The following is a 136,041-nucleotide window of genomic DNA, read 5'->3' on the forward strand; positions in this document are numbered from 1 at the left end:
GACTACAGGCGCGAGTCATCATATGCAGCTAGTTTTTTTTTTTTTTTTTTTTTTGTAGATATGGGGGTCTCACCATATTGTCCAGGCTGGTCTCAAACTTCTGGGCTCAAGCGATCTACCTGTCTTGGCCTCCCAAAGTGATGGGATTACAGGTATAAAGTGTTGTTTGTTTGTTTGTTTGTTTGTTTGTTTTTGAGACAGAGTTTCACTCTGTTGCCCAGGCTGGAGTGCAGTGGTGTCATCTCGGCTCACTGCAACCTCTGCCTCCCAGGTTCAAGCTATTCTCCTGCCTCAGCCTCCCAAGTAGCTGAGATTACAGGCACCCACCACCACACCTGGCTAATTTTTGTATTTTTAATAGAGACGGGGTTTCACCATGTTGGCCAGGCTGGTCTCTAACTCCTGACCTCAGGTAATCTGCCTGCCTCAGCCTCCCAAAGTGCTGGGATTACAGGTGTGAGCCACCACACCCGGCCTAAAGTTTTTTATTAACTTTTTTTTTTTTTTTAGAGACAGGATCTCACTCTGTTGCCTAGGCTGGAGTGCAGTAGTGAAGTCATAGCTCACTGCAGCTTCAACCTCCCAGGCTCAAGTGATGATCCCACCTCAGCCTGCCAAGTAGCTGGGACTACAGGCAAGCACCAGCACACCTGGCTAATTTTTTTTAAAAAATTTTGGTAGAGACAAGGGTCTTGCTAGGTTGTCCAGGCTGTTCTCAAATTCCAGGGTTCAATTGACCCTTCTGCCTTGGCCACCCAAAGTGCTGGGATTACAGGCACGAGCCATCACATCAGGCCTCACTTGCTTACTTGTTTCTCATCTGTCTCTGCAAGACACACTTAAATATAAGTTCCATCACTGGAAGAAACTTGCATAGAACAGCACCTGGCTCATGGTAGGTGCTCAGTAAATGTTGAATGACATCAAGCTCCAAAGACGAAGCAAAGATCCCTGAGATAACTCCCACTCTCTCTCTTTCTCTCTCATTTTGTTTTGTTTTGTTTTGTTTTGAGATAGGGTCTAGCTCTGTTGCCCACCCTGGAGTGCAGTGGCACCATCTCAGCTCACTGCAACCACTCCCAGGCTTAAACCATCCTCCCACCTCAGCCTCCCCGGTAGCTGGGACCACAGGCACATGCCACCACACCTGGCTTAATTTTTGTATTTTTGATAGAGACAAGGTTTTGCCATATTGCCCAGGCTGGTCTTGAACTCTTGGGCTCAAGCAATCCAACTGCCTCAGCCTCCCAAAGTGCTGGGATTACAGGCGTGAGCCACCTCACCCAGCCGACAATACATTTTTGTTGCTGAAGTCACCCCATCTGTGGAACTTTGTGACAGTGAATCCTAGCAAATTAACATAGAAGCCCTTGGCTAGACTCAGCTGCCATGATGTGGATGGTGTAATGGATCAGTCAGGACAAGTCAGGTTATGCCGCTGTAACAAATAACACCAAAGTCTTGGGGGGCAAAAACAATACAAAAGTAATTTCTGAGCTGGGTGCAGTGGCTCATGCCTATAGTCCCAGCTACTTGGGAGGCTGAGGCAGGAGGATTTCTTGAGCCCAGGAGTTTGAGACCAGCCTGGGAAACATAGCAAGACCTCATCTCTAAAAAACTTTTTAAAATCAGCTGAGCATAGTGGCATGCACCTGTAGTCTCGGCTATTTGCGAGGTCGAAGCAGGAGAATCGCTTGAGCCCAAGAATTCGAGGCTGCAGTGAGCTATGATTTCACCACTGCACTCCAGCCTGGGCGACAGAGTGAGACTGTCTCTAAAACAAAAGTAGTCACTATCTGGAATGTTTTGGGTCACTGTGACTGAGGAAAGACATCTCTGGAAGGCCTCATACCCATCATTAAATACTCTGGTCCAGAAATGATGCAATACTTTTATCTCACTGCTCATTGGCCAGAAAAAGTCACATGGTCCTACCCAACTGTAAGTGGCCAGGAAAAAACAGCCCTACCATGTGCCCAGAAGAGAGAGCATTGGAAATATTTGGTGATCATCACTAATGATCAACAGGCTGGGCTGCAGTAGCTCACGCCTGTAATCCAAGCACTTTGAGAGGCCGAGGCGGGCGGATTGCTTGAGCTCAGTAGTTCGACATCAGCCTGGGCAACATGGCAAAACCCCATCTCTATCAGAAATACAAAAAATTAGCCAGGCATGGTGGTGTGAGCCTGAAATCCCAGATCCTAGGGAGGCTGAGGTAGGAGGATCACTTGAGCCAAGGGAGGTCTAGGCTGCAGTGAGCCATGATCATGCCACTGCACTCCAGCCTGGGCAATAGGGCGAGACCCTGTCTCAAAAAATTAAAATAAAAACAAACAAAAAACAAACTATTGACTAATAGAGTTGGAACTGAGCCTCAACTGGACCTTCCTGGACTCTCTAGGCTACCCCTCTCTGGTTCCAGAGCTTGAGACTCAGCTAGTGCCAAGAAATTTTGAGGTTACAGTGAGGACCTGGGTTCAGGGTCAGGGGCCCTGTCCTGCAATCCACAGGAGCTGGCCACGAGGTGTGGACCCAAGAGACTGATAAAGTCAAATTCACAAGAGTGTTTTCTTGATCTCTCTCTCTCTCTCTGTCTCTCTCTGTCTCTGTCTCTCTCTCTCTCTCTCCCCCTCTCCCTCTCCCTCTCCCTCTCCTCTTTTTCTTTCTTTCTTTGACAGAGTCTCTGTCTGTTACCCAGGCTGGAGTGCAGTGGTGTGATCTCGCCTTACTGCAACCTCCACCTCCTGGGCTCAAGTGATTCTCCCACCTCAGCCTCCTGAATAGCTGAGATTATAGGTGCATGCCACCATGCCCAGCTAATTTTCTTTTTAATTCTTAGTAGAGATGGGGTTTTGCCATGTTGGCCAAGCTGATCTTGAACTCCTGACCTCAAGAAATCTGCCTGCCTTGGCCTCCCAAAATGCTGGGATTACAGGCATGAGCCACCGCACCCAGCCTCTTGGTGTGTTTGTTGCCCAGTGTCTGGAAATGGCCATGTAGAGGTTGGACAGGGAAGAACCAACCTGGTCAGGCTGTAGGACATCTTTTGGCCACCCAGGCCCAGTGCAGTGGCTCATACTTGTAATCCCAACACTTTGGGAGGCCAAAGCAGGAGGATCGCTTGAGGCCAGGGGTTCAAGACCAGCCTGGGTGACATAGCGAGACTCTGACTCTATGAAAAATATTAAAAGTAGCTGAGTGTGAGGGGGGGTTCTGTAGTCCCAGCTACTTGGGAAGCTGAAGTTAGAAGATCGCTTGAGCCCAGGAGTTAGAGGCTGCAGTGAGCTATAATTGCACCACTGCACTCCAGCCTGGGCAACAGAGTAAAACCTTTTATAAAAATAATATTAATAATAAGTTTAGGCCAGGCACAGTGGCTCATGCCTGTAATCTCAGTACTTTGGGAGGCCAAGGCAGGTAGGTCACTTGATGCCAGGAGTTGGAGACCAGCCTGGCCAAACCAGCCTGGTGAAACCCCTTCTCTACTAAAAATACAAAAAATAGCTGGGTGTGGTGGTGCGTGCCTGTAATCCCAGCTTCTTGCGAGGCTGAGGCACGAGAATTGCTTGAACCTGGGAGGCAGAGATTACAATGAGCCGAGATCATGCCACTACGCTCCAGCCTGGGCGACAGAATAAGCCTCTATCTCAAAAAATAAATAAACAAATTAAAAAAAATAAGAGGCTGGGCATGGCGGCTCACACCTGTAATCCCAGCACTTTGGGAGGCTAAGGCAGGAGGATCGCTTGAGCCCAGGAGTTTGAGGCTGCAGTGATCTGTTATCACACCACTACACTCCAGCCTGGGTGACAGAGCAAGACCCTATCTCTGAAACAAAAATAAAAACAAAAAAAGCAAAAAACAGGGAATTTTCCTTTCCTTCTTTATTGCCAGAAAGGAAAAAAAAAAAAATCAGGGTCCTACATTTGCACAGATTGGCAGGTTCTGCCCATTGCTAGCCAGCTGACCTTGGGCTTCCCTTCCCCCATTCTCAAATTTGTCACCTGTGTATTCTACTTAATTTTAGTCCCAATGGGTTGCTTTGTAATTTATTTTTATTTTTATTTTTTTGAGATGGAGTTTAGTTCTTGTTGCCCAGGCTTGAGTGCAATGGCATGATCTCGGCTCACCGCAACCTCCGTCTCAGCTCACCACAACCTCTGCCTCCGGAGTTAAAGCAATTCTCCTGCCTCAGCCTCCCGAGTAGCGGGGATTGCAGGCATGTGCCACCACACTTGGCTAATTTTGTATTTTTAGTAGAGACAGGGTTTCTACATGTTGGTGAGGCTGGTCTTGAACTCCCGACCTCAGACGATCCTCCCACTTTGGCCTCCCAAACTGCTGGGATTACAGGCGTGAGCCACCATGCCCGACCTGTGATCTAAATAAAAGGAAACAGGCTGGGCGCGGTGGCTCACACCTGTAATCCCAGCACTTTGGGAGGCCAAAGTGGGAGGATCACTTGACGTCAGGAGTTCGAAACCAGCCTGGGTAACATAGTGAGACCCCCCCCCCCGTCTCTAATAAAGAATAATACATTAATAATAAAATAAAATAGGCCGGGCACGGTGGCTCGCGCCTGTAATCCCAGCACTTTGAGAGGCCAAGGCTGGTGGGATCACCTGAGGTCAGGAGTTCGAGACCAGCCTGGCCAACATGGTGAAACCCCATCTCTACTAAAAATACAAAAATTAGCCAGGCGTGGAGACGCACGCCTGTAATCCCAGCTACTCGGGAGGCTGAGGCAGGAGAATCGCTCGAACCCAGGAGGCAGAGGTTGCAGTGAGCTAAGATCGTGCCACTGCGCTCCAGCCTGGGCGACAGAGCAGGACACCGTCTCAAAAAAATTAATAATAAAATAAAACTAAGATAAAACAAAACAGAGCTCCTTGCAGGAGGAAACTGACGCACACACCTACCTGGACCAGATTCTTACTTTTCTGCCACCAGGGGGCGGTCCTGCTATGGCGTTCAGGCGTCTGGCTCCGGGGTGGAGCTTTGCTGACTAGGGGAGGGTTAAGCACCGAGTAGCTGTGGGCTGACTCACTGCTTTTTTTTTTTTTTTTTTTTTTTTGTCCTTTAGAATTAACATTTATTGGAAAGGAGGGGAGGGGAAGGGGTACTGTTCTCATTATAAAATCATTACCTGTGTGCTTCAGCCAGGTGCAGTGGCTCATGCCTGTAATCCCAGCACTTTGGGAGGCTGAGGCAGGTGGATCACTTGAGGTCAGGAGTTCGAGACCAGCCTGGACAAGAAGATGAAACCCCGTATCTACTAAAAATACAAAAAATTTAGCCGGGCGTGGTGGTGGGCGCCTGTAATCCCAGCTACTCGGGAGGCTGAGGCAGGAGAATCGCTTGAACCCAGGAGGTGGAGGTTGCAGTGATCTGAGATCACACCACTGCACTCCAGCCTGGGCAACAGAGCGAGACTCCATCTCAAACAAACAAACCCACAAACAAATTATTACTTGTGTGCTTAGAACAAATTTATAAAACAAATGCAACATAAACATAAAGATAATATGTGTTCATTTGGAAATATATGTTCGTGGAAAGCAGAGTGTAAAAAAAGAAAAGGTCACAGGAATTCCACCGCCTGGATGTGAACACTGCTAATACTCTCTTTTTTTTTCCCAATTTCCTTCCTTTTGTTTTGTTTTGTTCTGTTTTGTTTTTTGAGACGAAGTCTCACTCTGTCGCCCAGGCTGGTGTGCAGTGGTTTGATCTCGGCTCACTGCAACCTCCACCTCCCGGGTTCAAGCGATTCTCCTGTCTCAGTCTCCTGAGTAGCTGGGATTACAGGCGTAAGCCACCATGCCCAGCTAATTTTTGTATTTTTAGTAGAGATGGGGTTTCACCATGTTGGCCAGCTGGTCTTGAACTCCTGACCTCAGGTGATCTGCCCACCTTGGCCTCCCAAAGCAATGGGATTACAGGCGTGAGCCCCAGTGCCCGGCCCAGAGTCAGTTTTTTATTCTGCAATCAATTTAAATGTCCTAGATTTGCTTTTATTGCAAGTCAGTTCCTTGAAAGAAAAGATGAGCGTGTTTGATGACATGAAAACATGCTTAACAAAGACAGAAGACAAACAAAGCCAATAGCCTGGAAGGAAATATTTGTCACATAAATTAGGCAGATGATCGAGCTTTGTTCGTGTTTATTGAACACTTACTATTATATATACCAGCCAGTGTTTGGGGGGGGGTTGTATTTATCAATAACTTAATTTTTAGCCCTTTGATATAGGTAGTATTATTATTTCCTTTTTTATCTTTTTGGTGTTTTTGTTGGTGTTGTTGCTGTTTTTGAGAATGGGTACCGCTCTGTCGCCCAGGCTGGAGTGCTATTGGGCAATCATATCTCACAGCAGCCTCGACCTCCTGGGCTCAAGCAATCCTCCCACCTCAGCCTCCCCAGTAGCTGAGACTACAGGCCCGTCACCACACCTGACTAATTTGTTTTATTTTTTCAAAGTGAGATGGCGGAGGCGGGGGGGGTCTCACTTTGTTGCCCAGGCTGGCCTCGAACTCCTGGGCTCCAGCGATCCTCCTGCCTCAGCTTCCCAAAGTGCTGGGATTACAGGTGTGAGCCACCACGCCCGGCCAGTTTTCACTTCTTAATGTGGCAAATGCTAAAAATATTAACACATCCAGTCACACTGAAAGTTGGGTGAATAAGAAACATCTTCACAGTGTTAGGCTGGGAAACTGTCAATTATGGAGATTTTAGGGGGAAGGGAATTTGACTATCATCATGCAACAAAAAAAATTTTTTTTTTTTGAGACGGAGTCTCGCTCTGTCACCCAGGCTGGAGTGCAGTGGCGTGATCTCGGCTCGCTGCAAGCTCCGCCTCCTGGGTTCATGCCCTTCTTCTGCCTCAGCCTCCCAAGTAGATGGGACTACAGGCGCCCGCTGCCACGCCCAGCTAATTTTTTGTATTTTGAGTAGAGACGGGGTTTCACCATGTTAACCAGGATGGTCTCGATCTCCTGACCTTGTGATCCGCCCGCCTTGGCCTCCCAATAAACAACAAATATAAAGCGCATAACTTTTGACCTAGCCGGGTTTCATCCAACAATCAATTCTCTATAAATGTATGTGTCTAAAGATGTGTGTTCATCACAGCGTTTTTCTGCAATGATGCCATTGCTTATAAAAGTGAAAATTGGAAAACAGTCTCAGTGACTGACAATAGAGGCATAGTTTAATAAATTAGGGCACAGTACCTTATGGGAATGCTCTGAAGCCATTAACAAGAATGAAACAGACTTATAGCTATTGACATAAAAAAAATTCCTAGGTACTCTGCTCCATGGATAAAAAGAGTCATAGAACATTGTGTACAGTATGATCACATTTATGTCCAAGACTGTCAATGACACACAGGTTTGTACATGCACGGGATGCCCTGGGAGTATAGTTCCTTGGGAAGAAATATCAGGGTGGGAATTTAAGGGGGAGAATTTCAATATTTTTACTTTTCTACTGTTTGACACTTTAACAATGAGATTGCATTATTGTGATAATTTTTAAATTTATTTTGATAATTTTTAAAGCCCCCAGAAATGATCCTGTTTTGAAATTGTTAAATATTTCTTTTTGTTTTATTTATTTTTTATTTATTTATTTATTTTCGAGACAGGGTCTCATCCCATCACCCAGGCTGTAGTGCAGTGGCACTGTCTCAGCTCACTGCAGCCTCTGCCTCCTGGGCTCAAGTGATCCTCCCACCTCAGCCTCCCAAGTAGCTGGGACTACAGGGCATGTACCACCATGCCTAGCTAATTTTTTTATTTTTAGTAGAGGTGAGGTCTCCCTATGTTGCCCAGGCTGGTCTCAAACTCCTTGGCTCAAGCAATCTGCCTGCCTTGGCCTTTCGAAGTGCTAGGATTATGGGCATGAGCCACCTTGCTTGGCTCTTTTTAAATTTTATTATTTTTTATTTTACAAAAGTAGAGACAGGGTCTCAATATTCTGCCCAGGCTGGTGTTGAACTCCTGGGCTCAAGTGGCTGGCCCACCTCCACCTCCCAGAGTGTTGGGATCACGGGCTTGAGCCATCGCACCTGGCCTAAATATTTCTTTAAAATGACAGAAAGCCGGGCATGGTGGCTCACTCCTGTAATCCCAGCACTCTGGGAGGCCGAGGCAGGCGGATTACCTGAGGTCAGGAGTTCGAGACCAACCTGGTCAACATGGCAAAACCCTGTCTCTACTAAAAATACAAAAATTAGTCCCAGCTACTTGGGAGGCTGAGGCAGGAGAATCGCTTGAACCCGGGAGGTGGAGGTTGCAGTGAGTCGAGATCGCACTACTGCACTCCAGCCTGGGCGACAGAGCAAGACTCTGTCTCAAAAAACAATAACAAAAACAAAACAGAAAATAAAACACAACAGAAGACAGGCAGAGCAACAGTCTGGGAGGAAATATTTGTCACATCAATTAGGCAGAATATCAAGAATTGTTCATGTTTATTGAACACTTATTGTATACCAGCCACTGTTTTGAGGCGGGGGGGTTATTGTTATATTTATCAAGTAACTTAATCCTGTGATGATGGTTGTTTCTGACATTTCAGTGTTATGAATGAAACCGGGATGAGTATCTTTTTTTTTTTTTTTTTTGAGATGGAGTTTCACTCTTATTGCTGGAGTGTAATGGCACGATCTCAGCTCACTGCAACCTCCATCTCCCGGGTTCAAGCAATTCTCCTGCCTCAGCCTCCTGAGTAGCCGGGATTACAGGCATGCGCCACCACGCCTGGTAAATTTTGTATTTTTAGTAGAGATAGGGTTTCTCCATGTTGGCCAGGCTGGCTCGAACTCCCAACCTCAGGTGATTCACCCGCCTCGGCCTCCCAAAGTGCTGGGATTACAGGCATGAGCCACTGCGCCCGGCCAGGGGATGAATATCTTTATGTACGAATCTTCACGTGCATCTGTGAGGATATCTTTATGTTATCTCTAATTTGTGTGTTTGGTTTATTTCAGGGTTGGGATCTCACTATGTTGCCCAGGCTGGTCTTAAACTGGATGATTCTCCGGCCTCAGTCTCTCAAAGCGCTGGGATTACTGACAAGCCACTGCCCCAGTCCTGCTTAGTTTTCTTTACATTACAAAGCAACCTTTTGTGTCAGGGACTAAAATCAGGTAGAATACAAAGATGGTAAAACAGTCTGGGAGAGCTTAAACCCGAGGCCATCTAGCTGGCAAGTGGCAGAACTTGCCACTCTGTGCACATTCAAGTCCCTGTTCTTTTGTTTGTTTCTTGTTTTTTTTTAGAGACAGGGTCTCTCTCTGTCGCCCAGCTGGGAGGGAGTGCACAGACATGATCATAGCTCAGTGCAGTCTCCACCTCCTAGGCTCAATCGACCCTCCCACCTCTGCCTCCCAAGTAGGTGGGACTAGAGGCATGCGACACCATGCCTAGCTCATTTTTAATTTTTTTTTTTTTATAAAGACGGAGTCACGGCTGGGCACAGCAGCTCATGTCTCTAATCCCAGCACTTTGGGAGGCTGAAACCAGCAGATCACGAGGTCAGGGGTTCGAGACCAGCCTGGCCAACATAGTGAAACCCCGTCTCTACTAAAAATTCAAAAATTAGCCAGGAGTGGTGGCAGGTGCCTGTAATTCCAGCTACTCAGGAATGCTGAGGCAGGAGAATCACTTGAACTCGGGAGGCAGCGGTTGCAGTGAGCTGAGATCATGCCACTGCACTCCAGCCTGGGGCAACAGAGTGAGACTTAGTCCTAAAAAAAAAAAAAAAAAAAAAAGGCCAGGTGTGGTGACTCACGCCTATAATCCTAGCCCTTTGGGAGGCCGAGGTGGGTGGATCACCTGAGGTTGGGAGTTCGGGACCAGCCTGGCCAACATGGAGAAACCCTGTCTGTACTAAAAATACAAAAATTAGACGGGTGTGGTGGCGCATGCCTGTAATCCCATTTACTCAGGAGGCTGAGGCAGGAGAATCGCTTGAACCCAGGAGGTGGAGGTTGTGATAAGCTGAGATGGCGCCACCGAACTCCAGCCTGGTCAACAAGAGCCAAACTCCATCTCAAAAAAAAAAAAAAGATATTGATTTTTAAATTTTTCAATTTCCAATTATTCATTGTTATCGTGTAGAAATACAGTTTAGTTTTATATATAGACCTTGTATTCTACAACTTTGCTAAATCACTTACTGGATCTAGTAGGTTTTTTGTACATTCATTCTGATTTTTTGTGTAGATGATGTTTTATTTTTCTTTCTTTTCATATATGTTCACTATCATCTTTATCTTCTTTCCAAGTCTGTGTGCTTTTTATTTCATTTCCTACCTTATTGCATTGTCTGGGACTTCCAATACAATACTGAATAGAGGTAGTAAGAACAGACATCCTTGGCCAGGCATGGTGGCTCACGCCTGTAATCTCAGCACTTTGGGAGGCCAAGGTGGGCGGATCACCTGAGGTCAGGAGTTCCAGACCAGCCTGGCCAACAATGCGGAACCCCGTCTCTACTAAAAATACAAAAATTAGCTGGGTGTGGTGGCATGCGCCTGTAATCCCAGCTACTTGGCAGGCTGAGTTGGGAGAATCGTTTGAACCTGGAAGGCAGAGGTTGCAGTGAGATGAGATCGTGCCACTGCACTCCAGCCTGAGGGACAAAGCAACAACACCCTGTCTCAAAAAACAAAACAAAACAAAAACCAGGCTGGGCGCGTTGGCTCTCGCCTGTAATCCCAGCACTTTGGGAGGCCGAGGTGGGCAGATCACGAGGTCAGGAGATCGAGATCATCCTGGCCAACATGGTGAAACCCCGTCTCAACTAAAATACAAAAAAAAAAAAAAAAAGCCAGGCAAGGTGGCACGTGCCTGTAATCCCAGCTACGCAGGAGGCTGAGGCAGGGGAATTGCTTGAACTTGGGAGGCGGAGGTTGCAGTGAGCTGAGATTGCGCCACTGCACTCCAGCATGGCGACAGAGTGAGACTCCGTCTCAAAAAAAAAAAAACAAAAAAACTGGACATCCTTACCTTGTTTCCAATCTTAGGATAAAACATTGAGTCTTACTATTAAGTATGATATTAGCCATGTTTCATGTATTTCTTTGTTTAATCTCCTAATTTGGCAATTCCATTGATTGATTTTATTTTATTTTATTTACTTTTTTGAGACAAAGTCTCCCTCTTATCCCCCAGGCTGGAGTGCAGTGGCGCGATCTCAGCTCACTCCAACCTCCGCCTCCCGGGTTCAAGCGATTCTCCTGCCTTGGTCCCCCGAGTAGCTGGGATTACAGGTGCCTGCCACCACACGCAGCTAATTTTTTTATTTTTAGTTGAGACGGGGTTTCACCATGTTGGCCAGGCTGGTCTCGAACTCCTGACCTCAGGTGATCCACCTGCCTCAGCCTCCTAAAGTGCTGGGATTACAGGCATGAGCCATCACACCCGGCCACCTTTTTTTTTTTTTTTAAACAGAGTCTCTCTCTGAGCCACCTTGCCCAGTCCCATTGATTGATTTTCAAATGCCGAACCCACCTTGTATCCCTCGGACAAATTCCACTTGATCAGGACATGTTTTCCTTTTTATATACTCCTGGACTCAATTTGCTAATATTTTGTGATGGATTGTTTGTATCGATGTTCCTGAAGAATATTGGTCTGTACTTTTCTTTCCGGGCATGGTGGTAGGTGCCTGCAATCCCAGCTACTCAGGAGGCTGAGGCAGGAGAATCGCTTGAACCAGGGAGGTGGAGGTTTGCAGTGATCCAAGGTTGTGCCATTGCACTCCAGCCTGGGTGACAAGAGCAAGACTCCATCTCAAAATAAAATAAAGGCGTAGTGGTTTTGCATTTTGAGGAACTTGTCTATGTCAGGTAAATTGTCAAATTTATTGCCACAGAGTTGTTCATAAAATTTCCTCATTATCCTTTTAATGTCCATAGGGACTGTAGTGATAGCCCCTCTTTTACCTCAGTGTGCAAATGCTTTTCAAGCCTCTGCTTCTCTCACATTTTCTATTGTCCCATTGGCCAAAATAAGTCATATGGCCAAACCCTGAGTCAGCGTGGGAGGGGACTCCCCAAGGGCGTGGATACGAGCAGATGTGAACAAACCGGGAATTATTACTTCTACAATCCACCACACAAAGTCCCTCCCTGTGGTAAGTTTCTGCCCCTAAGGGACAGATTTGTTCACATTAGTTGCTTGGTGATTTATTAATATATATTTATTTATATATTTATTAATATATATTTAACAAATACATTAATAAATATATGTTAATATATTTATTATAACTAAGTTTATAGAAATATATATATATGGCCAGGCCAGGCGCAGTAACTCACACTTGTAATCCCAGCACGTTGGGAGGCCGAGGTGGGTAGATCAGTTGAGGTTAGGAGTTCGAGACCAGCCTGACCAACATGGAGAAAGCCCGTCCCTACTAAAAATACAAAAGTAGTCAGGCGTGGTGTTGCATGCCTGTAATCTCAGGTACTTGGGAGGCTGAGGCACGAGAATAGCCTGAACCCGGGAGGCGGAGGTTGCAGTGAGCCAAGATTGCACCATTGCACTCCAGCCTGGGCAACAAGAGCGAAATTCCGTCTCAAAAAAAAAAAAAAATTAGCTGGGCATGGCAGTGGGCACCTGTAATCCCAGCTACTTGGGAGGCTCAGCCAGGAGAATTGCTTGAACCTGGGAAGCAGAGGTTGCGGTGAGCCAAGATCGCACCACTGCACTCCAGCCTGGGTGACACAGCGAGACTCTGTCTCAAAATGAAATAAAATAAGTAATAAAATAATAAACTCTATGATGACTGCAAGTCACTTCACACCTTGAAAATGATGTTTACATCTAGGATATATATATAGACAAGGTCTCCCTCTGTTTTCCAGGCTGGCGTGCAGTGGCGTGATCACGGCTCACTGGAGCCTCAAACTCTTGGGCTCAAAACATCCTCCTGCCTCAGCCTCCTAAGTAGCTACAGAGGTGCTCCACCACACCCTGCTAATTTTTTAAATCTTTTGTAGAGATGTGGGTCTCCCTTTGTTGCCCAGGTTGGTCTCCAATTCCTGGGCTCAAGTGATCCTCCCGCTTTGGCCTCCCAAAGTGCTGGGATTACAGGCATAAGCCACTGCACCCAGCTTTAGGATACATAACTTAGTAGAGAAGTTGAGAAGTGAGGAGAGCATACTGAAAGGTAAGTCAGGGTGATGGGGGCTCAGAAAGTACCAGAAGGGCCAGGAAACGGATTCCACAAACATCAATTGAGTACTTACTGTATGCATGATTCTGCTAAAGGAATAGCTGTGTGGTCAACAGAGCTGGAAAATATGGCTTTTCTCAATAATGAGCTCCCTGTTCACGGAAAGAATCAAGGATAGGCTGAATTTTGTGAGCTCCGGGGAAAGGTTTGGACTAGCAGATGTTTAAGGCTCTGTTCTTCTGGAATAGTCTATAATTCCACAACAGGGATAGTGTTTGGGGAAAAGATAGGAGGTGGACAAGAAACAGAAAATGAGGACACTGGCTGGGCGCGGTGGCTCACGCCTGTAATCCCAGCACTTTGGGAGGCCAAGGCGGGTGGATCACCTGAAGTCAGGAGTTTCATACCAGCCTGGCCAACATGGTGAAACCCTATTTTTACTAAAAAAATAAAAAAAATTAAGTTACCCGGGCATGGTGGTGGCTAACACTTGTAGTCCCAGCTACTTGGGAGGCAGAGGCAGGAGAATGGCTTGAACCTGGGAGGCAGAGGTTGCAGTGAGCCGAGATCGTGCCACTGTACTCCAGCCTGGGTGACTGAGGAAAACTCTGACTCAACAAAACAAGACAAAAAACCAACAAAAAAGAGGACACCGAAGGAGGAAGGATGGGAGTGCAGGAGAGAACCGCTTGGGAGAGGAGAGAGGAAAGGGATGCTGGATAGGCAGGCCCCAAAGTTTGCGCTTAGCCCGGGAGGGTTCTTGGCTTCACCAAGGAAATAATTCAAGGGTGAGCTGGTGGTGTAAGTTTTACTGAAGTGACAGCAGCAGCAGAGGTTCTGCTCCTGGCAGAGCAGGGCTGCCCCATAGGCAGGGAGCCCAGAATAGCAGCTGAGAGGCAGTGCTACAGTGAGACTTATACCTACTTTTAATTGCACGCAAATGAAGGGGCAGATTATGCAGAAATTTCTAGAAAAGGGTGGTAACTTCTGGGTGACTGCCATGGAAACGGGTGGTAAGTTCTGCGTGTTGCTATGGCAATGGTAAACTGACATGGCACACTGGAGGGCATGTCTTAGGGAGAGGTGCTTTCACCTGTTCCCCGTTTCAGCTAGTGTTTTTTGTTTGTTTGCTTTTGGGGGACGGAGGCTCACTCTGCTGCCCAGGCTGGAGTGCAGTGGTGTGATCTTGGCTCACTGCAACCTCTGCCTCCCAGGTTCAATATTCTCCTGCCTCAGCCTCCCAAGTAGTTGGGATTACAGGTGCCCACCACCACGCCCATATTTTCAGTAGAGATGGGGTTACCTCATCTTGGCCAGGCTGGTTTTGAACTCCTGACCTCAGGGGATCCACCAGCCTCAGCCTCCCAAAGTGCAGGGATTACAGGCATGAGCCACCGTGCCCGGGCTGTTTCAGCTAGCCTTCAGTCTGGTCCAGGCTCTTAGCCCCATCTCGGGAGTCCAGTCCTGCCTCCTACCTCAAAAGGAGTGATGTGGCCACCAGGTGCGGTGGCTCACACCTGTAATCTCAGCACTTTGGGAGGCTGAGGCAAGTGGATCACCAGAGGTCAGGAGTTTGAGACCAGCCTGGCCAACATGGTGAAACCCTATCGCTACTAAAAATACAAAAATTAGCTGGGCGTGGTGGCGGGTGTCTGTAATCGCAGCTACTTTGGAGACTGAGGCACGAGAATCACTTGAATCCAGGAGGCAGAGGTTGTAGTGAGCCGAGATTGCACCACTGCACTCCAGCCTAGATGACAGAGCAAGATTCTGTCTCAAAAAATAAAACAATTTTAAAAAAAGAGTGGATGGTGGGTGATGATGCAGAGAGGTTTAGGAGGGGAGGTTTTAGGTGAAACCTCCCTCACTGACTCCTCTCACTGACTTCTTCATCGGACACCCTCTTTCCTGCCTTCCCACACACATACCACTAAGACCATCTTCCCCGAGGTCACTATAGGACGCCGTGTCCCGAGATCCAATGCAACCACCCACTTCTTATCTCACACAGCCTCCAGGCCAGCCCAGGACACTGGAGACTACTCCCACCTTCCCAAAGCCTTTGTTCCCTTGTTAGTTTGATTTCCTCCCTCCCTGGAAGCTCAGAGCCCCCTCTTTCTCCTCCATCCCCTCCCAGGGCCACATCCTCAACCCATGTCTCACATTCCATGGAGCTTCATTTATATCACTGGCACACCTGTATTCCCAATCTATGTTTGTTGGTTTGTTTTGAGTCAGAGTCTTGCTCTGTCCCCCAGGCTGGAGTGCAGTGGCACAATCTCGGCTCACTGCAACCTCTGCCTCCTGGGTTCAAGCAAGTCTCCTGCCTCAGCCTCCTGAGTAGCTGGAATTATAGGTGTGTACCACTTTTTTGTATTTTATTTTATTTTATTTTTTCGAGACAGGGTCTCACTCTGTCTCCCAGGCTCGGGTGCAATGGCATGATCTCGCCTCACTGCAACCTCCACCTCCCAGGTTCAAGTGATTCTCCTGTCTCAGCCTCCTGAGTACCTGGGATTACAGGCATGCACCACTATGCCCAGCTAATGTTTGTATTTTAGTAGAGACGGGATCTCACCATGTTGGCCAGGCCAGTCTTGAACTCCTGGCCTCAAGTGATCCACCCACCTTGGCCTCCCAAAGTGCTGGGATTACATGTGTGAGCCACCACACCCAGCCTTGTATTCCTAGTCTTGACCATGACTTGGAGGGTCCGGATCTGCAGAGCCCAGAAACTCCTGCGCTGTGTAGTCTTGCTACATGGAGGTATCGTGAAACCCCAAAGTTTGTATGTGATTTGCTTTTTCCTGTGTATCTGCATGGTTGATAAGGACAAGAAGATACCACAGTTTCAGAGGATGATGCAGACATTCATTTGTGTTGGGCTCCTGTTGGCTTCACCAATATCAAAAAAGCTTCCAGCTGGGCGTGGTGGCTCATGCCTGTAATGCCAGCATTTTGGGAGGCCATGGCAGACTGTTAGCTTGAGCCCAGGAGTTTGAGACCAGCCTGGACAACATAATGAGACCCCATCTTTTTTTTTTTTTTTTTTTTTTTGATACAGAGTCTCGCTCTGTCAGCCAGGCTGGAGTGCAGTGGCGCAATCTCAGCTCACTGCAAACTCTGCCTCCCAGATTCAAGCGATTTTCCTGCCTCAGCCTCCTGAGTAGCTGGGACTACAGGTGCCTGCCACCACGCCGGGCTAATTTTTTGTACTTTTAGTAGAGACGGGGTTTCACCATGTTAGCCTGGATGGTCTTGATCTCCTGACCTCGTGATCTGCCTGCCCCGGCCTCCCAAAGTGCTGGGATTACGGGCTTGAGCCACCGCGCCCGGCCGAGATCCTATCTTTAAAAAACAACTTAGCTGGGCATGGTGGCACCCACCTGTGGTCTCAGCAACTTGGGAGGCTGAGGTGGGAGGATCGCTTGAGCTTGTAAGGTCGAGGCTGCAGTGAGCTATGATCGTGCCACTGCACTCCAGCCTGGGAAACAGAAACCCTGTCTCAAAAAGAAAAGAAAAGAGCAGCTGGAGCCCCCTTATCTCTGCACGTCTCCCCCACTCTCAATCACCTTAGTCTTTTTTTTTTTTTTTTACTCTACCAAAGTCACTTTCTTGCTTCTGTCTGCCCTCCTCCTACCAGAGGGAGGGAAGGGAAGTTTCTTCCTATCAAGGACATATAAATGACGGAGAGCACACTTGAAATAATGTCTCTCCCTTGACCTACATCAGTAGTGAGCATCTGCATGAATGTATTGATGTGTGTGTGCATGTGCGCAGATGTTCGTGTGAATGCATGCAATTCCATGGGTATTACTGGGTACCTTTGTAAATATTTGAGTATGTATTTGTGGAGATTATCTATATTTTATTTTATTTTATTTATTTTGACACAGAGTCTCGCTCTGTCACCCTGGCTGGAGTGCAATGGCGAAATCTCAGCTCACTGCAACCTCCGCCTCCTGGGTTCAAGCGATTCTCCTGCCTCAGCCTTCCAAGTAGCTGGGATTACTGGCGCGCGCCACCATGCTGGGCTAATTTTTTGTGTTTTTAGTAGAGACGGGATTTCACCGTGTTGGGCAGGCTGGTCTCAAGCTCCTGACCTCAGGTGATCCGCCCACCTCGGCCTCCCAAAGTGCTGGGATTACAGGCATGAGCCACTGCGCCCGGCCCACCATTATAGTGTCATACAGAGTAGTTTCATTGCCCTAAACATCCTCTGCGTTCCACCTACTCATCTGTCCTCCCTCTTAACCCTTAGTAACCACTGAGGTTTTACTATCTTCATAGTTTTGCCTTTTCCAGAATGTCGTGGAGTTGGAGAAGTACACAATAAGTGGCCCTTTCAGACTGTGTTTTTCACTTAGCCATATGCACCTAAGTTTCTTTGATGTCGTTTCACAGCTTCAGAGCTTTTTTTTTTTTTCGAGAAGGAGTCTTGCTCTGTCACCCAGGCTGGAGTGCAGTGACATGATCTTGGCTCACTGCAACTTCCACCTCCCAGGTTCAAGTGATTCTCGTGCCTCAGCCTCCTGAGTAGCTGAGATTACAGGCAAGCGCCACCACGCCCAGCTAATTTTTGTTTGTTTTTGTTTTTGAGGCGGAGTCTCGCTCTGTCGCCCAGGCTGGAGTGCAGTGGCGCGATCTCTGCTCACTGCAAGCTCCACCTCCCCGATTCACGCCATTCTCCTGCCTCGGCCTCCCGAGTAGCTGGGACTACAGGCGCCCGCCACCACGCCCGGCTAATTTTTTTTTTTTTTGTATTTTTAATAGAGATGGGGTTTTACCATGTTGGCCAGGGTGGTCTTGAACTCCAGGCCTCAAGTGATCCACCCACCTTGGCCTCCCAAAGTCCTGGGATTACACACATGAGCCACTGCGCCGGCCTTTTTTGCTTTTTGTTTCAAAGAGCGATAGGGTCTTGCTGTGTCACCCAGGCTGGAATGCGGTGGTGTGATCATAGCTCACTCCTCTCACTCCTTTGGGGATCTTGTGTATTGGTGGAGGCGCCTGGGCCCGCTCTCATCATCATGTGGTAAAGATGACAAATTTCTGGCCTCCTTGGTGGCCCTCCGGGATGTGAAACTCAACCTGTCCAAGACGAAACTCATCCTCCCCACCCAGCCTGGCCCCTCATCTCCTGTCTCCATCTCAGCATGCAGCACCACCATCTACCTGCTTGCGAAAGGCAGAGATCTGGGCATCTTCCAAGACTCCGCCCTTCCTCTCCTGGCCGCCTGTTCCCATCCACCAGCAAGCCCTGCCAATTCCATCTCCCAACACATTCTGCACCCGTGCGTGCTCCCCGGCCCCAAAGCCACACCCTGGGGCTGACCTCGTTACTGAAGCCTCTGTGGTCTACCTGAAATCGTCTTGGCAACACCGGGTCCCCTAAGGGCAACCTGAAGCTCACAGATATGCATGGGTTTTTCTGGACCAAGCTTTCAGGTTTGATTTTGTCATCCGTATGTACGCAGTTTTCTTTCTTTCTTTTTTTTGAGACAGAGTCTTGCTCTGTCACCCTGGCTGCAATGTAGTGGCACGATCACGGCTCACTGCAGCCTCCGCCTCCCGGGTTCAAGCGATTCTCCTGCCTCAGCCTCCTGAGTAACTGGGATTACAGGTGTGCACCACCATGCCCGGCTTACTTTTTTCTATATTCTTGGTAGAGATGGGGTTTCACCATGTTGGCCAGGCTGGTCTCGAACTCTTGACCTCAAGTGATCCGCCTGCCTCGGCCCCCCAAGGGGCTGGGATTACAGGAGTAAGCCACTGCGCCCAGCCTGTTCATGGTTTTTAAGGGGACAATGATTCCTCCTGCTGGGGGACATTTGGCAATGTCTGGAGACATTTTGGGTTGTCACAACTGGAGGGGGCTGCTACTGGCATCTGGTAGGTAGAGACCAAGGGTGCTGCTAAACTTCATGCAATGCACAGGATGGCCCCCACAGCAAAGAGTTATCCAAATATTCTACATCTCAGTAGTGCCGTAATCAAGAAACCCTGTACTTGTACTACCCGAAGTGTGAGCTGCAGCCTGCAGCTGGTCCCCAAGCTGTTGATTTCCCATTTAGATGAGAGAGTCCAGAAAAAAAAAGCTTTCAGAATCTTTATTTTTATTTATGTTTTTTGAGACGGAGTCTCACTCTGCTGCCCAGGCTGGAGTGCTGTGGCATAATCTTGGCTCACTGCAACCTCCGCCTCCCAGGTTCAAGTGATTCTCCTGCCTCAATCTCTGGAATAGCTTGCACCACCATGCCTGGCTAATTGTTGTATTTTTAGTAGAGACAGGGTTTTACCATGTTGCCCAGGCTGGTTTCAAACTCCTGACCTCAGGTGATCTCCCTGCCTCGGCCTCCCAAAGTGCTGGGGTTACAGGCATGAGCCAACGCGCCCTGGCCAGCTTTTAGAACCTTTAAAGGCTGGGTACAGTGGCTCACGCATGTGATCCCAGGACTTTGGGAGGCCGAGGCAGGAGGATCGTTGGAGCCCAGGAGTTCTAGTGCAGCCTGGCAACATAGCGAGACCCCATCTCTGCAAAATAAAAAATAAATTAGCCAGATGTGGTGGCACATGCTTGTGGTCCCAGCTGCTTGGAAGGCTGAGGTGGGAGGATTGCTTGAGCCTGGGAGGTCCAGGCTGCAGCAAACCATGATCACACCACTGCACTCCAGCCTGGGTGACAGAGTGAAGCACTCCAGCCTGGGTGACAGAGTGAAACCCTCTCTCAATAAATAAATAAATAGAATCATTATAGTAATTTCACACAGTAATTTTATGACAGCTGGGCTCATGTTCTGCATGCCTTTTAAATTCCTTCCTGTATTAATAGAATTTTTTATTTTTTTTTATTTTCATTTTCATTTTCTTTTTTTTTGAGATGGAGTTTCGCTCTCGTTGCCCAGGCTGGAGTGCAATGGCACTATCTCGGCTCACCACAACCTCCGCCTCCCAGGTTCAAGAAATTATCCTGCCTCAGCCTCCAGAGTAGCTGGGATTACAGGCATGCGCCACCACGCCCGGCTAACTTTGTATTTTTATTAGAGACGGGGGTTTCTCCACGTTGGTCAGGCTGGTCTCAAACTCTCAAACTCAGGTGATCTGCCTGCCTTGGCCTCCAAAAGCGCTGGGATTACAGGTGTGAGCCACCGCGCCCGGCCTTTTATTTTCATTTTCTTGGAGACAAGGTCTCACTCTGTTGCCCAGGATGGACTGCAGTGGTGCGATCACAGCTCACTGCAGCCTCCAACTCCTGGGCTCAAGTGACCCTCTCGCCTCAGCCTCCTGAGTGGCTGGGACTACAGGCTTGTGCCACCATACCCAGCTAATAGACTTTTTAAAGAACAGTGTTAAATTTTCAGAAAAATCAAGTAGATGGTACAGAGAGTTTGAGTACACTCATTCTCCCCCAACACATACACAATACAATTTCCCCTTTTATTAACATCTTAAACTGGTATGGCACATTTGATACAATCAATGAACCAATTTTTTTTTTTTTTTTTTTTTTTTAGACAGAGTCTCGCTCTGCTGCCCACACTGGAGAGGAGGGGTGCGATCTCAGCTCACTGCAATCTCTGCCTCCCAGGAATGAACCAATATAGATACATTTTTAGTAACTAAAGTCCATTCTTCATTCAGTTTCTTCCGCTTTCCCTTAATGCCCTGTTTCTGTCCCAGGATCCCATGCAGGATTTCACATTTATTTATTTGAGACAGAGTCTCACTCTGTCACCCAGCCTGGAGTGCAATGGCGTGATCTTGGCTCCCTGCAACCTCCACCTCCCAGGTTCGAGCAATTCTCCAGCCTTAGCCTCTCAGTTCCTGAGAAACTGTCCCAGTTGAATGGAAGGAGAAGTGATGATTAAATGTCATTTGAGGCCAGGTCTGGTGGCTCATGCCTGTAATCCCAGCACTTTGGTAGGTGGAGATGGGCGGATCACCTGAGGTCAGGAGTTCGAGACCAGCCTGGCCAACATGGTGAAACCCCGTCTCTACTAAAAAGACAAAAATTAGCCAGGCATGGTGGTGTGTGCCTGTAATCCCAGCTACTCAGGAGGCTGAGGCAGGAGAATCACTTGAACCCAAGATGCAGAGGTTGCAGTGAGCCCAGATCTCGCCACAGCACTGCAGCCTGGGTGACAGAATGAGACTTTGTCTCAAAAAAAAAAAAAATAGCCAGGTGTGGTGGCACCCACCTGTAGTCCCACCTACTCAGGAGGCTGAGGTGGGAGGATTGCTTGAGCCTAGGAGGTGGAGGCTGCAGTGAGCTGTGATCGCACCACTGCACTCCAGTCTGGGCAACACAGCAAGACTGTGTCTCAAAAAAATAAATAAATAAAAGTACATACTAACAACATAATTTCTGACTGTCAAGGTTGTCTTTGACCGTCTGCTGGAGTAGTGTGTTAGGTTTCTCCACTGTAAAGTTATTCTTTTTTTCCTCTTTCCTCCTTCCATACTGTGCTCTTTGGAAGGAAGGCACCCCGTGTAGCTTACACCTAAGGATTGGAGAGTTACGTTCCACTCCTTGAGGGCAGAGCATCTACATGAATTATTTGAAATTCTTCTGCAGGGGAAGAAGTCCCTCATCCCCTATTATGAAATTATGTGCTCCTTTTTTTTTTTTTTTTGAGACAGGGTCTTGCTCTGTTGCCCAGGCTGCAGTGCACTTATGCAAACATGGCTCACTGCAGCCCCAACCTCCCACTCTTAAGCAATCCTCCCACCTCAGCCTCCTGAATAGCTGGGATTACAGGTGTGCACTGCCACACCCAGCTAATTTCTTTAATTTGTTTTATTTTTAGTAGAGATGCGGTTTCGCTATGTTGTAAAGGCTGGTCTGGAACTCCTGGCCTCAGCGATCCTCCCGCCTTGGCCTCTCAAACTGCTGGGATTACAGACGTGAGCCACCATGCCTGGCCTGCTCATTTCTTGACATCAGTATGGACTCACAAATATTCATTTTATGCTTCGGATTATAGTCATCCGACATCATTTTTTTTTTTTTTGACAGGGTCTCTCTCTGTCACCCAGGCTGGAGTACAGTGGTGCAATCATAGCTCACTGCAGTCTCAAACTCCTGGGCTCAAAGGATCCTCCTGCCTTAGCCTCCCAAGCAGCTGGGACCACAGGCATGCACCACCACACCTGGCTAATTTTTAAATGTTTTATTTTTCAGCCTGGGCAACATGGTGAAATTCCATCTCTACTAAAAATACAAAAACTTAGCCGGGCATAGTGGCACGCGCCTGCACTCCCAGCTAATCGGGAGTCTGAGGCACGAGAATCATGTGAACAAAGGAGGTGGAGGTTACAATGAGTTGAGATCTTGTCACCACACTTCAGCCTGGGTAACAGAGTGAGACTTCACCTCAAAATAAATAAATACCTAAATACATAAATAAATAAAAATTAAAAAAAAAGAATGGGGCCGTGTGCGGTGGCTTACACCTGTAATCCCAGCACTTTGGGAGGCTGAGGCGGGCAGATCACCTGAGGTCATGAGTTCAAGACCAGCCTGGCCAAAATGGTGAAACCCCATTTCTACTAAAAATACAAAAATTAGCCAGGCATGGTGGCATGCACCTGCACTCCCAGCTACTCGGGAGGTTGAGGCACGAGAATTGCTTGAACGTGGGAGGCGGAGGTTGCAGTCAGCTGAGATTGTGCCACTGCACTCCAGCCTGGGTGACAGAGTGAGACTCCATCTCAAAAAAAAAAAAAAATGAAGAAGTGGTGCTTCACCAGGGAGAGTCTGGGCAGCAAAACACCCTCCGGCGTCTCCTGGCATTGCTCCTGGCTGCACTCCAGGGACAGTGACCTTCCTTGAGCACCAGCTTGGTCCTTCCCCAGGGCCTTTGTCCTTGCCAGTTGCTCTGCCCAGAATGCTCTTCTCCCGTCTGCTTCTTTTCATCGCCCCATTCCCTGCCCTACCTCTCCCTCCTCCTCGAAGAAGCTTGCCCAGACAACTGCCCTAGCAAAAGCAGCTCCCACCCTGACTGTCACTAGCCCCTTTGCTAGACTGTGTGATTGTCCCAATATTTTATCCCTAGGTGAAATGATCTTTTTCTTTTCTTTTCTTTTTTTTTGAGACGGAGTCTCGCTCTTTCGCCCAGGCTGGAGTCCAGTGGCACGAACTTGGCTCACTGCAACCTCCGCTTCCCAGGTTCAAGTGATTCTCTTGCCTCAGCCTCCCAAGTAGCTGGGACTACAGGTGCGTGCCACCACACCTGGCTAATTTTTTGTATTTTCAGTAGAGATGGGGTTTCACCATGTTAGCCAGGATGGTTTCCATCTACTGACCTTGTGATCCACCCGCCTCGGCCTCCCAAAGTGCTGGGATTATAGGCGTGAGCCACCGCGCCCGGCCATGAAATGATTTCTTTCACTCGTATTAGTTTATTTCATCTAAATGCAACTGTCATGAGGCGCAAGGACAGGGATGGCCTTTGGCATGCACGATATTTGTTTTTTGTTTTGTTTTGTTTGTTTTTTGAGACGGAGTCTCACTCTGTGCCCCAGGCTGGAGTGTGGTGCGCGATCTCAGCAAACTGCAACCTCCGCCTCCTGGGTTCAAGAAATTCTCCTGCCTCAGCCTCCCAAGTGGCTGGGACTACAGGTGTGCACCACCACGCCTGGCTAATTTTTGTATTTTATTTTACTGAGACAGAGTCTCGCTCTGTTGCCCAGGCTGGGGTGCAATGGCATGATCTTGGCTCACTGCAACCTCCGCCTCCTGGGTTCAAGGGATTTCCAGCTAATTTTTGTCTTTTAAGTAGAGACGAGGTTTCAGCAAGTTGGCCAGGCTGGTCTTGAACTCCTGATCTCAAGTGATCCATCCACCTCGACCTCCCAAAGTGGCTAGGATTACAGGCGTGAGCTACCACGCCTGGCCTAATTTTTGTATTTTAGTAGAGACAGGGTTTCACCATGATGGCCAGGCTGGTCATGAACTCCTGACCTCAAGTAATCCGCTTGCCTCAGCCTCCCAGAGTGCTGGGATTACAGGTGTGAGCCACCGTGCCCAGAATGTTGGTTTTTTGTTTTGTTTTTGTTTTTGAGATAGGATCTTGCTCTGTTGCCCAGGCTGGAGTTCAGTGGCATGATCACAACTCGCTTCACTGCAACCTCCACCTCCCAGGCTCAAGGGATGTTCCTGCCTCAGCCTCCCAAGTAGCTGGAACTACAGGTTCAAGCCACCATACCCAGCTAATTTTTTGTATTGTTTATAGAAATGGGGTTTTTCCATGTTGCCCAGGTTGGTCTCGCACTCCTGGGCTCAAGTGATCTACCGCCTCAGCCTCCCAAAGTGCTGGGACTACAAGCATGCACCACCCCGCCTGGCTAATTTTTGTATTTTTTGTGTGTGTGTGGAGACAGGATCTCACTGTGTTGCCCAGGTTGTTGTCAAACTCCTGGGCTCAAGCAATCTGCCCACCTCAGCCTCCCAAAGTGCCGAGATTACAGGCGTGTGCCACCATGCCCAGTCAATATTGTTCTTAAAAATTATTTTGAGGCTGGGCATGGTGGCTGGGCATGGTGGCTCACACCTGTAATCCAGGCACTTTGGGAAGCCGAGGTGGAAGGATCGCTTGAGGCCAGGTGTTTGAAACCAGCCTGGGTAACATAGCCAGACCCATCTCTACAAAATATTTGTTAAATTAGCAGGGTGTGGTGGTGCACACCTGTAGTCCTAGCTACTCAGGAGGCTGAGACAGGAGGATCGCTTGAGCCCACGAGTTCCAGCCTACAGCGAGCAATGATTGCGCCACTGCACTCCATCCAGCCTGGGCATCAGAGCGAGACCCTATTTCTACAAATATATATATAACATATATACATACATAGCATATAGTATTTACATATATATAACATAATATTTACATATATATATACACACACACTATATATAAATAATTCTTTTGAAATATTTTGGACATGTCTCCCTGAGGTACCTGGGAAGTGCTGATAATAAACTCCATACTGGCCAGGCACGGTGGCTTACACCTATAATCCCAGCACTTTGGGAGGCCGAGGTGGGCGAATCACTTTAGGTCAGGAGTTCGAGACCAGCTTGGCCAACATAGTGAAACCCCATCTCTACTAAAAATACAACAATTAGCCGGGTGAGGTGGCAGGTGCCTATAATCCCAGCTACTCGGGAGGTGGCACGATCTCAGCTCACTGCAACCTCCGCCTACCAGGCTCAAGTGATCTTCCTGCCTTAGCCTCCCGAGTAGCTGGGATTACAGGTGCCCAGCACCACACCCAGTTAATTTTGTATTTTTAGTAGAGAAGGGGTTTCGCCATGTTGCCGAGGCTGCTCTTGAACTCCTGACCTCAAGTGATCCACCCGCCTCAGCCTCCCAAAGTACTGGGATTACAGGCATGCGCCACTGTGCCCGTCCTGAAGGTCATAGACATTGAGAGAAGGGTGAACCAGCCTCGCACTGGAAGGGCTGCAAAGTGGCTCAGCTGGTGGACCCTAGATCTGGTGACTTGGGGCTCAAAGCCTCCTTCTATTATTCTCCTTGGTGTATGACTCAGTTTTTCCATCTGTAAAATGGGTACAATCCTCATTATGCTGGTGTTGGCGTGAGGATTAATGAGACGATGTCGGGCATATAACACACTCAGAAATTGTCGTCTATGAGTCTGATCCCTGAAGTGCACACACAGGTAGAATTTTGCAGATGATTTTATGGGGTTTCACATACTCCCCCAAACCAAATCCTGAACTTCTGACCCATAAACCCTCTAAGTCATCCCCACCCCCAGCTTAATAACCAGGCTCTGTCTAATGAGTTAGGAGGTGTAAGAGCCCAAAGAGCTCCAGGTGTGGGAGGAGGCGGGAGGCTGGAGGGGGGCTCGGGGAGGGGCCGCCCCATGCGCACAGGGCAGCCAGTGTGTCTGAGGCTGCCTAGGCCGTAGGAACAGGCCCCCAGGGGCAGGTGGGATCTTGATTCCAGCCTGCAGTGTGTGGGTGGGGCAGTCTAGACCAGCCAGGCTTTCCAGTCCGCCCAGTGTGGGGGTTGGGCCAGTGGAGGCCCCTGGAGGCAGGGACAGGAGCACTCGACCTGCACCGACACCTCTGGACCTGGACGGCCCCACACCCATCCTTCCCAAACTGCAGCCCCCTCCCGGGATGGGAAGCTGAACCCGTGCATCCACCCCACATCTCCCCGGATTGTGTGTGAGCAAGTTGCATTTGCCGCCTTTGCTGGGTTTGTCCTTGGGGTCCACGGAGGTCATGGGAACCATCCCAGGAAAAGCAAACCCGCGTGTGAGCCGGCAGGACACGCCAAGCTTGCAGAGGGGCAGGTTATGGCGGGAGCACCCTTTCCTGCTGGAAATGCTTCCCCGGGCCGGGAACCCCAGGTCTCCAGATGGGGAAACTGAGGTCCAGTGGGGAAAAGACCTTGTTTAGGTCCTTCGAGGGGACTGGGACAGGAGCCGGGGCATGCGTCATCCACATCAGCACCTGTGCTCACCCACACAGACACTGGCCCCTTTGCGCACTCACACCCACTCCTGCACGGGCACATCCAGACAGGAGGGCCCACGCCCCAGCTCCCCTCCCTCGGCACACCCACCCCCATGCCTGCTCACATGCTCCGGACCATGAGACCCACGCCCCAAACACACGTGCCATTTCAACAAAGAGCTAGCTCTGGGGCCACCATCCGGGGTCAAGGGTCTTGGAGACCAGCTTGCCACAGCGTCTTTCCATTTCATAGCATTTTTTTTTTTTTTTTTTGAGACAGAGTTTTGCTCTTGTTGCCCAGGCTGGCGTGCAATGGTGCGATTTTGGCTCACCGCAACCTCCACCTCCCAGGTTCAAGCGATTCTCCTGCCTCAGCCTCCTGAATAGCTGGGATTACAGGCATGCGACACCGTGCCTGGCTAATTTTGTGTTTTTAGTAGAGATGGGGTTTCTCAATGTTGGTCAGGTTGGTCTTGAACTCCAGACCTCAGGTGATCTGCCCGCCTTGGCCTCCCAAAGTGCTGGAATTTTTTATTTATTTATTTATATTTTTGAGACGGAGTTTCGCTCTTGTTGCCCAGGCTGGAGTGCAGTGATGCAATCTCAGCTCACCGCAATCTCTGCCTTCTGGTTTCAAGCAATTCTCCTGCCTCAGCCCCGCAAGTAGCTGGGATTACAGGCATGCAGCACCACCTCTGGCTAATTTTTTTTTTTTTTTAGTAGAGATGGGTTTCTCCATGTTGGTCAGGCTGGTCTTGAACTCCGGACCTCAGGTGATCCGCCCACCTCAGCCTCCCAAAGTGTGGGATTACAGGCGTGAGCCACTGGGCCCGGTCTTTTTTTTTTTTTTTTTTTTTTTTTTTTTTTGAGATGGAGTCCTGCTCTTTCGCCCAAGCTTTAAAGTGCAGTGGCACGATCTCAGCTCACTGCAACCTCTGCCCCCTGGGTTCAAGCAATTCTTCTGCCTCAGCCTCCTGAGTAGCTGGGATCACAGGCGCCAGCCACCACACCCAGGGAATTTTTGTATTTTTAGTAGAGATGGGGTTTCACAATGTTGGCCAGGCTGGTCTCGAATTCCTGACCTCAGGTGATCCACCTGCCTCGGCCTCCCAAAGTGCTGGGATTACAGGAGTGAGCCACTGTGCCCGGCCTGTATGTTATCTTTTTACGTATCACTTTCTGAGTGCATTTGTGTGCATAAAGCTGACATTTACATTTGTGTGAATTTGTGAATATTTGTGTAAGTCTGTGAGCACTTATTCCTGTTCACAAGGTGACAAGGTGCCTGTGTGTGTGTGTGTGTGTGTTGTCTGAAAGTAACACACATTTTTCTTTTCTTTTTTTTTTTTTTTTTTGAGACAGAGTCTCGCTCTGTCACCCAGGCTGGAGTGCAGTGGCAAGATCTCAGCTCACTTCAACCTCTGCCTCCTGGGTTCAAGCGCTTCTCCTGCCTCAGCCTCCCAAGTAGCTGGGATTACAGGCGTGTGCCACCATGCCTGGCTAATTTTTGTATTTTTAGTAGAGACAGGGTTTCACCATGTTGGTCAGGCTGGTCTTGAACTCCTGACCTCAAGTGATCCACCTGCCTCGGCCTCCCAAAGTGCTGGGATTACAGGCTTGAGCCACCGTGCCTGGCCGAAAGTAACACACTTTTCTTTCCAGGCCTGTAAAGAACGAACTCACAGAAACACTTGTGCATTCACAATTGTATACAGCTAAGAGGCATGCAGGGGGTATTTTGACAAAAATACAATGGAGGGCCAAGCACAGTGGCACACACCTGTAATCCCAGCACTTTGGGAGGCCGAGGCGGGTGGATCACCTGAGGTCAGGAGATCGAGACCATCCTGACTAACACAATGAAACCCCGTCTCTACTAAAAATACAAAATATTAGCTGGGCATGGTGGCCGGCGCCTGTAGTTCCAGCTACTGGGGAGGCTAAGGCAGGAGAATGGTGTGAACCCGGGAGGCGGAGCTTGCAGTGAGCTAAGATCACACCACTGCACTCCAGCCTGGGTGACAGAGCGAGACTCGGTCTCAAAAAAAAACAAACAGAAAAAAAAGAAAAAAATGCACAAATCGGCGCTTAGACCTTACAAATAAACACACAATTGCACTCATGTACACAAATATTTGTACTCAACACGTTCACACACACTTCCATACTGACAGACACAATCAGATTCATACACAGAAATACATTTGCTTACACAGATATGAATTCCTAGATAAATATGCACATTTGAACTCTCACAAAAGCATTCAGACATAGGCATTCTTTTTTTTTTTTTTTTAATGTGACGGAGTCTCACTCTGTCGCCCATGCTGGAGTACAGTGGTGCAATCCTAGCTTGCTGCAACTTCTGCCTCCTGGGTTCAAGCGATTCTCCTGCCTCAACCTCCCAAGTAGCTGCAATTATAGGTGTGGGCAACCACGCCCGGCTAACTTTTGTATTTTTAGTAGAGACGGGGTTTCACCATGTTGGCCAGGCTGGTTTTGAACTCCTGACCTCAGGTGATCCACCCGCCTCAGCCTCCCAAAGCACTGGGATTACAGGCATGAGCCACTGCACCCGGCAGAAACAGGCATTCTTGCACAGGTATACCTGCTTTCATGCCTACACAATCTGTCACAGGCACCCACCATATATTCAAATCCACAAAGATACTCACATATAAACACACATATATGCACAAAAATATAGTCAGGAACTGCTCATCATAAATCACACATCTGCCGGGCGCAGTGCCTCAAGCCTGTAATCCCAGCACTTCAGGAGGCCGAGGTGGGTGGATCACGAGGTCAGGAGATCGAGACCATCCTGGCTAACACGGTGAAACCCGGTCTCTACTTAATAAAAAATACAAAAAACCAGCCAGGTGTGGTGGCGGGTGCCTGTAGTCCCAGCTACTTGGGAGGCTGAGGCAGGAGAATGGCATGAACCCAGGAGGCAGAGCTTGCAGTGAGCCAAGATCGCGCCACTGCACTCCAGCCTGAGCGATAGAGTGAGACTCCGTCTCAAAAAATCAATCAATCAATCAATCACACATCCATGTGCATATAGCCAGATTCACATACTCAAATACAAACCCACTTAGACACACATCCTTACCTCCACACAGAGCCTTCTCCCAGCACACACTGCAGATACCAGAATAATACACGAAGACACTTGCAAATACACCCAGTACAGCTACGCAAGGACACTCAGACACAAATAGTCACACTCTTGCAGAAATATACACACTTTTTTTTTTTTTTGAGACAGAGTCTCACTCTGTTGGCCAAGCTGGAGTGCAGTGGCACTATCTCAGCTTCTGCCTCCCTGGTTCAAGCGATTCTCCCGCCTCAGCCTCCCGAGTACTTGGGATTACAGGCATGCACCACTATGCCCGGCTAATTTTTAAAAAATTTATTTTTAGTAGAGACGGGGTTTTGCTATGTTGGCCAGGCTACTCTTGAACTCCTGGCCTCAAGTGATCTGCCCGCCTTGGCCTCCCAAAGTGCTGGGATTACACTCGTGGCCACCGCTCTCGGCCTGAAATACACACACTCTCAATGTCTCTCCATACTCCTGCATTGACAGAGGCATCAATAACAGCCTCATACAACACACCAGTACGTTCAGATGCACAGAGATAGACATACTCACAGCACTCCAAAAACACACACACAGCCGGGCACGGTGGCTGCCGCCTGTAATCCCAGCACTTTGGGAGGCTGAGGCGGGTGGATCACCTAAGGTCAGGAGTTTGAGACTAGCCTGGCTAACATGGGGAAACCCCAACTCTACTAAAAATACAAAAATTAGCCGGGAGTGGTGGCGCATCCCCGTAATCCCAGCTACTCGGGAGGCTGAGGCAGGAGAATCGCTTGAGCCTGGGAGGCGGAGGTTGCAGTGAGCCGAGATCGCGCCACTGCACTCCAGCCTGGGAGACAGAGTGAGTGAGACCCTGTCTCAAAAAAAAACAAAAACAAAAACAAAAAACAGACACACACTCATCACTTCCATCCATCCTCAGGATTCAGACATCTATATAATACAGATCCTTGTACACACAACAAATTAAACACACACTTACACGTGCCCAGATACATACCCCAGACACACACACCCCTAGACACCCCCCAATACACTTGGTCACCACCCAAATGTATTCAGAGATACACAGATACGAAGACACACATATTCTTGTGCCTTCACCAACATAATCAGAAACAGGTGCACCCAACCACTCTCTGCCTGAGGGCCGGCGTTTATTGCAAGCACTTGCAGGAGCTCCTACGCCTAAGGGTAGACACTGGGGCTGGCACACACAGAGGGTCCCTAATCCTTTCCAGTAAGCTAGGCGCGCGCGCACACACTCACACACGCGCGCGCGCACACATACACACTCAGTCCTCCGCAAGCTCCCTCCACCATCGCCGCAGTCCAGGCCGCCCCCCTCCGCCCCCCTCCGCCCCGCCCCTGCTGCTCCGTGCACCCTGCAGTGAGGGGCCCGGGCGGGGCGCAGGGGCGCGCCAGGGTCCGGGTCCGGGTTCGGGGGCGGGGCGCACCTGGGCTCCTCCCCGGGGCGGGCCCGACGCAGCGTCGCCAGCGCAAGTGGCCGCACCTGGCTCAGCAGCGGCGGCGGCGGCGGCAGCAGCGGCTGTAGCAGCAGCGGGCCCGGCTGGGGCGCGAGCGCGGTGCAGCCCAGCCCAGCCCAGTCCGAGCGCGGACCCGGCGCCCGCAGCCCCGGCGCCGCCATGGTGGAGGCGGCGCCCCCCGGGCCCGGGCCGCTGCGGAGGACCTTTCTAGTGCCCGAGATCAAGTCGCTGGACCAGTACGATTTCTCGCGGGCCAAGGCGGCGGCCAGCCTGGCGTGGGTGCTGCGGGCCGCGTTCGGGGGCGCAGGTACCGAGGCTCGGCGGACCGGGGTGGGGGGCGGCGGGCCGGGCGCGGCAGGTGCTGGGGGGGGGGGGCGGGGCGCCGGGCCGGGAAGGCAGGGGGCCGTGGGAACAATAGCGCCGGCCGCCGGGGGTCCCCGGGCTCGGGCCCCTGCCGCGCCGGGGCCTCCGAGCTTCCTGCTCGGCCCGGGCGGTGGACTTTGCCCCGCCGGCTGCGGGAGCGCGGTGGGGGTGGGGCCCGCGGCCCAGCTCCGCGCGGGGGTCCCCGGCGTCCAAGCCTCCAGGTGAGCCCGGCGGGGTCTGCGGGCCGGGTGGGGTCTCCCCGTGCGGACCTCTCGTTCCCGCCTCCCGCACCCCCAAGGCCTTCCCTTGCACGCCTTCTTCTCTTTTACACACATCACGCCCCTGCGAGGATCTCCTCTCGGTCTCTTCCCCCGCCACACACCCTGGAGAGCCAGACCCCGACCTCGCTGGGGGGTCTCGAGCGCTCCGGTCTCCACCACCGCACGACCCCCAGGCCCCAACACACACCCCGCGTCGGCCCTGGCCGCGCTGCGGGCGGCGACCGGGGAGCTCTGGGAACCCCCTCTTTCGCCTCCATAGCCCCCTCCAGCGCCTGGCAGCTGCGACTTATGGCCCCATTTTACTGGGGAGGTTGGCGAGCCCAGCTGAAGGGAAATGGGTAGGACAAGATCGCCTGGGGTGGGCCCCCCCTCCTCCCGGCTGCGGGGCCTTCTCCCATTAGAGCAGATCCTTCACTCCCTCCCCCAGGCCCGCTTGCCTGAGAACCCGAGCCACCCTAATGGGGAGGATGCTGTAATCCCGGGTCCCCGGGATTAGAGGCCCTGGAAACACTCAGTCTCGGCTTTGGGCAGCTTCACAACCCCAGGCCAGAGCTAGGAGTCAGGGCCTGGCCGGAGAAGACAGGGGTTAATTAAGGTCTGGGCTTTCCAGCGGGGAGCTGTGGGGGGTACATCCTTTTCTCCCACTGGTTCTGCCCACTGGTGTTGGCACAGCCCATCCCCCCTCTCCCTGGCCTTCCCAGATCAACCTGTTCTGGGTGTGGGTCTCAGTGACAGCTGTCCGTCTCCTGGTTCCGCCCCAGCCTGTCCCTCTTTCTCCCAGACAGTCTCTGTCTGCGCCGTTCCATGCATGCATTTCCCACTCTGGGGTCTACCTCCCTGCAGATATTTGCTTGAGGAAGAAAGAGATTGGGCATTGGACAGCCAGGACAGCCCCAGCTCCTCACTTCCAAGGTTACCAGGCTGTAGAGAACTCAACGTGGAGTGTCAGAATTGAATGTGAAGTCCAGCTGCACCAGAATGCGAATTATCCCAATTATCTGAGCTTCTGTTTCCCCTTCTATAAAAGAAGGCGTTCATTCACAGACTTATCTGTTTTGCAAATGTTTGTGGGGCAGGGGCACTTACTATGTGTAGGGCACTGCTCCAGTGATGGAGACCCCCGTTACCTCTTTGCAAGGTTGCTGGGAGGCATAAAAGCCGTAATGACCACAGAATTCTTCACGTGGCACGGGGCGCGCGATACATGCGAAACGGTTGCTCGCTGCTGGTGTGATTGGCGGTGGTATATTTTGATGAATAATATTAACGTTATCCATTATCCCCTGGCCAGGAATCAGAGTAGAAATTATCCCATTTTGAAGAAAGCAAAGCAAACTTCTGATGAGGGGTGTTGGTGAGCTCCCAGTGCCCTGACTCACCCAGTTCTGTTCTTGTTGACCCAGCTCCCTCTGCTGTGTGACACACGGCAGTGGCTGCCTCTACCGTGAGGGTCAAGTTCAATCTGTTCCCTGTTCCACTCCCCTAAAAAGAGGAGAAGGGCTGAAGGAAATGGGAGCAGAGTTCTACAAGATTCATGAGCTCTGGGGACTCTTGACGGTATGATACCTATCAGGTGCCGGGCTGGGCGCTCAGGGTGTAGAGGAGATGGCAGGGGATGGATATGGGGCAGAGGGGGATGGGCAGGAAACCAGATCATAGAGAAGCTGGCCAGCGGGGCCTGGGGAAGGAAATTCTTGAAATCTTCCAGGGAGGGAAGAGATCCCACAGGTGGAAAGATTTGAGTCTGGAAGGATGTATGGAAGTTTGACTTGGAGAAGAGATGTGTGGGCAGTGGGCAAAGGCTCGGAGTGTGGACCAGCAGGGAGTTCTCAGAGAAGAAGATGCAGGTCCCCGGGGTGGCGGTGGGAGATAAGGGAGGCTGGTCAGACTGAGGAAGGCCCTTCAGGCCCCTGGTTGTGGATCCAAGGGTACTGGGGAGCCACGGACGGTGTTGGGAACTGACAAGATCAGGTATGCCGTGGCCCCGTGGGAGTAGTGATGGCTCAGAGGAAGGGATAGTTCTGGCAACTCCAAGGCACAGGTGTGAGAAGGCTGTGCAGAAATAAAAGCAGAACACAAGCTCGGAGATTAGATAAGAAAGGGTTCCAAGCCTGGCCAACACGGTGAATCCCCGTCTCTACTAAAAATCCAAAAATTAGCCGGGCATGATGGCGCACGCCTGTAGTCCCAGCTACTTTGGAGGCTGAGGCAGGAGAATTGTTGAACCTGTGAGGCGGAGGTTGCAGTGAGCCGAGATCGCACCATTGCACTCCAGCCTGGGTGAAAGAGAGAGACTCTGTCTCAAAAAACAAAGGGTTCCATGTTAAACACATTTGGAAAACACCCCATGCAGTTCTTTATGCCTTCAGAACAGATGTGTGATATGTGAGGGAAACTCGAGTTCATGTTGGACATTTTTATCCTAGACAAATTATCTCAGCTCTCCAGGCCTTGGTTTTCTCGTCTGTACAAGGGGTATAATAATAAGTGTCGTAAGGATTAAATGACTGGATGCAGGGAAGGTCATGGTATAAATAAATGGTTGGGTGTGGTGGCATGGGCTTGTAGTCCCAGCTACTCAGGAGGCTGAGGCAGGAGGATTGCCTGAGCCCAGGAGTTCCAGGGTACAGTCAGCTATGATCACGCCACTGCACTCCAGCCTGGGCAATAGAGTAAGATCCTGTCTCAATCAGCCTTCCATCCATCCATCCACCCATCCATCTACCCACTCATCCATCCATCCACCCACCCATTCATTCATCCATCCATCCACCCACCCATCTACCCACTGCACTCATCCATCCACCCACCCCACTCATCCATCCACCCACCCCACTCATCCATCCACCCACGCACTCATCCATCCACCCATCCATCCACCCACTCATCCATCCATCCACCCACCCATTCATTCATCCATCCATCCACCCACCCACCACACTCATCCTTCCACCCACCCACCCACCCCACTCATCCATCCACCCACGCACTCATCCATCCACCCATCCATCCACCCACTCATCCATCCATCCATCCATTCACCCACCCATTCATTCATCCATCCATCCATCCACCCACCTACCCACTGCACTCATCCATCCACCCACCCACCCCACCCATCCATCCACCCACCCCACTCATCCATCCACCCACGTACTCATCCATCCACCCATCCATCCACCCACTCATCCATCCATCCACCCACCCATTCATTCATCCATCCATCCATCCATCCACCCACCCACCCCACTCATCCATCCACCCACCCCACTCATCCATCCACCGACGCACTCATCCACCCACACACTCATCCATCCACCCACCCCACTCATCCATCCAACCACGCACTCATCCATCCACCCACTCATCCACCTGCCCATCCATCCACCCACCCACCCACCTACCCACCCACACACTCTCCCACCCACCCATCCACCTATCCACCCATCCATCCACCCACCCATCCACCCATCCATCCATCCATCCACCCACCCACCCACCAACTCATCCACCTACCCACCCACCCACTCATCCACCCACCCACCCATCCACCCATCCATCCACCCGCCCACTCATCCATCCACCCGCCCACTCATCCATCCACCTGCCCACTCATCCATCCACCCGCCCATCCATCCATCCACCCACCCATCCATCCACCTACCCACACCCCCACCCAGCCATCCACCCACCCACCCTCCCACCCATCCACCTATCCACCCATCCACCCACCCACCCATCTACCCATCCGTCCATCCATCCACCCACCCACCCATCTATCCTTCCACCCACCCACCCACTCATCCATCCACCCATCCACCCACCCACTCATCCATCCACCCACCCACCCACTCATCCATCCACCCATCCACCCACCCACTCATCCATCCACCCACCCACTCTCCCACCCTCCCACCCACCAACTCATCCACCCACCCACCCACTCATCCACCCACCCATCCACCCATCCATCCACCCGCCCACTCATCCATCCACCCGCCGACTCATCCATCCACCCGCCCATCCATCCATCCACCCACCCACCCACCCCCGCATCCATCCACCCACCCTCCCACCCATCCACCTATCCACCCATCCACCCACCCACTCGTCTACCCATCCATCCATCCACCCACCCACCCCCTCATCCATCCACCCACACACCCACCCACTCATCCATCCACCCACCCACTCATCCACTCATCCATCCACCCACCCACTCATCCATCCACCCACCCACTCATCCATCCACCCACCCACTCATCCACTCATCCATCCACCCACTCATCCACTCATCCATCCACCCTTCCATCCACCCACCCTTCCATCCACCCATCCATCCACCCACCCACCCATCCTCCCACCCTTCCACCCACCCACCCATCCACTTATCCACCCATCCACCCACCCACCCATCTACCCATCCATCTATCCGTCCATCCACCTACCCATTCATCCATCCATCCATCCACCCACCCATTCATCCATTTATCCATCCATCCATCCATCCCTCCACCCACCCATTCATCCATTTATCCATCCATCCATCCATCCATCCACCCACCCATTCATCCATTTATCCATCCATCCATCCATCCATCCTAGCTATGTTGTAGACCTGTGCTATTCAATATGGTGGCCACCAGCCAGATGTGGCTACTGAGTCACTTGAAATGTGGTTGATCTGAACCAAGATGCGCTGTAAATGTAAAATATACTCAGGGTTCCAAAGACTTGGTCCAAAAACAAACAACAAAAACCAGTGTAAAATATCTTATGAATAATATTTTTATGTTGATTACATGTTAAAATAAGAGTGGGATATGTCTTGGGTCAATGAAATATATTACTAAATTCTTATTGTTTCTACATATGTAATGTGGCTTCTAGGAAACTTGACGGCTCATTGGGCTCACATTATACGCATTATATTTCCTTTTTTTTCTTTTTGAGACAGCATCTTGCTCTGTGGCCCAGGCTGGAGTGCTGGGGCACAATCTCGGCTCACCACAGCCTCCGCCTCCTGGGTTCAAGTGATTCTCATGCCTCAGCCTCCTGAGTAGCTGGGATTACAGACATGCGCCACCACGCCCAGCTAATTTTTGTATTTTTAGTAGAGGTGGGGTTTCACCATGTTGGCCAGTCTGGGCACATTGTATTTCTATCAGACAGCAGTGTTCTGCTGTAAATAATGCTCAGTAAACATTTTAGCCAGGTGTGGTAGCACATGCCTGTAGTCCCAGCTACTCAGGAGGCCGAGGTGGGAGGGTCCCTTGAACTCAGGAGTTCAAGACCAGCCTGAGCAACATAGTGAGACCCCATCTCTAAAATAAAATAAAATAAAATAAATGAATAAATAAAATAAAAAGAAAGTGGGACCAGGTGTGGTGGCTCATGCCTGTAATCCCAGAACTTTGGGAGGCTAAGGTGGGTGGGTCGCTTGACGTCAGGGTTTGAGACCAGCCTGGTCAACGTGGTGAAACCCCATCTCTACTAAAAATACAAAAATTAGCCGGGCATGGTGGTGCACGCCTGTAGTCCCAGCTACTTGGGAGGCTGAAGCAGGAGACTGGCTTGAACTTGGGAAGCAGAGGTCGCAGTGAGCCGAGATGGCACCACTGCACTCCAGCCTGGGTGACAGAGCAAGATTGTCTCAAAAAAAAAAGGAAAGAAAAATAGAATAAGTTTATAGTATAAGGCAGTGGTTCTCAACTGGTGATGATTTTGACACTTAATTGACATTTGGCAGTGTCTGGGGACATTTGCGGTTGTCATTACTTGGGAGGAATGTACTACTGACGTCTAGTAAATACAGACCAGAGATTTTGCTAAACATCTCACAGTGTACAGGACAGGACAGCATCCCCTGAATACAAAGAATTTTCCAGCCCCAAGTACCAACGAACCAAGGTGGAAGAACATCGGTGTATAATAAGTGTCTGATAAATGTCAGTGTAGCCCTAGCTTAAGGTTTTGGTGTTTTTTGTTTCTTGTTTTTCATCTTAAAGGCCCTAAAAAGTCCTGTAGGAAAGAAACACGTGTGATTTTGCTGGTGGGAGCAAGACATGCCCAAGGCCGGGGCTGGGGAGGTAGAGAGGAGGGTTTGGATTTGGGAGATATCAGGAAGTTGAAAGCCAAGGACGCATTAAATGTGGGGTGAGGGCGTAAAGAAAGGGAGGGAGGGTGATTTCTCACTGCCTTGGGGGCAGGGAGGAGGGGAGGTGTGGGTGAGATGTTGAGAATTATGGGAGATGCCCAGGGCGCAGTGGGGCCCATGGCAGCCGCTGTTGCAGTCTTCAGGTGGCCCTGGAAGCCGTCACGGGGTAGGGTGGCCTGGGGTGGGGGTGGGGCATGTCCATTTACAAGGAGACGCCCGTGGGAGGAAGGTTTCTGGAAGAAGGAGGCACTGGGCACAGAGCCCAGGCGAGATACGGGCCCACAGATATGCTTTGGAGGTCCCTGCTGGCCTTGGGGAGACCGGAAGCCATGAGAGCAGCACTGAGCTCAGGGAAATTGAGGGAGAGGTGGAGGGGGGCTGGGAGGGCAGGGAGGAAGTGAGCCTGAAATACCTCTTCTTTCAAGGAGCCAAGATGAGAGGGGCAAAAAGAAGGTCCAAGTCTACATGCGGGAGGCGCGTTAAGTGGGACGGTCCAGTGTGGTTTTAGAAGGTGGGAAAGGAGCCAGGACAGGGAGGGACAGAAGGCAGCCAAGAGTGCCTGGGTCCTCACAGGTGGAGAAGTCACGTTCAAATATGTTCTGAACCACTAGAACTCCTTACCCTGTTCTTTCTTTTCTTTTCTTTCTTTCTTTTTTTTTTTTTTAAGACAGAGGCTTGCTCTATCACCCAGGCTGGAGTGCAGTGGTGCAATCTCAGCTGGCTGCAACCTCTGCCTCCCAGATTTAAGCGATTCTCCTGCCTCGGCTTCCCGAGTAGCTGGGATTATAGGCGTGTGCCACCATGCCCAGCTCATTTTTGTATTTTTAGTAGAGATGGGGTTTCACCATGTTGACAAGGCTGGTCTTGAACTCCTGACCTTAAAAGATCTGCCTACCTTGTTTTCCCAAAGTGCTGGGATTACAGGCATGAGTCACTGCACCCGGCCCCCACCCCGTTCTTTCAAACACACACACAGAACCCCAATATACAAAACAAGTCTGGGCACAGTGGATTACCCCTATAATCCCAGCACTTTGGGAAGCCGAGGCAGGTGGATCATTTGAGGCCAGGAAATTCGAAACCAGCCTGAGCAACATGGTGAGGCTTCCATCTTTACAAAAAAATTTAAAAATTGGCTGGGTGTGGTGGCACGTGCCTGCGGTCCCAGCTACTCAGGAGGCTGAGGCAGGGAGGATCCCTTGAGCCCGGAGTTCAGGTTGCAGTGAGCCATGATCATGCCACTGCACTCCAGCAAAAACTCAAACAAACAGAGAAGGCTGTGCAGGCTGGGCGTGGTGGCTCACGCCTGTAATCCCAGCACTTTGGGAGGCCGAGGTGAGCAGATCGCTTGAGGTCAGGAGTTCAAGACCAGCCCGGCCAAAATGGTGATAACCCTGTTTCTACAACATACAAAAATTAGCCGGGTATGGCAGCATCGCACCTGTAATCCCAGCTACTTGGGAGTCTGAGGCAGGAGAATCATTCGAGCCCGGGAGGCAGAGGTTGCAGTGAGCCAAGATTGCACCACTGCCCTCCAGCCTGGGTGACAGAGAGACTCTTATCTCCAAAAAACCACAAAAGCTGTGCAGATTAGAACAAGAGCTGGACAGATTCCCTGCTGTTGATTTCAGTCACCTCTTCCCCAACCCCTGCCAAGCCTTCCTGGCCTTCTCCTCTCCACTCTTGGTCCTACGTGGATTTCTGCCCCCAGCCCACTGTCCACCTGGGGCTTCCTCACGCCTCTTCCCATTGTCCTATTTAGGGACCTCAGGCTGTCTCTATGATGTGACCTCACCATCTCTCTAAGCCCCAGCCTTTCATATAATCTGCCTCAAGGATGTCCTCAAAGCCCCTCACATTCAATTTCACCCCTTCACCTCCCATTCCTCCTGCACCCCAGCTCAGTCATTACCCCTCTCTTCCCTCTTCTCTCTCAGACCCAGCAAGCTCCTGGCTACCTCCCTCTCTGTCCCTTGCCTCCTCCCTTCAATCACCAGGTTTACATCACTCAACTCCCTCGATGTGCCTGTGGTGTGCCCACCTCCCCTGCTCGCCTGTGTGCCCCCAACTCATCCCCCCCTGCCTGCAAGCTAAGAGAGGGCGTCCAGTTTGCTGGGTCTAACCCCAGTCCTGGTGTTGAAGAGTTATTTGGCCTGGAGCAAGGGACTTTCCTTCTCTGTGCCTCAGTTTCCTCCTCTGTAACATGGGGGTTGCCAGTTGGGCCCTGGCTGCCTCCTAGCGTTGATGTAAGGCTCAGTGAGTCTACATTGGCAAGAGCAGGAAGGCTCTTAGGATTGCCGATGTTATTGTCTTTCCTGGGACCTACAAGAGCCAGTCCAGCTGGCCTGGTATTGGGGGTAGCCTCCCCTCCTTTCCACTCTAAGTGCCCATCAGCTCCCTGAGGCACCGTGTTCTCTCCCACCTGCTGGGCTTTGCATCTGCAGGCCCCTCTGCCTACGACGCCATCACCCCTTCCTCCAGCAAACTCCTGCACATCTGCACTCTCAGCCCAGATCCCCTTTCTCCTTTCCCAATGCCATCCTCCCTGGTCCAGACCCACTCTTAATCCGGGCCATGTGGGGTGTGTGTGTGTGTGTTGTATCTGGTGACCCTGACCCCCGTGTTTCCCCTCTATGCCCCCACAGAGCACGTGCCCCCGGAGCTGTGGGAGCCCTTCTATACCGACCAGTACGCGCAGGAGCATGTGAAGCCCCCGGTGACACGGCTGCTGCTCTCAGCCGAGCTCTACTGCAGAGCCTGGCGCCAGGCACTGCCACAGCTTGAAACACCCCCCAACCCCTCTGCACTGCTGGCCCTGCTGGCACGGAGGGGCACAGTGCCTGCTTTGCCCGAGCGCCCGGTGCGCGAGGCCGACCTGAGGCACCAGCCCATTCTCATGGTAGGCCCCGCCACTGCCTGTTAGACCACGCCTACCATGCTCAGCTCCTCCCCTCAAGCTCCTCCTCAAGCCAGTCCTGGCTCCTCCCAAGTTCCCTCTATCAGTCCTGGCTCCTTTCAAGCTTTGTCGATTAAGCCTAGCTCCTCCCATCAGGCTTGGCTCCTCCCCCAGGTTCCTCCCACCAGGCCTGGCTCCTCCCCTCAAGCGCTATTAAGCCTAGTTCCTCCCACGAGGTCTGGCTCCTCCCCTCAAGCGCTATCCATTATGCCTAGCTCCTATCAGTCTTGGCTCCTTCCCTTAAGCTCTGTCCATCAAACCTAGCTCCGCCTATCATCAGTCTTGGCTCCGTCTCTTAAGCTCTGTCCATCAAACATAGCTCCTCCCATCAGTCCAGGCTCCTCCCCTCAAGCTCTGTCCATTAAGCCTAGCTCTTCCCCCCAGCCCTGGCTCCTCCCCTCAAGCTCTTCCCATCAAGCCTGGCCCCTCCCATCAAACCCAGCTCCCCAAAAAGGCGCCACTCTGGCCCTTGAGGATTTGCGTACACAGCCCACCCTATCCTAAGGCCTAGCATCTGACCTCAAAGTCCCGCCCATCGTGCGTGGCTCTTCCGGGACCCCATTTCTGGTTCCTTCCCTTAAGGCCCCACCCATGAACCACTGGCCCCGCCCCCTCAAGCCCCACCCCCCCGTCAAGTCTCTCCCATCTCCAGGTTCTTCCTTTTCCCAGGCCCTTGGGGGCCGAGGTGCGCCTCCTGCAGCTCTCAGATCTCACCCTCTAGCGCTTGCCCCCACAGGGAGCCCACCTAGCTGTCATTGATGCCCTCATGGCTGCCTTTGCCTTCGAGTGGACAAAGACCCTGCCAGGTCCCTTGGCCCTGACCAGCCTGGAGCACAAGCTGCTTTTCTGGGTGGACACGGTAGGTGGGGTTGGGCCAGGGGTGGGTTCGGGGACCAGCATCGTCCAGTGGCCAGACCACTGACCCCCTCCCTGCCCTCCAGACCGTCCGGCGGCTGCAGGAGAAGACAGAGCAGGAAGCGGCCCAGCGAGCCTCTCCAGCAGCCCCTGCAGACGGGGCGGCCCCGGCGCAGCCCTCGGTGAGGCCAGGGCATAGAACCGTCAGAAGGATGGGGGACCGGAGATCTGGGAGGGCAGGGCTGTGCTTCCTGGCCACTCCTGAAGTGGGGAGGGGGCTAGAGGTGACACACTCTCTTTCTTCCCCCCTCTCTCAATCTCTCTGTGCCCTGCCCGTCCCCTGTGCCGGTACCCGCTGCCCTCCTCTCTGCCTCTCTGGCCTCAGTGCCCTACGCGCTGGTACTGGAAGCTGGTTCCTGTAAGTGGGGCTGTCTGTCCGCCCCGTCTGCCTGCCCTGCTTGTAGCTCTGTCTGTCTGTATGTCTGTTTCTGCCTGCCTGTCTGCGCGCCCTCTCATACCTCCCCAAGCTGTGAGCAAAGGAGGTTGGACCCCAGTCCTGGGAGACAGGGAGAACCCCTCTGTGAACCAAGAGAAGGGTAGAATCTCGGCCATTAACTGAGAGGGCGGACCCCTCCCCCAGCGAACTGATGGGTGGGGACGAACTTCCCCTCCCGTTATTCAGAAGGGCAAGCCCTCTCCGTTCCCATTAATGAAGAGGGTGGGACCCCCTGAACCTGTCCCCCTTAGCCGAGGTGGGGAGACCACATAAATTTCTGAAGGGGGGACCTGCAGCCCATCACAAACGTGGATCCTGACCCTAGCAGGCAGGGCACCCTCTGGCCAAGGGGAAGACCCTCCAATGCAGAAGAAGATAGAATAACTTTCCTAACTGAGACCCCCAGCTTCCCTAGAGAAAAATCCCAGCTTTGAAAAGGAGGAGGAGGCCCATCCCTGAAGCTGGAAGTTGAAATTTCTCTCTTCCCTGAATGAGCTGTGTGACCTTGCAGAAGTATCTAAACCTCTCTGTGCTTCATATAAATTACTCCCATAGTAGATAAACAAGGAGGAAGTGGGGGAGATTTTGGGCTGGCTGGCGTCCCCACCTTTGCTCACTCCTTCCCCCACCCTGGGGCCTGGGTTGGGAGGTTCCCTTCCTGCCTACCCGCTTCCTCTGCATCCTCTCCCCAAGCTGGGGGCCTGGGTCTTTTGTGGGAGGAGGATTCCCCGCATAAGAGGGGGTTCCTACTCTGTGGGGTCCCTTGGGGCTGGGAGGAGCTGGGGTTCGCGAAGCCGGCCAGAGCAGTCAGGGAGCTGGACGGCCGGGGCTCAGGACCAGGTTCAGGGCTACCCCCTCCCCCCCAAGGTGGGCTTGGGGGCCCAGCAGGTCAGCACCCCTCCCCCTTGCTGATGGCTGCTCCTCTCCCCCCAGCACGCAATTGCCTTCTGTTTGAAGGAGTCGGGGAGCAAACCCCCCATGGTAATGTATCCCCCGCCCCGGGGTCCCAGGAGTCCCTGTCCCCAGCCCCCGCTGCTGGCCTGGCTGCTCGAAGACATCTCCTCTGCCTCTTGCTGCTGCCCCTCCCCTGCTCCAGGCTGGCCCCCCAACTCTGTCTCTGGGACCCCCAGCTTCCCGCCCCCTCATGGCGGAAACCCCAGGCCTCCCTGCCCAGCCTGCATGACTGCTGACCCTGGGGGCCAGCCTGGCCACTCACCTGACCTGGCTCCCATCTGCAGATCCGATACCGCAAGGACCGTGTGGTGGCGCGACGTGCCCCCTGCTTCCCGACGGTGACCAGCCTCCAGGACCTGGCCAGTGGGGCCGCGCTGGCCGCCACCATCCACTGCTATTGTCCCCAGCTGCTTCGACTTGAGGGTGAGTAAATGGATGTGGACCAGATCTTGTGCCGGGGAGCTGGGCATCCTAAGTCCAAGCCCCTAGACCCTCCATCCCCAGGTCTGCGAGACCAGCAACGATGCAGTGGTCATGAGGGCAGCTTCCGGAACTGGCAGGCCTGAGTTTGTGTCTCTCTCTTCCCCAATGAGCTGTGTGACCTCACACAAGTATATAAACCTCTCTGTGCTTCCAGGAGTTCATTCCTGCAGCAGATGAAACGTATGGAGTGTGGACTGTGTGCCAGACCTTGTTTTAGGCACTGGGGATCCAGCCAGAATAGAGACACACTCCCCACTTCACAGACGGCTGTAGCTGGGAGAGAAAGATACTAAGTTTATCCAGAAGTACTTTTTTTTTTTTTTGAGACGGGAGTCTTGCTCTGTTGCCCAGGCTGGAGTGTAATGGCATGATCTTGGCTCACTGCAACCTCCACCTCCCAGGTTCAAGCCATTCTCCTGCCTCAGCCTCCTGAGTAGCTGGGACTACAGCCACATGCCACCACGCCTGGCTAATTTTTGTATTTTTAGTAGAGACGGGTTTCACCGTGTTGGCCAGGCTGGTGTCGAATTCCTGACCTCAAGTGATCTGCCTACCTTGGCCTCCCTAAGTGCTGGGATTGCAAGTGTGAACCACTGCACCCGGCCCAGAAGTACTTTTTGGATACTGGGTACTCCTAAAGGCAATGGGTAGTCAGAAAAAGCTTTTTTTAAAAAAAACTCTTTTTTCTTTTTTATTAAAAAAAAAAAATTATAGGGCTGGGTGTGGTGGCTCACGCCTGTAATCCCAGCAGTTTGGGAGGCCGAGGCGGGTGGATCACGAGGTCATGAGTTCAAGACCAGCCTGGCCAGGATGGTGAAACCGTCTCTACTAAAAATACAGAAATTAGCCGGGTGCGGTGGCGGGCGCCTGTAATCCCAGCTACACAGGAGGCTGAGGCAGGAGAATCGCTTGAACCCAGGAAGTGGAGGTTGCAGTGAGTCAAGACCATGCCGTTGCACTCTAGCCTGGGCAACAGAGCGAGACTCCATCTCAAAAAAAAAAAAAAGTATAAAATAGAGATGGGGTCTTGCTATGTTGCCCAAGCTGGTCTTGAATCCCTGGGCTCAAACATCCTCCCGCCTCAGCCTCCCCAAGTGCTAAGATTACAGGTGTGAGCCACCACACCTGGCCACAAAGGCTTTTTGAGCTGAGGTCTTGGGGGAGAGTGTTCTAGAAAGATGCAAAGGCCTAAGGCAGTAGTCACCAACTTTTTGGCTCCAGGGACCGGTTTTGTGGAAGACAATTTTTCCACAGATGGAGGCAGGGAGGTGGTCTTGGGATAATTCAAGCACGTTAATCTTTATTATGTACTTTATATCTAATACGTTGTAACATAGAATGAAATAATTCTACAACTCATCATCATGGGGAACCAGTGGGAGCTCTGGGCTTGTTCCTGCAACTAGACAGTCCCAGCTGGGGGTGATGAGAGACAGTGACAGATCATCAGGCATTCGATTTTCATAAGGAGGGTGCAACCTAGATCCCTCACACGCCAGGTTCACAATAGGGTTCGCGCTCCTATGAGAATCGAATGCTGCCGCTGATCTGACGGAAGCGGGGCTCGGGTGGTCCTGCGAGTGGCGGGGAGCGGCTGTAAATACACTCACTGCAGCTCACCTGCTGTATGGTTCAGTTCCTAACAGGCCACGCCCCGGGGATTAAGGACCCCCGGCCTAAGGATGGTGTATCATAGAATTCACCTCGGCTGGGTACAGTGGCTCACGCCTGTAATCCCAGCACTTTGGGTGGCCGAGGCGGCTGGATCATGAAGTCAGGAGATCGAGACCATCCTGGCTAACACGGTGAAACCCCATCTCTACTAAAACCACAAAAAATTAGCCTGGTGTTGTGGCACACTCCTGTAATCCCAGCTACTCGGGAGGCTGAGGTGGGAGAATCACTTGAACCCGGGAGGCAGAGGTTGCAGTGAGCTGGGATTGCGCCACTGCACTACAGCCTGGGTGACAGAGCGAGACTCCATCTCAAAAAAAAAGAAAAAAGAATTCACCTCTCGAAGGGCACCTGGCAGAAGCTGGGCTCATAGGAGGTCTTCCGTGTGTGGGGGGCTGCTGGTCCCTGGCTTCCCTGGGGCCCCGTCCTCCTCCTCATTGAGTCAGGGACCCACTCTTCCTGTCCCCACAGAGGTTTGCTTGAAGGACCCCATGTCTGTGGCGGACAGCCTGTACAACCTCCAGCTCGTGCAGGATTTCTGTGCCTCTCGCCTTCCTCGTGGCTGCCCCCTGTCCCTTGAGGACTTGCTGTACGTCCCACCGCCACTCAAGGTAAGGCCATCCTGGGGCCTCCTGGGCCGAGGCGGGCATCTGGGGCCGGGGTCCCGTCTGCTGACCCAGCCTCCCACCTCCAGGTCAACTTGGTGGTGATGCTGGCCGAGTTGTTCATGTGTTTTGAGGTGCTCAAGCCCGACTTTGTACAAGTGAAGGACTTGCCCGATGGTCACGGTGAGGCCCCGGGGGCCTGGGGGCCGGGTCGGGGGCGGGTGGGAGAGCCAAACCCCCGCCTGACCCTCTTCTCTGTACTGCAGCTGCCTCCCCCCGGGGCATTGAGGCCTCCCCACCTCAGAACAACAGCGGCAGTAGGTACGCTCCCCACACTGGGCGAGTCTCTGGCATCGTGGGTGTGGGGCTCCATGTCTGCCCTGCTGAGCACTGGGACGCAGCTGGGTGATGCTGTTGTCTCCCCCCGGGGAGAGGCGGAGGAGGAGGTGGGGGTCCTGAGGCTGAGGTACGTCTCTCCGTACAGTTCTCCTGTCTTCACCTTCCGCCACCCGCTTCTGTCATCTGGTGGCCCCCAGTCCCCACTCCGAGGATCCACAGGTGAGGAGGGGGTAGGTGGCTTCTGTCACGGGGGACCCCCCCACTCACAGACTGCCCCAGTGGGCCTCATATTGTCTCCTCGTGAGCCTTCCAGTAGCCTCTCCAACATATCCCCCTTGGGCATCCCAAGGTGACCCCCAGAATGGCCTCCCCAGTGGCCCCACAGTACCCCATAGTGACAGTAAATGGCCCCGGTATCTGTTTCTGGAAACCTCTGGTCTCACTAGACCATATAATGAGCCATCAGTGACTCGCCCAATGACCTTGCAGAGGTTGTCCCCAGATGCTGGCTGACCCCACTCAGGGTTCCCAGGGTCCCCATAGTGACCACTCATCGCCTCCCTCAGGCTCCCTGAAGTCTTCCCCGTCCATGTCCCATATGGAGGCCCTGGGCAAGGCCTGGAACCGGCAGCTCAGGTGAGTGGACCTCACAGGCCAGGGTAGGGGGTGGAGCAGGCTAGGGCGGGTTGGGGCCGAGGCTGGTCCCAGGGGCTGACCCCTCCCTCCGGCCGCCCAGCCGTCCCCTCTCCCAGGCTGTGTCATTCAGCACCCCCTTTGGCCTGGACAGCGACGTGGATGTCGTCATGGGAGACCCTGTGCTCCTCCGCTCTGTGAGCTCGGACAGCCTGGGCCCCCCGCGTCCCGCGCCGGCCAGGACCCCCACGCAGCCACCCCCGGAGCCTGGTGACCTGCCCACCATCGAGGAGGCTCTGCAGATCATCCACAGTGCCGAGCCCCGGCTCCTCCCAGATGGGGCGGCCGACGGCAGCTTCTACCTCCACTCCCCTGAGGGGCCCTCCAAGCCATCCCTGGCCTCCCCCTACCTGCCCGAGGGGACCTCCAAACCACTGTCTGACAGGCCCACCAAAGCACCGGTGTACATGCCACACCCCGAGACCCCCTCGAAACCATCTCCCTGTCTGGTGGGGGAGGCATCGAAACCGCCAGCCCCATCCGAGGGGTCCCCGAAGTCGGTGGCTTCGTCCCCAGCAGCCACCAACTCCGAGGTGAAAATGACCAGCTTTGCGGAACGCAAGAAACAGCTGGTGAAGGCAGAGGCTGAGGCCGGAGCGGGGTCCCCCACGTCCACTCCGGCCCCGCCGGAGGCCCTGAGCTCGGAGATGAGTGAGCTCGGCGCCCGGCTGGAGGAGAAACGCAGAGCCATCGAGGCTCAGAAGCGACGGATTGAGGCCATATTCGCCAAGCACCGCCAGCGGCTGGGCAAAAGCGCCTTCCTGCAGGTGCAGCCGCGGGAGGCCTCCGGGGAGGCAGAAGCAGAGGCGGAGGCCGATTCAGTTCCAGTCCCTGGTGGGGAGCGGCCCGCAGGCGAGGGCCAGGGTGAGCCAACCTCACGGCCCAAGGCAGTGACCTTCTCGCCAGACCTGGGCCCGGTGCCCCCCGAGGGGCTGGGGGAATACAATCGAGCGGTCAGCAAGCTGAGTGCCGCCTTGAGCTCGCTGCAGCGGGACATGCAGAGGCTCACGGACCAGCAGCAGCGGCTTCTGGCCCCGCCCGAGGCCCCCGGATCCGCCCCACCACCTGCTGCGTGGGTCATCCCTGGCCCCACGACGGGGCCCAAAGCTGCATCTCCCAGCCCCGCCCGGCGGGTCCCGGCCACCCGGCGCAGCCCTGGGCCCGGGCCCAGCCAGTCACCCCGCAGCCCGAAACACACGCGGCCGGCGGAGCTGCGGCTGGCACCCTTGACCAGGGTACTCACGCCACCCCACGACGTAGACAGCCTCCCCCACCTGCGCAAGTTCTCGCCGAGCCAGGTGCCCGTGCAGACGCGCTCTTCCATCCTCCTGGCGGAGGAGACGCCCCCCGAGGAGCCAGCCACCCGGCCAGGCCTCATCGAGATCCCGCTGGGCAGCCTGGCAGATCCCGCCGCCGAGGACGAGGGAGATGGGAGCCCCGCTGGTGCTGAGGATTCCTTGGAGGAGGAGGCGTCTTCGGAGGGGGAGCCCCGGGTGGGGCTGGGGTTCTTCTACAAGGTGAGTCCCCGAGCAGGTGGCTGGAGGGTCCTGGGCCTGGGGCGGGGGCGGGTGAGGGCGGGGGGGAGGTGGACAAACCCACTGTTGGATGAATAGGGCTTTACTGAAGGATGGGTGGGCAGGTGGGGGATGGATGGGGAGCCAGGTATGAGTGGACAGAAGAGTGTGAGTGGCTGGGTAAGGCCTCCATGGGTGGGAGGGGGGGAAAGGGACATTTCCACGGTGGGGGGCAGGTATGTGGGGTGACAGGGGCCTCAGATGGGATTTGACCCTGTCTGTTGGGTAAGGACTTCCACAAGGGGCTGTGGGGGTGCAGTGGGGTGAGAGGTCCTCCCCCTGTGGGTTAATGAGTGAGGCCCTCGGGTATGTTTGGGGGTGAGGGGTTTCCAGTGGGGGCTGACCCAGTCATGTCCCTCCCAAACAAGGTATGGGTGGCCGGACAAGGGGGATAGATAGATGTGGGAAGGGGTGGAGAAACAGGGAGGAGTCATGGATAGACAGATGGATGAATGGCTGGTTGCATGGGTGGGTGGGTGATGGACAGATAGACGGACATGACCAGGATCTTCAGCGCACCTCCTTGCTCATCCTCTGCTTCACCCCCTCGCCCCCAGCACGCTCCTACCGCCCCCTTTCCTGGCCCTGCCCTGTGTCCACTGTCTCCATTCCCATGGCTTTCCCAGCCGGGGCCACCACCGTGTCTCACCTGGACACCTAGGGTCACCTTCTGACTGGCCTCTGCTGCCCGCCTCCATCCCGGGCCATTTTGCACTGAGTGGTCGGGGATTTTGACTGCTCCCCTTACCCTTGCTTTTAGAATGAAAGTCCTCCCCAGGGTGGCCGGGCACAGTGGCTCATGCCTGTAATCCCAGCACTTTGGGAGGCCAAGGCGGGCGGATCACGAGGTCAGGAGATCGAGACCATCCTGGCTAACATGGTGAAACTCCGTCTCTACTAAAAATACAAAAAATTAGCTGGCGTGGTGGCCGGTGCCTGTAGTCCCAGCTACTCAGGAGGCTGAGGCAGGAGAATGGCGTGAACCCAGGAAGTGGAGCTTGCAGTGGGCCTAGATCGCGCCACTGCACTCCAGCCTGGGCACCAGAGCGAGACTCCGTCTCAAAAAAAAAAAAAAAAAAGTGAGCACAGCCCAAAGCCCTGGGGAGGACTTCCTTTTCTTTTTTTTTTTTTTTTTTGTTTTCTTCTGTTTTTTGTTTTTTGAGACAGAGTCTCGCTCTGTGGCCCAGGCTGGAGTGCAGTGGCATGATCTTGGTTCAGTGCAACCTCCACCTCCTGGGTTTAAGTGATTCTCTTGTCTCAGCCTCCCGAGTAGCTGGGACTACAAGAGCATGCCACCACGCCCAGCTAATTTTTGCATTTTTAGTAGAGACAGGGTTTCTCCAGGCTGGTCTCGAACCCCTGACCTCAAGTGATCCACCTGCCTTGGCCTCCCAAACTGCTGGGATTACAGGTGTGAGCCACCGCGCCTGGCCTGTGCTCACTTCTGACTTAGTCCTGCGCCACTGTCCTCAGCTCTGTGTCCCAGCCACACTGGCCCCCTTGTACTTCCGTGCCCCCCAGTAGGTTTGCTCCAGCCTCAGGGCCTCGCACTAGCTGTCCCCTCTGCCTGGAACGCTCTGCTCTGTACCCCTGTACGCCTACCTAGTTAAATCCTGATCATTCTACAGGGTACTTCCTCCAGGAAGCCTTCCTGGGTGTCTCCACGCCAGGCCGGGGTCCTCCTGCAGTGTAGAGTGTCTGTGCCCAACACGAGCTTTTGCTGGCACTCACTGCTGTCTGCTGCCTTTGTCTTCCCGTTGGGTTAAGCACTGTGTGTGTGAGCGGCACCCAGTGTATCCCATCCCTGTTGTGTCCCAGTACTTAGTGTGGGGCTGTGCATACAGTAGGCACCAACTAAGTGCATTTAGAACAATGATGAAAACAAAAGCACAAGTGGGTGGCGGGCAGGCTGGGTGGACGGAAGATGGGCCTCCAGCCATGTTGGGGGAGGGGGTGGCTGGCTGGACTCAGCATCTGTCCCCAGGATGAAGACAAGCCTGAGGACGAGATGGCCCAAAAGCGGGCCAGCCTGCTGGAGCGGCAGCAGCGGCGAGCAGAGGAGGCGCGGCGGCGCAAGCAGTGGCAGGAGGTGGAGAAGGAACAGCGGAGGGAGGAGGCCGCGAGGTGAGGCCGGGCCTGCCCGGGACGCCCGCTCCTTGGCCTGTCTGCCACCGCGGACCCCGTGAGCGGTTCTGATGCCGATTCCCTGTGATCTGCAGGCTGGCCCAAGAGGAGGCCCCGGGCCCAGCCCCGCTTGTGTCCGCAGTCCCGATGGCGACTCCAGCCCCTGCTGCCCGGGCTCCAGCCGAGGAGGAGGTGGGCCCCCGGAAGGGGGACTTCACGCGGCAGGAGTACGAGCGCCGGGCCCAGCTGAAGCTGATGGACGACCTCGATAAGGTGCTGCGGCCCCGGGCTGCGGGGTCCGGGGGTCCAGGTCGGGGCGGGCGGAGGGCCACCCGGCCTCGCTCGGGTTGCTGTGACGACTCGGCCCTGGCACGAAGCCCAGCCCGCGGCCTGCTGGGTGAGGACCCTTGGGGGACGGGGCCTGCCCAGTGCCCTTTCCGGGGCTCACTGGGTGAGGCCCCCATGGGTAAGGGGGGAGGGGGAGGGAGATGTAAGCAGGGGTGCCGGGAGGGGGCGGGTATGTGGGGTGACAGGGGGCCTCAGGTGGGGTTGGACAATGTCCCTTGGGTAAAGACTTCCATAGGGGGCCGGGCGCGGTGGCTCACGCCTGTAATCCCAGCACTTTGGGAGGCTGAGGCGGGCGGATCACCTGAGGTCAGGAGTTCGAGACCAGCCTGGCCAACATGGTGAAACCCCATCTCTATTAAAAATACAAAAATTAGCCGGGCATGGTGGCATGCCTGTAGTCCCAGCTACTTGGGAGACTGAGGCAGGAGAATCGCTTGAGCCTGGGAGGTGGAGGTTGCGGTGAGCCAAGATTGCACCACCGTACTCCAGCCTGGGCAACAGAGCGAGACTCCGTCTCAGAAATAAAACAAAGAAACAAAAAGACTTCCATAGGGATGTGGGGTGCAGTGGGATGAGGGGTCTTTCTTCTGTGGCTTCATGGATAGGAACCTTTGGGAGTATGTTTGGGGTGAGGCGTTGCCAGTAGGGGCTGACCCAGTGCTGCTCCCCACTTGCCTGCTGGGCAGAGCATCCTCCCTCATAGAGGGGCCCCCCCACAGGGGTGCTGCAGAGGGCCGAGGGGTCTTGGGCAGGACTGACTCCTCCTTTGTTCCCCCCACAGCCTGCTGGACCGGGTGTTGTGGAGGGCAGGGGCTTCTGGTGGGCACTGACCTGCACTCTCTGTCCCCAGGCTCTCGGCTGAGCAAAATCTATTCCCAGTCCACCCTGTCACTGTCCACTGTGGCCAACGAGGCCCACAATAACCTCGGGGTGAAGAGGCCCACGTCTCGGTGAGTTCAGCCCGCACAGGCGGGGTTCGTGTGCCGGGTGGCCTCCCAGAGCCTGGGAGGTGTGTGGGCATCTGGGTGAACCTAGAGGGCGGTATGGCTCGAGTGTATGGATACGCCATGAAGAGATGGAGGGACGCGTGTAGGCATGTGTGCATGGGGGATAGTCTGTACCTGGCAGACAGGACTCAAGCATGTGCCTCAGTGCACCTGAGTGCCAGGTGTTCCTGCGGGAGGGACAGCACGGGGCACTGCATGGACTTGGGAGGGTGTGCAGTGTATACCACCTCCTCTGCAGTGTGTGTGGCCCGCCTTTTTTCTTTTCTTTTCTTTTCTTTTTTGTTTTTTTGAGAGGGAGTCTCGCTGTGTCGCCCAGGCTGGAGTGCAGTGGCGCAATCTTGGCTCACGGCAACCTCCGCCCCCTGGGTGCAAGTGATTCTCGTGCCTCAGCCTCCTGAGTAGCTGGGGTTACCCGTGCCTGTAGAGACGGTGTTTCACCATGTTGGCCAGGCTGGCCTCGAACTCCCGACCTCAAGTGATCTGCCCACTTTGGCCTCCCAAAGTGCTGGGATTACAGGCATGAGCCACGATGCCCAGCCGTGGCCCTTCTTTTCCTTGGCCCCTCTGCACATCGGGAAGCTTCCCATCTCTGACCCCACCTCCATCCCATCCTGACCCCACCTCCATCCTATCCTTCTCCCACTGCAGGGCTCCCTCCCCGTCAGGTCTCATGTCCCCAAGCCGCCTGCCGGGAAGCCGCGAACGGGACTGGGAAAATGGCAGCAATGCCTCCTCCCCAGCATCAGTGCCCGAGTACACAGGTAAGCAGGGGCTCTGGGTGATGTGAGGAGCAACAGGCACCCTCCTCCACGGCCCCTGCTCATTCCTGCTGCCCCCCACCCCCTCCCCCTGCCTCACCCTCTAGGTCCACGGCTGTACAAGGAACCCAGCGCCAAGTCCAACAAGTTCATCATCCACAATGCCCTATCACACTGCTGCCTGGCGGGCAAGGTGAACGAACCGCAGAAGAATCGCATTCTGGAGGTGAGCCCGCCCACACGTGGGAGTTGGGGGCTGGTGGGTGGGTGGGTGGCCTGACTTGGCCAGCTGACCATTTCCAGCACTCCTACCCAGGAAATTGAGAAAAGCAAGGCCAACCACTTCCTGATCCTCTTTCGTGACTCGAGCTGCCAGTTCCGGGCGCTCTACACGCTGTCGGGGGAGACAGAGGAGCTGTCGCGGCTGGCAGGGTACGGGCCCCGGACCGTCACGCCCGCCATGGTGGAAGGCATCTACAAGTACAACTCGGACCGCAAGCGCTTCACCCAGATCCCCGCCAAGACCATGTCCATGAGCGTCGATGCCTTCACCATCCAGGGACACCTCTGGCAGGGCAAGAAACCTACCACTCCCAAGAAGGGCGGCGGCACCCCCAAATAGCCCCACCCGGGCGGTCCATGGGCTGGGCCCTGTGTGCTGCGGCCGCCATCCCCTGGAGGACAGTCAGTCGGTATTCCTGGGTCCTGTCTGTCCCCAACCGTGTCTGGGTGGGGCTGGAGTCTCCACCCTCTGACTTTGAGTCCAGTCCTGCTGTGGGGGCTGAGCTGGGAGGTTCAGGGACTCAGGGCTCAGCTCAGTCCCCTTGTCTGTCCTCCCCCACTTCTTGAATAAAATAATTTAAAGAGAAGTTGAACCTTGTCCCCTCCGAGGCTGGCCGGGGTCCCACACTCCCTGGCTGTGTTTTTAGTCTCCTGTTCTTTCTCAAACCAACTCCTGTCTTCAACCCCCATAATCCCCTAATGCAGCTTCAGCCAGGGCACTCCCAGCCCCCAGCCAGGGCTGTTTCGAAGCTGCCTCTGAACTGATCTCTTGGGCTCAAGGTGTCCGACTGGCCCTTCCTGTGGCCTTGGCCACCCCCACTTGCTGGATTCTCCTGGTCTGTGTGGCTGTTGTTACTGGCCCTAACCAGCATTTGGCATGGGGCCAACTTCTAACTTGATCTTGTCTCCCCTGGCCAGCCTGGTGTTTCCAGGCCTGGCATCTACCTCTGGGCCAGCGATTCCAGGTTTCTCTGAGATCTGTGTTTGACAATCCAGTTGCCCCCTGGCATTGCCTGGGTGTCTCAGATGAAAGGCCTAACCTGCAACCCAGGCTGGCACTGGCTTCCCAGCTGCCGCCCAGTTCTACACAGCTCGGCCCTCCCCTCCTGTCTCACTCACTTCTCTCCAGCCCTGTCACCTCCCTGCAAAGTCCAAGCCAATGGCCTGGGCCTCCCCATGTCCCCAGCTGCCTCCTGCCCACACAGCAGCCTGTGTGACCCATTCGAAGCACAAATCTGATTATATCCCTTGATACTTAAAACCCCTTAATAGCCTACAGCCCGCTAATGGCTTCCCAGGCTTAGGACTAAGGACCACGCCCTGGTCCTGGGCCGTGCACAAGGTCTGGCGCCTGGCCCCCGTCCAGGCACAGAAGCACGTTACTAATCAGTTCCCAGAGCTGGGCCAGAGCCTGCCTGACTCCAGGACTTGAGGGCAAGGGCCAGTCCCTAGTGGGGAACAGACAGTGGGTGCCACCCCACGGAGGCGGCAGCTGCCTGGGGCCACAGAAGGGCTCTGAGAAGCAGGGGCTGGCGAGACCTGGGCAGCCAGGGGCTGGATCGCCCTTCCCAGGCTACAGAGGCTCAAGGAAGTTTCCGGGCAGGACCTACTCCAAGGCCCCAGGCAGCGGAGGGACTGGCCTCTCGAGTCCAGAACTGGCTCTGCGGGGTGAGGCCGGGCAGTGTCTGGCCTGGGGCCCAGCTGCCCCACCTCCCACAGCAGCCAATCCCGGCCCAGGGCCAGGCACTCCTGAGCTGTACTCCCTCGGGCACCTGGGCAGCAGGAAGGAGGCTCAGACCATGATGTACAAAGGTAGCTGTATTGGGGAAGGGGTGGGGAGGGGGGATGGGGGAGGGACGGGTCAGTCTTCCTTCAGGCTCCCGAACACTGCGGCGGGCACGCTCTGCTGCTCCAGCCGAACCTCTGTGGGGAAGGCGGGAGCCAGTCACCCTCCTGGCGTTGGCCTGTCCCCCGAGGCCCACCCCGGCCCTGCCCCCGTCCCCGCCCCAGCCGGGCCCTCACCGTTGGGCTCCAGGTCCATCTCGTCCTCGTCCTCATCCTCGCCCAGCTGGATCTCCTCGGGGTTGACCTGCTGTGCCAGCTCTGCCAGCTCCTCCCGGGAGGCGTCACTCCTAGGGACGGGCCATGCTGCCTCAGTTCCCCACCCCGGGCCCCCTTGGGACCTGTCCCAGTCCTGTCCCGCCCAAGGATCCGCCCTCACCTCACGAACAGGATCTTGCTCTGGGCACGCAAGGGCTGGTCACGCTCCGCCTCAGCCGCCAGCTGCTCTGCCCGCTGTTCCAGCAGCTTCATGTCGTCCATGCCACTCTGCCCAGGGGCCAGGTCAGACACTAGGGGGTGGGAGCAGGGGGTCAGCGCCACGGGGGCCCCTCCCACACATCGGACGCTGCACTGTCCCAGTCCCCCAGGTGATGGCGCAGCCCTCAAGGAGATTGCCATCAGGATCTGAGGCTCCCAGACCCAGAAAGCCCAGGTCAGGCCGGGCCAGCTGGGACGGCTCACCGGTGCCCGTGGCACTGCCCGAGACCTTGAGCATCTGCGAGGCCATGAAGTTGACCTGCGTGTTGTACGTGGCCTGCACGCTGCGCCGGATACGCAGCATTTCCTTGATGGTGTCCTCATTGCCATGCCGGACCTCAAAGTCCTTCCACGTCTGCCAGAACGCACCGGTCGTCTGCGTGGGGGGCAGGGCAGGGGTGGGTGTGTGTGCCCGTGAGCTGGCTGACTCCGCCGCAGCCCCCAACCCTGATACCCGTCCCTCCCCACAGCCCCGAGCCCTACCCGGGGGTCACAGATCTGGGAGCAGAAGCTGTAGATGGCCCGGGCCCGGTCAATCTCCCCGAGCTTGCACTCCATGTCTGCAAACCGCAGGCACATCTCACGCGCGTGCTCGTCCGACAGCACCTGGACACCGGGGTTGGGGAGGCCGGGAGTGAGGCCGGGGTAGCTCGGGGGCTCCCAACACACCATGGCCATCCCTGTGCTTCCAGAAGGCTCCTCCCCAGCTCCTCCCACCTGCCTGGACCCCTTCCGTCTGCTCAGGGACCTCTGGCCCCGGCCCAGCCCCCGGCAGTGGGTACCTCAATGGCCTTCTGGTAGATGCCACGGGTGTGGGTGACCCCATAGATCTCGGCCGCCCGCTTGATGTAGATGTTGAACATGTCGTACTGCTGGGCGGGCTCCACGGCCCTGGTGGCGCGCTCGTACACGGCCATGGCATGCCGGGCCAGGCCCCACTCCTCCTCCAGCTGTGCGTACAGCAGGTACAAGGCTGGGCGGGGTAGGCGGGAGAGGGGAGCACGGTCAGCTGGGGCCAGTCAGAAACCCAGCCCGCCCGCCACCCCCCCATGCCCTCTGCCCGCCTCACTCTTGGCATATTTTGGGGGGCAGCCGTCCAGAGCCTGTTCAAACAGGTCCCGTGCCCGCTCCAGCTTGCGGCCCCCATAGCGGGCAATGAATTTGGTCAGGTAGGTGCTCCAGATGTCGGACACGTTGGGCCACTTGAACAGCGAGATGCCGCGCTCGTACGCCTGTTACCAGAGGGAGAGTCACATGTGAGAGTCTGCAGACAGAGACCACCAGGCACCCGGGATGTCCTTGGGTGGCGTCTGTAGGGAGCCTGCCGGGATCTCCCTTGGGGCCCTTCCCTGTCCACGCCTCCCTGTCCCTAATGGCAGTTGTGGGGGTCTGTCGTCTGCACTGTCTCCCTCTGTGAGAACAAGAACAGGGGTGCAATGGGACCTGCTAAGCACAGTCTGGCCCCATAGGAGGTGACATGATGGGTGAAGGTGGGTGGCTCCCCAGCTCCGCTGACGCTGGCTGCCTGTCCCCAGGGAGAAGGCCGCACCCCCTGACAGAGGGGCAGGCAGTAGCACGCATGTGCATGTACGACCTCCCCATTTGTGTATCTGTATAATGCCCACACGATCCATAGAAACACACACTCAAACATGACTGCTCCGGCCGCGGGACACGGCCTTCCCACGGAGACACGCAACACACCCCCTGGACCCCACAACCCGTCTCCTGAGCAGCGGGGCAGGGAGAGCCCGCACACACTGGCACCAACACCCTCCCCATGAGTCATGGGTGCACATGGAAGTAGGACCCTGTGCCTGCTATGGAATGAACTGTGGCCCCCTCAAAACATTCATATGCTCAAATCTTAACCCCCAGTACCTCAGAAAATAGATCTGTTTGAAGATGAGATCACTAAGTTAAACTGAGGTCGTTAGGGGCCGCCTAATCCATTATGACTGATGTCCTTTATAAGAAGAGGAAATTTCAAAAGTGACACACACAAAGAGAAGGCCACACAAAGACATAGGGAGAAGGCGGCTGTCTGTAAGCTAAGGAGAGAGGCCTCAGGAGGAACCAGCCATGCCCATGCCTCGATCCTGGACTTCCAGCCTCCAGGACGGGGAGAAGCTAAATCTTTGTTGTTTAAGTCACCCAGTCTGTATACTGTGTCACACAAGCCCCAGCAGATTCGTAAGTTGCTGAGGACCTCTGGGGAGGGGACACTGCCATCAGGGGCCTCTGGGTCCGCCCTAGCCCCTCACCTTGAAGCTCTCCTCGAAGTACTTGTGCTCCTCCAGGAACATGGCATAGTTGATGACGATCTGGGGTGTCGCGATACGCAGGTCCAGGATGCGGTCGTACACGGCCTTGGTGGACTGCGGGGGTGGGGATGGGAAAGGTCGGAGCTGGTTCTGGAGCTGAGTCCGGGGCCCCGTCCCTCCCCAGCCACAGGCAGCTCACCTGGAAGGTGCCGAGGCTCTCCTCCAGGTCAGCGAGCATGGACCAGACCTTCAGTGACTTGTACACGCGGTTCTGCACGGGCTCTGAGCCATCAAAGTATTCGGCCCGGCGGGCAGGCAGGGCCGTGGCCTTCTGCAGGGGCAGACAGCGGCCGGGGAGGCACTCAGGGGCTGTCCCCGGCCCTTGCCATACAACCTGCAGCCCCCACCCCACAGCCTGGGCCTGTTCTCACTCGCAGCAGCCGCAAGGCCTCATCGTAGTTCTCGTGTCGGAGCTCCAGCTCTCCGCACTGACACCACACGCTTGCCAGGTCATCCACCTGCTTGAAGTTCACCTTGGTGGCCTTCTCCAGGATGACACGGGCCTGCTGGGGCCGGCAGAGGCGAGGCTGAGACCCTGCCCACCTGGACAGCTCCCACCATCAAGGGTCAGAAAGGCGACCATGCTCACAAACATACAGGCACAAACACACAGGCACACACACAGGCACACGCATGCGTGCACATATGCATGCACCCAAATGCACATGCACACACACACGTGCACACATGCACACATCCATGCACAAACGTACACACAACACATACATGCACACATATACAAGCACGCACACATGCATGAACACACAGGCACACGCAACAGGGTGCTCACATCGTCCAGCTGCCCGTTGTCCTCATAAAACTTGGCAAACGCCACCCACAGAGTGTGGGGCTTGCCTGTGGCCTTGAAGGGGTCCACCGTCTGCACAGCCTCTGTGTAGGTGTTGATGATCTGGCGACAGGAGGGAGGAGGTCACATAGGACTCAGGACCCTGCAGATGACGGTCGGGGCACAGCTGTGGCTCTGAGGGGTGGGGCCTGGAGGGTGCTGTGGCCCCTGTCGGGAGAGGCCAGGAACGAACTATGGCCCTTGCCAATGGTCAGGACCAAGAGAGAGCTGTGGCCCTAAGGGGAGGGGCCAGGAGAGAGCTGTGACCCTCCAAGGGGCAGGGCCACGAGGGAGCTGTGGCCCTCCAAGGGGTGGGGCCAGGAGGGACTGTGGCTCTGAGGGGCGGGGCTAGGGCAGGACGAGAACCCCAAGAACAGGGGTGGAATTGGACCTACTAAGCAGAGTCAGGCCCCTAGAAGGTGACATTATGGGTGAAGGTGGGTGGCTCCCCAGTTCTGCAGGAACTGTGGCCCTCAGGGGCAGGACCGGGGCAGGCTTCACGCACCTCCCGGGGGCGGCCCTGGTGCAGGGCGACACGCTTGTGCCACTCGTGCACGTGGTGTGGGTTTTGGCGCAGCAAGACGCTGTTGAGGAGCAGGGGCCGCCGGCTGATGAGCTGCTCGAAGCGGGCCAGGCGCAGCTCCAGGTCCACATCATCTGGGAGCCACAAGCATGTTCGTGAGGGGCGGAGACCCAGGATGCAGGTCCCCAGATGCCACCGCCTCCGCTCCCCACCCTCACTCCGCTCCAGCCCCCAGCCAAGTGCTCTGGGCCCTAGACACTCAGCTCGGGTGTCCACCTGAGCCCCACCCCCAGCCCCAGGTACTGTGGATACCCCCTCCTACCCCCACTGTTCCCCTAGCCCTCCTGCCCTGCCAGGCTCTGGCCCAGGCCCGAGATGTGTCCCCATTCCTGGCTCCTCCAAGACCCCCACACCCCCTGCATCCACTCAGCCTCCTTCCCTGCTGGCCCCCAGCTGAGCCTCCTGGGGCTGCCTCACCTGAGATGTGTCCCGCCCCTACCGCTAATGTCCACTCAGCTCTCTCCCCACCAGCCGGGGCCCCCAGAGACTCACCCTCCTCCTCGCGCCCCAGCTCTGAGGCGGTCTCCATCTTTGCAGCGATCATGCTCTCCTCGAACTGGGCGTAGCTGTCAAACACCTGTGTGAAGTCCCGCACGGTCATCACCGTCCGGATGGCCTCCTCGTACACGTCCCGAGCCTGTGGGGACCCAGGGAAGGGGAGGTGAGAAGAAAGTGACGCAGGGGACAGGCAGCAGCACTCTTAGCACCAGCCCCTATCTGGAACCCCTGGGGGCCTTCTGGGTAGTGACCCATCCAGCACCTCTGGGTAGTGACCCCAGGACAGAGCCTCAGTGGAGCCTTCTCACCCCCACCCTGCCCTGCACTGCCAGGGTGATCTTGGGAGCTTCAGGACCTCCTCGGTAAACCGGGTGACTGCCCTTTGCACACAGTGACCTCAGGCTCGACTGAGACACATGTGTGAAGCACTTGGCACCCAATAGGTGGCCAAAAACCCCCCAGCGCCTATGGGTCCACCCTGCAGGGACCCTCGCCTCAGCTCATCCTCCGAGGGCTCAGAATTTGCTCCAAAGCGCCCCTCTCGCTTGCCTGACCCTCTTCCCCAGCCCACCTGTCCTCCATCTGGCTCACCCACCCCAGCTCAGGTCCCCTCTCTCTACCCAGCCCTGACGGGTCTTGCCCTGCTGCCTCCGACAGCCTTGGCCTACACGTGCCCCTGGAAGGGGCGCTGCGAAGCGCATACCGCCCACACCCCACTGGCGGCTCCCCCAGCCAGGAGCACGGCCAGCCCGTTTGGCTTTCGAGGCTCCCAACCTATCTTCCCTGGGTTCCTGAGCCTCCCCGCTCTCGGCTCTGGCCCTCTCTGCACCCACCTGCCCCCAGGCCATCCCCTGAGCTTGCCACTCCAATGCCTGCCAAGAGCCACAGTCAGCTAACCCCTGAGGGAGTGGCCCTCACACCACGTACCTCCTCAGTGCTGCGCCTGCATCACTGAGCTGATTGGTGACAGGCAGTAACTGTCACCCTGATTTTACAAATGAAGACACCCCGCCTTAGTGGGGCCAAGGCCGCACAGCCAGAGGGTGAACCCTGAACAAAAATGTGGCTGACTCCAAGGCTGACATGCCTGCGGGCAGGAGTGCTCCCCTCCCCTCAGCAGGACAGCAATCGTGTGCAGGGACATGCATGTCTGTCAAAAATGGCACTTTTTTTTTTTTTTTTTTTTGAGATGGAGTCTCGCTCTGCCACCCAGGCTGGACTTCAGTGGCGCGATCGCAGCTCACGGCAACCTCCACCTCCCAAGTTCAAGCGATTCTCCTGCCTCAGCCTCCCGAGTAGCTGGGATTACAGGCGCCCACCACCATGTCTGACTAATTTTTGTATTTTTAGTAGAGATGGGGTTTCACCATGTTGGCCAGGCTGGTCTTGAACTGCTGACCTCAAGTGACCCTACCGCCTTGGCCTCCCAAAGTGCTGGGATGACAGGTGTGACCCACCTCACCCGGCCATAAATGGCATGTTTTCTGCCTGTGCATGTGTCGACATGTGTCCCCGAGTGTCGGAGGGAGACCCTGCCCCGAACCCAGAGCCCCGTGTGCCAGCATGCACCTTCTCGAAATGGCCACTGCGGATGTAGTAGTCGGCGAGAGAACACCAGAGCTTGCCCAGCTGGTCGGTGAAGCGGGTGAGGCCCCCGCGGATGATGGCATCCACATTGAGGGACTGTACCTTGTCCGGATTCTGGGAGATGAGGTCGCACAGCTCGTGCCACAGCTGCAGGGCATGGGGCAGTGGGGGAGAGTCTCAGGCTCAGTCATGGAGGGGGTGGCCCTCCCACCCGGTTCCCGGCTCCCAGCAGGCCCACCTGGTAGTTGGACTTGCCGGCCTTGGACACGAAACGCTCGTCGTTCACCACGGTGGCCAGGCGCTGGGCGGCCTCATCCAGCCGGTCACTTGACTTGAGGTACTCAATGTACTCCTCTGCACTCTCAGGACTCAGCTGGGGACCGAGCCACCCCTCAGGCAGTCAGTGGGGTGGCAGGGCTACGCCCACCTCCCAATTCAGTGGCTTCGGGGCGTCCCCCCCCAACCCATTTATGAGTGTCTTGGGCAAAAGCAAGCCCTGTCAAACCAGCCTCAGCCCCACTGGTCCAGCCTAGATCCTACTGGTCTAGCCTTGGCCCCACTGGGTTAGGCTCAACCCCCTGTGGGTCCTGCCTTGGCTCCACTGGTCCAGCCTCAGTCCTGACTAGACCAGCTGTTAACTTTTTGGGTTAGCCTTGATCCGCAAGGGCACAGCCTTGACTGCAGTGGTCCAGTCTCAGCCCCAATGGTCCAGCCTTGGTCCTTTTGGGTTAGAATTGAACCCCAACCCACAATGGGTCCAGCCTTGGCTCCACTAGTCCAGCCTCAGTCCTGACTGGTCTAGCCTTGGCCCCTTTGGGTCAGCCTTGATCCCATGGGTCCAGCCTTGACTATAGTGTCCAGCCTGGGCCCCATGGGTCCAGCCTCAGTCCTGACTGGTCCAGCTTAGAATCCAAACGTCATAGAACAGATATTCTAAGTTTGAGCAAACCATGCCCCACTCCCGCCCGGCTGGTGCTTCCACTCTCCACCCTGCCTGCTTCTCCCCACCCCTATTCCTGGCCCTCTTCATGGCTGTGGTTTTACTCTAGTTCATGCCATCAGCTCATATGTATCTGTCTTCCTAGTTAGACTAAAAGCTCCGTGCAGGCAGGGAGTGTCTTAGTCACACTGTCCTCAGCACCCATCACTATGCCTAATGTGAAACCGGTGTGAGCAAACTATTTGGAAAATAAAGACACGAATCATGGACAACAAAACACATGCATCTCCAGGAGCCTCTTCCCACATCCTGTCTGCTGGGTGACATCCTACACAGAGCTAGTGTCACAGTGAGGCCATTTCTGGAAACTAACCTGGGGAACCAGCGTACCTGCTAGGCTCACCTTGAGGAAGCGCCGATAGCCTCGCACAGCTGTCTCAGGCAGTGGGTGTGAGCGCAGGAAGCGCAGATACAGGGGCCAAATTCGAGAGTGCTGCGTGATGGGCAGTGCCCGGAGGGCACGGTCGAAGGTGCGGCGGGTGTGTGTGACGCGCCCCTGGTCCATGAGGAACTGGCAGTAATCTAGCCACAGACGAGGCATCTGGGGGTGTGGGGAGAGGCGGCTGGGGCTAAGCCACGGACTCCATGGCCTGGCCACAGACACTCGATGTCCTGTGGCTGAGCCACACCTGGGGCCACCACATAAATGCAGCGGGACCCAGAAACCCCCAGCTCTAAGACTGAGTCCAGCCCAACTTCCCATGCAAAGAAGCAACAGGAATCCAAGCCCCCATCCCTAACATGCTGAGCCCAGCCCCTGTCCCCGCCCCACCCACCACCATGGACTGAGCTCCACTTCCCGATTCATCCCCTCGCCGAGCCCCAAACCTTGTGCATGAACACAAAGGCCCTCTCATGACAGTTGTTGACATCTTCATAGGCAGGGTCAGTCACACAGCGATGCTTCACCTGTGCCCGACGCGCCTTCAGGTATCGGTACCAGAGTTTGTAGCTGGGGAATAGGAGGGGACAGATGCTGATCGGTCAGCTTTATGGACACCCCCAGAACCATTTGCCCTGCCCCAGTTGGCAAATGTGGGAAGTAGGGGTGTGGGAGGGGTGACATGTCTCAGCAATGACAGGGACAGACTGGGACATCAGAGAAGGTGTGCTGACCCATCAAGGGATGTACAGGTCAGTGATGAAACACGAAGCAATCACCCGGGACCCACCTGGCAGTTTTGTTATAACTGGACCAGGTGGGGTGGGGGCTGGTGGGCAGGGCAGCTGAAGCCATTCCCACCTGCAGGGCAGCAGCTTGAGTGCCCGCTCGTATAGCTGATTGAGCCTGGGCTTCGGGGCGCCCTGTTTGAACTCGATGTAGCGAAGCCAGCATTTGACAGAGAACTGGTTCCGCATGATTTCCTCCTCATAGGGGAGGTCCTCTTCCTCCTGCCAGGGCCAGGGAATGGGAAGAAGAGAGGCCTACCCTCAGAGCCTGTGTGCAGCACCATCCCACTGCTGGGGCTCAGGTCCAAACTCTGGACTTTTACCTAGATCCCACCACCCACCAAGGAAGTCAAGTCACCAGATGCCCAGGCACCAAACCAGATGCCCAGACACCAAGACAGTGGCCCAGACCTTTACCCCTCAGAATTCAACTACCCAAAATCGAACCCAAATCATCAGACTTCTCAGTCATTAGGGCTCTGGGCCAGGAATGAGTCCGCATCACCACTCGCTTTCTGCCCCAGATGGTCAGACTCCTTAGATACCAAGGCCCTGGCCCAGATGCCAGGCCTCTGTCCTGGACACCAGACCCCACTTCTTCAAAACGTGCCTCTTCCCAGACACCAGGCCTTTGGCCCCTCAGACTCCCACTGTCACCATCTGACCCATCTCCACCCCAGGCCCAGATGACCAGATCTTTACCCCAGCCACCAGGGCTCTCAGGTCCAGATTCCAAGCCACTAGTCCCGCCCCCAGGATCCCACTAGCCAGCGTCTAGTTCAACTCTGCCCCAGAAGTTAAAAGCTAGGCCTTTATCTCACAGGAAGAGTTATACACCAGAAGCCAAGCCTTTAACTCTGCACACCAAGAATCGGGTGAAGATGTCACGCCTCTACTCCAGAGAGTAAGTATGTCACTGGCCATCGCCTGACAAACTCCACATCACCAGGGTTCTTCTAGCCTGGCCACCACCCCAGAAACTGTCATGCTGCAGTCCAGGCCTAGAGACCGCTATCCAGAAAACCAAGCCTTCATCCCAGAAACCAGAACCCTGGCCTCGTAATCACGCCTTTACTTCAGACACCGATCTTCACCTCTCAAGGTTCAGTTATGCGATCTTCCTCCTCTCCCATTCCCTGCACGCCCCCATTTCCGCCCCTGGTTCGGGAGGCTAGACGCTTCCCTTCGACAGTAGTTTTCTACTCAGACCCTAAGATACAACACCATATTTTTACTCCCGGACAGTTCGGTGCGGACATGACGATCCGGTCTCTGGCCCGTTAGGGTTCCCAGACCTTGGCCTGGCAGTTTCGGCCTAAATCCCCGTGCCGACCCAGCCCCGATCCCCTGCGGCGTCCAGCTCCCAATGCCCCAACGCAGGCCACCCCCGGCTCCTCTGTGGACTCACGAAGACAAGGTCCGGCCGCTCGGGCCGCGAGAGTCGCGCCATCACCACCATTTTTCTGGATGCCCAGGTACTGGAGAGAGTCGCGCGCTTATGACGTCTACCACTGACGGCCCGCCCCTCCGAGCCAGACCCGTTTTCTATTGGTTAAATCATTTTTGACGGACAGGCTCACGTTATTGACTTCTTTCCGAAGCCGCCAGCGACCGGAAGCAGAATAGAGGCGCCAGAAGATGCGTCATCAGGATACACATTGGCCAATCAGCTTCAGCAATGGAGCGTGCAAAACACCAGTGAGTTTCTGTCTTGCTGGAGGGTCGGCTTTGGGCGGAAGTGGCTTTGTTGACCGGGAGAAACGAGATGGGGGTGAAGCTGGAGATATTTCGGGTCAGTGGACACAGGAGTGGGTTGGGAGGCTGGGCAGGGGATCTTCCTGGATCTGAAGATGAGGTTGGAAATGGGGGGACTTCAAAGGAAGAGGGCGCGCTCCAAGGAGAAAGCTCTTAAGATTTGAGAGGAACCTTTCTAGTTGGAAATCCAGGAGAGGGGACGCTGGGCTGGGGGCGGTTCTCGGATTTGGGCTTCTGGGTTTGGGGGCTGTGAGAGGACTGGTCCGAGGAAGGACCTCAGAGAGGGGTGAGCTGAGAAGGGGGCTCTAAAGAAGGAAGACTTAAGATCCTGGGGGAGCTCTCGGGCTCGTGGTGGGTGGGTGTCTATGACAGGGAGATTCCTAGACTTCGAGAAGTGGAGTTGAAGAGTGACGCCTCCTGGGTTTGGGGGTGCTCCCGGGATCTTAAGTGGGGATGGGTAATGAGGTCTCGAGGAGATGCTTTTGATTGTAGCTGGGGCGTCTGTGTGTCTATCTTTGAGAGGAAGACTCCAGCTCAGAGGGAACTTTCAGGAATGAGGCCTCCTGGATTATAGGAGTTAGGTTTTAGGGTACGAGGTTTCTGTACCCTTGGTGGGAGTTCTGGGGTTCTTGGGTCGGCCGTAACGAGGCGCTTCTGGACTCTGCAGTAGGATGGGTCCCCCAGGCTCTGAGGAGCCTCTGCACATTGCTTGGGGGGGCTCACCTCACCCACCCTCTGCCATTCCAGATGATAATCTACCTCACTTTCCCTGTGGCTATGTTCTGGGTTTCCAATCAGGCCGAGTGGTTTGAGGACGATGTCATACAGCGCAAGGTGGGCATAAGAGGGGTGTTTGAGGGTTCATTCCAGGGGTGGGAGAGGGTGTGGGGCAGCAGTCTGCTGGGGACCAATGTCTGCCTCCCATAAGCCGACCCTACCCTGGTGTGGGGCTCTGGAGGCCTTTGGCTCGTGTCCCAGTTGTGACTTTTCCTTACAGAGGGAGCTGTGGCCACCTGAGAAGGTAAGTGATCTCTTCTTCCTGCCAGAGGGATGGAGGAGGCTGGATTCTTGTATCCGGGATGGGTTTTAGATGAAAATTTTAGGTCAGGCGCAGTGGCTCATGCTTGTAATCCCAGGGCATGGGAGGCTGAGGTGGGTAGATCACTTGAGGTCAGGAGTTCAAAACCAGCCTGGCCAACATGGCGAAACCCCATGTCTACAGAAATGTAAAACTTAGCCAGGCATGGTGGCAGGTGCCTATAATTCCAGCTGCTTGGGAGGCTGAGGGAGGAGAATCACTTGAACCCAGGAGGTGGAGGTTGCAGTGAGCCCAAGATCACGCCACTGCACTCCAGCCTGGGCAATAGAGTGAGACTTTGTCTCAAAAAGAAACATTTTACTCTCAGCCATGAGTAAGGAACCGAGAGCAGAGGAGTAGATGGTTTCCTTATTGCCTTCTCCTGGAAGAGTGAAGCGGATCCCACGCAGACCCCTTTGTAATTGGCAGGGGGCTTCCAGTGAAGACACTGAACCCTGAAGCTGTGGTCTGGGGCAGGGTGGTGGGAGAGGTGGGCGGGGGGGGGTCCCGGCTCTGAGGTGTGTGCCCCTCCCCCCTTCCTGTCCCACCCGCTTCTCCACCCCTAGCTTCAAGAGATAGAGGAATTCAAAGAGAGGTTACGGAAGCGGCGGGAGGAGAAGCTCCTTCGCGATGCCCAGCAAAACTCCTGAAGCCTCCAAGTGGGAGTCCTAGCCCCTCCCCTGATGAAATATACATATACTCAGTTCCTTGTTATTCATTTAAGTGTTTTATTCTTTTATCAGTTTTTCGGGGCCGAGTGAGACCCAGGATGCCTCAGGCCCTCAGGGGGCTTGTGTCGGGGGCTGGGGGCTGCTGTTCCGACGGAAGCTGAGAGCAGTCGGGTCCTGAGGGGTGAGCAGGGGTTGGGGACTGAGGGTCCCAGCTCGTTTCTGTGCTCCGTCCTGTGGATGAAGAGGGGTCAGCCAGGGGGAGGGCTCAAGGGCAGTGCCGGCCACAGGTGGCGAACAATGGAGAGAGGGTGCAGGTAGGCACCGTGTCCCACCTCATCGTGAGCACTGGTCTATGTTTACCCTCAATATCTGCCATTTAGGGTGGCATTTGAGTGTGAGGTGGCAGGTCTTGGGGCCCTCGCTGGGGTCTTGATCAGAACCCAAGCTTCGTGTATGTGTGAAGTCAACAGATGTGAGTATGCAGATGTATATATCCTATGCGTGAGCTTACGTGCCCTCCTCCCTGGGATACTTTCCTAGGAAGGGGTCCTATTTTCTCCCTTTGGCCTCCCCAGAACCTTCAGACTTGGGGGCAGGAGCCACAAGTTCCAGCCATGGGTCTGACACTAGCATGGCCCCTGTATAACCTTGGGCCCCTCTAGCCACTGCCTGGTCCTTGGTCCTCCCATCTGAAGTCAGGGCAGTGGATGGACAGAGGTGGGGCAGGCCCTGTTCCCTCCTGGCTGGGGTGGAGGGCAGGATCGGAGAGCACTGCCTGGCGGGTTTCTCCTCGACATCGCCAGAACATCACCTACCTTGGACCCCACGGGCTGGAAGCCGGGCAGGCTGCTGACTGTCACACGTTGGTCATCCATGCGGCGGCCCTGGGTACTGGCCAGCATGTCCATGAGGCTGTCCATCTCGGGGGTGGGGTCGCTGTCTGCGTGGACGTTCACAGACTTGGGAGGACACAGCCGGAGTGGGGGCCCCCAACCCTACCCCTTCACCCCCACACAGATGCTTCAGGGTGCACAACCGCCTCCCACATCCCGTGCCCCCAGGCCCTCCAGATGACCACTTGCCCTGCACTCCCACCCCGTTCACGCCCCATGGACAGCACCCCCATGCCCATGCTCACGGCTCTTGGTGGTCTGGCCCGGCCCAGCCTGCAGTGAACAGCGCTGCCCCTCCATCCGGTCGCCCTGCACGTGGCTCAGCAGATTGAAGAAGCCCTCCTGGTCTGGGGAGCCCGCCTGGAGACAGACTCGCTCAGTCTGGTTGGCCCTTCAGCTTGGGGGCCCCTCCCCAAACTTCCCAGAAAGCCTGCTCACACCCTGACCCCGGGGCCTGCCGTCCCCACTTCCTCAGCTCTCACCATGGTCCCCGCCGATCCTCTCTGCAGAGCTGTTCTGAATGAGACATGAGTCTCCTTCCCAATCCTGGCCCCCGCCCCAGGGGCCCTGGCCAGCAGTGCCACTTCACGTGGTACCGCCTCAAGGGACAGGCTCCGATGCCAGTGTCCCGCCGTCCTAGATTGGGGCCTGATGAGTGTGGCCTGGGAGCTGGGACACGAATCAGGGAAACATGGCCCAGGAGCTACCCCCAGGTCCCAGCATCTCCCATCAATAGGGGTCCATACGGAGAGCCCTGCCCTCTGCCCTGGGGCCTGGCACTCAGACCCCCAAGCCCACCAGCCCCTTTCTACAGCCACAACTGGGTCAGGGGGTCCTAGGAGACTCACTCGCTAATTAGGTGCCCTACAAACTAATTAGTCTTGTCAATCATGGGCTCTGAGACCTTGAGCTGGGGGTGGGGTGGGGGCAGGGCCCTCTCACCTCGGTACAGGGGCCTGAGCCTTCCTCCGTCTTCTCCTCCTGATCCATCATATCCCTGGACTCCAGTCACTTTTCTGCTGGCCTCTGCCCCAGCCCAGTGCCAGAGAGGGCCTTTTAAATGTCCAGGATGTGGGGGTGTGGATTCCCCCCATCCCCAAATCCCCAGCTCATGCCCCATCTGCTCCCACCCAAGCTTAAGCCCCATAAAGATCATCCAGATAATTGTTTGCCCACAACGATGCTGGATCTGGCATGGGGGGTAGGGGGCAGGGCGACCTGAGCTTGGACCTCGCTGTGCCCAGCAGCAATGACTGGACCCCAGGGACTCTCGGGTGTGATGTCACAAAAGGCCTGAGCAGCGTCCCCACAGTTGGAGAAGGGAGGCCAACAGTGTAGGGTGGTAGCTGGCTTAGGGAGGACTTGCAGGTGTCCCCACCCAGCCACCCAGGTTCCCCCACTGGCTTCTGGAAGGGCAGCTGCCACCTGCAGTCGGTAGAGAAAAAGGAGGTTGGAGTCAAAGGCCCCTTCCCTCCCTCCCTCTCTGCACCTGCCTCAGACACCACCGGCCACCCTAGCTCCAGCTCTGTCTCCTTGGCAGCAAGTCAAGGGGTCTCCCAGCCACCCTTCCTTCAACTCACTGTCCCTGGAGCCTGGTTGCCTGCCCCAGACCCCAAAACAAGAAAGTCTGGGGTCTCCTGTTCCCACATCACCTAAATGCCAGGTTGAGCTATCTCCTCTCCTCTATCACCCTAGCCCCAGGTGGGAACAGGAGGCGAGACTCCCTGGGGACAGAGGCAGGCGGGGAGAGGACGTCCCTGCCTTTTCCCCCGAGCCACTGTGGCTTTCCCTCAGTGCCCAAGCAGGGGATACCACTGGGAGGTCCCCATCCCCTTCCCTTCACTCCCCAAGACGCCTTTACGGAAACCAGTGGAAGTTTCATCTCAGAATGAATGGGCTGCACTATCACCACCTCTGCCCGAGCCTCCTCTGTTCCACAAAGGGCCAAGTTTACACTCTCTCCCTCTATGCCAATGAAGTGTCCCCCTCCTCAGTACGTGTATCCCTTTCCTAGGCCTGCCAGAACAAAGTGTCATAGACCAGATGGCTTAAAACACATAACTTGACTTTTATTATATATTTTTATATAGAGATGAGGTCTCACTATATTGCCCAGGCTAGTCTCAAACTCCTGGGTTCATGTGATCCTCCCGCCTGGGCCTCCCAAAGTGCTGGGATTACAGGCATGAGCCACCATGCTGAGCCTTTTAAATTTTTTTTTAACAAATTTATTGAGCCAACGTTCCAGAGGCCAGAGCCTGAAATGAAGGTGTTGGCAGAGCTGTGCTCCCTCTGAAAACCAGGTATCAGGAGCCCTCCTTGCCCCTCCCTGGCTTTTGGCAGTGGCCTGCCGTCCTTGATGTCCTTGGCTTGTCACTGCAGCTCTTCACTCCCTGCCTCCGTGGTCACATGGCATTCTCCCTCTGTGTCCCAGTCTTCATATACCCATTTCCCCACCCCCCCAACCACCTACACTGAACCAGGCAGACATATAACTATCTTACAAGGACACCAGTGATATTGCATTAGGGGCCTACTCTACTCCAGTGTGACCTCATGCTCACTGCTAATATCTATAATAACCCCATTTCAAATAAGATCCTATTGTGGGGTATTGGGGATTAGTACTTCATTATCTTTTGGGGGTTAGTGGTGGGGTGGCTGGCCCTAACAGCTCTCCATCCCCGCAAGGGATCAGGCTGAGAAGCTGGAGGCGGTCCTGGCTTCCATCCCCCCAGGATCTGGAGGGTTCCCCGCCTTCCCCTGCTCAAAACTCTTGAGAAGACAAAACCCAAACACCTAGGGGTTGTGGAAATGTTCTAAAATGGATTGTGGTAATGGACACACAACTCCAAAAATACTGAAAGCCATTGACTTACGCACCTTAGGTCAGCGAGTTGTATGGTATGTGAATTATATCTCAGTAAAGCTGTTACAAAAGGAGGAAGGGGCAGGGTGCGGTGGCTCATACCTAAAATCCTAACACTTTGGGAGGCCAAGGCAGGAGGATCCCTTGAGCCCAGGAGTTTGATACCAGCCTGGGCAACATAGGGAGACCCTGTCTCTTAACAACAACAACAACAAAATCAACCGGGCACGGTGGCGTGCACCTGTAGTCCCAGCTACTTGGGAGGCCGAAGTGGAAGAATTCCTTGAGCTCAGGAAGTCGAGGCTGCAGTGAGCTATGATCGTGCCACTGCCCTCCAGCCTGAGCAACAGAGCGAGACCCGTCTCTTTACAAAACAAAAACAAACAAAAACGGGGAGGAGGGAGAAGAAGGAAGAAAGGAAGGGAAAAGGAAAGGAAAGGAAGAAATAGCTCAAACTCCTACCTACGGTTGCCAACCGTCCTGGTTTGCCTGTGGCTGTCCTATTTTTAGCACTGAAAGTCCTGCATCCTGGCACTGGGATGGGTCAGTCTGACCTTGTCCTACAGAAGTCTGGCCCCTGCTGCCCCCACCCTCCAGCCTTCTTAAGCTCGGGGCTCCTCCCTTCTCTACCTGGACATGCTGTGTGGCTGCTTCTAGAATCCATTTAGGGATAATGTCAAAAGGCTGCTTCTTCAGAGAGGCCCTCGGGGGTCATCCTCAATAAAGTCCCCTCCCACCCCTACCTTCTGTGGCACTTGTTGTCACATTAGTTTATTTCCTTTAGGGCAGCATGGATCCTTTCCTATCTCTCCCAGACCTTCGGGTCTGATTCACTCCCTATGTCCCATGTAAGTGGCAGGGGGCTTGGTACCTTCATCAACACGGCCGAGCGAAGGAACCAGCTCAGACCAGCAAGAGTCTGTTTGCACACATACCTCGCATCTTAAATCGGAGACCTCATTTTGTATGGGTGCTGCTGGGGCTGTGCCTTCCAAGCGACAGGACACACAGCAGAAGCAGCTTCTGAAATTCCGAGTGTGTGTCTGTGTTTGCAAGCATTTGAGGGCGTCACTCACCCCATGTGTGTATCAGCATGTTAATTCGATTGTTGGTCCACGAGGGTAAGCGTTGCTCCTCCCGGAAGAGGGTAAGGCTGTGACAAATGCTCCCTGGGGACAGGCTCCTGGCTTGAATCCCAGCAGGCTCACTCGGCGTGGCCTTGGATTAGGGATCCCGCTAAGCCTCGGTTTCCTCGTCGGCACCGCAGTCCAGGTCGGAACATCGGGCAGGACTGAATGAAAAGTATGTCCAGGTGCCTGCACACAAGAGGTCTCCAGGCCTCCTGAATCCATCAAAAGTTATCCAAGACGGCGGCTGCTGCTGCTGCTGCCTCTAAACCCTGAAGTACAGAAGGCAAGTGGGTCAAGATCCCAGGCCCAGACAGTGGCGGCCCGGTGGCATCGAGTGGGTGCCGTGTATCTTGCAGGCACGGAACCTCCCGGGGAAGATGGAGGGATTATTGCCCTGCGATCCCGCTTCGCACGCAAGCCAGGAAGTGTGTGTCTGAACTCCCGTCTGTGAGCGTGTCGTCGAGGTGTGCCCCTCCAGCGACTTCGTGCTCGGCAGCGCGGACGCACCTGCCCGTCCTCCCCGCCAGGGACTCAACTTCCTGGGCCTGGGCGAGAACCGACGGCGGGGAGGGGCCAGGTGCGCAGGGGGCGGGGACAGGGCCCGCGGGGCGGGGTCCACGTGGGTGACGCGCGGGGCCACGCCCCCACCTTGGGACACACCCGGAAGCGGCGGCGGCGCCCCTCGGGGAAGATGGCGCCCTCGGGGCTGAAGGCGGTGGTGGGGGAAAGTGAGTGCCTCTCCGGGGCCGGGCTCTGGCGTCCGGTGGGGGACGGGGGTCGGGGACGCACGGGCTCTGGGATCCTGGGTTTCATGGCGGCTGGGAGTTGGGGGCCGGGCTGGGCGTCCGAGCACCTGACCCTCGAGGGGGCGGGCGGGGACGGGTTCCCAGCTGGACGCCCCTGCTCTCCGGTGCCAGAACAGAACAAAATTGGGGGGCCGGACTCCGGGGACCCCAAGGGGATGGGTAGAGTGTGGCGGAGGCTGGGGCCCGGACTCCTGGGCCTCCTAGGGTGCCTGCCGGGGGAGGAGGGCACAGCTGGATGCCCACACTCCAGGATCTCTTAAGCCGGGCAAAGTTCAGGGGCTGGATTCTTGGGGCCTCCTAGGGCTCTGGTCAGCGACCCTAGGTGCTGTGAGCGCTCAGGGGACGTGTCCAGGCCCCACAGGGGTGGTGTAGGGGATGCCTTCCTCCTTGCCCCATTTCCAGGAGCGCCTTGCAGCTGGAGGACACAGGCGTCCAGGCCTCACCGGCCCCAGTTGTTGGGGGAAGGGTGGAGGGCGCCTCTTCCTCCACCCCGGGGAGTTCCGGCCTCAGCTGCTCCTTCCGCCCTGGCAGTCTTGATAACAGTGGACATGACACAGTGGACGTGGCTGGGCGGGGCCACCCCGTTACTTCTCTCCACTCTCTCCTCTAGGCAGGGCGGTCTGTAGCTTAAACCCCTTTAATTGGGGGAGATTAGAAAAAAAAGTGATTCCATTTTACAGATGAGGAAACTGAGACCGGAGGTCAGTGGGATAGCCTCAGCTAGGCATGCCTCAGAGCTGGGAACCAGGGGTCCTACATTTTAGACCAGGTTGGGGGGACTGGCTGAAACCCTCACAGCAGGAATACTTGAGGTAGCAGGTGGGGAAGCTGAGAGCCTGGCTCTAGAGGCAGATAGAGCTGTAGATGATCCCGATTCTCCTCTTTTCATTCATCTAAAACATGTTTATCGGGTGGCATCTTTTGCCCCAGCACTCTGCCACTTAGACACTCAGGATGCGTAGGTGAGTTGCATGTTGCCTAAGAATCTGTTTCCCTGTCTGTAAATTGGGGGTGACCCCAGAAGCCAATTTGCAGAACTGGGGACTAAAAATAAATGATTCCTGTGCCGTGTCTCACACCTGTAATCCCAGCACTTTGGGAGGCCGAGGCAGGAGGACTGCTTGAGGCCAAAAGTTTGAGACCAGCTTGGGCAACATAGCGAGACCCCATCTATACAGAAATAAAAATAAATTAGCTGTGGGTGGTACACGCACCTGTAGTCCCAGCTACTCGGGAGGCTGAGGCAAGAGGATCGCTGGAGCCCAGGAGTTGGAGGCCGCAGTGAGTTATGATCACACCACTGCACTTTAGCCTAGGTGACAGAGTGAGATCCTCCTCTCTTAAAAAAAAAGTAAATGGGAATTAAGATGGGGGTTCAGCCCCAAGGCTGAGAAGGCTTGGGGCAGTGGTGGGACCAGAGAACCAGCATTCTGACCCCTCCCCTCCCTTCCCTGCAGAAATTCTGAGCGGAGTTATTCGGAGTGTCAAGAAGGATGGGGAGTGGAAGGTAGGGGTGAGGCAGATGGCTGGGTACCCAGAGGCAGCCCATCATCAGGCCTATGGGGAAGACCCTGAATGTGGGACCCCCAAGAACTGCCTGTCCACATGGGTGGAGTTGGGTGAATGGGTTCTGGGTCCTCCCACCCAGCCAGCCCTTGAAACTGCCCCTCCCACTGCCTTGGCCCCTTCTGGGGCCAGCTGTGGCCTCTTCTGCCTGCTCCTCCATCCATCTGTCCATCCATCTGGGCAGGTGCTTATCATGGATCATCCGAGCATGCGCATCTTGTCTTCCTGCTGCAAAATGTCAGATATCCTGGCTGAGGGCATCACCAGTGAGTGCATGCGTCCCCAGTGAGATGGGACCTGAGCGTGGGAACCCCTGACTGTGCCCCTCTCCCAGGGTTCAGCCCTTGAGTGTAGGATCCCCTCAAATCGTCCAGAACTCCCAAGTACGCAGCTCCCTGCACGGACAGCCCGGATCATGTGACCAAATCCATTCTTAAACCTTGCAAGCTGACTGCGGGAGCCCATGGATTGCAGGCCTCCCCTGCAGCACTCCCTGGCTGCAGCCCCTTCCTGACCGTGCAGCTCCCTCGTGGAGCCCTGTGTGGGACTCCCAGGGTGGACTCTGGATGTGGGGTCCCAAGAATGCAGAGCCTTCTATGGGTGACCCCAGGTGGTGTCCCAGTCACTTTGCCATTGAGGGACAGGTGCTGAGGGAGCCTGTCCTCTCAGAACCTCAGTTTCCCTGTCTGTAAATTTGGGGAACCCAGTTGGCTGCACAACCCCTGCAGAACCCTGTCGCGTGGCTCTTAGCTGGTGGGCCCTAAGTGGGTTTCTCCTGCAGTCCCTCCTAAGCATCCACCCCTCCTCCCCAAGCCTCCAACCCCCCACACCTGAGACTCCCCACGTGGCCCTGCCTGGATGCCACCCACCTGTGTCCCTTCCTCTGTTCCTACTAGTTGTTGAAGACATCAACAAACGGCGGGAACCCATTCCCAGTCTGGAGGCCATTTATTTGCTGAGCCCCACGGAGAAGGTGCCTACATGAGTGAGCGTGTTTGTGTGTATGCGCGTGCATGTGTGTACATGTGCATGTGCACGTGTGTGTGTCTGCATGCATGTGATTGCATGTGTGCGTGTGTACACGTGTGCATGTGTGTCCGTGTGTGTGTGCGTGTATGTGTGTATGTGTGTGCATCTGTGTATGCATGTGTCTGTGCGTGTTTGCGTGTCTGTATGTATGTGTCTGCATGTGCATGTGTGTGTCTGCGTCTGTGTGTGCATCTGTGTGTGCATTTGTGTGTATGCGTGTATGCGTGTGTGTCTGGGTCTGTGTGTGCATCTGTGTGTGTGTGCATGTGTATGCGTGTGTATGTATGTGTGTGTGCATCTGTGTGTGCATCTGTATGTGTATGCGTGTGTGTGTGCGTCTGTGTCTCTGTGTGTGCATGTGTGTATGCGTGTGTATGTATGTGTCTGCGTCTTTGTGTGCGTCTGTGTGCATCTGTGTGTGTGCATGTGTGTATGCGTGTATATGTATGTGTGTGCATCTGTGTGTTCATGTGTGTATATGTGTGTATGTATGTGTGTGCATCTGTGTGTGCATGCGTCTGTGCATGTATGTGTGTGTGCGCGCATCGGTGTCTGTGTGTGCATGTGCGTATATGTGTGTATGTATGTGTGTGCGCGCATCTCTGTGTGTGCATGTGTGTGTGTGCGCGCACGCGTGCATCTGTGTGTGTGCACATGTGCCCATGTGGGTGCGACACTAGTGTGCATGTGCACATATACATGATCCTGTCCTTCCATGTTTGCACATGGTGGCAGATGGGGGGTGGCTGGGAGGCCTAGGCAGCCAATGAGCCTAGGTGTGCAGGCTCAGGCCCAGAGAGTGATCCACCTTCCCCAGTCGGTTCAGGCCCTGATCAAAGACTTCCAGGGGACCCCGACTTTCACCTACAAAGCGGCCCATATCTTCTTCACCGACAGTGAGTGAGGAGAGCCTAAGGTGTTGGTGGGTGGGGCGAGGAGGTGTGGGGGCTCCTCTGGCCTGATGCCCCACTCCTGCCTCACCCCAGCCTGCCCCGAGCCCCTGTTCAGTGAGCTGGGCCGCTCTCGTCTGGCAAAGGTGGTGAAGACGTTGAAGGAGATTCACCTTGCCTTCCTCCCCTACGAGGCCCAGGTACGGCCCGGGCTCATCCTGGGCAGGGGGTGGGGGTTTGTGACCAAATGTCCCCTGTTCCCTCAGAAACAGACACCGAGGCTGGGCACAGTGGCTCATACCTGTAATCCCAGCGCTGTGGGAGGCCAGGGCAGGAGGATCACTTGGGGCCAGGAGTTCGAGACCAGCCTGGGTACAGAGCAAGACCCCGTCTCTTAAAAAAAGAAAAAGAAAGAAAGAAATTAGCCTGGCGTGGTGGCGTGCACCTGTAGTCCTAGCTACTCATGGGGCTGGGGTGGGAGAGTCGCTTGAGCCCGGGAGGTCGAGGCTGCAGTGAGCTATGATTGCACTGCTGCCCTCCAGCCTGGGCGACAGAGCGAGATCCTGTCTCAAAAACAGATACATAAAGTAAAATTTTAAAAAGGGGAGGTACCCACAGAGTCCAAGGAGCTCTTGCCTTGAGTTCTATCCCACTGGGCCCCTGCAGGCGGCAGCGTAGAGCGCACCGCGGGGTTGTCCAGCCAGCCTAAGGGACACGGGCTGGGGTATTTATCCACTGACTCCTGCAGGCATGGGTTTAGGGTTGACCTGGGCCTGCCTCCAATTCGGCAAAGCAGGCTTCAGGGACCAGGGACGGCTCCCAGGAGGTGCAGGTGGCGGCAGCGGGAAGCGGGGCAGGTGTGCACCTGCAGTGGCAACCCTGGTGCTTCTGTCCCCTCCTCGCCCAGGTGTTCTCCCTCGATGCTCCCCACAGCACCTACAACCTCTACTGCCCCTTCCGGGCAGAGGAGCGCACGCGGCAGCTTGAGGTGCTGGCCCAGCAGATTGCCACGCTGTGCGCCACCCTGCAGGAGTACCCGGCCATCCGCTACCGCAAGTGGGGACCCCACCCAGCCCCACCCCGATGCCGACCCCCCCTTAACTGCGTGCAACACCTAACCTTTAACCTCTCTTGTGACCCCAGCCCCGGCCCTACCCTGGCCCCTGACTCTCACCTTCAAACCCATCCTTGACCCCATCCCCTGATGATGTCCCCCGTGTCTGACCTCCCCGCCAGGGGCCCAGAGGACACAGCCCAGTTGGCCCACGCCGTCCTGGCCAAGCTGAACGCCTTCAAGGCAGACACTCCCAGTCTGGGCGAGGTGAGGGGGCATGCTTGGGAGGTGAGGGGCAGCCCCAGCCGGCTCAGGGTCAGTGCCTCATTCCTGCCCTAAACCCCACCCCAGGGCCCAGAGAAAACCCGCTCCCAGCTGCTGATAATGGACCGGGCAGCTGACCCCGTGTCCCCACTACTGCATGAGCTCACGTTCCAGGCCATGGCGTATGATCTGCTGGACATAGAGCAGGACACATACAGGTCTGCAGACTTGGAACCCGTCCTCACCCTTGCCACTGACCTGGTTCCCCAGTCCTCAGCTCCCCTGACCCCCGGGCTCCCTCCTTCCTCGCCAGGTATGAGACCACCGGGCTGAGCGAGGCGCGGGAGAAGGCCGTCTGGCTGGACGAAGACGATGACTTGTGGGTGGAGCTTCGCCACATGCATATCGCAGATGTGTCCAAGTGCGTGCACACGGGGACCGGATCCCCCCCCGCCCACTGTGGGCCTGGGAGCGGCCTTGGGATCCCTGGCTGCTGCCAAGTCTTTGGCCCTCATGAGCACCCCTCAGTGTGACTCCAGACTGGCCTCCAATTTCACCCCACCTCCCCCTGTCCCCCCTGAGTGGGCTCACCCATGGCCTGTGCCTCCTCTCCCCTCACTCTCACCCCTGCCCACCCTCATGGCCAGGAAGGTCACGGAGCTCCTGAGGACCTTCTGTGAGAGCAAGAGGCTGACCACGGACAAGGTAGGGGCGGACCCAGGTCACCAAAGGCGCTGGTGGAAGGAAGCCCCCCTCCCCATGGGCGCAGGGCCACAGCCTGGATTTCGAGCCTGGACTGAGACCCAGGTGGGCACTGCCTGGCTTCGCCCCCCAATCCCTACCCTCTTCCCCCTACTTCCCCAGGCGAACATCAAAGACCTATCCCAGATCCTGAAAAAGATGCCGCAGTACCAGAAGGAGCTGAATAAGGTGTGCTCGGGTGGGCAGGGAGCGGGGACACCTCGGCCCCTCAACCCCATGCTCTGTCTGCGTTCTGCCTTGACTCAGCCTTTGTTATCCCCCAACCCCCACCCTGCACCCTGCAGTATTCTACGCACCTGCATCTAGCAGATGATTGTATGAAGCACTTCAAGGGCTCGGTGGAGAAGCTGTGTAGCGTGGAGCAGGTGGGGCAGGGCCTGCGGGGGGCAGGGGTGATGGTCCTGCCAAGGTGGGGTATTGGGGAGGGGCTGAACTGTAGAGATGGGGGGTTCTGGGGGAGGGGCAGGGCTTGTGGAGAGGTGGAGGGGCCTTGGAGAGAGGTGGGACCTGGTGGGGAAGGAGTGGGTCTTGTGGAGAAACAGTCCTAGGATGAGGGTGTGGCCTGTGCATAGGTGGATGGGGCTTGGAGAGGTCAGACTTGGGTGAGGGGCAGAGCCTTGGACAGGTGGTCCCAGGACAGGAATGTGGCCTATACATAGGTGGGTGGGACCTTGGAGAGGTAGGCAGGGCCTTGGAGAGGTGGGACCTGGGAAAGGAATGGAGCCTTGGAGAGGTGGGACCTGGGTGAGGGGCAGAGCCTTGGAGAGGTGGGACCTGGGAGAGGAATGGAGCCTTGGAGAGGTGGGCCCTGGGAGAGGGGCGGAGCCTTGGAGAGGTGGGACCTGGGTGAGGGGTGGAGCCTTGGAGAGGTGGGACCTGGGTGAGGGGTGGAACCTTGGAGAGGTGGGACCTGGATGAGGGGTGGAACCTTGGAGGGGTGGGACCTGGGAGAGGGGTGGAGCCTTAAGAGAGGTGGGACCTGGGAGAGGGGCGGAGCCTTGGAGAGGTGGGACCTGAGTGAGGGGTGGGGCCTTGGAGAGGTAGGAGCTGGGAGACAGGTGGAGCCTTGGAGATCCCACCTCACCCAGGTGGGATCTGGGTGAGGCACGGGGCCTTGGAGAGGTGGGACCTGGGTGAGGGGTGGAACCTTGGAGAGCTGAGACCTGGATGAGGGGTGGAACCTTGGAGAGGTGGGACCTGGGTGAGGGGTGGAACCTCAGAGAGGTGGGACCTGGGTGAGGGGTGGAGCCTTGGAGAGGTGGGACCTGGGTGAGGGGTGGAGCCTTGGAGAGGTAGTCTCAGGATAGTGGTGTGGCCTGTGTGTAGGTGGGTGGGGCACTGGAAAGGTGGGACCTGGGTGAGGAGCAGGGCCTGTGGAGAGACTGTCCCTGGACAGGGGTGGGACCTTGAGAGACCTGGTGCTGAGATGAGGTAGGACCCAAATGTCCTCTTGCCGAGGATCCTGGGGATGTCCTTGGCCCGCCTCTCCCATCCCCTTCCCTGACACATAGCGGCCGGTGGACGGCTGACCCCATGCCCGCAGGACCTGGCCATGGGCTCCGACGCAGAGGGGGAGAAGATCAAGGACTCCATGAAGCTGATCGTTCCGGTGCTGCTGGACGCGGCGGTGCCCGCCTACGACAAGATCCGGGTCCTGCTGCTCTACATCCTCCTTCGGAATGGTGGGTGGGGGCTGCAGGGAGTTGGAACGTCCCCATTTGCCAGCGTCTCCCACGATCCTGGGAACTGCTGAACCCCACAGCTCTCCTTGGGTCATTTGCACTCACTGGGCTCACCAACCCCCACAGCTACCCCTCTGGACCCGGGAACCCTCCTCCATTGGCTTGGGGATTCCTCCACTGAGGTGAGGGCTCCCTGCTAACGTAGAAACCCTCACATCTGTGATTCCTATAGATGTGGGGCCCTCCAGGTTTCCCACTCTTGCTCACACTAGCACAGGGTACTGAGGCCCTCCCCACTGCAAGATTCTCTCATCAGAGTCCTGGGAGCTCCTCAGCCCACCCCAAACTCCCCTAAACCTGGGAGCCCACCTGGCCGCCACCTCCACCCCGCCCATTCCTGTCCCCCAGGTGTGAGTGAGGAGAACCTGGCCAAGCTGATCCAGCATGCCAATGTACAGGCGCACAGCAGCCTCATCCGTAACCTGGAGCAGCTGGGAGGCACTGTCACCAACCCTGGGGTACGCCAGGAGCGGGCGTGGGGGGACCCTGGGAGAGGGTGCGGATCACAGCCGGGGCTCTGCAAGGCAGAGGGCCGTTGGTGCACAGGCACGGTGTGGTTCCTGGCGTGGTGTGGTTCCTGGCGTGGTGTGGTTCCTGGCGTGGTGTGGTTCCTGGCGTGGTGTGGTTGCTGGGAGGCCAAAGGCAGTGTTTCGGGTCTGGTCTGGGGCCCAGAGGACACTGGGGCCTCTCCCAGTCCCAGCTTACACAATAGGCAGGGGAAGTGAGACATGGGCGCTGCTAGGCTGGTCCTGGCAGTGGTGCAGTTGGGAGCGGGTGGTCTGAGTGCTAGAGGCAGGGAGTAGGGTCCCCAGCATGGGGGCTACACCACATTGTCTATCTGGGCTCCCAGGGGTCTCTGAGGGTCCCCCGCACCCATCCAGCACCCACACACAGCCATGTGTATGCTTGACTCTCGGGTGAGCCTCTCCTGTCTCTCTCTGGCCCTGTGCGTCCCCCTCCAGGGTGCCCTCACCCCGTCCCCATCTCTCCCCCATCCCTCATCCATCTCGCTGTGCACTGTTTCTCTGTATCTCTCTCTCTCACCCTTCTCTCTGTCTTCCCCTTTCTCTCTGTTCTCTGTCTTGCTCCCCTCCCCTCTCTGTCCCCCTTCTGTCCCCATCTTCCTCTCTCTGTTTCCTGCTTCATTTCTTGTCTCTCTCTTTGCCTTCATACTTTGTCTCACTGCTTCTTATCTCTTTGCCTATCTCTGCCTCTGTCTTTGTCTTTCTCTGGCTCGCTCTCTCTCCCTTTGGCTTTCTCTCTCCGTCTCTCTCTGGCTCACTGTTTCTCTCTCTCGCTTTCTTGCTGTCTCTCGCTCTCTCTCGCTCACTGTTCCACTTCCCCATCTTTGCCTGCCATCCCCCACCCTCCAGCCACACCAGGCGCAGCCCCTCTGTGACCAGCCTCCTTCCCCTCAATCCCCCTGCTGCCCTCCCTGCCCTGCCTGTAGGGCTCGGGGACCTCCAGCCGGCTGGAGCCGAGAGAACGCATGGAGCCCACCTATCAGCTGTCCCGCTGGACCCCAGTCATTAAGGACGTAATGGAGGTACTGGGTGGCAGGTCAGGGTGGGGGCCAGCCCTCCGCATCAGCTGGCGGCTCAGCCTCCCTCCTGCCGAGGCGCTAAGCCTCAGGGCTTAGGGGAAAATGCTCATTGCTGGCATTCCCTTGGCACCGATCTGCTCTGCTGAGGGGGGCACGCCAAGCCCGCAGCTGAGGAATTGGGGCAACAGCGGGGCCTGTGCTGGGGAGCCTCACTTCCTCCCCACCTGCCGGCTGCCTCCGCTATATCTCTCTAGTCTGTTCCCCTGTCCCGCAGGAGTGCCCCTGAGCCCCAGGCCTGGCCTTCCCAGGATCCCAAGGCAGCACCATCCAATGGCAATGGGCCTGGGGCGGCTTCCTGGCTTCCTCCTTGTCCCTCTAAGAGCCCCGGCCCCTCTTTCTGCCTGGGGGCCAGAGACCTGGGCCTCCTCATCCCCATGGACCTTGAATACCTGGACTTCTGGGGCTCTGAGGGGCTGAGAGCCCAGACACTGGGTTCCCTAAAGGGCTGGGGGTATTGACTGATGGTCCCCAAGGGCCTGGAGGCCCAGACTACTGGGTTGCTGAGGAACTGTGGGTTTAGACTTCTGGGTACCCAAGGAGTTATGGAATTAGATTCGTGGGTCCCCAGTGAGTTATGGATCTAGATTTCTAGGTCCCCAATGGACTAGAGGCCTAGACTCCTGGGTCCCCCAGAGGCAGGAGGTGGAGATGCTGGTTCCTGTCTGCCAGGATCTTGGCCCCTGAATACCCCGTGGGGGGCACTCCTGACCCCGGACCCCATGCCTGGGGTTCCTCCCCTAACCCGCCTCTCGGCCGCCAGGACGCCGTGGAGGACCGGCTGGACAGGAAGCTGTGGCCCTTCGTATCCGACCCCGCCCCCACGGCCAGCTCCCAGGCCGCTGTCAGGTGAGGCCCCGGGGCCGCCCCCACCCACGCCTGGGTCAGTGTTAGGTGGGCGGCCCGGCGGCGGTGAGGGCCTCCTGCCTGGACTTTCTGCCCCTGCCCTGCACAGTGCCCGCTTCGGCCACTGGCACAAGAACAAGGCTGGCGTAGAAGCCCGGGCAGGCCCCCGGCTCATCGTGTATGTCATGGGCGGTGTGGCCATGTCAGAGATGAGGGCCGCCTACGAGGTGACCAGGGCCACCGAGGGCAAGTGGGAGGTGCTCATTGGTAAGTCACCAGGACTGGGACCCTGGGGCTCTGGGGCTTGGGTTCCCGGGGCCTGGGCTTGTACCTTCTAGGTGTCTAGACTCCAGAGTCCTTGGAGTCAGGGACCTGGTTTGCTGAGGGACAGGGACAGCCCCACACCAGCCGGGACCGGGAGCCTGTCAAAGACGAAGGCAGCGCCCCCCAACATCGTCCCCAAACCTCTGCCCCTGCACAGGCTCCTCACACATCCTCACCCCGACCCGCTTCCTGGATGACCTGAAGACGCTGGACAAGAAGCTGGAGGACATTGCCCTGCCCTGACCCCTGGCCCCGCCCCCTACCCCTCCCTTTCCAGAGAAATAAACTCTTCCCGTCGCTCTGCCAGCCAGTGCCTACCTCACCTTCTTACCAAGGGAGTCCCTGGGAGTTGTGCTGAGCCAGGCCTGTGCCCCAGGTCCCACCAACCCCTATTATCCTCTCAGAAGGAGAATTAGCCTCTCCCTGCCCCTGAGGGCATCTCAAGCCCTCATGGAGGTTAAGAACTTGGACTTTCGGCAGGGCACGGTGGCTCACGCCTGTAATCCCAGCACTTTGGGAGGCCAAGGCGGGAGGATCACTTGAGGTCAGGACTTCAAGACCAGCCTGGCCAACATGGTGAAAACCCATCTCTACTAGAAATACAAAACAACTAGCTGGGTGTGGTGGTGTGCACCTGTAGTCCCAGCTACTTGGGAGGCTGAGGCAGGAGAATCACTTGAACCCAGGATGTGGAGGCTGCAGTGAGCCGAGATTGCCCCTTTGCACTCCAACCTGGGCAACAAAGCGAGACTCCGTCTCAAAAAAAAAAAAAAAAAAAATTGGACTCTCATTTGAATATCGGCTCTAAGATATTCTAGTGGTGAGGCCCTGGCCAACTTCCGGGGTTCCCAATCTAAAAACAGGGAGCCCAAAATAGCAGCTGCTTTGCAGAGGAGAGAACAGAGATAACGCAGGAAGGCTGGTGGCGTGCAAGCATGACAGCTGCTGCTACCCCATTTTCACTGGAACCATTTTGGCTGCTCCGTTAATATTGTTATTAAGCAGAATGGACCCTGGAACTCCAACCCCCCTAGAACTGTTCCAAGGGGACCTGTAGGCACACGATGCCAGGAGTTGTGTTCAGCTTCTGCTGTATTCATGTGAGGCACACAACAAACTCTCCCTGCTTTCTCCTCCCAGCCCCACGGGGTTCACAGAGACTCCTGACTACAGGACTTATCAGGGCCTTCGGTGGGTGTATCTGTTTGCTAGGGCTGTCATAACAAAGTACCACAGACTAGGTGACTTAACAGAAATTGCCAGGCACCGTGGCTCATGCCTGTAGTCGCACATTGGGAGGCCAAGGCAGGTTGATCACTTGAGGCCAGGAGTTCAAGACTAGCCTGGGCAACATAGATCCTGTGTCTACAAAAAAATAGAATTAGCTGAGTGTAGTGGTGTGCACCGTGGTCCCAGCTACTCAGGAGGCTGAGGTGGGAGGATCATTTGAGCCTGGGAGGCAGAGGTTGCAGTGAGCCAAGACCGTGCCAGTGCACTCCAGCCTTGGGTGACAAGAGCGAGACCTCCATCTCAAAAACAAAACTATAATCCCAGCACTTTGGGAGGCTGAGGCAGGTGGATCACCTGAGGTCAGGAGTTCAAGACAAGCCTGGCCAACATGGTGAAACCTTGTCTCTACTAAAAATACAAAAATTAGCCAGGTGTGGTGGTGGACGCCTGTGGTACCAGCTACTTGGGAGGCTGAGGCAGGAGAATTACACTACGCCTCCTTTGGGAGGCGGAGGTTGTAGTGAGCCGAGATCGCACCGTTGCACTCCAGCCTGGGCAACAGAGCAAGACTCTGTCTCAAAGCAAACACATTTATAGTCTTCTGTTTCTAGAGACTGGAAGTCCAAGATGAAGATGTCCACAGGTGTGACTCCTTCTGAAGCTTCTCTCCTTTCCTTGTAGACAGCTGTGTTTTCCCTGTGTGTTCACACAGTCTCCTCCCCCCGCCCCGGTGCATGTCTGTGTCCTAATCTGCTCTTCTTACAAGGAAACTGGTCATGTTGGATTAGGGCCCACGCATATGACCTCATTTTTACTTAATTATTTCTTTAAAGATCCTATCTCCAAGTATAGTCACTTTCTGAGGCAGTTGCGGGGCAGGACTTCAGCATAGACATTTGTGGAGAGGACACAGTTCAGCCCATAGCACTCAAGTGAGGTGTGAATCTCACAGCACCAATAGAACAGGAGAGGCCGGGCGAGGTAGCTCACACCTGTAATCCCAGTGCTTTGGGAGGCCTAGGTGGGAGGATCGCTTGGGCCCAGGAGTTTGAGACCAGCCTGGGCAGCATAACACGATCCTATCTCTACAAAAAAATTTTAAAATTAAATTTTTTAAAAATGTTCTTATGGGCATGGTGTCTTGCACCTGGGGTCCAGTTTACTCAGGAGACTGAGGTGGGAGATCGCTTGAGGCTAGGAGTTTAAGACCAGCCTGGGCAACATAGCAAGACCCCATCTCTACAAAAAATAAGAAAAATTAGTCAGGCACCTGACGGCACACGCCTGTAGTCCCAGCTGCTCAGGACTTTCAGGTGGAAGGATGGCTTGAGCCCGGGAGGTTGAGACTGCAATGAGCTATGATCATGCCACTGCACTCCAGCCTGGGTGGCAAGGTGACACCCTATCTCAAAAAAAAAAAGAAAAAAAAAAGAAAAAAAGGAAAAGAAACCTCTCTGGGGCACAGATATACAGCCAGCCACAGGAGTAATCTGAGGCAAAAGGGGCTGTGGGAGCCCATATCACATCTAATCCACCCAGACTGGGGGCAATCAGGGAAGGCTTCCTAGAGGAGGCAGCATTTGCATAGAGAATGAAAATGAAGGGGGCGAAGGGAAGGGAGGGGAGGGCAGAGCAGAAGCCAAGGCCAGAGAATGCAGGAGGCCCCTGAGGAGCTGGAGGGGAGGGTACTGACCTGCACCCCAATCTGAGAACCACGTGGAGGTTCTGGTGAGGCCATGGTGAGGGTTTTGGTCCCTGCTGAGGCCATAGGACATCATACACAGGGTCTGAGTTGGGACAGGTAGGGACCCATGTCTCATGTTGGCAGTGAAATTCTCACTGCTGGAGTGGGTGCCTGGGGAGGGGGCAGAGGGTGGGGAAGCAGCCTCTTCAGAGGTAGAGCCTCTCTTACCGCCTGGGCTCAAGCGATCCTCCCACCTCAGCCTCCTGAGTAGCTGGGACCATGAGTGCACATCACCAAGCCCAGTTAATCTTTTAATTTTTTGTAGAGACTGGGTCTGGCTATGTTGCCCAGGCTGGTCTCCTGGGCTCAAGCGATCTGCCCACCTCGGCCTCCCAAAGTACTGGGATGACAGGCATGAGCCACCGTGCCCGGCCTCTCTCCTGATTTTGAGGTCACAGATCCTTTTGAGAATTCAGGGAAATCTAAGGACACTCATCCCAGAAAAACTGCACACACAATTTGCAGGTGGGGGCTGAGGAAAATGCAGCCCCCTCTGATTCAGCAGTTCCACAATTAGGATTTATCGGAATCTCCCACCAGGGCAGGGAGATGGATGAGGAGAGTTGCAAAGGGGATGAGGTGTGGGGAAGAAAGTGGGTCGGCTGTGGACCCCTGGGGTCCGCCTGCCCTGGATATGCCTTTGCAGGGCCTCAGCAGGGACGCGTTTTAACTTACGGGAGGTGCAGGGAGTGGGAGGGAGGTGGTTTTAATGTTTAAAACTTAAGCTCAAGGTCAGGCACGGTGGCTCACGCCTGCAATCCCAGCACTTTGGGAGGGCGAGGTGGGAGGATTGCTTGAGGCCAGGAATTTGAGGCCAGCCTGGGCAACATAGCAAATTCCTAAATCTATATATTTTTGAGACAGGGTCTCACTCTGTTGCCCAGGTTGGAGTGCAGTGGTGTGATCTCGATTCACTGTAACCTCTGCCTCCTGGGTTCAAGCGATTCTCCTGCCTCAGCCTCCCAAAAAGCTGGGATCACCGACGTGCGACACCATGCCCAGCGAATTTTTGTACTTTTAGTAGAGATGGGGTTTTGCCATGTTGGCCAGGCTGGTCTCTAACTCCTGGACTGAAGACCTCCCACCTCAGCCTCCCAAAATGCAGGAATTAGAGGTGTGAGCCACTGTGCCCAGCCAATCTCTAGAATACTCTTTTTATTTTATTTTATATTTTATTTTATTTATTTATTTATTGGAGATGGAGTCTCGCTCAGTCGCCCAGGCTGGAGTGCAGTGGCATGATCTCAGCTCACTGCAACCTCCACCTCCCCGGTTCAACCGATTCTTCTGTCTCAGCCTCCCAAGTAGCTGGGACTACAGGTGCATGCCACCACGCCCAGCTAATTTTTGTATTTTTAGTAGAGACAGGGTTTCACCATGTTGGCCGGGATGGTCTCGAACTCCTGACGTCGTGATCCACCTGCCTTGGCCTCCCAAAGTGCTGGGATTACAGGCGTGAGCCACCGCGCCCGGCCAATACTCGTTTTAATAAAAATTTTAAAATGTATTCACGCCTAACTGGGTAGTTACTTGATACAATAAATGATCTTTTCTAGATTAAGAAAAAAGAAAAAAGAAAAACATTTAAACTCAATTTCCTGGGAAGCCGCAGTTTTGCGCCGGGAGTGGCTTGTGTAGGCACGCGCTGCGAACGCCAGGGGGCGCTGCGGCGCAATTTCCCGGTTTCTTTGATCTTCCGCGTCTGTAACTGGAGATGAGGTGACCCGAATTAGACACGACGGGGAAGTAGGTCAGGGGTTATTCCGTGGTTCTCAGCGGAGAGAAAAGTCTGTTGCTTAAACCGCCTCTGCCTCTGCTCCTTACTTATACCCAGGTGATGCAACGTCTTCACACTAAAGGCAAATATTGAGTCTACAAATATTTATGTGTCCCTGTGGGCGGCGGCAGCTGACAATATCAGGTCCTAACGAGCACGAAGTCAAGCTCCCTCTGCACGCGTTATGCAGATCCTCAAAACCCTCCTGGAGGATCGCTGGAGCCTAGGAGTTCGAGGCTGCAGTGAGCTATGATTGTGCCTCTGCCCTCCAGCCTGGGTGAGAAAGCGAGAAGTTGTGCTAAAAACAAAAAAAAGTTGGGGGGCCGGGCGCGGTGGCTCACGCCTGTAATCCCAGCACTTTGGGAGGCCGAGGCGGGCGGATCACGAGGTCAGGAGTTCAAGACCAGTCTAGCCAACATGGTGAAACCCTGTATCTACTAAAAATACAAAAATTAGCCGGGCGTGGTGGTGGGCGCCTGTAATCCCAGCTACTCGGGAGGCTGAGGCAGGAGAATCGCTTGAAACCGGAAGGCAGAGGTTGCAGTGAGCCATCATGCCACTGCACTCCAGCCTGGGCAACAAGAGCGAAACCCTGTCTCAAAAAAAAAAAAAAAAATTATCCTATGAGATCCCTTCCCCCAAGTCCATTTCCCACCTCATGGTGGACCTGGCTGCTGTTCTTCAAACACACCACACTGTCCCTGCCCCAGAACCTTTGCACCTGCTATTCCCATCATCTGCAATGCTGTGCCTTGCAAGCTATTGTACTCCTTCCTCCTTCCCTTCCCCCGCTGGGAGAGGCCCCTGCTTTACTTCCTTGTGGTATCCCCACTTAGGGTGCTTTCTTTCTGGTTCTCTTCTGGTACCGAGGAATGATCCTCATTCTGGATTTGGCAGTTTGCTTCCTCTCTCCCCATCCCTGCCCCGATGTTTACCCTATAAATGGCTTAAAACCACATGCTCTATTGGAATAAGGGTCAGTTGTAGCCAGAATAATATCGTGCTGGTGGGGCCGGGTACTTCCCGGTACATCATATCAGGGGGTCCATAACGTCATGTCACTACGATTGATGGGTGGGTTTGGGGAATGTCCCTGGTCCCCAGTAACTCTCCACATAAAGATGTTAGCAGGAGCTGGGCCCAGTGGCTCACGCCTGTAGTTCCCAGCACTTTGGGAGGCCAAGGCAGGAGGATCACTTAGGCCCAGGAGTTTGAGACCAGCCTGGGCAACATAGCAAAACCCTGTCTCTACTAAAAATAAAATAAAGACCAGGCACGGTGGCTCATACCTGTAATCCCAGCACTTTGGGAGGCTGAGATGGGCGGATCACTTGAGGTCAGGAGTTCAAAACCAGCCTGGCCAACATGGTGAAACCCCGTCTCTACTAAAAAACCAAAAATTAACCAGGCGTGGTGGCACACACCTGTTATCCCAGCTACTCAGGAAGCTGAGGTAGGAGAATAACTTGAATCCAGGAGGCGGAGGTTGCAGTGAGGTGAGATCATGCCATTGCACTCCAGCCTGGGTGACAGAGTAAGACTCTGTCTCAAAAAATAAATAAATAAAATACAACAAAATAAAATAATTAGCCAGATGTGGCAGCAATTGCTTGTAGTCCCAGCTACATGGGAGGCTGAGGTGGGAAGATCACTTGAGTCCAAGAGGTTGAGGCTGCACTGAGTTATGATCTCGGCACTGCACTCCAGTTTGGGCGATAGAGTGAGACCCTGTCTCATAAAAAATAAAAATAAAAAAGGAAAGAAAAGAAAAAAAGTCATTAGCAGCCATCAATTTTGTTGTAGTTATTGTTAGTTTGTTTTTGAGATAGAGTTTCGCTCTTGTTGCCCAGGTTGGAGTGCAGTGATGCAATCTTGGCTCACTGCAATCTCCACCTCCAGGGTTCAAGCAATTCTCCTGCCTCAGCCTCCCAAGAAGCTGGGACTACAAGCATGAGCCACCATGCCAGGCTAATTTTTGTATTTTTAGTAGGGACGGGGTCTCACCATGGTGGCCAAGCTGGTCTTGAACTCCTGACCTCAAATGATTCACCTGCCTCGTCCTCCTAAAGTGCTGGGATTACAGGCATCAGCCACCGTGCCTGGCCCGCCATCCATTTTTGATTCATTACTCTCTTGAGGATTATGTCCAACTTCATCATTCCTGCTGCTGGAATTAGCTGTGGTTCTTCTGGAAAAGGCTTTCTGCTTCCCTCCGGAACTAGCTGGTTTGTACAGAAAGTGACAACGTGATACATTGACTTACGTATTATTTGTGGAATGCCTTAGGGCAAGCGGTTACAGGAGCTCAGCAGAAGAGCCTGGAATGGGCACAGCCCTGAGGGTCACGTGTGGCTCCCTTGGAAGCATCTAGGGAGCACCCAGGAACGATTGGCTGCCCTAATAATTACTATCTAATTTATTAGATATAGTAAAAATAAATTTATTACTAATTATTATCACTAACGATTCTGATTACTGGGTGAGAACAATGGTGATCTCATGTATTTATGTGCATTACAGGGTGAGAGTTCTCCTTCCTGTGGCGTGCAGGAGATTCTAGAATAGAAACTCATTGAAAGGGTGAGAGGAAAACATTTGTGATCTCGAATCTGTTCCGCTTAAAAATACATGAGGGAGGCCGAGTGCGGTGGCACACGCCTGTAATCCCAGCTACTCGGGAGGCTGAGGCAGGAGAATCACTTGAACCCGGGGAGTGGAGGTTGCAGTGGGCCGAGATCATGCCACTGCACTCCAGCCTGGGTGGTACAGCAAGACTCTGTCTCAAAATAAGTAAATAGATAAATCGATTAATAAAAAATACATGAGAGGACGGGGTGCAGTGGCTCATGCTGGTAATCCCAGCACTCTGGGAGGCCGAGGTGAAAGGATCATCTAAAGCTGGGAGTTTGAGACCAGCCTGGGCAATATAGCAAGGCTCCTGCCTCTACAAAAAATGTAGCTGCACCTGGTGGCACACACCCAGCTACTTGGGAGGCTGAGGCAGGAAGATCACTTGAGTCTGGGAGGTGGAGGCTACAGTGAGCTGTGACTGCACCACTGCACTCCAGCCTGGGTGACAGAGCAAGACCTCATTTCCAAAAAAAACACAAATAACAAAAACGTGAGGGTCCAGAGAAATTAAAGCTGCGGGCTGGGCCAGCAGCAGTGATAGTGGGATGGTGAGGCCAGCGACCCTAGCAGAGAAATCGGGGACAAAGGAATCAGTGCTGGAGACCTGCAGAGGAGGCGTCCTGGCCCCAGACAGGAAAAGGAGGTGATGTAACTCAACGAAGCAAGGAAATCTCGTGGAAATGAGTAAGGTGACAAACAGAGGCCACCCAGGGGGAGACCCAGACATTGAGGGCAGCTTCCCTTTTTTTTTTCTGTAAAGTTGCTCAAACCTTAAAACACAGTTGACCAACAGCTGCTGCCAAGAACATTGTGAAAAGGTTTCTGGGTAAGGAAATGGCCCTGCGAATGGGAAGGTTCCGCTCTGGTGGGATCAGAGATGAGGTCTCCAGGGCTGGGATGGGCAGGCCAGGATAGCAAAGCCCTGGCAGACAGAGGCTCCATTTTGGGTGTCCTTCATTCCCTTCTTTTTTTTTTTTTTGAGGCGGAGTCTCGCCCTGTTACCTAGGCTGGAGTGCAGTGGCGCGATCTCGGCTCGCTGCAGCCTCTGCCTCCGGGGTTCAAATGATTCTCCTGCCTCAGCCTCCCAAGCAGCTGGCATTACAGGCATGTGCCACCACGCCCAGCTAATTTTTGTATTTTTAGCAGAGACAGGCTTTTTCCATGTTGCCTAGGCAAATCCCGAACTCCTAATCAAGCAGTCCACCGCCCTCAGCCTCCTTCATTCACTTCTGAGATGATTCAGTTTCTGTCTCTGTTGGCAGCTGGGAAAGTTCTGAAAAAAGAATGAAGAGCAGGCCAGGCGTGGTGGCTCGCAACTGTAATCCCAGCACTTTGGGAGGCTGAGGTGGGCAGATCACCTGAGCTTGGGAGTTGGAGACTAGCCTGACCAAAAAGGTGAAACCTCACCTCTACTAAAAATACAAAAATTAGCTGGAAATGGTGGTGGATGTCTGTAATCCCAGCTACTCGGGAGGCTGAGGCAGGAGAATCGCTTGAGCCTGGGAGGCAGAGGTTGCAGTGAGCTGAGATTGTCCCACTGCCCTGCAGCTTGGGTGACAGAGTGAGACTGTCTCAAAAAAAAAAAAGAAAAAGAAAAAGTAAAGACAATGGCATTAGATAAATTCTGGCTCTGAAATCTAGGCTAGCTGGCCTGGTGACTTTTTTTTTTTTTTTCATAGAGATGGAGTCTTGCTATGTTGCCCAGGCCGGGTTTTGAATTTTTGGCCTCAAGCCATCCTCCTGCCTCAGCTTCCCAAAGTGCTGGGAATATAGGTGCCCCACATTTTTTTTTTTTTTTTTTTGAGACAGAGTCTCATTCTGTCACCCAGGCTGGAGTGCAGTGGCGCAATCTTGGCTCACTGCAAACTCCACCTCCCAGATTCAAGCGATTCTCCCACCTCAGCCTCCCGAGTAGCTGGGATTACAGTTGCCCACCATCACGCCCAGCTAAGTTTTGTATTTTTGGTAGAGACGGGGTTTCACCATATTGGCCAGGTTGGCCTCGAACTCCTGACATCAGATGATCTGCCCGCCTCGGCCTCCCAAAGTGCCAGGATTACAGACATAAGCCACCGTGCCCTGCCCTTTTTTTTTTTTTTTTTTTTTAAGAGTCTCTGTCTGTCACTTAGGCTGGAGTGCAGTGGTGCAATCATAGCTCACTGCAGCCACAAACTCCCGGGCTGAAGCAACAGATCCTCCCCCTTCGGCCTCCTGAGTAGTGGCTGGGATTACACGGGCATGCCACCACACCCAGCTAATTTTTTAAAAGTTTTTGTAAAGACGGGGGTTTTCCTGTGTTGCCCAGGCTGAACTCAAACTCTTGAGCTCAACGGATCCTCCTGCCTTGGCCTCCCAAGGAGCTGGAATTATAGGCATGAGCCACTGTGCCTGGCCCTGGTGACCTTTTGATAGTAGCCCCGCCTTCCCTAGCGTGGGTTTTGCCCTCTGTAATGTTGCGTAGGGCTGTTGCGATCACAGAAGGTGGTGGAGTGTGAGTACTTCTGGGGTACTTGCCGGAGGCTGGGGATTTGTGGAGGTGTGTGGCTCAATTTTATTCCAGGAAACCGTGGCCAGACGGGCCTGTCAGCACCTTCCCTTTCATCTACAGTTCCTCAATTGGGGGGGTGTGAGTTGTTTCATAAGCCCCTCCTCCTCATTTCTTGCAGGAAAGTAGTAATGCAAAGAAACTTTTATTTTATCCACATCTATATTCTTTGTAACCTTCTAAAATAAGATACTTGGCCTGGCGTCTGTAACCCCAGCATTTTGGCAGGCTGAGGCAGGCAGATCACTTGAGTTCAGGAGTTTGAGACCAGCCTGGCCAACAGGGTGAAACCCCACCTCTACTAAAAATACAAAAATAAGCTGGGCACGGTGGCGCACGCCTGTGATCCCAGCTACTCGGGAGGCTGAGGCATGAGAATTGCTTGAACTCGGGAGGTGGAGGTTGCAGTGAGCCAAGAGGGTTAGGGTTAGGGTTCAGAAGGAAGAAAATCCTAGGGTGTTTAGCCCTGGAAATCTCTCTTTTGATGTTCACTGCCTCAAGGTTCTTGCTACTTCTTGCTCCAAGTCACAGCCTGGCCCCAGCAGGTCATGCCAGAGCCCCCAGCCTGTCCTCTGCCAAGCAGTGGTCCTGGCAGCTGCTTAGACTCCCACTCCGAAGCTGGATCATCTGTAGATGGGAAGTGTTTGCATAAATGGGGCCAAGGAGTGCTCTCCAGCTCTTTGGTAAAGAAGCCTGACAGCCGCCAAGGCTTTTACTTTTATTTTCCATCCTTCACCCGGGAGGGGAAGCAAGTATCATTGTGTTCTGATTTGGCAGAGCCACCTGTCATTGCAACTTGTCACCAGGGCAACAAGTTACCATCTTAGTAAGGCAACCAATGAGAAGCATGGGTTTCCTCTGGTGGTCGGTTTCACAGAATGGCAACAGTTTCTAGGCATCCGAGTGATACCAGAACTCTTTGTTCAAATAAGGCTTCAAGGACAGATGTATAGTGACAGAGAGGAGAACAAGCTGGTAGCAATTATGAATTTTCACAAGGAAAACTAGTTGTGAGGAGCAGAAAAATCCTCTCTGTGGCTTCAGGAACAAAGAGGCCATTTCCTTTGGGTCTTTAGGAAACCCCTTTTTTCCAACTATAATTTATTTTATTATTATTTTTTGAGATGGAGTTTCGCTCTTGTTGCCCAGGTTGGAGTGCAATGGTGCGATCTCGGCTCACTGCAACCTCTGCCTCCCGGGTTCAAGCGATTCTCCTGTCTTAGCCTCCTGATTAGCTGGGATTACAGGCTTCTGCCACAATGTCCGGCTGATTTTTGTATTTTTAGTTGAGACAGGGTTTCAGCATGTTGGCCAGGCTGGTCTGGAACTCCTGACCTCAGGTGAACTTCCCCCCTCGGCCTCCCAAAGTGCTGGGTTACAGGCGTGAGCCACCGTGCTCAGCCCAGCGATAATTTAAATTACAAGTATTTAGCCCGGCATTAGTGGTGCATGCCTGTAATCTCTGCACTTTGGGAGGTCAAAGACCAAGGATCCTGGCAACATATGAGACCCTGTCTCTACAAAGAAGAATCAATTTTTTGAAGTAACTGTGGGTGGTGGTGGGTGCCTGTAGTCCTAGCTACTCAGGAGGCTGAGGCAGGAGGATCGCTTGAGCCCAGGAGTTGGAGGATGCAGTGAGCTCTGATGGCACCACTGCACCCCCGCGTGGGAGATCGAGACAGAGTGAGACACCATCTCTAAAAAATAATAATAAATAAATAAATACGTATTTGGTGGTGATGGTTACAAGATCGTGTGCAGAATTTTAGTGTATATAAATGCCACCTTAATAAAAACTGATTTTTAGAAAATAATTCTTGGGAAAACCAAAACGTGCAGCAGGCAGGTAGACACATTTGTCAAAATGCATCAAACTCAGTAACAGCAGACCAAAGACTGCCTGTTCTCACTTATAAGTGGGATCTAAACTTCAGGTACTCATGGACATAAAGGTGGCAATAATGAACACTGGGGATTACCAGGGAAGGGGGAGAAAAAGGGGCATGAGAGTTGAAAAACTAACTGTTGAATGCTGTGCTCACCATCTGGGTGACAGAGTCGCTCATACCCCAAACCTCAGCATCATGCAATATACTCAGGTAGGAAACTGGCACAGGTATCCCCTGAATCTAAAATAAAAGTTGATAAAGAGGGTCCCAGGCATGGCGGCTCACAACTGTAATCCCAGCACTTTGGGAGGCCAAGGTGGGCAGATCGCTTTGAGGCCAGGAGTTCGAGACCAGCCTGGGCAACATGGTGAAACCCCGTCTCTACTAAAAATACAAAAATTAGCTGGGTGTGGTGGCGGGCACCTGTAATCCCAGCTACTTGGGAGGCTGATGCAGGAGAATCGCTTGAACCCAGGAGGCAGAGGTTGCAGTGAGCTAAGATCACACCACTGCACTCCAATTTGGGCAACAGAGCGAGACTCCGTCTCAAAAAATGAAAAAATAAATAAAAGTTGATAAAGAGGGCTGGGCATGGTGGCTTATGCCTGTAATTCCAGCACTTTGGGAGGCCAAGGCAGGCAGATCACTTGAGGCCAGGAGTTTGAGACCAGCCTGGGCAACATGGTGAAACCCCATCACTATGAAAAATACAAAAATTAGTTGGGTGTGGTGGTGTGTGCCTGTGGTCCCAGCACTTTGGGAAGCCGAAGTGGGTGGATCACTTGAGGTCAAGAGTTCGAGACCAACCTGGCCAACATGGAGAAACCCTGTCTCTACTAAAAATACAAAAATTAGCTGGGTGTAGTGGCGCGTGCCTGTGGTCCCAGCTACTCAGGAGGCTGAGGCAGGAGAATTGCTTGAACCCGAGAAGCGAAGGTTGCAGTGAGCCGAGATTGTGCCACTGCACGCCAGCCTGGGCAACAGAGTGAGACCCTGTCTCAAAAAAAAAAAATTTAAAAAGTTGAAAAAGAAAAACAATGCATGAAACCAAACATATAAGATAGGCACATTCTACTGTATGTAAATTACACATCAACAAAATGGATTTTTCAAAAATCACTGTTTCTGGGATTTTATTAGATAGCATTTGGTACAAAATTGAGGTCAGTAGAGCTCAGTTTTACTGGTAGAAATCAGAGGAAGTTAAAGGAATTTATGTTTTAGAAGAGAATTAAGGGGCATATTGCCTTTTCCTGCTACTGAACCAAGAGTTTTCAAACTGGGTCCCTAGGGAACCCTAGGGGTTCCATGCCTACCCTGCTTTCTCCTCAATCTGTCATCACAGCTGCCCACTCCTTTTGTGTCGTTCAAAAGGTTTTACCCGAAGAGTTCTGAGAACAAAGGGTTTGAAAGTCAGAGCTCTCAAAAAATGATTTTTCTTTTTCTTCTTTTTTTTTGAGACGGGATCTCGCTTTGTCGTCCAGGCTGGAGTGCAGTGATGCCATCATAGCTCATTGCAGTCTCAGCCTTCCTGGGCTCAAGTGATCCTCACACCCCAGCCTCCTCAGTAGCTGGGACTACCAGCATAGACCACCACACCCAGCTAATTTTTTTTCCATTGATTGATTGATTGAGACCAAGGCTCACTCTGTCACCCAGGCTGGAGTGCAGTGGTGCAATCTCAGCTCACTGCAACCTCCACCTCCTGGGTTCAAGCGATTTTCCTGCCTCAGCCTCCCGAGTAGCTGGGATTACAGGTGCCCGCCACCACGCCCATCTAATTTTTGTATTTTTAGTAGAGACGGGGTTTCGCCATGTTGGCCAGGCTGGTCTCGAACTCCTGACCTCAGGTGATCTGCCCGCCTTGGCCTCCCAAAGTGCTGGGATTACAGGTGTGAACCACTGCGCCCAGCTTTTTCCCTTTTATCTTTGTAGAGATGGGGTCTTGTTACGTTGTCCAGGCTGGTCTCAAGCTCCTGGCCTCAAGCGATCCTCCTGCCTCAGCCTCCCAAAGCACAAGGATGACAGGCGTAAGCCACTGCACCTGGCAATAACATGGTTTCTGTCTCTTTTCAAGCTACCCTTTGTCCAGGGTGTGTCAAAGAGTAGCTCAAGAAGAGACAGAAGTCATGTCTTCAAGGAGGCAGGATGAGCTGGGACTTGAGTATGGGGAAATATCTGGACAAAAATGGACTTGAAAGTTCCTGCTAGGACCAGAAGAGACAGGGAGCCTGTGGAATTCACTTTTCCCCTCTAGATCCCCTGTCCCACAAATTTGCTTTCAGTTCCTCTAAATGCACACACTCCATTCTGCCTCAGGGCCTTGGAACACGCAGTCCTCTCCCTCCACCCAGAAGGCCATCCCTAACTGCCTCTCCTGGTTAACCCTTCTGCATCCTCCACCCTCCCTTCAAACATCTTTTCCTCCCCACAAAATACTTTCTGGATTCCCCCATATGGGGCTGATTGTTAGGTCAGACGTTCTCATGGAAAAGCGTTCCTCTCCTTGGGAGATGGAAGGGTCCTTGAGGCTGATGGCTGATTGAGCATTCTATTGGTGTTTTTTGTTGTTGTTTTTTTGTTTTCTTTTTTTTAGAGATGGGGTCTTGCTCTGTTGTCCAGGCTGGAGTGCAGTGGTGCGATCATAGCTCACTGCAGTCTCCAACTCCTGGACTCAAGCGGTCCTTCTGTCTCAGCCTCCTGAGTAGCTGGGACTACAGGAAGGCACCACCATCCCTGCCTAATGTTTTCTTACGTTTTCTACAGAGGGAGGGTCTCACTGTGTTGGCCAGGCTGGTCTTGAACTCCTGGGCTCAAGCGATCCACCCACCTCGGTCTCCTAAAGCACTGGGATTACAGGTGTGAGCCACGGCGCCCGGACTTTTTTTTTTTTTTTTTTTGAGATGGAGTTTTGCTTTTGTTGCCCAGGCTGGAAAGCAATGGCGCAACCTTGGCTCACCACAACCTCCGCCTCCCGGGTTCAAGCAATTCTCTTGCCTCAGCCTCCCGAGTAACTAGGATTACAGCTACCCACCTGGTGTGCCACCACTCCTGGCTAATTTTGTGTTTTTAGTAGAAAAGGGGTTTCTCCATGTTGGTCAGGCTGGTCTCGAACTCCCGACCTCAGGTGATCCACCCACCTCGGCCTCCCAAAAGGCTGGGATTACAAGCATGAGCCACTGCGCCTGGCCCATTGCCCGGCCTTTTTGTTGCTGTTCTGTTGGTGTCTGCCTTTCCCTGACTGACAAGGGCCAACTCGTCCCAGGCAAGGGCAGCATCCCTCTGCTTCTTAGTGTACGCACGGTGTTTAACACAGCATATGGAACATAATAGTTGCTCAATAAATATTGCCTGCGCTTTGAACCTGTGTGCACTGTTGCATTTACACAGGGATTTAATACACGCGCATCATGTTGATTGATATATAAATAGAGAAAATTGTGCAAATGAGAGTTACAGCTGAAAATTTTTACAAAATTCCCCCCTCACTAGGGGCCTTCCTGGTATGATTTTATCACCCCTATCTCTGATTCCCCAGGACTCTTCCATCGTCATTTCCGACAGCATAAATTAGTTTTGTTTGTATTTCATTTATTATTATTATCATTATTGTGAGACGGAATCTCTCTCTGTTGCCCAGGCTGGAGTGCAGTAGCATGATTTCAGCTCACTGCAACCTCCACCTCTTGGTTCAAGCAATTCTCCTCCCTCAGCATCCCGAGTAGCTGGGATTACAGGCACCTGCCGCTACACCTGGCTAATTTTTGTATTTTTAGGTTTTTTTTTTTTTTTTTGAGACGGAGTCTTGCTCTGTCGCCCAGGCTGGAGTGCGGTGGCGCCATCTCGGCTCACTGCAAGCTCCGCCTCCCGAGTTCACACCGTTCTCCTGCCTCAGCCTCCCGAGGAGCTAGGACTGCAGGTGCCTGCCACCACGCCCGGCTAATTTTTTTGGATTTTTAGTAGAGATGGGGTTTCACCGTGTTAGCCAGGATGGTCTTGATCTCCTGACCTTGTGATCTGCCCGCCTTGGCCTCCCAAAGTGCTGGGATTACAGGCAGGAGCCACCGCGCCCGGCCCCCCTTTTTTTTTTAATAAATGGATTTGTATGGTATGTTCTTTTTGGGGTCTGGCTTCTATGCTAACATATGTTCGTGAGAATCAGCCACGTGGTTGGGTGTAGCTGTAATCCATGGACTGTTGTCTCATTCTCACTCATCACCACATACCAGGGGTACAAAAAAATGTTTTCTGTAACGAGTCAGATAGTAAACATTCTCAGCTTTGGGGGCCCTACTGTCCATCCACTCTACAGCTGCTGAACTCTGCCATGGACATGTGATAGCAGTCACTGATGATATATTAAAAAATGGGGCCAGGCACAGTGGCTCATGCCTATAGTCTCAGCACTCTGGGAGGCCAAGGCGGGCGGATCACTTGAGATCAGGAGATCGAAGCCAGCCTGGCTAACATGGCGAAATCCCATCTCTACTAAAAATACAAAAATTAGCCGGACATGGTGGCGCACCTGCCTGTAATCCCAGCTACTCAGGAGGCTGAGGCAGGAGAATCGCTTTAACCCGGGAGGCAGAGGTTGCGGTGAGCCAAGGTCGCGCCACTGCACTCCAGCCTGGGTGACAAGAGCGAGTTTCCCTCTCAAAAAAAAGGGGGTAGCAAACTGTGTGTGTGTGTTTGTAGAGACAGGATCTCACTATGTTGCCCAGGCTGCCCTCAAACTCCTGGGCTCAAACAATCCTCCTGCTTTGGTCTCTCAAGTAGCTAGGATGACAGGTGCCTGCCACTGAGCTTGGCAATTTTTTTTTTTTTTTTTTGAGACAGAGTTTCGCTCTTGTTGCCCAGGCTGGAGTGCAATGGCACCATCTTGACTCACTGCAACCTCCACCTCCCGGGTTCAAGCAATTCTCCTGCCTTGGCCTCTCAAGTAGCTGGGATTACAGTTGCGTGCCACCACACCCGGCTAATTTTGTATTGTAAGTAGTGATGGGGTTTCACCACATTGGCCAGGCTGGTCTTGAACTCCTGACCTCAGGTGATCCACCCGCCTTGGCCTCCCAAAGTGCTGTGATTACAGGCATGAGCCACCGCACCCAGCTGACAATGTTTTAAGAAAATTTTCTTTATGGACTATTTCATGAAAATTATATGAATTTGAATTTTATATGATTTTTATTTTCACTAAACATTACAAATATTTTTTGGCTAGGCACAGTGACTCATGCCTGTAATCTCAGTGCTTTGGGAGGCTAAGGTGGCAGGATCTTTTGAGGCCAGGAGTTTGAGACCAGCCTGGGCAATAGAGTGAGACCCCACCTCTACAAAAAAATTTAAAAAATTAGTTAGGTGTGGTGACACATGCCGTAGTCCCCCCTACTCAAGAGGCTGATGAGGGGGGGATTGCTTGAGCCCAGGAGTTTGAGGCTGCAGTGAGCTATGATTGCACCATTGCACTCCAGCGTGGAAAACAGAGCCAGACTTTGTCTTTTAAAAAAAAACAAAACTTTTTTTCCCCTATGGTTTAAAAATGTGAAAATTGGCAGTGCCTCAAAAAGTTAAACATAGAATTACCATATGATCAGGCAGTACTACTCCTGGGCATATGCCCAGAAGAATTGAAAGCAGGAGCTGCAAACAGATATTTGCACATCTATGTTCAGAAAGCATTATTCACAATAGCCAAAAGGCAGAAGCAGGCCAGGCACAGTGGCTCACACCTGTAATCCCAGGACTTTGGGAGGCCGAGGCGGGCGGATCACTCCAGATCAGGAGTTTGAGACCAGCCTGGCCAACATGGCGAAACCCCATCTCTACTAAAAATACAAAAGAAAAAAAAATTAGCCAGGTGTGGTGGTGGCACATGCCTGTAATCCTGGCTACTCGGAGGCCGAGGCAGGATAATCACTTAAACCCAGGAGTCAGAGGTTGCAGTGAGCCAAGATCGTGCCACTTGTACTCCAGCCTGGGTGACAAGAGCGAAACTCTGTCTCAAAAAAACAAAAAACAAAAACCTTTTAGATCCGCCATCTGTGGTGGAGCCGCCACCAAAATGTAGATTTTCCTGAAAACCCTTACAGGGAAGACCATCTCCCTCGAGGCTGAACCCTCAGATACAGTAGAAAATGTAAAGGCCAAGATCCAGGGTAAAGAAAGAATTCCTCATGATCAGCAAAGACAAGCACTGGAAGATGGACGTACTCTGTCTGACTACAACATTCAAAAGGAGTCTCCTCTTCATCTTGTATTGAGAATTCGTGGTGGTGCTAAGGAAAGGAAGACGTCTTTTTTTTTTTTTTTTTTTTTTTTTTCAGATGGAGTCTCGCTCTGTAGCTCAGGCTGGAGTGCAGTGGTGCAATCTTGGCTCACTGCAACCTCTGCCTCCCGGGTCCCGGTTCAAGCAATTCTCCTGCCTCAGCCTCCCGAGTAGCTGGGATTACAGGCACGCGCCACCACGCCCAGCTAATTTTTGTATTTTTAGTAGAGACAGGATTTCACCATGTTGGCCAGACTGGTCTTGAACTCCTGACCTCGTGATTCACCTGCCTCGGCCTCCCAAAGTGCTGGGATTACAGGCCTGAGCCACTGAGCCCGGCCAGAAGAAGTCTTACCTGCAAGATGAATAAGCACAAGAGAAAGAAGGTGAAGCTGGCTGTCCTGAAATATTATAAGGTGGATGAGAATGGCAAAATTAGTCACCTTCGTCGAGGTTGCCCTTCTGATGAATGTGGTGCTGCAGTGTTTATGGCAAGCCACTTTGACAGACATTATTGTGGCAAATGTTGTCTGACTTACTGCTTCAACAAACCAGAAGACAAATAACTGTATGAATTAACAAAAGACGGCCAGCCGCGGTGGCTCACACCTGTAATCCCAGCACTTTGGGAGGCCGAGACGGGCAGATCACGAGGTCAGGAGATCGAGACCATCCTGGCTAACACGGTGAAACCCCGTCTCTACTAAAAATACAAAAAAAAATTAGCTGGGCATGGTGGCGGGCGCCTGTAGTCCCAGCTACTCGGGAGGCTGAGGCAGGAGAATGGAGTGAACCCGGGAGGCGGAGCTTGCAGTGAGCCGAGATCGTGCCACTGCACTCCAGCCAGGGCGACAGAGCGAGACTCCATCTCAAAAAAGAAAAAAAACCCCACAAAAGACGTGAACTAACAAAAACAAACAAACAAACAAAAAAACAAAACAAAAGCTGGAAGCAACCCAAGTGTCCATCGATGGATGAAGGAATAAACACAACGTGGTTCATCCACACAAGGGAATGTGATACAGCCATGGAAAGGAAAACAGTTCTGACTCAGGCTACAGCAGGGATGAACCTTGGGGATATTATGCTCAGTGAAATAAGCAGATACAAAAGGACAAACACTGTGTGATTCCACTCCTAGGAGGTCCCTAGAGTCGTCAGATCCATAGAGACAGAAAGCAAGATGGAGGGTGCCAGGGGCTGGGGAGAGGGATAGGGAGTGAGTGTTTCATGGGGACAGAGTTTCAGTTTGGGAAGAGGAGAAAGTTCTGGAGATGGACGGCGGTGGTGGCTACACAACAACATGAATGTGCTTATCGCCACAGAATTGTGCACTGAAAAATGGTTAAAACAGGCCGGGCATGGTGGCTCACACCTGTAATCCCGGCACTTTGGGAGGCTGAGGCAGGTGGATCACTTGAGGTCAGGAATTTGAGACCAGCCTGGCCAACATGGTGAAACCCCATCTCTACTAAAAATACAAAAATTAGCCGGGCATGGTGGTGCACGCCTGTAATCCCACCTACTTGGGAGGCTGAGGCAGGAGAATTGCTTGAACCCAGGAGGTAGAGATTGCAGTGAGCCAAGATTGAGCCACTGTACTCCAGCCTGAGCAACTGAGTGAGACTCTGAAACAAAGAAACAAACAAAAGCAATGGTTAAAATGGAACAAGATGGTGCATACCTGTAGCTTCAGCTACTGGGGAGTCCAAGGTGGGAGGATTACTTGAAGCCAGGAGTCTGACACTAGCTTGGGCAACATAGCAAGACCCTGTCTCAAAAAAAAAAAAAAAAGGCCGGGCACGGTGGTTCACGCCTGTAATCCCAGCACTTTGGGAGGCCAAGGCGGGCAGATCACGAGGTCAGGGGATCGAGACCATCCTGGCTAACACGGTGAAACTCCATCTCTACTAAAAAAAAAAAAAAAAATACAAAAAATTAGCTGGGCGTGGTGGTGGGCGCCTGTAGTCCCAGCTACTTGGGAGGCTGAAGCAGGAGAATGGCGTGAACCCAGGAGGCGGAGCTTGCAGTGAGCCGAGATGGCGCCACTGCACTCCAGCCTGGGCGACAGAGCAAGATTCCGTCTCAAAAAAGAAAAAAGTAAGTTATAAGGGTAAATTGTATGTTACATGTATTTTACCACAAAAAAGCCCGTTGTATTGGACACAAAGAACAAATAAAAATGTAATAACCATTCCTAGCTCATGGGTGGTCCAAGAAGAAACATGAGCTGGACCTTGGCCCATGAGCAATGGCTTTCCAACTTCTGTTGTAGGTGATGCCATTGATGGAATAAACCATGATTTTTCTTTCTTCTTTTTATTTTTATTTTTATTTTTTTGAGATGGAGTTTCACTCTTGTTGCCCAGGCTGGAGTGCGGTGGTGCAATCCCAACTCACCGCAACCTCCACCTCCCGGGTTCAAGCAATGCTCCTGCCTCAGCCTCCCGAGTAGCTGGGATTACAGGCATGCACCACCACGCCCGGCTATTTTGTATTTTAGTAGAGACGGGGTTTCACCATGTTGGGCAGGCTGGTCTCGAACTCCTGACCTCAGGTGATCCGCCCTCCTCAGCCTCTCAAAGTGCTGGGATTACAGGCGTGAGCCACCGCGCCCGGCCTTTTTCTTTCTTCTTTTTGAGATGGAGTCTTGCTATGGTGCCCAAGCTAGTCATCCAGGATGGAGCACAGGGGCACGATCTCAGTGCACTGCAAACTCCACATCCCGGGTTCAAGTGATTCTCCCACCTCAGCCTCCCAAGTAGCTGGGATTACAGGCACACGCCACCACGCCCAGTTAATTTTTGTATGTCTAATGGAGACAGGGTTTCATCATGTTGGCCAGGTTGGTCTCAAGCTCCTGACCTCAAGTGATCCGCCCGCCTTGGCCTCCCAAAGTGCCGGGATTACAGGCATGAGCCACCGGCCGTAAACCATGATTTTATTTACCAGTTCTATTGCTCCATGGGCATTTGGGTATGAATGTGGTATGTCATTCTCACCCAGAGACATAATTATTATTACTATTTTAGAGAAGTGGTCTTGCTCTGTTGCCCAGACTGGAGTGCAGTGCTGTGATCATAAGTCACTGTAGCTTCGAACTCCCGGGCTCAAGCAATTCTCTCACGTCAGCCTCCTTAGTAGCTGGGACTACAAGTGCTTGTCCACACCATGCCTAGCAAGAGGCATTATTTTTGTCATGTTTGCATCAGCCACCCTTGCATGCAAAACTCTGCTTGTCTACCTGTTCCTCAGACCACAGCCCCTGGCATTATCCCTGGGGCACCACCTCCTGACCAGTCTCTGGACATGAAGAGGGAGGCCCTGTTGGAAGTGGGAAGGCTCCCTTCCTCCTCCAGCCCTTACTGTCTGCTCAGGGGCTTCCTCTTGGCCCCGGATGTGGGACCGGAGGGTTGGGGGCCCAGGGACTTATTAGCCAAGACAGGAAGCCCCACCCCAAGAGGCCTCAAAGAAAGAGCTGCGGTGCAGGAATTCGTGTGCCGGATTTGGTTAGCTGAGCCCACCGAGAGGGTAAGTGACAGCTGCTCCTGTGCTTGCCATGGCACCAGCGGGGAGGCTGGGGTCAAGGCTGAGCCTCCATCCCTGTCCCCAACATGGGGGGACAGGGGTCCAGGTCCAGGGGCAGATCCTACTCCCTCCATGGGCCGGATCTTCCCCACATGGGCAGGGCTGACCCAGCTGTGGGTCTCTTGGTTCCCTCTTTCAGCGCCTGCAGGATGAAAGCTCTCTGTCTCCTCCTCCTCCCTGTCCTGGGGCTGTTGGTGTCTAGCAAGACCCTGTGCTCCATGGAAGAAGCCATCAATGAGAGGATCCTGGAGGTCGCCGGCTCCCTAAGTGAGGACCCCCCACTTGGGCAAGCTCCCCAAGGGTCTCAGAGACCTCACTGATCCCTGGCACAGACCTGACTCCAACCTAGCCCCAGCGCTCACCAAATCTCATCCTCAAATCCAACCAGATCATAAATTCAACCCCAACTCCACTCCCAACCCCTCCGACTGTCCCCACCTTATCCACAGCTCCAAACCCAATCCCCGCTCTCACTCCAAACCTTCCCTTACTCCAAAACACCCAACTCAAGACAGGGTCCTGGAGGCCAGTGAGCTCCTATGCCCACAGGGACCTAGCTCCAAACCAACAGGGCGAACGTAACGGGAGGATGGGGGAGGGACCGTTTGGTCTCACAGCTCCCCCTGTCTCCTTTCCTCCTGCCCCCCAGTATTTAGGGCAATAAGGAGCATTGGCCTGGAGTGCCAGAGCGTCACCTCCAGGGGGGACCTGGCTACTTGCCCCCGAGGTGAGTGCAGGAGACTGTTGTCCAGGCGCCCATTTCTGTTCCAAGTCCCCTGGGAATGCCCCCTCCCCGCCACGTTCCCCATGTCCAGCCTCTACTCCCCTAGGATCTTGGTCCTGACTCCCAGCCTTCTCCGCCCACCATCTGGACACTGGTGTCCACCCTCACTCCCTGCCTCCAGTGCCCATTCAGTGGTTGGAGCCTCCAGCCGTCCCCGTCCCCACTCCCGCCCCCCCAACCCCCCACCCCGCGCTCCCCACCCCCCTCCCGCTCCCACCCTCAGCCTCCCAGCTCAGAGTCCACGCTCCTCTGTTCCGGGCTGCAGGCTTCGCCGTCACCGGCTGCACTTGTGGCTCCGCCTGTGGCTCGTGGGATGTGCGCGCCGAGACCACATGTCACTGCCAGTGCGCGGGCATGGACTGGACCGGAGCGCGCTGCTGTCGTGTGCAGCCCTGAGGTCGCGCGCAGCGCGTGCACAGCGCGGGCGGAGGCGGCTCCAGGTCCGGAGGGGTTGCGGGGGAGCTGGAAATAAACCTGGAGATAATGATGATGATGATGGAGCGGATCTAAGCCCTGCGTGGTTTCTTTATTAGGCCCGGAGGGACTGATCTAGCGTCTCCAAGAGAGTGGGGCGCGTAGCTGCTGGAGGGAGCGGGGACACCGCGACTTTCTACTGCCCCATCCCCCTTCCTCCTATGGGGTCTCCAACTGCTTCCTCCGAAAATAGGGCCTGAACTTCCTCTAGTGACGTCCCCACCCAAGGCTCATGGCTGCCTTCAAGAGGTGACGTCTCATCTTTGAGGCTACCTTGACGCTCACCCTGGGGTCTCCCACCTCCCTAGGAAGTGGCTGGGTCCTTTTCCCCCAGTCCTCATAATGAGGCTTCATCGAGGACCTGGGTCAGTCTGGGCAGTGGACGGGACCCTCCAGGGCCCCAAGACTCCAGGAGCCCCAGGTCAGGGTGGAACCTTGAATCATGTCTCAGCCCAGAGCTGGAACCTGTACCCCTCACTTCCTACCTGCAAGGAGGAATCCCCAAGGCACAGGCAAAGTTGGGTTACGGACAGTCAGGGACGCCTACCTGACGTCACGCATCATCACAAGCTCACGTTTTCACACAGGCAAGTGCAGTTGTGAGTAGTTAGTTACAACCAGATACACGCAGGGTGCTTACCCCTTCCTGGATACTAGATTATGAAAACACAGAGCAGGGGACTTGTCTGCTCCTAGATCCCCCCAGGGTTTCGTTACTTCCCTTCCCTTCCCCTCCCCTCCCCTCCCCTCTTCTCCTTTCTTTCTTTCTTTTTTTTTTTTTTTTTTGAGACAGGGTCTCGCTCTGTTGCCCAGGTTGGAGTGCAGTGGTGCAATCTCGGCTCACCGCAACCTCTGCCTCCTGGGTTCAAGCGATTCTCCTGCCTCAGCCTCCCACGTAGCTGGGACTACAGGCGCTCGCCACCATACCTGGCTAATTTTTGTATTTTTAGTAGAGAAGGAGTTTCACCATGTTGGCTAGGTTGGTCCTGAGCTCCTGGCCTCAAGCAATTCACCCACCTCAGCCTCCCAAAGTGCTGGGATTACAGGCATGAACCACCGTGCCTGGCCTATTTTTTAATTTTTATTTTTGAGACAAGGTCTCACTCTGGCGCCCAGGCTGGAGTGCAGTGGCACAATCTCGGCTCACTGCAACCTCTGCCTCCTGGGTTCAAGCGATATTCCTGCCTCAGCCTCCCAAGTAGCTGAGATTACAGGTGCCCACCACCATGCCCAGCTAATTTGTATTTTTAGTAGAGAGCGGGTTTCACCATGTTGGCCAGGCTAGTCTCAAACTCCTGACCTCAGGTGATCCACCCACCTCGGCCTTCCAAAGTGCTGGGATTACAGGCATGAGCCACTGCACCCAGCGCCCCCAGGGTTTAGAATAGAGCATGGTACACAGTAGATGTTCAGTAAATGTCTGTTGATCAGTAGCCACATGTGCACTTAGATACAGCACTGATGTGCACATACTGCACATGCACACACAGCTATACACAGCCACGTGCACACACAGAGTACACAACCCACCTACCACGGCCACACGGAGACACCACATCCACAGACACACCCATGTGCCCCCAGACACTCTTGGACACAGAAAGGCACCACCCCCCCAGCCAATGCACGGAGAATCGCAGATTTGACTATGGTGGGCAGAGATGATGCAGGAACACAAACACACACATGCTCCAGGCAGACTCTTGCGTTTCTGACTCAAGTCCCCACTGCACCTGGATAAGTATCTGATACCCTAGTGCAGCGATCCCCAACCTTTTTGGCACCAGAGACTGTTTTCATGGAAGACAATTGGTGTGTGTATGGGGTAGGGGGGGAGCAGGGATGGTTTCTGGATGATTCAAGCACATTACATTTATTATTCACTTTATTTTTATTATTATGACATTGTAATATAGAATAAAATAATTCTACAACTCACCATAATGTGGAATCGGTGGGAGCCCTGAGCTTGTGTTCCTGCAACTAGACGGTCCCAGCTGGGGGTGATGGGAGACAGCGACAGATTACCAGGCATTTGATTCTCATAAGAAGTGAGAAAGCTACATCCCTCAAATGCGCAGTTCACAATAGGATTCTTGCTCCTACGAGAATCTAATGCTGCTGCTGGTCTGACAGGAGGTGGAGCTCAGGTGGTGATGCGAATGATGGGGAGTGGCTGTAAATACAGATGAAGCTTCTCTCGCTCACCCACCACTCACCTCCTGCTGTGTGGCCCCGTTCCCAAAGCCTGGTGGCTGGGGACCCCTGTTCTAGTGGGCGAAAGCCTCAGCCTCCCCTGCCCCAGCTCCCTGGGGCACAAATTCAGGTGATTCAGGGTCCAGTTCTACAGGAAGCCTGACCCAGGAGTCTTGCCATCCAGTCCCTGATTTCCCACCACAGACTTCAGAATTCCTAGCACCTAGTCTTGAAAGGGATCCCAGACTCAAATGTCACACCTGGACAACAGATGATAGAGTGAGGTTCTGTTTTTCAGGATGTTTTGGACTCTCCTCCCACTGCCACCCACCCCCTGTGATGGTCCCAGCCCCCTGTCTGATGCTGGTGGCCATGAGCAGAGATTACAACCACTTCTGGTGCCAGGGACCCCACCCAGACTCCAGCCCAGGGATTCCCTTCCCAGACCCTCTCTCCTGACTCCACAGTGGTCATGGGGGTAGGGCAGGACCACTGAGTTAGAAGCATGGCCAGGGCCAGAGAGGGTGAGTCTAGTGCCTTGTGTGTGTCCCTGCCCCTTACTGCTGTGTGTGTGTGTTGGGGGCCGGGATGCTCCATTGTCCCCAGAACTATTTGTCTCCACCCCCATCCAATAGTCCTGTATCTGAACCCTAAGAGGGCTCTCTTCAGGTTCCTCAATTCCAACATAGACATTCTCCTGCCCCAGAGTGCAGACTTAGAGGTCATATCTGCCCAGGTGATGTGGACAGGCAAACCCCCTATTAGAGCCTCAATTTCCTCAATAGCTAATGCCTAGATCCCCTGTGGTAGGCAAGATATCATCCTCCCTCCTCCCTCCTCCCTCCTCCCTCCCTCCTTCCTCCTCCTCCTCCTCCTCCTCCTTCTTCTTCTTCCTTTTTGAGATGGAGTCTCACTCTGTTGTCCAGGCTGGAGTGCAGTGGCACGATCTCAGCTCACTGCAACCTCCACCTCCAGGTTCAAGTGATTCTCCTGCTTCAGCCTCCTGAGTAGTTGGGATTGCAGGTGCCCGCCACCACTCCTGGCTAATTTTTGTATTTTTAGTAGACACGGGGATTTCGCCATTTTGGCCAGGCTGGTCTCAAATTCCTGACCTTAAGTGATTCACCTGCCTCGGCCTTCCAAAGTGCTGGGATTACAGGCATGGGCCACAGAGACCAGCCAAGGCAAGATTCTTCTGCTTGCAAGTACAACAGACCCCACTTCAAACTAGCTTGGGCAAAACTAAAAGGAAGTTTCTTATTTGTGTAACTCACAAGCCCAGGGTTAGAACAACAGGTTCAGGTATGGCTTGGAACCAGGGTCTCAAATGATGTCTCCAGGAGCCAGACTTCCTCTCGGGTCTGATTTTCTCAGCACTGCCTTCGCTCTCAAGTAGATTCTTCCCTGTCACAGCTCCCATTACATCCTCCCATTGTGGCAGCCCTAGTGAGGGCTGGAAAAAAAAGGGAATGCTTTTTTCCCCTGGTTAAACCAATAAAAATCCCAGACCAGCGTTTCATTGGCTGGATCTTGCTCAAATGCCCGCCTCTCTGCCCAATCTTAGACTCTGGTTGGCTGGGTCTGGATCATTTGTCCACTGTAAACCAATCCCTAGCTTATGGTTTGCTGGACCTAGCACACATTTTCTTTCTTAAAAGAAAATTGAGAATGTTACCCTATGAAAGGGACGGGTGCTGGTCAGGCAGCTTTGCAGATGTTTCCCACATGGCATGATTGCTTGTGGGCCTCTGGTTTAGCGTGACCTTTTTCTCAAAGGAAGTCCAGAGCCTGGAGCCAGGTCTCAGCCCCACCCAAGCCCGGGAAATGTGCAACGCTGTGGCTCCACCCCCTGTGCCTGTCCATCAAGGCAGAGCCCACATCCAATTGGTCCGTCTGCTCCATTAGAAGGCGGTCCTATAGCTCAGTAACTGACTTCTTTCTAGGACCAAATAGAGGAGCTGGCATGAAGTCATTATCAAATTGATCTTTCTTGGAGACACAGGATTTGGCAATATTTTAGGAAACAGAACATCATCCTCACCAGATCTCGACGCTCATTTCTCAACATTCAAGTTGTCTGAAATTTAACCACATATTTTTAACCAAAACATCATCACTTTTTGCACATAAGACAGTCTTATACTTGTTTTTTCTTTTTTCTTTTCTTCTTCTTTTTTTTTTTTTTTTGACGGAGTTTTGCTCTTGTTGCCCAGGCTGGAGTGCAATGGCGCGATCTCGGCTCACTGCAACCTCCACCTCCCGGGTTCAAGAGGTTCTCCTGTCTCAGCCTCCCGAGTGGCTGAGATTACAGGTGCCTGCCACCACACCCAGTTAATTTTTGCATTTTTAGTAGAGACAGGGTTTTATCATATTGGTCAGGCTGGTGTCTCTAACTCCTGACCTCAGGTGATCCGCCCGCGTCAGACTCCCAAAGTGCTGTGATTACAGGCGTGAGCCACCACACCTGGCCAGAAAAAAATAAAAATAAAAATGTATGCCTGTAATCCCAGCACTTTGGGAGACCAAGGCTGGAGGATCAGTTGAACCCAGGAGATCAAGACCAGCCTGGACAGCATATTGAGACCCTCATCTCTACAAAAAATAAGAAAAATTAGACTGGGCACGGTGGCTGATGCTTGTAATCCCAGCACTTTGGGAGGCCAAGGCGGGTAGATCACGTGAAGTCAGGAGTTCGAGACCAGCCTGACCAACATGGGGAAACCCCGTCTCTACTAAAAATACAAAATTAGCCAGGGGTGGTGGTACATGCCTGTAATCCCAGCTACTTGGGAGGCTGAGGCAGGAGAATGACTTGAACCTGGGATGCGGAGGTTGCAGTGAGCTGAGATAGCGTCATTGCACTCCAGCCTGGGCGACAAGAGCAAAACTCCATCTCAAAAAAGGAGAAAAATTAGCCAGGTGAAGTTGTGCCCACCTGTAATTTCAGCTACTCGGGAAGCCGAGGCCGAAGGATTACTTGGGGCAGGGAGGTCAAAGCTGCAGTGAGCCATGTTCACGCTGCTGCACCCCCGCCTCGGCAACAGAGTGAAACCCTGTCTCAAAAAAAAATTATTAAAAAACATTTAAAGAGACAGGGTCTTGCTATGTTGCTCACGCTGGTCTCAAACTCCTGGCCTCAAATGATCCTCCTACCTCAGCCTCCTGGGTAGCTGGGACTATAGAGCGAGCCACCATACCCAGCTACTTTGTGCCTTTTGTAACCCCAGTTTTCAAGATCAGATAAACACAAAGTGAACTAAGACACCTTCTAGATAGAGTGCGGGCATGTGAACGCATGCCTGTGTCTATTTTTCTGAGTGTCACAATGCAAATAGTATGCAAATGAGTTTGTGATGTGTCTCCGTGTGCAGACCTGTGTGTGTACATGTGTGTGTACGTGTGTGTGTGTGAGAGAGAGAGAGAGTATCTGGGTAGATAAGCAGATGGATGGATGAGAATGAGAAACCTGGAGTTTCCAGGTGCAGAGGAAACTGTTCCTCCAGGGTTCTTTTTTGAGACAGAGTTTCACTCTTGTCACCCATTCTGGAGTGCAATGGCGTGATCTCTGCTCACTGCAGCCTCCGCCTCCCAGGTTTAAGTGATTCTCCTGCCTCAGCCTCCTGAGTAGCTAGGATTACAGGCGCTCGCCACCACGCCCAGCTAATTTTTGTATTTTTAGTAGAGACGGGGTTTCACCATGTTAGCCAGGCTGGTTTCGAACTCCTGACCTCAGATGATCCACCCACCTCAGCCTCCCAGAGTGCTGGGATTACAGGCGTGAGCCACCGCGCCCAGCCTCCTCCAGGGTTGTATAAAAGCAGGGGATTTGGGGAGGGAGGGAAGGATGTGGGTCTGTCCTCAGTCCCAGATGTGGGTGTGGGGTTCCAGTGGTTAGTTCCCGTTGCCTCACATCTGTGCTTTTCCTCCACGGGGACTTGTAGAAGTAGAAGAACTTCTTGGGGGTGGAGATGAGGGGTGGAGCTGAGGCTGGAGGGAGGAAGGTGTGGGGGGACCCAGGGGTCCTGTCTCCAAGCCTGGTTGCTCTTACCCGAAAAGTTGGGACACTGAGGTGTCACAGCTTCTCTTTTGAAATGGAGAGGAGGTAGGAGGGTGAGGTCCATCCAGGTAGACACAGACACACACAGCGACCACAGCTTCCTGTAACATTTCCGAGTGTCGAATTCCATCTCTCGGTCTAGAGGTTTTTCTTCTTGGTCCTTCCTGAGACCTCTTGGCTCCCAAGAGCCTCTTGATCGGGGCAGGAATGAGGGTGCCCCAGGGTGCGAGAGTCGTGGATCCCCGAAAAGAGAAGGCTGCTCCCCCTCTTTCTTCCCCCCACCTCCAGATTTCCTCATCTGCCCACACCTTCCGGTGGGCGGGGACGTGTATGGACAAATTTGCGGGCTGGGGACCATGGAAGTGGAGGAAATCTACAAGCACCAGGAAGTCAAGATGCAAGCACCAGCCTTCAAGGACAAGAAACAGGGGGTCTCAGCCAAGAATCAAGGTTAGGGAACTCGAGGTGGAAGGGAGGGGTTAAGAAGGAGAGACTGGGGGGCCGGGGGTTGTCGCTCATGTCTGTAATCCTAGCACTTTGGGAGGCTGAGGCGGGAGGATTGCGTGAGCCCTGGAGGTGGAGACTGGCCTGGGCAACATAGGGAGACTCTGTCTGTAAAAAATAAAAATAAAAAAAGAAGGAGAGTTCAGATGGGAGAGGTAAGGGGTGAAAGGTGGGGGCCGGGGGCTCCTTCCCCTCCAAGATGTGTGGATGTGTGTGTGGTGTGATCACTCAAACTCTCACACACCCGCTCCGCTTAACCAAAAAGCAGATTTTAGCTTCTCACTCCTTATCTTTCACACCCTACAATTTATTGAGGGCAAAGGGTTGGGTAAAACAAGATCCCAGATCCACTCTCCACACCACAGAGCTCTGAGCAGGTCTCCAACCCCTCCCAGGTGCCCATGACCCAGACTATGAGAATATCACCTTGGCCTTCAAAAACCAGGACCATGCAAAGGGTGGTCATTCACGACCCACGAGCCAAGGTGAGCAGACACCCACCTGCTCACATCCCATCACCTTGGGAAGGGGCAGGTGGGCGGGCAACTGCAGGGCCCCCGGGGCTGCGTGGAAGGGAGGAGGCGATGGGGAAGGAAGAGGTGACAGCTGTTGACGTGCTAATGAGGTCTGTTGATGATGACAATGTTGGGGAATGCTGGAGAGGGGGTCTGTGATGGTGACGGTGTTAGATCGCTGAGGGTGGCTGGTGGTGGCAGTGTTGTTGATGATGATGGCAAGCTGCATGACCACAGCTGCTGATGGTTTTGGGAGGAGCGAGGTGTCCATGGTGTTAGAGACAGTGAGGATGGTTTGAGTGGTGGTGCTGGCCCCTCAAGGTCACTTCGCTGCCTCTTTGCTCCAGTCCCAGCCCAGTGCAGGCCGCCCTCAGACTCCACCCAGGTCCCCTGCTGGTTGTACAGAGCCATCCTGAGCCTGTACATCCTCCTGGCCCTGGCCTTTGTCCTCTGCATCATCCTGTCAGCCTTCATCATGGTGAAGAGTGAGTACTTCTTGGGAGGAGGGTGCTGGGGGGCCTAGACTTTCTCCCTTGTCCTTCTCTCTTTCTCTCCCTGGGTGCTTCAAGGATGTTCCTGCCCCTCCTGAACAGATGCTGAGATGTCCAAGGAGCTGCTGGGCTTTAAAAGGGAGCTTTGGAATGGTGAGCGGAGGGTCTGAGGGAGACCCATGGGGTCATGGTGGGGGTCTGGAGAGGGATGGATGCACAGACACCCCTGTTTCATGCCCTCAGTCTCAAACTCCATACAAGCATGCGAAGAGAGACAGAAGAGAGGCTGGGATTCCGTTCAGCAGAGCATCACCATGGTCAGGAGCAAGGTGGATAAATTAGAGACGACATTAGCAGGTGCCTGTGTAGTGTCGCCTTCTATGGGGGTTATTTGTCACCAATGCCCGGAGCTGAGCTGGGGGCAGGGGATTCAGGGGAGGAGAAAGCCGGGGTCCTAGCCTCCCAAAGCTCAAGTTGTGGAGGGGCGATGGGTGTTACCATCTGGGTTGCTCTGTGGGTATTGAAAGGCTCCTGGGAACCCCAAATCCATGGGCTCTGCTGTACCTCAGGGTGGGTGTGGGGCAGGGGGGGCTTCCAAGGAAGGTGGGGGCTTTGTTTGAGGCTCCACCGCAGCTTGACTTATCTGTTCCCACCCAACCCTCCCCACCCCCTAGGCATAAAAATCATTGACACAAAGGTACAGAAAATCTTGGAGGTGCTGCAGAAAATGCCACGTAAGTTGGCGCCCCGAGGGGAGGTAGAGGAGGGTGGGTGGGGCTTCAGATTTAGCCCCAGCCCCTCTCCCAGGGGCGGGATCTGCCTCACTGTGGATCTCTCCCCATCCCCAGAGTCCTCACCTTAATAAATGAGAGGACATTGTGGCAGCCAAAGCCACAGCTTGGAAGATGGGGCTGCACCTGCCAAAGAAGACGGGAAATGACCCCCCTCCAGCCTAGTGTGAACCTGCCCCTCGTCCCACATATAGAAAAACCTCGAGTCATGGTGAATGAGTGTCTCGGAGTTGCTCGCGTGTGTGTACACCTGCGTGCGTGTGTGTGCGTGTGTGCGCGTGTGTTTGTGTGTGTGCGTGTGCGCGGGTGTGTGTGCGTGTGTGCGTGCGCGTGTGTGCATTTTGCAAAGGGTGGACATTTCAGTGTATCTCCCAGAAAGGTGATGAATGAATAGGACTGAGAGTCACAGTGAATGTGGCATGCATGCCTGTGTCATGTGACATATGTGAGTCTCCGCATGTCACTGTGGGTGGCTGTGTCTGAGGACCTCCAGCAGATGTCACTCTGAGTGTGGGTGTTGGTGACATGCATTGCACGGACCTGTCTCCCTGTTTTTGTAAACATACTAGAGCATACTGCGGCGTGTTTTGTGTCTACCCATGTCATGGTGGGGGAGATTTATCTCTGTACATGTGGGTGTCGCCATGTGTGCTCTGTCACTATCTGTGCCTGGGTGAACGGCTGTGTCATTATGAGTGTGCCGAGTTATGCCACCCTGTGTGCTCAGGGCACATGCACACAGACATTTATCTCTGCACTCACATTTTGTGACTTATGAAGATAAATAAAGTCAAGGGAAAACAGCGTCGCTATGGTACCTGTTACTGGGGCAAGGGGAGGGGTTTTGGGACCTGGGGAGAGGGAGAGTCTGCACGTGACAATGACCCCGGGGCACCAGGATGGGCGAGACTGAGTGCCCTGCGTGAGTACCTGTGCATCTGTGAATGAGTAACTCATTCCCTGTGTCTTCCCTGTGTCCCAGAGTGGGTGCCCCTGAGCATACAACATCTCCCTGAGTGTACCTGGGACCACGGATATATACAAGCCCTAAGCGTGTATCCACGTGTGTAATTGTGCCCGTGAGTGTATCTATGCCATGGAGCATGTATCCATGAGTGTACATGACCCTAATGTACTATGTCCACCGCTCATGCATGCACTTGATTTGTTGTTGTTGTTTGTTTGTTTGTTTGTTTGTTTTGAGACAGGGTCTCGCTCTGTCACCCAGGCTGGAGGGCAGTGGTACGATCATGACTCATTGCAGCCTCGACCTCCTGGGCTCAGGCGATCCTCTTGCCTCCGCCTCCCGAGTAGATGGGATTACAGGTTCACACCACCACACCTGGCTAATTTTTTTTAAAGAGGTAGGAGTCTAGCTATGTTGTCCAGGCTGGTCTCAAACTCCTGGCCTCAAGTGATTCTCCCACCTCGGCCTCCGAAAATGCTGGGGTTACAGGCGGGAGCCACCGCGGGCCACATGGATTGAGACAATTGAACCCATCCCCAAGGACATAGGAGTGCCTGGAAACGCCAATAGGTGTGTCCATGTGCAAGGGTATACATTGGCCCATTGTCATACGTGCGCCCTGAGTAGGTGACTAGGCCTGCAAGCGTCCCCTCCAGCGTGGCCACCCAGAGCCAGCGAGACCCTGGCCACGCGCGGAGCAGCCATCACGGCCGTGGGCCACGTCCCTGGGTCCGGCTCCGCGGACTCGCGCGCCCCCCTGCGGCCGCTCTCAGGCACCGCCGCGCGCGCCCCGCCCACACGCCTGGCCCGTCGAGCGCCTGCGCACGCAGCGCCTTTTACGGCGCCGTAAAGCAGCTCGGCAGAGCAGACGGCTGCGGTTCCTGGTGAGACCCTACCCAACCCCCTGCCCGCGCCGGGCCTCGTCCGCTCCCCGGCCCCTTCCCCGCGGGCGTGTGGGTCCCGGGCTGGGGTCTCGGCGTCCGCGAGCCCGAGCCCGCTCGCTTCGGCCCCCCTCACGAGGCTGCGAGGAGGGTGGGTTTCTCCCCAGTGTAGAGGTATGGGGCGAGGGTCGCGGGGCCCTGACCCTACGGCAGTTCAGCTCACTTCAGCCCCCATCGCAGCCCGGTGGTGGGGTCTTAACGATCCCTCTCCCATCTCGCGCGCCCAGGGCCCTCGCCACGGACGGATCTGCATGCTGGGGCGGGGGCGGCCCGGAGCCTCTGGGACCCCCCTCCCCGCTGGTTCTCCCACCTCCCACGCAGACCTCGTTGGGGTCGGCTTAGCATCCACACACCTCCCCATGCATGGTGGGGGCGAGTTCTCAGCTGCCCCTCCGATCCCGTCTCGGCGCCCGTTCCCCACCCCATTTCTCTCCAGGAGCCCGCTACCCCATCTCCCTCTCCCCGCACCGACAGCTGATGGGAGGACCACAGTTGCTCAGCATCCAGCTTCCTTTCTGGAGAGCACGGGGGTGGGAGGCTCCCAACACCTCTGGGCCCCTCCTCCCAGCCTTCAGAACCCAGGCCCATCCGCGTCTCAAAGGACGAAGGGTTCCTGCGTGACACATCGGAGCTGCCTGAGGGCTTGGGGTTGGGGGTTCCCCGCCCCTCCTGCCTGGCTCCACGGATCCCCCCTGTTAAAGCCCCCAACCCTCCTGGCCTTTGGTCTTAACACGCTCCTACCCCACTCCCACCCTCCACCCCCTTTACTCTGGCTTTCCGCAGGGGGCCGGCAGGAAAGTTCCCGAGGGTCGTCTGTGCTGGAGCGCAGGGCGGGGCAGGAGCGACTGCCCATATCCCCTCGTGGTGCCTCATCTTTGTCACCTCCCTGCCCTAGATCTGACGCCCCTCCCCCCATACACTAGTTTTCTAGTTACTCCTGTAGGTGGCGGAGCGGGCAGGAAGGCGCTTTCGCAATTGAACCGTCTGCATGCCCGAGGGTTGGGTGGTTTCGGCGCCCTCTTCTGTTCCCCCTCGTGTCTCTCCTCCTACCTTGTCCCCACTCCCGCTAGCCCGCTGCCTGCCGAGGGTATAAGACTCCCCCCTCCCTTGATTTATCTGGTTACGTGTAATGGAGGCGTGTTTTACGCGCATCTCTTTGCACGTGGGAAGTCGGCACTGGAGCACCCAACAGTGGCATGGGTCGAGGGTGTCCCAGGGCCCCTCGCGGTTCTCCCTCCTTTCCTCCCGGCATGCTCCCCTTCCCATTGCCCCTGACACCTGCACTTCCTGGTCTCCCCGCAGGGTGGCGGCGGCATGGAGGCGCGCTTCACGCGCGGGAAGTCGGCGCTGCTGGAGCGCGCGCTGGCGCGGCCGCGCACCGAGGTAAGCCTGAGCGCCTTCGCACTGCTGTTCTCCGAGCTGGTACAGCACTGCCAGAGCCGCGTCTTCTCCGTGGCCGAGCTGCAGGCGCGCCTGGCCGCGCTGGGCCGCCAGGTGGGCGCGCGCGTGCTGGATGCGCTGGTGGCGCGCGAAAAGGGTGCCCGGCGTGAGACCAAGGTGCTAGGCGCGTTGCTCTTCGTCAAAGGCGCCGTGTGGAAGGCGCTCTTCGGCAAGGAGGCGGACAAGCTGGAGCAGGCCAACGATGACGCGCGCACCTTCTACATCATCGAGCGCGAGCCGCTCATCAACACCTACATCTCCGTGCCCAAGGAGAACAGCACGCTCAACTGCGCCAGCTTCACGGCGGGCATCGTGGAGGCGGTGCTCACACACAGCGGCTTCCCTGCCAAGGTCACGGCGCACTGGCACAAGGGCACCACGCTCATGATCAAGTTCGAGGAGGCAGTCATCGCTCGAGACCGGGCCCTGGAGGGCCGCTGACCCTGCCGGAGATAAAGGATACAGAGAGTCCCTCCCCAAGTGTGTCTTGTGTCTTGTGTGGGGGCCTTAGATCCACTCAGTACCTTGAGCCACAGCCCTGCCCCAGGCTGGGGAGGGAGACCAGGTCCAAATGTGTTTACAGTAGAGTGGGGGCGGGTCTGGCCATAGGGTTGGGGGGTTGAGTGAGACCAGGAGTGGTGGGGAGAAATAAACCGGGCAAAAGGAGTTGGTGGGAAATGCTGGCAGGTTCTGGAATCACGGTTGGAGGCTGTCTGCAGGCTGGAGGGGGCGTGGGGTCCTGGGAGACGCATCAGGCTGAGACAGACGCCTTTAGACTGGGGGTGGGCAAACTGCGCAAAGTGCCAGATGGGCAATATGTTATGCCATGTGGTCTTTATTATTATTATTTTTATTTGTTGAGATAGAGTCTTGCTCTGTCGCCCAGGCTGGAGTGCAGTGGCACCATCTCACCTCACTGCAAACCTCCACCTCGGGTTCACGTGATTCTCCTGCCTCAGCTTCCCAAGTAGCTGGGATTACAGGTGCCTCCCACCACACCCGGCTAATTTTTGTATTTTTAGTAGAGATGGGGTTTCACCATGTTGGTCAGGCTGGTCTTGAACTCCTCACCTCAGGTGACCCGCCCACTTCAGCCTCCCAAAGTGCTGGGATTCCAGGCGTGAGCCACTGCTGCGCTGCCATGTGGTCTTGCCCCATTACTGCGCTGGTGTACTGAATGCAACCACAGACAACATGTAAAGGAGTGGGTGTCACCGTGTGCTTAGAAAACAGGCTGAGGGAGATTGTTTGCCTTCTTCCCTCATTAATTATATTTTTCAGAGACAGGGTTTTGTTCTGTCGCCCAGGCTGGAGTGCAGTGGCAGCATCTCGGCTTCAGCTCACTGCAAGCTCCGCCTCCCAGGTTCATGTCATTCTCCTGCCCCAGCCTCCCGAGTAGCTGGGACTACAGGTGCCCACCACCACACCTGGCTAATTTTTCATATTTTTAGTAGAGATGGGGTTTCACCATGTTAGCCAGGATGGTCTCAATCTCCTGACCTCGTGATCTGCCCACCTCGGCTTCCCAAAGTGCTGGGATTACAGGCGTGAGCCAAGGCGCCCAGCCATGCCCAGCTAATTTTTAAAAATTTTTTGTAGAGATGGGGGCTCTTATTAGGTTGCCCAGGCTGGTCTCAAACTCTTGGCCTCAAGCGATCCTCCCGCCTTGGCCTCCGTAAGTGCTGGGGTTACAGGCGTGAGCCAAATCAAAGTGTGTTCTGTAGATCAGCAGTAGCAGCATCAACTGGGAGTTGGTCCATAATGCAGTCTCAGGCCCACCCCAGAGCTGAATCTGAGGGTGCATTTTAGCGAGGCCCCCAGGGGATTCCTGGGGACCTTAGATTGAGATGCAGGCTTTAGGGTATCAGAATCACCAGGAGGGGCCGCGTACGGTGGCTCACGCCTGTAATCCCAGCACTTTGGGAGGCTGAGGCAGGTGGATCACCTGAAGTCAGCAGTTCGAGACCAGCCTGGCTAACATGGTGAAACCCCGTCTCTACTAAAAATACAAAACATTAGCCGGGTGTGGTGGCACATGCCTGTAATCCCAGCTACTTGGGAGGCTGAGGCAGGAGAATCGCTCCAACTCGGGAGGTGGAGGTTGCAGTGAGCCGAGATTGCACCATTGCACTCCAGCCTGGGCAACAAGAGCGAAACTCCATCTAAAAAACAAAAAGGTCGGGCGCGGTGGCTCACGCCTATAATCCCAGCACTTTGGGAGGCCAAGGCAGGTGGATCACGAGGTCAGGAGTTCGAGCCAGCCTGGCCAATATGGTGAAACCCTGTCTCTACTAAAAATACAAAAATTAGCTGGGCATGGAGGTGCATTCCTGTAATCCCAGCTACCTAATTTTTTGTATTTTTAGTAGAGATGAGGTTTCACTGTGTTGGCCAGTCTGGTCAATACTTTAAAGTTAATTTTAAAGTCCAGGATGATACAAACACATTTTCCTTGTTAAAAATTTAAAATAAGTGGGGTGCAGTGGTGCACACCTGGAGTCCCAGCTATTCAGGAGGCTGAGGCAGAAGGATCGCTTGAGGCCAGGGGTTGGTGTCCAGCCTGGGCAACATAGTGAGACCTTGTCTAAAAAAATTTGAAATAAGGCCAGGCGTGGCGGCTTATGTCTGTAATCCCAGCACTTTGAGAGGCCGAGGTGGGCAGATCACTTGAGGCCGGAAGTTTGAGACCAACCTGGTCAACATGGCAAAACCCATCTTTACTAAAAATACAAAAATTAGCTGGGCGTGGTGGCAGGCACCTGTAATCCCAGCTACTTGGGAGGCTAAGGCAGGAGGATCACTTAAACCTGGGAGGCGGAGGTTGAAGTGAGCCAAGATCACGCCACTGGCACTTCAGCCTGAGCAACAGAGTGAGACCCTGTCTTAAAAAAGAAAAAAAAAAAGTAATGTATTACACCTCAGGCAATTTTCCTTTCCCTTTTTGTTCACCACACTTGGTTCCTGATCACTCCTCCTCTCCCCCAAGGAAAGTTCTTCCGGATTTTTTGGGGGAACCATGATCCAATCTTCCCTGCTTCCTTTCCACCGCCCCCCAGAATGTGAACAGACAGGTCTGTTCAGAAAAGGAACTGCAGGGACTGTCAGCTGGGCTCCCCTCACTGGTTATGAGAAGGGCCAAAGGGGTCGGTGTCACCTCTAGATTTGTTTAGGATGCTCTGTTGGACTGCCTGGTGGACCAGGGCTGAGGGCTTGGTCAGGGCAGTCTCAGCCATCCTAGCAAGAGGCATTGAGCAGGTTGGGCTTCAGCACACTGGGGAGAAGGTGGCGTCTCTAGGATGAATGAAACCATTGAGCAACCACCACGCATAGCCCCAGGGCTGATCCTGGAATAGCTGTTGGCTGTTGGAGGTGGAGGGAGGCGCCGGGAGAGGGCTTGGGCAGGATGATAGCCTGAATCTGGAATGAGGGGGAGGCGTCTAGGGGGCCAGCAGATGCACAGGTCTTGGGGTTTGGGGTCTGGAGTTCTGGAGGGAGGTCTGGGCGTCAGCACAGACACAGAAACCACAGTCCCGGATGGGGGACGGAGGGAGGGGAACATGGTGTCTGAGAAGCTGGATTTCAGAGCAAAATGCAGGACGCTTTGGGCTAAGCAGCCCCAGGCAGGTCCTCTGAGACCCTGGCGAGAGGGGCTTCCAGGGCCTGCCGGGGCAGGGGCCATTCTTCTGTCCAGAGGCGGGGCTGTGAAGGATGTCAGAGAAATCGGGAGGGAGGAAGAGGGGCTGCGGGAATTTGTAAGTTGGGAGTGCAGGGCCCAGGGTCTGTTCCCACGCCCCGTCCCCACCGGCCACCGAGGGTGAGTTAGGGGGCTTGAGGAGAAGGGAAAACGTTTGAACAAGCTGTAGGGTTATGAGGCTGGGCCCGGGGTTGGGGCAAGGGAGGATGAAGAGAAAGAAGAGCCTGTGGTTTCGCAGCTTCTGATCACAGCAGCTCTAACTTACGGTGCTCCGGGCTGCAAGGAAGGTCTTCCCCTGGACCCTCCCGGTGGGTGGGTGAGAGGAGGAGGAGGAGCCAGGCACCAGCCCTTGGTGAGCTGGGCAAGCAGCATCACCTCATTTCCCAGGCAGGTTCCAAAAGAAGTCATGTGCCCATGGTCACACAGATTAATTATTATTATTATTATTTAGAGATGGAGCCTCACTCTGTCGCCCAGGCTGGAGTGCAGTGGTGCGATCTCAGATCTCAGCCTCCTGGGTTCAAGCAATTCTCCTGCTTCAGCCTCCTGAATAGTTGGGACTATAGGCGTCCGCCACCACACCCAGCTAATTTTTGTATTTTTAGTGGAGACGGGGTTTCACCATGTTGGCCAGGCTGGTCTGGAACTCCTGACCTCAAGTGATCTGCCCGCCTTGGCCTCCCAAAGTGCTAGGATTGCAGGCGTGAGCCACCGCGCCTGGCCGGCTTTTTCTCTTTTCTTCTTCTTTTTTTTTTTTTTTTTTTTTGAGACAGGTTCTCACTGTCGCCCAGGCTGAGTGCAGGGGCACAATCCTCCCACCTCGGCCTCCCAAGCAGCTGGGACCAAGTTGCCCATCACCACACCTCTAGTTTTTGTATTTTTTGTAGAGACGGGGCCTCACTATGTTGCCCAGGCTGGCCTCAAACTCCTGGACTCAAGCAGTCTTCCCACCTCAGCCTCCCAAAGCGCTGGGATGACAGGCATGAGCCACTGTGAGCAGCTGGCTTTGGCCTTTTATCTGAGCTGGAGGAAACTTCTGGAAAGGGGGCAGTGAAGAGAGAGCCCCGGGCGGAGGTGACTGCTCCAGTCGAGGCAGTGGCAGGAGGGGTGAGCAGTGAGTGATTGTGGGCGCCGTTTGACAGCAGAGCACACTGGCATTTCTTATGGTCTTGGACCTGGAGGTGTTGTCAGGGGAAAGGGAAGAGGCGCAGTGACCCCATTGTTGGCCTGAGCCACTGGTAGAGGAGTGTGGAGAGGGGACCCTGTGCTCCTGGCCTCCCTCCCGTGGCCTCGGGCATGGGTCGACCTTGGCCGAGCGTGAGGCTGGTGCCACCTCAGCCTCCCAGACCCTGAGTAGGGTTAACACCTCCAGACCCGAAATGGCCTTCGGTTGACCAGGCCCACTCCCCATCAGCCTGTCCAGCCAGCCAGCACTTACTGAGCACCTTCTGTGTACTAAGCCCTGCTGTGGGTACTTCCATGAGTCAACTCACGCCCTCCCGGCCTCAGGGTGATCCACCGCCTTCCCCTACAGTATTCCAAGGGGCCATTGGACCTCAGAGGCTTCATGTCCTGCATTCTCCGTGTCATAGAGCAGGAAAAAATAAAAACGGGAGATAGAATTCTACTTCAGTTGCTCCTCAATTTGTTTCTTTTTTCTTTTTTTTTTTTTTTGACATGCAGTCTCACTCTGTTACCCAGGCTGGAGTGCAGTAGCGCGATCCTGGCTCACTGCAACCTCTGCCTGCCAGGTTCAAGTGATTCTCCTGCCTCAGCCTCCCGAGTAGCTGGGATTATAGGCACATGCCACCATGCCTGGCTAATTTTTGTATTTTTTTTTAGTAGAGACGGGGTTTCACTATGTTGGCCAGGCTGGTCTCGAACTCCTGGTCTCAAGCGATCGGCTCAATTCAGCCTCCCAAAGTGCTGGGATTACAGGCGTGAGCCACCACATCTGCTTGCTCCCAATTTTCTTTCTTTCTTTTTAACTTTATTTAGTTGGGGTCTTGCTCTGTCACAGTGGCGTGATCTCAGATCATTGCAACCTCCACCTCCCAGGTTCAAGCACTTCTCCCGCCTCAGCCTCCTGAGTAGCTAGGATTACGGGTGTGCACCACCACGCCCAGCAAATTTTTGTGTTTTTGTTTTTGTGTTTTTTTTTTTTTTTTGAGATGGAGTCTCGCTCTGTCGCCCAGGCTGGAGTGCAGTGGCGCAATCTTGGCTCACTGCAAGCTCCACCTCCCGGGTTCACGCCGTTCTCCTGCCTCAGCCTCCCCAGCAGCTGGGACTACAGGCACACGCCGCCACGCCCGGCTAATTTTTTGTATTTTTAGTAGAGACGGAGTTTCACCGTGTTAGCCAGGATGGTCTCGATCTCCTGACCTTGTGATCCGCCTGCCTTGGCCTCCCAAAGTGCTGGGATTACAGGCGTGAGCCACCGTGCCTGGCTGAATTTTTGTATTTTTAATAGAGATGGGGTTTTGCCACGTTGGCCAGGCTGGTCTTGAACTCCTGACCTCAGATGATTCGCCTGCCTTGACCTCCCAAAGTGCTGGAATTACAGGCATGGGCCACCACACCCGGCCAAAGATCTGATGTCCCAACTTTCAAAGGTGGTCTCAGGCATCAGACTCTGGAATTCCCAGCTCCCATGTGCCACACCCAGAGACCAGACCCAGCCAGGCCTCCAAGAAGGGGACAAATGTGGGAGGCCATCATTGCCCCATTTTATTGATGCAGGCTGGACAGGAGGACTCACCACCTGAGCTGGGGATACTCAGGTCCTGGGGTGCTGAGGACATGGGGCTGCATCTGGAGAGGGTGCTGTTGGGGTGTACTCCCATCTGGAGAGGGTGCTGTTGGGGTATACTCTCATCTGGAGAGGGTGCTGTTGGGGTATACTCTCATCTGGAGAGGGTGCTGTTGGGGTGTACTCTCATCTGGAGAGGGTGCTGTTGGGGGCACTCCCATCTGGAGAGGGTGCTGTTGGGGTATACTCTCATCTGGAGAGGGTGCTGTTGGGGTATACTCTCATCTGGAGAGGGTGCTGTTGGGGTGTACTCTCATCTGGAGAGGGTGCTGTTGGGGGCACTCCCATCTGGAGAGGGTGCTGTTGGGGTATACTCTCATCTGGAGAGGGTGCTGTTGGGGTATACTCTCATCTGGAGAGGGTGCTGTTGGGGGCACTCCCATCTGGAGAGGGTGCTGTTGGGGTGTACTCCCATCTGGAGAGGGTGCTGTTGGGGTGTACTCTCATCTGGAGAGGGTGCTGTTGGGGGCACTCCCATCTGGAGAGGGTGCTGTTGGGGTGTACTCCTGGGAAGGCAGGGGCCATAGAGGAGCGGGAGATGTGTCAGCTGCGTCCGTTTGGGTGGCAGAAAATGTCACAGGGACCTTTCAGCCACAAAGAGGGTTTAGGCCGTGGTTGGGGGTCTTCAGGGTCTTGCTCTGGGCCTGGCTGTATCCATGCTCAAGAGTGGAGAGGGGCAGAGGGGGCGGGCAGGCGGCCGTCAGGGCCTGGTCTTGAATCAGGTCCCATGGACTCCGCGGAACCTTCGCTGGCTGGCGGCGTGCATGTGGCCAGCCGGTCGCACACCCAGGCGCCCAGCTTACGGTCGCAGAAGGCGTCGTTCCAGCGACCGGAGCCCCGCATCATCACGCAGTCCTCGCCCTGGCTCCGGCTGGTGGGCTCCCCTGGAGCCCAGTTGCTGGAGCAAAAGGCTTTGGGTCAGGGGATGGGGCGGGGAGAAGGAGCCCAGTTCCCGGCAGCCCTCTGAGTCTGCACCCTCCCTTCTCACCCCAGGTTCCCCATCCTGAGTCTGTGCCTGGGGACCGGTACCTCATTTTGGTGCCCCATACCCTGCAGCCCAAGACTCACCCTTATTTATTTGTTTGTTTGTTTATTTATTTATTTTGTTGAGACAGAATCACTCTGTCGCCCAGGCTGGAGTGCAGTGCGCGATCTCAGTTCACTGCAACCTCCGCCTCCTGGGTTCAAGTGATTCTCCCACCTCAGCCTCCCAAATAGCTGGGATTACAGGCGCCCGCCATCATGACTGGCTAATTTTTGTATTTTTAGTAGAGAGGGGTTTCTCCGTGTTGACCAGGATGGTCTTAAACTCCTGGCAGGTGATCCACCCACCTCGGCCTCCTACAGTGCTGGGATGACAGGCACGAGCCACCCTGCCCGGCCAAGACTCGCCCTTCTAATCTGTGCATGGAACTTCCTCCCTGAGCCCCTTCCTCTATATCCCCTCCTCCAGGTCAGAGAAGCCTTGGCCAGGTCCCCCAGCCCCCACTGGCATCCTCCTCCCCTGCACCCTAGAGACCCTTCTCTCTGAGCCCTCATCCGCTTCCCGGTGGAGTTTATCTAGGGAGCTCCTCCCTCCACGGTATTTCCGCCTCCTCCCCTGGATCCCAGAGGCCCCCTCCTCACCTGTAGTCCACGTGGCTCCCATCCACCCAGATAAACTCCCCCTTCAGGTCCAAGTTCCGAAGGCCAATCCAGGAGCCAGTGTGGCTGGCATGCTTGGTCAGGAAGTCCTGGGGGGCAGGACAGGGCTGGAGGACTGGAGACATGTGCCTGGGGCCTTCCAGCCCACTTCGAGAGGTTGGGTAGAGTGGGGTGGGGGTCCCCCCACCCTCGCCATGCTGCCCACCACCTCTGCAGAGCCCGGGCCCACCTGCTCCTCCGGGCTGTGGATGCTGACCAGCTGCCCTTCCATGTCGTCACAGGCATACCGGGCGTGGACCCACTGCTTGGTGCCCTTGCCGAAGTAGTAGCACTTCCGTTGGAAATTGATCCACTTTTCAGGGCACGTGTTGCACACAAAGCCTGGGGTGGAGGAGAGGCTCGGGGGCGGTGCCAACGGAGGTGCCTTGGGCACCCTGGGCAGACTAGGTGGCAGCGCCCCTCCTAGGGCCACTCCTGGGGTCCCGGCTAAAAGCAGACCCACCCCAGGGCCTAACAGACGGCCTCATGGGCTGTGTTCTCTGCTGGAGCTATGATGCTGACCAGATCCATAGTAGAAGCACCTCAGCCACCATGGCCACAAACACCTTCATGGTTAGCAGAGCACGGTGTCGACCATCAACACCTCAACTACCGTCAGCATCTCCACAAACACCTCATGGCTGGAAGCACCACAAGCACCAACACTGCCACCACACATTCATGTCCAATATGGTCAACACCATGACCACAAACACACTCATGTCCAACAACACTTCAACCACCATCACCACAGACACCTCACGGCTAGAGGTCCCTCAACCACCAGCACCATGACCACAAATGCATTCACGTCCAACAACGCTTCAACCACCATTATCACCACAGACACCTCACAGCTAGAGGCCCCTCAACCATCAACACCACGACCACAAACACACTCATGTCTGACAATAGCTCAACCACCATCATCACCACAGACACCTCATAGCTAGAAGCCCCTCAACCATCAACGCCATGACCACAAACACACTCATGTCCAGTAATATTTCAACCATCGTCATAACCACAGACACCCCACAGGTAGAAGCCCCTCAACCATCAACACCATGACCAGAAACGCATTCATGTCCAACAACACTTCAACCACCAGCACCATCGCTACAAGCACCACCATGGCCAGAAGCACTTCAGTTGTCATTATAATCACCTTAAATCCACCATGGCTTGGGAACTCTTCAGTCACCAAAGCCATGACCACATCACCGGCTCCACAGCCAGCAGCACCTCAGCCACAAATCCCATTATCACAAATGCTTCACAGCGAGCAGAGCATCAATCACTAACACCATCACCATCGCCATCTCATAGTTAGAAGTGCCTCAATTGCCACCAACATCACCATAAATCCATCCATGGCTAGCAACACTTCAATCACCAACATTATCACCCACATCACCAGTTCCACAGCCAGCAGCACCTCAGCCACAAGCACCATCGCCAACAGCACTTTGACCACCCTCATCACCTCAAACACCTCATGCCAACAGCACTTCAACCACCAACACCAGCACCCCAAATACCTCATGGCCAAAAATGCCACCAACACCATCATCACAAATGCCTTACAGACAGCTGAATATCAGTCACCAACATCATCTCCACAAACACCTCCTCAACCACCGTTACATCACCATAAATACACCCATGGCCAGCAACACCTCAGTCACCAACACCATGACCACATTGCCAGTTCCACAGCCAGCAACACTGCAACTGCAAACACTGTCACCACAAACACCTCCCAACTAGAAGCACCTCAACCACCAGCACTATCACCACAAACACATTCATGTCCAACAACACATCAACTACCAACACCATCACCACAAACACATTCACGTCCATCAACACATCAACTACCAACACCATTGTCACAAACACATTCACGTTCACGTCCATCAACACATCAACCACCAACACCATCGCCATGAACACATTCACATCCATGAACACATCAACTGCCAACACCGTCACTATGAACACATTCATGCCCAACAACATATCAACCACCAACACCGTCGCTATGAACACATTCATGCCCAACAACATATCAACCACCAACACTGTCACCACAAACACATTCACGTCCATCAACACATCAACCACCAACACCATCGGCATGAGTACATTCACATCCAACAACACATCAACTACCAACACCAGTGCCACAAACACATTCATGTCCAGCAACACATCAACTACCAACACAATCACCATGAACACATTCATGTCCAACAACACATCAACTACCAACACCATCACCACAAACACATTCACATCCAACAACACATCAACTACCAACACAATCACCATGAACACATTCATGTCCAACAACACATCAACTACCAACACCATTGTCACAAACACATTCACGTCCATCAACACATCAACCACCAACACCATTGGCACAAATACATTCACATCCATCAACATATCAACTACCAACACCATCGCCACGAACACATTCATGCCCAACAACACATCAATTACCAACACCAGCACCACGAACACATTCACATCCATCAACACATCAACCACCAGCACCATCGGCACGAATACATTCACATCCAATAACACATCAACTACCAACACCAGCGCCACGAACACATTCATGCCCAACAACACATAAACCCCTAACACTGTCACCACAAACACCTTACAGCCAGCAGAACGCCAGTCACTAATACCATCAACACTTCGTGGTTAGCAACACCTCAGCTGACGCCAATGTCACCACAAACATCTCATGGCCAGAAGCAGCTCAACCACCAACACCATCATTATAAATACACTCTTGACCATCAATGCTTCAACTGCTGACACCATTACCGTAAATACATCCATGGCCAGCAATACTTCAATCACCAACACCATGACCAGCAGCACGTCAGTGGCCATCACTGTCACCACAAACACATTCATATCCAATAACGCTTCAACCACCATCATCACCACAAACACCTCATAGCTAACAGTGCCTCAGCCACCAACCCCATCATGACAAACACCTCATGGCCAGCAGCACTTCAACCACCAACAAACCCCTCCAAGGTCAGCAACACCTTCATCACCGACATCATTAACAGAGGTACCCACCACCAGCAGCAGCTTATCTCCACCACCCACACCACAGCCAACACCATCTTTACCAACCACACCAGCCATGTCTTCATCACTGGCACCGACAGCAAAACCAGTGCTGTGGCCAGGTCCACCAGCGATTACTTTCCCCAAGCACCATCCCTACCAACAGCCCTGGTCATCATCACTGGCAGAACCCCCCAAACCAGCACTCCTAGCCAATGTCTGGGAAACTGAGATCCTTTTCTTCCAGTGGGAGGCTTTGGTCAGGAGAGCCAATGGGATTGCAAGACTAGGTCCCACAATCCCTCTATATGGTCTCTTTCTCCCCTTCCCCCCACCCCAATGAAACTCCCAGACATTGTTGCTATCGCCTCCCAGGTGGGAGGTTAAACCCAGTCTTACTGGATCAAATCTTTCTTGCTTCAAAATAGATTTTCAGCAGTGGTGTGCACCTGTAATCCCAGCTACTTGGGAGGCTGAGGCAGGAGGATCGCTTGAGCCCAGGAGTTTGAGACTAGCCTGGGCAACATAGCAAAAACCCGCTTTAAGAAAGTAGATTTTCCTATAGTGATATGCAGGGAAGGTTCCACTACACGTGGTCAGATGTTTTTCGTTTTGTTTTGTTTTGAGACAGAGTTTTGCTCTGTCTCCCAGGCCAGAGTACAGTGGCACTATCTCGGCTCACTGCAACCTGCACCTCCCGGGTTCAAGCGATTCTCCTGCCTTAGCCTCCCAAGTAGCTGGGATTACAGGCGTGCACCACCATGCCCAGCTAATTTTTATATTTTTAGTAGAGACGGGGTTTCACCATGTTGGTCAGGCTGGTCTCGATCTCCTGACCTCATGTGATCCACCTGCCTCGGCCTCACAAAGTGCTGGGATTACAGGCATGAGCCACCATGCCCAGCCACAGATTTTTTTTTTTTTTTTTTTTAAAGAGGTAGGGTCTCATCATGTTGCCCAGGCCAGTCTCGAACTCCTGGGCTCAAGTGATCCTCCTGCCTCGGCCTCCCAAAATGCTGGGATTATAGGCGTGAGCCACCACGCCCACCCTCATGTGGTCAGATTTTTCTAAGGAGCTTAGGGTCTGCAGTAGCTTGAGATGGGTGTGCTTCTCACCCATGAAATGGTAACCAGTACTCAGCCCTCTGGAGGTGCAGCGTTAAAACAGGAAGAGGTGGCCAGGTGCAGTGGCTCATACTTGTAACCCTAGCGATTTGGGAGGCCAAGATGAGAGGATCACTTGACCCCAGGAGTTTGAGGCCGTAGTGAGCCATGATTGTGCCACTGCACTCCAGCCTTGGTGACAGAACCAGGCCCTGTCTCTGAACAACCAAAACAACAACGACAAAAACCCAAATCCCAAAACCAGGAAGAGGACATTTCTGAGCCCTCAAAGAAAACTTCAGGGGAAGGTGTCTTGGTTGTTTGTTACATAGTCACCCAGAGACAACCTCAGAGCCAGGCTCAGATCCCAGGCTGTGGGGCTGGATTTCGGGGAGACTTCAGGGACTGGGGAAGAATTAGGAGGTGACCTGTCAGAAGTTGTCATGGTCCAGAGTGCTCTTCCCCTGTGCCTCTCCCTGAGGGACCACACTGAGGTTTCCAGCTGGGATTCCCAGGGGACGGGACTCCATCACACCAAGCACAGAAACTTCCTCTTCTCTGCCCCAGTTAGGGCAGCTGGGGCTTCCCAGAGGTCAAAGACCAAAAATCAAGGGTGGGGGCATTGGTTGGCGGAATGGCAGGGCTGTAAAACCCCAGTTCCTACCCTACATTAATTTTTTTTCTTCAGAGGCAAGGTCCCACTCTGTTGCCCAGGCTGGAGGGCAGTGGCTCAATCCTAGCTCACTGCAGCCTCAAACTCCTGGGCTCAGGTGATCCTCCCACCTCAGCCTCCCGAGTAGATGAGACTACAGGTACACATCACCACATCTGGCTAATTTTTTCATGTTTTTGTTGAGTCAGGATCTTGCTGTGTTGCCTAGGCTGGTCTCAAACTCCTGGACTCAACTGATCCTCCTGCCTCGGCCTCCCAAAGTGCTGGGACTATAGGCGTGAGCCAGTGCACCTGGTCCCTACCCCGCATTAAGGGTACAGTGACTGAATGTCTGCTCTCTCTGCAGCCTGCTAGCCTCCTGAGGTCAACACTGCCTCCATTACTGCCACCCCTGGGAAAGAGGCCACCATCTCCATTGTCCCATCACTGCAGACATTACCCCCGTCTGGCTCCCTGGCCTGGTCAGACAATCTACCAGGAAGGCTGTGTGTATGAGAATCCTACTAATAACTCCTCACTGGGCCACATCAGGCAGAGGACACCAGCAAGGAGAACCCAGCGAGGGTCAACACTGGACTGCTTTAACGCAGAAGAGGAAAAAAACTGTAGGAGTCTCCAAATCTGTGAAAGGACACAGTTGGAATCAGAAAGAAATTGCCAGGCAAGATGGCTCATGCCTGTAATCTCAGCATTTTGGGAGGCCGAGGCGAGAGGATTGCTGGAGCCCAGGAGTTCAGGACCAGCCTGGGCAACATAGCGAGATCCTGTCGCTACAAAAAATAAAAAAAATTAGCTAGGGCCAGGTGCAATGACTTATGCCTGTAATCCCAGCACTTTGGAAGACTGAGGCAGAAGGATCGCTGGAGTCCAGGAGTTCAAGACCAACCTGGGTAACAAAGTGAGACCCCGTGGCTACAGGAAAATAAAAAATTAGCCTGGCGTGGTGGCACACACTCGTAGTCTCAGCTACTCTGGAAGCTGAGGTGGGAGGATCTCTTGAGCCCAGGAGTTGGAGGCTGCAGTGAGCTATGATTGCACCACTGCATTTCAGCCTGGGCAAAAGAGTAAGACTCCATCTCTCTCTCTTTTTTTTTTTTTTTTTTTTTTTTTTGAGAGAGTCTCGCTCTGTTGCCCTGGAGTGCAGTGGTGCGAAGACAGCATGATCTCAGCTCACTGCAACCTCTGCCTCCCGGGTTCAAGTGATTCTTGTGCCTCAGCCTCCCAAGTAGCTAGGATTACGTATGCCCGCCACCACACCCGGTTAATTTTTTAAAATTTTTATTGAGATGGAGTCTCGCTCTGTCGCCAGGCTGGAGTGCAGTGGCGTGATCTTGGCTTACTGCAACCTCCACCTCCCAGGTTCAAGCAATTGTCCTGTCTCAGCCTCCCGAGTAGCTGGGACTACAGGCACGCACCACTACACCCAGCTAATTTTTGTAGTTTTAGTAGAGATGGGGGTTTCATCATGTTGGTCAGACTGGTCTCGAACTCCTGACCTCAAATAATCTATCCGCCTCGACCTCCCTAAGTGCTGGGATTACAAGCGTGAGCCACTGCGTCCAGCTAATTTTTGTATTTTTAGTGGAGACGGGGTTTCACCATGTTGGTCAGGCTGGTCTCGAGCTCCTGACCTCAGGTGATCCACCCGCCTCGGCCTCTCAAAGTGCTGGGATTACAGGTGTGAGCCACCGCGCCTGGCCAAGACCCCTTCTCTTAAAAAATAAAATAAGCGGTGTTTTATGTATGCTCTATGTGTCCTGCTCCATCAGAAACTTAGTCCTATTTCCGTCATCACGCACACCTCTGCCTCGCATCCAAGCACACTCCCCACCCTGCGCTTATATCTTTGTGTCCTCCCAATGACACTCGGGTCACACAAACGTATAGACATGCTGCCTCACGTCACACGTGCGTGCCGTCACATTTGCCAACACACACGAGCCCCAGGTGAGGTCACGCGTCGTCCTGAGCAGAGACTCACACACTCACCGCTGGACATCTGCAACTCCATCCTTAGCTTTGTCACCTCCTCCCGGAGTCTTTGCAGCAAATCTGAAGCTTCGTTCCTCTCGTTCAATTCTTGGGGAGTCGACAAGGGGCGGTGCTCAGAGACCGACTGGCAGGCCCCCTCCTTGTCCGTTCCCTCCCCCATTGCTCCATCCCCTCCCAAGCCTCACCCTGGGACTTGAAGCTGCTCAGATCTGCTTGAAGCCCGTTCAGGTTCCAGGACAGCTCCAAGTCTGGTGTGTGCAGGAGCGCAGGGCTGGTCTCAGGGAGGATGTGTACAGGCCGAGGGTGCCCCCCAAGCCTGGCCCCCCAGCCTCGTGGTTCCCCAGGGCTCTGAGACACTCCCTCCTTCCCACCCAATCTGGATCCATAACCCCGATCCCAGTCTCTCACCCTGAGATTTCAATCTCTGCTGTTCAGCTCGAAGTTCCTCCAGTTCCTGTGAAATCTGCGTGGCTGTTTGCAGGGGAGGGGGCTTCATGGTAAGCAGGTCCTCATTGTCTCCCCCATCTACCCCCACCCATCCCTTGGCCTCTTTGCCTGGGTTCTTGGAACCACCTGCTCAGTTTGCAGTTCCCGAGTGTCGGGGGTGGGGCACAGTGAGTCTTAATGCTCTGGGTCCAGGAAGTCATGCAAGACCCCCTCGCTTTTTCCCCTGCAACCCCAACTCCAGGAGTCACTCACACTGGGATTTCTGCGCCATCTGGTCACCATGGTGGCTTTCCAAGTTCTTGGAAACTTGAGAGACTGGAGCGGCGGGAGAGAAGAGATATCCCAGGAACCTCAAAGGCAGGTCCTTGGACCCCGCCTATGCCCTAGGCTCAGGGACCCTCTCACATAGTCACAACAGCTGCTGTTGCTGTTTGTTCATTTACTGGAGCAGGAGGAGTGTACTCAGGAAGGTATATGCAAGAATATAATGAACCTGTGTACCTCTCCCTCACCCAGGATTAACTATAAAAGCAATAGGCAACTATCAGGGTACTTCACAAATCTTAGAGCTTGTTTCTGTCTCACGGCACTAAAAGTATGCCCATTTTACAGATGAGGAAATGGAGGCACAAAGCAGTTACAAAATCCTTACGCTACAGATGCTTAAGGCTGCCAACTTACAATGGCTCAACTTACAATAGCTCGAGTTACAATGGCTCGACTTTACAATGGTCTGAAACCAATATGCGTTTAGTGGAAACCTTAACTCTCTTGCAATGCTGGGCAGTGGTAGGGAGCCAAAGCCTTCAGCCAGCCACACAGTTTTGACTTAAACTATTTTCAACGTACTTTGCGCTTATGGGGACATAACCCCATTGCAAGCAGAAGAGCATCTGTATTAGGATGCTATCAGGCACTTTTCCAAGCTTCCCTGGGTCCCCGCCTTCCCTAGGACAGGGAGCAACTTAGGTTGACCTTCAGTTCCTTAGCGAGGGGACACTGAGGCCCAGAGAGGAGCGGGATGAGAGCTGGGCATCCTAACCCTCACCCCCACCCCCTCCACCTTGACCCCTTCATACCGTTCCGGGCAGCCCTCTCTTCCAGCTGTTTTAGACTCTGTGTGGTGTCCCAGTCTGGGGAGGGGGAGAGAAGAGGAGTGGAGAGGGGGGATTGTCAGTGCCCCCACCTGCCTGCACCCCACCTCCCAGCTGGGGATGGAGGTCTTGAGTATAAGCCATGGAGGTGCTGAAAGGGTGGAGGACAGGGAAGCTGGGTGTGGGGTGAGGGGCTCTGGAGGGTGGGGGATGGGAAAGGGCTGGCAGTGGAAAGATGGGAGGCAGGATGGGAAAATTGGGTTTTGAGAGGATGCGTTGGGCTCCCCCAGCTCTGAGATGGGGGTGAAGGAGGGAACACAGAAGGGGCCCATGAGTTGGGGGGACCACATGGAGCTGGGGGTGTCCTCACGCCACAGGAGAAGCAGAGTCAGCAGCCCAGCCCACAGAGCGGCGGTCACCAGCCCCAGCAGCACGATCTGAGTCCCGCGCCTGCAACACCGCCTCCTGGGAAGCTCCTCGATCTCTGCCGGGGGTGGAGGGACTGACTATGGGTGCAGGGTGAAGCTGGATGCTGGCCCTGTCCGTCTCTCCATTAACCAGAGCCCCCGACAGCCTGGGAGCTTGTCCAGAGCCCACACTGAAGCAGAGGGTCTCAGTGGACCCCCAGCTCCATTTGCACAGCTTCCTTACCTGACTCAGAGCTGGGTCACTGTCCACAGAGACAGATCTGGGACCAAGAGCTAAGACTCCCTCAGCCCCAACAACTAATGCCAGGCCCCCAGCTTCACTTCCAGAAGACTAGGTCCTGCTTTTTCCTTCCCCTCTGACCCCCAGCGCCCACCCTTACACCTCTGCACCTGTCCCCAACCTGGAGTCCCTTCCCTAAACCCAGGACACTGAGTCCCAATTCTTCCCCAACATTGGAGCCACTCCCCAGCCGCTTTCCCAGGTGTCATCCAACATCCAGACCTCCAAAGCTCTCCCAGGCCCCACCCAAAGGTCTATCTGGATGTCCCACCCCAAGCCCCTGGCCCTTTGCACTCACCCTGGCTTGGAGGATTCATTATGCTAAATTCTGCTTGTTCCAAGTTCCTGTTCTATTTGGCCTCTGACTCTATTGGGCTCCCAGCTCCCTAGCTGGAGCCGTTTTTTTTTTTTTTTTTTTTTCTTTTTCTTTTTCTTTTTTTGTCAGGAGGGTGTTGAATCAGAAAAAGGAGGGGCCCTCAATTTTCCACTCCTTCCTGGCTCTGTGCCAGGAAAGTCAGTCCGGCCTCACCTCCTTACTCACACCAGTCCCTTTCTTAGAAATTCATCCTCTTTCCCAGAGAGGGACTGGGGAGCCGCCCCTTCTCTTCTGGGTGAAAGGCAGTAGCTAAGGGTCATTGCTTCTGCCAATGTTAGAACCAGAGAGTCCTCCTACCTGAATATTGACCTTCCTCCATGGCGGTCCTGCTTGGATTCTCCCGATGATGGCGCACTCACTCCCTGACAACGCAGTCCACTCAGCGGGCACAATCACAGCTCTGGCTGATTTGAGATTTAATGATGGTTAGGGTGAGGCGTCAAACCCTAGTTACCAGCGCAGGATAGCATCTGGGACTTGGTGGGACTCAGCGGCCATTTGCTGATTTTGTTTAGTCTACAATCTGGACTCACTAGCGTGGTTAGCGGGGAGACACAGCTGGTGTGGAGAGATAGCAGCCTGAGATCAGAAGTGGGGCACTCCAGAGCCCATCACACTTGAGCTACACAGCAGGTGCACCCATGAGATCTTGACAAATGGCTTAATTAACCTGGAAACTTCTTTCCTCATTCGTAAAATGA

General features: G+C 54.3%; 9 protein-coding genes across 18 annotated transcripts in view; 6 read left to right on the forward strand and 3 right to left on the reverse strand.

The window, feature by feature from the left end:
• Positions 1-31,271: 31,271 nt before the first annotated feature.
• On the forward strand, positions 31,272-53,803 carry CAMSAP3 (calmodulin regulated spectrin associated protein family member 3). Of its 4 annotated transcripts, none has more exons than XM_034944770.4 (19): positions 31,272-31,574; positions 40,714-40,967; positions 41,761-41,883; positions 41,966-42,061; positions 42,265-42,297; positions 43,309-43,356; positions 43,614-43,752; positions 45,958-46,097; positions 46,181-46,274; positions 46,358-46,412; positions 46,576-46,649; positions 46,997-47,066; positions 47,167-48,640; positions 50,682-50,821; positions 50,917-51,218; positions 52,020-52,119; positions 52,825-52,937; positions 53,042-53,160; positions 53,251-53,803. In XM_034944770.4, the coding sequence occupies exons 1-19, from the start codon at positions 31,427-31,429 to the stop codon at positions 53,554-53,556; spliced, it is 3,828 nt and encodes a 1,275-aa protein (XP_034800661.1). In that variant the 5' UTR covers positions 31,272-31,426; the 3' UTR covers positions 53,557-53,803. The 4 variants fall into 4 exon arrangements, with proteins under 4 accessions (XP_034800661.1, XP_034800663.1, XP_034800662.1 ...); XM_034944772.3 differs by having other exon boundaries at positions 47,218-48,640; XM_034944771.3 differs by lacking the exon at positions 43,309-43,356 and having other exon boundaries at positions 31,273-31,574.
• A 1,213-nt stretch (positions 53,804-55,016) lies between these two features.
• Positions 55,017-65,186, reverse strand: XAB2 (XPA binding protein 2). Its single transcript, XM_003810006.5, has 19 exons — positions 64,953-65,186; positions 63,618-63,766; positions 63,203-63,326; positions 62,718-62,915; positions 61,613-61,747; positions 61,357-61,521; positions 59,782-59,926; positions 59,212-59,363; positions 58,650-58,769; positions 58,231-58,362; positions 57,999-58,130; positions 57,800-57,913; positions 56,605-56,767; positions 56,318-56,508; positions 56,019-56,141; positions 55,740-55,911; positions 55,438-55,567; positions 55,239-55,348; positions 55,017-55,139 (listed from the first exon to the last, which is right to left on the reverse strand). The coding sequence occupies exons 1-19, from the start codon at positions 65,001-65,003 to the stop codon at positions 55,078-55,080; spliced, it is 2,568 nt and encodes an 855-aa protein (XP_003810054.1). The 5' UTR covers positions 65,004-65,186; the 3' UTR covers positions 55,017-55,077.
• Positions 65,187-65,204: 18 nt separating this feature from the next.
• On the forward strand, positions 65,205-67,095 carry LOC100983712 (protein PET100 homolog, mitochondrial). The gene is made up of 4 exons (XM_003810014.4): positions 65,205-65,336; positions 66,047-66,133; positions 66,297-66,320; positions 66,944-67,095. Exons 1-4 carry the CDS (start codon positions 65,310-65,312, stop codon positions 67,025-67,027), a joined length of 222 nt encoding a protein of 73 aa, XP_003810062.1. The 5' UTR covers positions 65,205-65,309; the 3' UTR covers positions 67,028-67,095.
• A 46-nt stretch (positions 67,096-67,141) lies between these two features.
• Positions 67,142-69,317, reverse strand: PCP2 (Purkinje cell protein 2). 2 transcript variants are annotated; one of them, XM_003810012.8, is made up of 4 exons: positions 68,884-69,317; positions 68,187-68,301; positions 67,864-67,988; positions 67,142-67,279 (listed from the first exon to the last, which is right to left on the reverse strand). In XM_003810012.8, the coding sequence occupies exons 1-4, from the start codon at positions 68,932-68,934 to the stop codon at positions 67,160-67,162; spliced, it is 411 nt and encodes a 136-aa protein (XP_003810060.2). In that variant the 5' UTR covers positions 68,935-69,317; the 3' UTR covers positions 67,142-67,159. The 2 variants fall into 2 exon arrangements, with proteins under 2 accessions (XP_003810060.2, XP_008960619.2); XM_008962371.6 differs by lacking the exon at positions 68,884-69,317 and adding an exon at positions 68,424-68,717.
• Positions 69,318-71,857: 2,540 nt separating this feature from the next.
• On the forward strand, positions 71,858-83,129 carry STXBP2 (syntaxin binding protein 2). Of its 2 annotated transcripts, none has more exons than XM_055104367.2 (19): positions 71,858-72,517; positions 74,204-74,253; positions 74,497-74,578; positions 75,209-75,285; positions 76,159-76,237; positions 76,328-76,431; positions 77,139-77,287; positions 77,468-77,552; positions 77,637-77,767; positions 77,863-77,970; positions 78,197-78,254; positions 78,414-78,479; positions 78,596-78,676; positions 79,855-79,993; positions 80,402-80,511; positions 81,504-81,599; positions 82,417-82,502; positions 82,609-82,766; positions 82,981-83,129. In XM_055104367.2, exons 3-19 carry the CDS (start codon positions 74,506-74,508, stop codon positions 83,064-83,066), a joined length of 1,686 nt encoding a protein of 561 aa, XP_054960342.1. In that variant the 5' UTR covers positions 71,858-72,517; positions 74,204-74,253; positions 74,497-74,505; the 3' UTR covers positions 83,067-83,129. The 2 variants fall into 2 exon arrangements, with proteins under 2 accessions (XP_054960342.1, XP_003810055.1); XM_003810007.4 differs by lacking the exon at positions 71,858-72,517 and adding an exon at positions 72,552-72,668.
• A 21,156-nt stretch (positions 83,130-104,285) lies between these two features.
• RETN (resistin) lies at positions 104,286-105,786 on the forward strand. Its single transcript, XM_003810015.5, has 4 exons — positions 104,286-104,435; positions 104,632-104,759; positions 105,142-105,219; positions 105,542-105,786. The coding sequence occupies exons 2-4, from the start codon at positions 104,642-104,644 to the stop codon at positions 105,670-105,672; spliced, it is 327 nt and encodes a 108-aa protein (XP_003810063.1). The 5' UTR covers positions 104,286-104,435; positions 104,632-104,641; the 3' UTR covers positions 105,673-105,786.
• Positions 105,787-108,882: 3,096 nt separating this feature from the next.
• On the forward strand, positions 108,883-115,874 carry MCEMP1 (mast cell expressed membrane protein 1). 2 transcript variants are annotated; one of them, XM_003810013.6, is made up of 7 exons: positions 108,883-112,453; positions 112,903-112,992; positions 113,370-113,507; positions 113,616-113,666; positions 113,757-113,870; positions 114,188-114,247; positions 114,362-115,874. In XM_003810013.6, the coding sequence occupies exons 1-7, from the start codon at positions 112,360-112,362 to the stop codon at positions 114,373-114,375; spliced, it is 561 nt and encodes a 186-aa protein (XP_003810061.4). In that variant the 5' UTR covers positions 108,883-112,359; the 3' UTR covers positions 114,376-115,874. The 2 variants fall into 2 exon arrangements, with proteins under 2 accessions (XP_003810061.4, XP_063456842.1); XM_063600772.1 differs by lacking the exons at positions 114,188-114,247; positions 114,362-115,874 and having other exon boundaries at positions 113,757-114,178.
• A 60-nt stretch (positions 115,875-115,934) lies between these two features.
• Positions 115,935-118,127, forward strand: TRAPPC5 (trafficking protein particle complex subunit 5). 3 transcript variants are annotated; one of them, XM_003810009.4, is made up of 2 exons: positions 115,935-116,155; positions 117,515-118,127. In XM_003810009.4, the coding sequence occupies exon 2, from the start codon at positions 117,527-117,529 to the stop codon at positions 118,091-118,093; it is 567 nt and encodes a 188-aa protein (XP_003810057.1). In that variant the 5' UTR covers positions 115,935-116,155; positions 117,515-117,526; the 3' UTR covers positions 118,094-118,127. The 3 variants fall into 3 exon arrangements, with proteins under 3 accessions (XP_003810057.1, XP_003810058.1, XP_063455885.1); XM_003810010.7 differs by having other exon boundaries at positions 116,110-116,326; XM_063599815.1 differs by lacking the exon at positions 115,935-116,155 and adding an exon at positions 116,168-116,303.
• Positions 118,128-121,825: 3,698 nt separating this feature from the next.
• The window catches only part of FCER2 (Fc epsilon receptor II), a 14,227-nt gene continuing 11 nt past the window's right edge, over positions 121,826-136,041 (reverse strand). Inside the window, exons 1-10 of one of the 2 annotated variants that reach the window (XM_024926710.4) lie at positions 135,638-136,041; positions 134,627-134,740; positions 134,242-134,295; positions 133,415-133,477; positions 133,124-133,186; positions 132,901-132,963; positions 132,713-132,802; positions 126,029-126,180; positions 125,782-125,888; positions 121,826-125,053 (exon numbers count right to left, since the gene is read on the reverse strand). The exon at positions 135,638-136,041 is cut by the window's right edge and continues 11 nt beyond it. In XM_024926710.4, the coding sequence (XP_024782478.3) occupies positions 124,816-125,053; positions 125,782-125,888; positions 126,029-126,180; positions 132,713-132,802; positions 132,901-132,963; positions 133,124-133,186; positions 133,415-133,477; positions 134,242-134,295; positions 134,627-134,740; positions 135,638-135,659 (966 nt within the window). In that variant the 5' untranslated portion in view covers positions 135,660-136,041 and the 3' untranslated portion in view covers positions 121,826-124,815. Of the gene's footprint in view, positions 125,054-125,781; positions 125,889-126,028; positions 126,181-132,712; positions 132,803-132,900; positions 132,964-133,123; positions 133,187-133,414; positions 133,478-134,241; positions 134,296-134,626; positions 134,741-135,262 lie in introns of both variants that reach the window. The other variant, XM_034945632.3, reaches the window with a different exon arrangement.

Source organism: Pan paniscus, chromosome 20 (genome assembly GCF_029289425.2).
Source record: "Pan paniscus chromosome 20, NHGRI_mPanPan1-v2.0_pri, whole genome shotgun sequence".
NCBI classification, from domain to species: Eukaryota; Metazoa; Chordata; class Mammalia; order Primates; family Hominidae; genus Pan; species Pan paniscus.

Bases quoted from the DNA above. Each gene is read 5' to 3' on its own strand.
- TRAPPC5 (XM_003810009.4), top strand. From the start codon at position 117,527: ATGGAGGCGCGCTTCACGCGCGGGAAGTCGGCGCTGCTGGAGCGCGCG.
- XAB2 (XM_003810006.5), bottom strand. From the start codon at position 65,003: ATGGTGGTGATGGCGCGACTCTCGCGGCCCGAGCGGCCGGACCTTGTC. The intron at 63,327-63,617 runs GTGGGAATGGCT...CCTATTCCCCAG, and splicing joins CTCAAGCTGCTGCCCTGCAG to CTACAAACTCTGGTACCGAT. The intron at 61,748-62,717 runs GTGAGCCTAGCA...CTCGGTCCCCAG, and splicing joins GCTATCGGCGCTTCCTCAAG to CTGAGTCCTGAGAGTGCAGA.
- STXBP2 (XM_003810007.4), top strand. From the start codon at position 72,632: ATGGCGCCCTCGGGGCTGAAGGCGGTGGTGGGGGAAA. The intron at 78,255-78,413 runs GTAGGGGCGGAC...CTACTTCCCCAG, and splicing joins AGAGGCTGACCACGGACAAG to GCGAACATCAAAGACCTATC. The intron at 79,994-80,401 runs GTGGGTGGGGGC...CCTGTCCCCCAG, and splicing joins CTACATCCTCCTTCGGAATG to GTGTGAGTGAGGAGAACCTG.
- RETN (XM_003810015.5), top strand. From the start codon at position 104,642: ATGAAAGCTCTCTGTCTCCTCCTCCTCCCTGTCCTGGGGCTGTTGGTG. The intron at 104,760-105,141 runs GTGAGGACCCCC...CCTGCCCCCCAG, and splicing joins GGAGGTCGCCGGCTCCCTAA to TATTTAGGGCAATAAGGAGC. The intron at 105,220-105,541 runs GTGAGTGCAGGA...TCCGGGCTGCAG, and splicing joins CCTGGCTACTTGCCCCCGAG to GCTTCGCCGTCACCGGCTGC.
- MCEMP1 (XM_063600772.1), top strand. From the start codon at position 112,360: ATGGAAGTGGAGGAAATCTACAAGCACCAGGAAGTCAAGATGCAAGCA. The intron at 112,993-113,369 runs GTGAGCAGACAC...TCTTTGCTCCAG, and splicing joins TTCACGACCCACGAGCCAAG to TCCCAGCCCAGTGCAGGCCG. The intron at 113,508-113,615 runs GTGAGTACTTCT...CCTCCTGAACAG, and splicing joins AGCCTTCATCATGGTGAAGA to ATGCTGAGATGTCCAAGGAG.
- PCP2 (XM_003810012.8), bottom strand. From the start codon at position 68,934: ATGATGGATCAGGAGGAGAAGACGGAGGAAGGCTCAGGCCCCTGTACC. The intron at 68,302-68,883 runs GTGAGAGGGCCC...GTCTGTCTCCAG, and splicing joins GCTCAGGCCCCTGTACCGAG to GCGGGCTCCCCAGACCAGGA. The intron at 67,280-67,863 runs GTAGGTGATGTT...CTTCATCCACAG, and splicing joins TCCAGCCCGTGGGGTCCAAG to GACGGAGCACAGAAACGAGC.
- LOC100983712 (XM_003810014.4), top strand. From the start codon at position 65,310: ATGGGGGTGAAGCTGGAGATATTTCGG. The intron at 65,337-66,046 runs GTCAGTGGACAC...CTGCCATTCCAG, and splicing joins TGAAGCTGGAGATATTTCGG to ATGATAATCTACCTCACTTT. The intron at 66,134-66,296 runs GTGGGCATAAGA...TTTTCCTTACAG, and splicing joins ACGATGTCATACAGCGCAAG to AGGGAGCTGTGGCCACCTGA.
- CAMSAP3 (XM_034944770.4), top strand. From the start codon at position 31,427: ATGGTGGAGGCGGCGCCCCCCGGGCCCGGGCCGCTGCGGAGGACCTTT. The intron at 41,884-41,965 runs GTAGGTGGGGTT...CCTGCCCTCCAG, and splicing joins TGCTTTTCTGGGTGGACACG to ACCGTCCGGCGGCTGCAGGA. The intron at 48,641-50,681 runs GTGAGTCCCCGA...ATCTGTCCCCAG, and splicing joins GGCTGGGGTTCTTCTACAAG to GATGAAGACAAGCCTGAGGA.